The sequence below is a fragment of the Schistocerca piceifrons genome, chromosome 9, assembly GCF_021461385.2.
Source record: "Schistocerca piceifrons isolate TAMUIC-IGC-003096 chromosome 9, iqSchPice1.1, whole genome shotgun sequence".
Taxonomy (NCBI): Eukaryota; Metazoa; Arthropoda; class Insecta; order Orthoptera; family Acrididae; genus Schistocerca; species Schistocerca piceifrons.
In genome coordinates this window covers 221,402,124-221,546,302 of record NC_060146.1, presented here as the reverse complement: position 1 = coordinate 221,546,302, position 144,179 = coordinate 221,402,124, and the positions used below count along the sequence as shown (strand labels likewise).

Here is a 144,179-nt window from a genome sequence, read left to right as displayed (position 1 = left end):
CTTGTCAGCTTCGGAGGTGGACTCATTTTGCTTTCACCTCTTTCAAATGATACCAATACTTCAAACGGCAACAATATAAGAAGAAGGTAACATGACAAAGTTGTTGAGGCTTTCGTAGCCACTTGTTGACACATTGCATGTTGGCTTTCGTCTCTGGTTGACGTTCATTAAATGATTTTTCCCCAGCACGAATGGCTTGCACTGTCAAAGATTCACCCTCCGTTGCTGGTGATTGACTGGAGCCGAGCTCGCGGCCTCAGACTGTGTGAACCTGGCCTTCAATCGTCAAAGGGCTTTTCCGTGGTCATCCGTGGTGCGGTTCATCACTTGCTACCGGCAACGATCGTTCGCTGCAGCACGGGAATCCAGGCTCCGTTCACGTTATGGCTTTCTTCTTCCTTATTGAAGTTATTCAAATGTTTGTGTTTTTGTTTGGCTTCCCTGAGCAAGCGGACGCTGTGATTATTCTCTACAGCAAGAAGTTCCGTATCAGCAAATTTCACTATGTGGTCGGCCTCACACAGCGCGTGCTCTGCCAAAGCCGATTTCTGCACCTCCCTCAACGTGGAGTGGTTCAAATGGTTCAAATGGCTCTAAGCATTATGGGACTTACCATCTGAGGTCATCAGTCCCCTAGAACTTAGAACAACTTAAACCTAACTAACCTAAGGACATCACACACATCCATGCCCGAGGCAGGATTCGAACCTGCGACCGTAGCTGTCGCGCGGTTCCATACTGAAGCGCCTAGAACCGCTCGGTCACAGCGGCCGGCCGTGCAGTGGTCCTGGAGTCATTCCTACATAGACATTTCCTCATGTACATGGTAAGCGGCATATTCCCGACATTGCAAGTGGGTCCCTTTTCTCCATTGTCAATCTGACACTTTTTTTTACCTTTTTTGTCACTTTGTAAATAGTCCTTACGCTGTGTTTGTGCAATATATGGCCGAGTCTGTCCGTCACTCTGGGAATGTATGGCAGAAACGCCGCATCCGACATTTCTTTTCCCGATGTGTCACTTCCCCGAGTGTTTGATACTGTCACACTTCTTATCTAAATGGTGAAGTACCCATTGGTCCTCAGAACGCTTTCCCGGTGTTGCATTTCGCGTCTGAGGTGCTGCAGCTCACATATTCGACTTGGTCGCGTTACGAGCGTGTTAACCATGCCTCTCTTGCGGCCACGTGGTAATTTGACAGTTCATGTACGTATCTCTCCGTGTGTGTGTGTCAGTTCTCCATACGCCCTGGGTCGTGACCAGCACATCTGCAAAGGAGAGATGTCGGTCATTTTCTACCCCCACGGTAAATTTTATGTTGGCATGGAGACTGTGCAGGAGTCTTACGATTACCGAACATGAGAGTCACTGCAGTCGGACCACACTGTGAAATTCGCCGACATCGAAGTTCTTGCTATAGAGAAGAGCCACCGCGTCCGCTTGTTCAGAGCAGCTACAGAAATGCAAAAACAAGAGAACAGCTTCGACAATAAAGAAGAAAGCCGCAAAGCGGAAGGGTTCTGGATTGGCGTGCTGCAGCGAACGACCGTTCGCAGGTACAAAGGGGAGAACTTGAGCGGTAATAGGCACGGAAAAGCCCTCGGACGTTGACGCGCCAGGAGTATACAACCTGCGGCCGCGAGCTCCAGTCCAGTCCACCACCAGCAGTGGAGGGTGAAGCTTTGACAGTGCCAACCACTCGTCGTGATGAGACTTCAGCAAAATCATCAAACAAATGTCGGCCGAAGAACCTAAGACAGAAGACAACAGGCAGTTTGTCAGAATAACTATTCACGCAAAATAAAATTCCAAATGCTGGTATAAATTTCCATTGTGTCTCATATTTCTTTCTGTACGTTGAAATTTACCAACTGAAATTACAGTAAATAAGGGAAAATCATTTTCAGACCCTTGTTTACAACTTTTATCCAATTCGTGTACAATGCGGTGCATTACAATACCTCGTTACGAATTTTTCCGTTACCACGGAAATCTCTTCTCACATGACCAATGTCTGTAGCAAGCATTGTTACAGTCGCATTAAGCACTAAAACAGCCAATATTTTTTTCAAAAGTCAGTATTTAGTAATAAAGTAGCTACCTATAAATTAGATATATTAAAAAATCCTAGCGTTTGGACGACTATTTTTCCCCTCACGTCTTTGGCGTCATTGTACAGGTGTCCTGTCGGTGGCGACTCATCTGATTCATGAGTTAGAGTCTTCAGCCTCTTCGTAACATTGACAGTCTCTTTTCCAAAACCATCTCTGAGTGTCTACGTACGTTTATTCACTATCTGTGAAACGACTTACCTGCGTGTCCACTCTCGGTTGCACATTCGCAAGAGCCACAGTAGCCGGCCGGTGTGGCCGAGCGGTTGTAGGCGCTTCAGTCTGGAACCGGGCGACTGCTACGGTCGCAGTTTCGAATCCTGCCTCGGGCATGAGTGTGTGATGTCCTTACGTTAGATAGGTTTAAGTAGTTGTAAGTTCTAGGGGACTGATAACCTCAGATGTTAAGTCCCATAGTGCTCAGAGCCATTTGAACCATTTTGAGCCAGAGCCACATTACTGGTGTAGTCTTGGGATTATTGAAGATCCGCAGCTTGGGTATGGCTGACAGTTGCGTAATCTGCTTCGAGTCGGCTATTTTCTGTGTCACGTTCGTTACGAGTTATATCAGTTATATCAGCATAAATACAGAAACGTCTGTGAAAATCCTAACATGCAGAAGTAAGAGTTTCAATCATTCCAGCACCGGAGGCTGTGTAGAACACCAGAATCGTAATAAGTGATTATTATTGTACAGAGATAGCGTGCGCATAAGCGTTCATTGCGTGACCGGTCGGGTGGTGGTGACGTCACGCCTACTCAGACAAAGTGGAAACGTGCAAGCGAGCGCCGGCGTGCCTCGTCGACGTCAGATGGCGTAAGGTCAGTATGTGTAAGAGTTCGAACGGGGCTAAATGACTGGACTCCAGGGAACGGGTTCTTCGTACAGTCACACTGCCACCCTCCTATAGGATACACTGCAACGGCAGTGGCTACACGTGTGGAACAAGTGGACAGACGAAGGTTGCACACGGCGACCAGTGTGTAATGGACCACACTGAGCGACTACCGTGCAGAATGACCGCCACCATGTCTACACGGTCACGATCGACAGAACAGTCCCGTCCACAGCGTTGGCTCGACATCGGATCAGTGCAACGGGCCTGGACCTGTCTGCGTCGATGATTCGACGCCCTCTTCCCAGAGCTGGCGTGGTGGCATGCACGCTATTGTGTCGGCTTCCACTGAACTGAAGCCGACGACGCCTCGAACTGCAACGGGAACGTTAACGCAGTCCTCGGCGTGCTGGGTCACAACTTGTAGTGTTTTGATATGAGGTCCGCTTCAACTTGTCCTACAGGGTGGCCGCGCACTTGTTAGACGTTGTAGTCATCAACGCAGTCGAGCAAAGTGCGCCGTTCGGGAGCATAACAGGCAAATGCAAAGTGTGATGGTTTGTGGTAAGATTGGGTATAAACTGCGATCTGGCTTCATACTGATTCAGGGCAATTGGAAAAGCTACATGAGGGAAGTGTAAGGGTCCAAGGCACTGCTCCTCAGGAAGGCACCTCCACATGCCATATTTCAACACGATAATGCATGGCCACTTATGACGAGGAATGTACGTGTCGTTTTTGATTAACGGGAGGGACCAATTATGTGGTAAGCTTTTATGGGACTAAACTGCTGAGGTCATGTCATGAGACTTACACACTACTTAATCTAACTTAAACCAACTTACGCTGAGGACAGCGCACACACCCATGCCCGAAGAGGACTCGAACCTCCGACGGGACAGCAGCGCGGACCGTGACAAGACGCCCAGACCGCACGGCAAAATCTTGGAATTCCTGGGACAGGTCAGTGTCGATAACAAACAAAAATCGTCTCCATCTTCGATTCCCGGAGTGCGTGAACTGTCTGTAGGCGGAGTAAAGATTCTATGCAGCCCTCAGTGCGCGAGTTCTGTTCACACATCGGCAATTTTTTGTTGTCTCGTTGTCCCATAACCTATAAACCGGCTTTGTCTGCCTTGGGCGTGTAATAAATGGGTCCTTCTTAAGCACTAGTGCGCCTTCCACACATTTACTATGCTCCCACTGGCCGCTACTGGCCGTATGGTAAGTTTCACTGCAGTAATTCAGCCCTAGTTCGTCCGCGTGACTCAAAAATTGTATTACACCGGCAAGTAGGTAGCTCACGTCAAGTGCCTAACGCAACGCTTCTTCTCCTGCTGTGGATGTGCTGCGAAACAGTCAAGTAAGTGGGCCAGAACAGATTAACACAAATAGTGATAGCAGCAACAGGGAAGGAGGGAAAAGACAGACAGGCTATGTCTTTAAGGTCCCATCGACGATGACGTCATCATAGGCAGGACTCAGGCACGACTGCAGGGGGATGGGGGGGGGGGGGGTAGGGAAGGAAACCAACCCTTCCTTTTGAAAGGAGTCGTCACGGAATTCGTTCGCAATAATTTAAAGATATCACGGAATAGCTACATCTGGATGAGCATAGGAATTAGAAAGCCAACTGGTTGCAAGTAACTATTTGGTACATTCATGTAGGCTTCGACGCCTCTAAGGATGTCTTTATCAGAATTAAATTTAAGGGAATTTCACTCATTCTGTGTACTTCCTATGCTGAAACTTATATATGGTTACTGAGAGACAGCCAAGCTAAAAACTGTAAATTTTGCTGACCTCCCGAAGCCGAGTCCACTCTCTGTGCGACCAGCGAGGAAACATCAAGTGTGAGAGTTTCGTGACGACCAGTAAATGCATTATCCGATCATAAGTATCGGGACACACCAACGTAATGCGGAAGTGACCGCTACTACACGCCACGAGAGGCGGACGCGCCAGTGTAAAAGCGGGCAGGGAGTGCTGTGTTGTCAGTAGAGGAGGAGGAAGAGCAGACTGGGGCGGTCATGAGGTCTGATCGACTTCCAAGTGGTCTGATCATTGGATGTCACTTGAGTAACAGATCCATCAGGGACTTGAAATCCTTCTGGAGCTTGACCAGGATCGCTGTCAGTGGAAGCGCGAAGCAACAGTCACAGGTGAGCCGAGACCAGGCGTACATCACGTACTGAGGGATAAGGACCGTGAAGCGTTGTGCAGGGTGATTGCAAAAATAGGATGAAATCAGCGGAATGAGTTATTCGTGAGCTCCAAGGTGCTGCCAGTAATGCAGCTAACAAAACGACTGTCCGTAGGGAGGTAGAAAGAATGAGGTATAGTGGTTAAGAGGCTCCTCATAAACCAAGCTCTTACGTACCCAGTGCTAAGCGACACATGAGGTGGTGTGTGTAGCGAAGCCGTTGGTCAGTGGACGACTGGAAACGAGTGATGTGGAGACATGGGTTACGCTATACCCTGAGCCAATCCAATAGATGGGTTTGGGTTTGCCGAATGCCTGAAGGACATTACTTACCGTCATGTGCAGTACGGGCAGCTAAGTACAGGGGAGGTAGGGTTACAGTATGCGGGTAGAACTCGTGGTTAGGGTATGGTCTCCTTATTGCTCTTAAGAGAAATCGTAAACCGCGAAGGATATGAAGACATCAGGCCATTGTGTACTGCGTACATTGGAGAAACACTTGGGAGACAATGATTATTTATAACAGCATGGCGGCACACCCTATCATAAAGCAGAATCTCTGCGGCAAAGGTTTGTGGACAGAAACGTTCCTGAAATGGACTGACCTGCCCGGAGTCCCGACTTCAGCCCAATGGAGCATTTTTCTGGGATGAGTCAGAGCGTCACTTCCGCTCCGTGACCCAGTGTGCAACATCATTACCGTTTCTTCTTGAGCAAGAATAGCCTGTCATTGCTCCACAGACATTCAGATGCATCAATAAAATCGTGGACATACCCTGTCAAAATCCAATAATAAGTGTGCTGATACTCAAACGGCCATGTGGCTCCTGTCTGCATCAAGATTCATTTAACGAACGAAATTACGTGAAATCGTGTGTTTATTGCACTTCATGGGACGTACTCGTATGATTTCCCTAAATCACGCCAGGCGAATGCCGGGATGGTTCCTTTGAAGGGGCACTGCGGACTTACTTCCCCATCCTTCCCTAACCAAACGGGACCGATGACCTCGCTGTTTGGTCCCCTTCTCCGAATCAGTCAACTACCTAACTTACCTGTATACACCTAAACCTACACGTGAACTCTTTGAACAAAGCTGTTCAGAACATTCGTGATTTCTTTCTCCACGGGCAGAGCTTACACGAGTCACTGCCGTGGCCCAGTGGTTAGACACTGGACTCGCATTCGGGAGGACGACGGTTCAATCCCGCGACCTGCCATCCTGATTTAGGTTTTCCGTGATTTCCCTAAATCGCTCCAGGCAAATGCCGGGATGGTTCCTTTCAAAGGGCACGGGCGACTTCCTTCCCCGTCCTTCCCTAATCCGAGGAGACCGATGACCTCGCTGTCTGGTCTCCTTCCCCAAACAACCCAACCCCACTACCGTGGGCGAGGGGAACGCACGGGAATTCAGGGAGCTGAGGTAACAGCAATCGATGCGGCTTACAATGAAACATGAAGTGCAGTTCGTGTGGCTGAGTGCACCGTCTCCCTACACGCTGCATCGTCGCTGTTGAGATATATCATCACTTGTCGGAGAGAATGACAGACAGAAAGCCGAGACTGGTAAATACAACTATTGCTTTAATGGGAGGGGGGGCGGGGGGGCTACGAACGTGTACACATTTCAGTTTGGCACGTTTTAATGGAATGTATTTTACCTTCGCACATTGGAGAAGAGGATAATTCAACAGACGGTGAGACTAAGGCGTAAGACATTCAAAATTTTGTGAAATCTATGATGTGACAGTTGTTAAGACGAAGGTTTTAATATGTTAGCAGAGAGCGCTCTTCATCCTGTATTTTTCACTTCTCGTAAACCGATAAAGTTGGTGCAGTGGTTGGCACACTGGGCTCGAATTCGGGAGGACGACGGTTCGAACCTGGGTCCCACCATCCTGATTAGGTTTTCCGTGATGTCCCAAAATCGCTTTAGGAAAATTCCGAAATGGTTCCTTTGAAAGGGCACGGCCGCCTTCCTTCCCTGGTCGGATGGGATCGATGACCTCACTGTTTGGTCCATCCCCCAAATCAATCAATCAGCCAACCAAACGTCTCCTAAGCGATGAATCAGGCACACTTTCGAAGTTAACATTTCACAGTGCAATTAGCATTTAAACAGCACATCCTTATATTGAAAAAGTTGACAACTTTATATTGCCGGAGAACAGTAAGAGATTGTGATTTTTAGTTTTGTGCATTTTCTCTCGTTTTAGCGACATCTATGTCATGCTGTTTCGGCACGGGCGCTGCTGTCTTGGGTTTCCCTCTGTGTCCTCTACGTCACCATTCCTCGCTGCCATCTGACCGCGACTAACAGGTGGTGTGTTCTGTGTGTTCCAGGTGAGTGCGAGGATCGACGCCACTTCCCGGACCAGCCTGCCTGCCGCCACTGCCCTGTGTCTCGACTGTACGCCCCTCCCTGGAGCAGCCGTCTGCCGGGGGCGCTGAATCCACAGGTCCCGAAGAAACTGCGCCCACTGCCTGACAGAGTGCCAGCGGTTTATTTCTTTTTAATTAGCTACCGTTATCTTGACGGCTCCTGCACCCGAATCTCTCTCAACCCTTTGGCAGTGTTACTCTCAAACAGTATTGGTTTCCAAAAACTGAACTTCAGCCGCCAACTTTGCTCTTTTTCAAATTTGGCACTGTCCTGCATTTGTGCCGTGCCGCCATATGGCACGTACGCGTGGGTTTTACATGGATTGTGAGCTGTCGGACAACATGAAACTTCCTGGCAGATTAAAACTGTGTGCCGGACCGAGACTCGAACTCGGGACCTTTGCCTTTCGCGGGCAAGTGCTCTACTATCTGAGCTACCGAAGCACGACTCACGCTCGGTACTCACAGCTTTAATTCCGACAGTACCTCGTCTCCTACCTTCCAAACTTCACAGAAGCTCTCCTGCTAACCTTGCAGAACTAACACTCCTGGAAGAGTGAAGCAGGAGAGCTTCTGTGAAGTTTGGAAGGTAGGAGAAGAGGTACTGGCAGAAGTAAAGCTGTGAGGACGGGGCGTGAGTCGTGCACGGGTAGCTCAGATGTTAGAGCACTTGCCTGCGAAAGGCAAAGGTCCCGAGTTCGAGTCACGGTCCGGCACACTGTTTTAATCTGACAGGAAATTTCGTATCAGCGAACACTCCGCTGTAGACTGAAAATTTGATTCTAGAATCATGAACTTCCTTAAAATTTTACTATATTAACAAAACAGGCTGGATACTTTGGATGATTATTAGGCCGTCCTCTGCGACGTGTGTTGGCGTTTCCGCTTCACCTATCAACAGAGCCGAACTGTTCACACGTAATCCTCGTCCGGAATGCTCAGCTCGTTTGAGTCCCAAAAGTAAGAAATAAAGTGTTTATAGCTTTTGATGATGCCTCCAGCACTAGGAGACGGAACGTAAGGAAGGGAAATACATATCTTAACGCACGGCCTAACGTCCGCACAACGTAAGTCACCAAGGTTGTAACTGCCGTTGTAAGAAGCTACACTGTACTTTCTACAGGGTGAAAAGTATTTAAACCAACAAACTCTGGGAGATTGTAGGGGACCTCAAAACAAATATTTTTCCCTACTGTCATTTTTTCCTACGACGATTATTTAAACAGTTGGAGGCTGTATTACGCTCTTCAGTTGATAGAGCCCGTATTACAATCTTCAGTAGTTAGAGGGCGTATTACGCTCTTTAGATGTAGGCAACTGCTGTCCACCAGTGTACTAGTGCATTGTCTCTGTTTACTAATGGAGCGATACACCTGGAGTGAGTACACTGATATGGTTGGTGCGTACTGCATAGCGCACCACAACGGACAAGCTGCACAGTGGGTTTTTCAACAACAAAATCCTAATCGTCGCATCCCACATCATACGACCTTTGCTGCTGTGTACCAATGTCTGCGTGAGACCGGGTCATTTAGCAGATTACCTGGACAGGGACGCCGTCGCACGGTAAGAACGCTGCAATTTGAGGAAGCTGCCTTGCAGCATGTGGAGCGGGATCCTTCAATCAGCACTCGTGGAATTTGCACGTAACATGGGGACGAATCAGACGAATGTAAGAACGTCCATTTCACCTACAGCGTGTCCATAACCTGAAACCAGTTGATAATTGACCCAGAGCACAGTTTTCGCAGTGGTACCTGGAACAGTGTGAAATGCATCCTACATTTCCATCCTTCGTGTTGTTTAGCGATGAAGCAACGTTCGGGCGTGATGGAGTCTTCAACATGCACAATTCGCATGTTTGGAGTGAGGGTAACCCGCATTCCACAGTTACTAGCGCTCATCGAGTGCGGTTCTTCGTTAATGTGTGGGTCGGTCTTGTTGGGGACTGTTTAATTGGGACGTATCTGCTACCTAGTTGTTGTCTCTTGGTCATAAAAAAAGGAAAAGTGTTTGTTGGTTTAATTAATTTGCCGCCAGAGAAATCTTCCTCTACCGGTTTAAATACTCATCATAGGAAAAAATGACATTAGGAAAAAATATTTGTTTTGATGTCCCCTACAACCTCCCAGAGTTTGTCGGTTTAAATACTTTTCACCCTGTATATCAGGTTACTATTTCAGTTTTATTCCCTGCTTCCGCCGAATTAGGACATCTACAGATCTAGATCTGGAATAATAAAAATGGAGAGTTGGTTATTCCGTATAATAATGCATTTTATAGTAATACAAGAAAGAGATATACAGGGTGAAGAAAAATTCGGGCAATCTGATTTCGCAGCGCAGTTCCTCACATACCGGCATTACAAAAATGTCTGTCACAAAATTTCGTCCTGTGCATAAAAAAAGAAATGGTTCAAATGGCTCTGAGCACTATGGGACTTAACATCTGAGGTCATCAGTCCCCTAGAACTTAGAACTACTTAAACCTAACTAACCTCAGGACGACACACTCATCCATGCCCGAGGCAGGATTTGAACCTGCGACCGGAGCGGTCGCGCGGTTCCAGACTGTAGCGCGTAGAACCGCTCGGTCACACTGGCCGGCCGTCCTGCGCATATTTCCGGCAGTAAATGGACGTTAAATACTGGCCATCTGGCAACACTGTAATCACATGTAGACTAGCTATTTCTGTCAGCATATAGCGTTAGTTCTGTGCAGTGGATAGCGTTTTGTGTTAGCACGCAGGAGATTCAGGGTTCGATTATGAGTCGAGGTTTACTTGTTGTTATTTGGTAAAAGTAGTCTGCGTGGTACGGTATCCGGCGTCTTAATCGTCATACAGCGATTACAGTGGGGCTTCTACAAAACATTTGCAGTAAAGAGCTGCGAGTACACAAACGGGAGTACAATCGTTTTCATTGGTCAGCTTTTAAACAAATCTTTTACACGTCGTGGATGCCAATTGCTTTGCGCCACTGCGTCTACTAGGTTCCAAATCTGTTTCGTGTGTTCCCTCCCTCAGTGGCCCATCGATTAATACCAACTATTATTCTTGCCACTTTCAAATCTATTACATTTCGTTAGGGCCTTACGTAACCAGTAGGACTAGCAACGTGGTTTCCAATAATTTCCAAACTCGGTTACCATTTTTGTGTGTTATCACCATCGAACCACTAATTATGCCTTTCAAGAATGATTCTGATAAGCACACGCCGTTTAGTAAATACCTTCATGCGTTGCTATTATTATTATTATTATTATTATTATTATTATTATTATTATTGTTACTGCCCACTCGTCGCTTATAGGGTGCCTAAAGGATGTTACTTTCTCGGATAGCTATGCAACAATTCAGGCAAATCACATTAATAGCTTTTATTACAATAAAAAAGATTGGCAATAGCTAACTTTGAATTTATTACGGTTTCGCAAGCGGTGGGCGACATGGAAACAAGTTACGTTCTTCGCTATAGACACTGTCCATACAAGCGATGGATATGGATGACTAATAACTGTTGTTGTAGTGTCAGCCTGGTACTGAGCGGCCGAAGCCCGCAGACGCGGCGCTTATATTCCCTTCGGCTAGAGGCCTCTCCTCTCTTGGTGTCGTCGTAGTCAACGGACTATTGGCTGCCGTCGTCTACCGCCTTCTTTGTTCTTGCGTTCTTCATCTTCGTGTCGTCGATTATCGTTACGCCGCAACAATTATTCTTACACTACTGGCCACTAAAATTGCTACACCAAGAAGAAATGCAGATGATAAACGGGTATTCATTGGTCAAATATATTATACTAGAACTGACATGTCACTACATTTTCACGCAATTTGGGTGCATAGATCCTTACAAATGAGTACCCAGAACAACCACCTCTGGCCGTAATAACGGCCTTCATACGCCTGGGCATTGAGTCAAACAGAGCTTGCATGGCGTGTACAGGTACAACTGCCCATGCAACTTCAACACGATACCACAGTTCATCAAGAGTAGTGACTCGCGTATTGTGAGGAGCCAGTTGCTCGGCCACCATTGACCAGACGTCTTCAGTTGGTGACAGATCTGTAGAATGTGCTGGCCAGGGCACCAGTCGAACATTTTCTGTATCCACAAAGGCCCGTACAGGACCTGCAACATGCGGTCGTGCATTATCCTACTGAAATGTAGGGTTTCGCAGGGATCGAATGATGGGTAGAGCCACGGGTAGTAACACATCTGAAATGTAATGTAACGTCCGCTGTTCAAAGTGCCGTCAATGCGAACAAGAGGTGACCGAGACGTGTAACCAATGGCACCCCATACCATCACGCCGGGTGATACGCCAGTATGGCGATGACGAATACACGCTTCCAATGTGCGTTCACCGCGATGTCGCCAAACACGGATGCGACCATTATGATGCTGTAAACAGAACATGCATTCATCCGAAAATATGAGATTTTGCCATTCTTGCACCCAGGTTCGTCGTTGAGTGCACCATCGCAGCCGCTCCTGTCTGTGATGCAGCGTCAATGGTAACCGCAGCCACGGTATCCGACCTGATAGTCCATGCTGCTGCAAACGTCGTCGAACTGTTCGTGCAGATGGTTGTTGTCTTGCAAACGTCCCCATCTGTTGACTCAGGGATCGAGACGTGGCTGCACGATCCGTTACAACCATGCGGATAAGATGCCTGTCATCTCGATTGCTAGTGATACGAGGTCGTTAGGATCCAGCACGGCGTTCCGTATTACCCTCCTGAACCCACCGATTCCATTTTGTGCTAACAGTCACTGGATTTCGACCAACGCGAGCAGCAATGTCGCCATACGATAAACCGCAATCGTGATAGGCTACAATCCGACCTTTATCAAAGTCGGTAACGTGATGGTACGCCTTTCTTCTCCTTACACGAGGCATGACGACAACGTTTCACCTGGCAAAGCTGGTAAACTGCTGTTTGTGTATGAGAAATCGGTTGGAAACTTTCCTCATGACATCACGTTGTAGGTGTCGCCACCGGCGCCAACCTTGAGTGAATGCTCTGAAAAACTAATCATTTGCATATCACAGCATCTTCTTCCGGTCGGTTAAATTTCGCGACTGTAGCACGTCATCTTCGTGGTGTAGGAATTTTGATGGCCAGTAGTGTATCATAATCGATGGAAATGTGAAAACATCATGTCCATTACCGTTAGCAAAACGGTGTAAACGTCGGATGCCTGTGGCTTATGAAAAGGTGTATATTACAATATTATATGGCAGAATTAAATTGGCAAACAGAAGCAAATCGACCCAGAATCGAACCCTCGACCTCCTGCATGTTAACCCAAAACGCTAGTCCACTGCACAAACTGCCCCACACTACTGCTGTGTCTGCTGTCAGTCGTAGGTACGTACATGTGATTACAGTGTTGCCAGACTGTCAATCTTTAAGGTCCATTTACTGCGCGAAATATGCACAAGACGAAATGTTGTCACAGACATTTCTCTGTTGCCAGTATGTGAGGAATCGTGCTGCGAAGTCCGAGTGCCCGAATTTTTCTTCACGCTGTATAAATCTACCATGATATATAAGTTAGAGGAATTTTGCTACAACCGGCGTCAGCTGGTATGATCACCTGCAACTGAGAATACACAGAAAGTTCCGCGATTCTATTGAACACTATGTCGGACAAAGACGTGCTGTTACGACTACCATAAAATGATAGTGCCAAATCACGCCCATATTGCTGACTGTTGGTGTTACTGGTACATTTATTACAAAGGCTAAAATAGCAATAAAAAGGGTTAAAATTCTTGTGAAACGCAACAGGCTGTTCGTTCACTCTGAGCAATGACTTCTTCCGATAGAGAATCTCAACGTCATGTCATATTTCTAGATTTTGAGAAGGCTTTACTTCTACTCACATTGCGTGCCTGCGGAGTGTCGTCGCACTTGTGCTACCGGATTCGTGATTCCCTGTCAGAGGGGCCTCGGTTCGCAGTGACTGACGGGAAGTCATGTAGTGAAACAGAAGTCCTGTCTGGCGTTCCCCGCTGAAGTGTCACAGGCCTTCTGCCGTTCTCAATATACCGGGTGATCACGAAGTCAGTATAAATTTGAAAACTTAATAAACGACGAAATAATGTAGATAGAGAGGTAGAAATTGACACAAATAATTGGAATGACATGGGAGTTTATTAGAACAAAAAAAAAAGCGAAGTTCACAAAATGTCCGACAGATGGCTCTGGACAGCAGAACGTCAGTAACTGCTACCGTGACGGGTGAGAGGCACGCCGATATGTTACAGAATCGCATCATCCCCAACCTGGCTGATAAACACCTACTGGTAGGTACGATGTTTATGCAGGATGTCGCTCCACCCCATATTGCTAGACGTGTGAAAGATCTCTTGCGCGCGTCGTTTGGTGATGATCGTGTGCTCAGCCGCCACTTTCGTCATGCTTGACCTCCCAGGTCCCCAGACCTTCAGTCCGTGCGATTATTGGCTTTGGGGTTACCTGCAGTCGCAAGTGTATCGTGATCGACCGACATCTCTAGGGATGCTGAAAGACAACACCCGACGCCAATGCCTCACCGTAACTCCGGACATGCTTTACAGTGCTGTTCACAACATTATTCCTCGACTACAGCTATTGTTCAGGAATGATGGTGGACATATTGAGCATTTCCTGTAAAGAACATCATCTTTGCTTTGTCTTACTTTGTTATGCTAATTATTGCTATTCTGATCAGATGAAGCGCCAACTGTCGGACATTTTTTGAACTTTTGTATTTTTTTGGTTCTAATAAAACCCCATGTCATTCCAAGCAAGTGTGTCAATTTGTACCTCTATCTACGTTATTCCGTGATTTATTCATTTTTCAGATTTATACTGACTTTTTGGTCACCCGGTATATAAGCGATTTAGGAGACAATCTGAGCAGCCCTCTTAGGCAGTGTACAAATGATACTATCGTACACCGTCTTTTAAAGACTTCAGAATATGAAAAACAATTGCAAAATGATTCAGACAAGATATCTGTATTGTGCAAAAACTGACAATTCACAGTAAACAATGAACACTGTGAGCACCTCCACATGAGCACCTGAGTACTCCAAAGAATCCGCTACATGTGGGTTAGACGATAAATGACGCAAATCTAAAGGCTGGCCGCGCGGTTTTAAGCGTCATGTCACGGACTGCACGGCCCCTCCCGCCAGAGGTTCGAGTCCTCCCTCGGACATGGGTGTGTGTGTGTGTGTGTGTTGCTCTTAGCATAAGTTAGTTTTTAAGTAGTGTGTAAGCCTAGGAACCGATGACCTCAGCAGTTTGGTCCTGTAGGAGTTCATACACATTTGAACATTTTTCTAAAAGCTGTCAATTCAACTAATTACCTAAGATTACAAGTACGTACAATTTAAATTGAAAAAATAGCATGGAAAATATTATGGGGAAAGGAGCGAAAACTTTTTATTGGCAGAACACTTAAAAAGTGCCCCACGTCTACTGAAGAGACTGCGTACACTACGCTTGCCCGTCCTCTGCTATGCTATTGCTGCACGGTACGGGATTCGCAACAGATAGGATTGACGGAGGACATCGAAAAAGGTCCAAAAAGGCAGCTCCTTTTCTATTATTGCTAAAACCAGAACGAGTATCACGGATACGATACGAGAGGGGGGTGCGGGGCAGTCATTAAAGCAAGGCGTTTTTGTTGCGACGAGATCTTTCCACGAAATTTTGATCTACAACTTTCACCCCCGAATGCGAAAATATTTCGTTCACACCCACCTTCGTAGCGAGAAATGATCCTCGAAATACAACAGCAGAAATTAGAGATGGCACCGACAGATTTAAGTGTCCGTTTTTCCCGCTCGCTTCACGTGAGTGGTACAGCAGAGAAATAGTCGTAAGGTAGTTCGATGAACCCTGTGCCAGGCACTTACGTGTGGATAACACGATAGTCACGTAGATGTAGAGACACAGCAATTATAATGTTTTAAAATGCAAACCAGGGTTGTGATCTCTCAGATTTTGAGGTGTGGCAACCCAAGAAAACAGCTGGGCCGATCATCGTAATATTGTGCACTAAATGGAAACAACATCTCTACATAAGACCCGGAAGCTCACCACCAATTAAAACTATGGTTTTTGCAGTAAGTCGGATTGATTCCAAGACAGACTAAAATTTAAAAGAAACTGCTTAGTTAAGTTATAAAAAGGTTCTAACGTACAGCTGTAAAAGATAAGATACAAGGTACAGTATATGGAATGTAAAGTGTTGAGACATGATTGCCTCTGTGTCACGTGTATCGTTGTAGGTTGATGTCTCCACAAAGCACTAACCGACCGATCGACGGCGCGACAAACTGGACGTATGCACGCGTTTCGCCCTAACGACCGACGAACTTTCCTTGTCGGGATGTCGGGCGGGTAGAACCGACACCCCCGGGATAACAAGGCCGTCCAGCAGTGTTAGTGACGTCACACTAAACGGCCCAGAGCCGACGAGCAGTCCACGGACACCTCCGTACGGACGCGCCTGGTGCTAACCATCTTCTGTCCGTCATACAGAAAGGAGGGAACTATAATTCGAACCAAAGACCAAATTATATATATTCTTGTAAACAACATAAAGGTTCATAACGAAATACCGATTACATATACGGGCAGGAATAGGTTCTAGAACTCCTCTGAAAAGTGTTTATCTTCAGTACCAGAATGAACATCAAATTGTCAGGTTTTCTAAATAGAAAAGCATTTTGTTAGTAACAGACAGCAATAGTAAGACTTGCAGTTGGTGATTTCTACGTGGAAAAGCTGTAGAGAGATCGAAAATGGTAAGTAAAGAGAGCCTCAGCCTTTTGCTCACGTTCTTACATGTAATGCACTTGGTTGTTTTTCATTTCCTTACCTTTCATAACATTTTTAATATTGTTTCAAGAAGTGTATCTTCAATAGCAGAGTAAACTCCAAATTGTCAGGCCTTTCTTAAAGGAAAGAGCAGTCCCTTAGTATCACAGTGCAAGACAGAATCTTGTGTTCAGTGATGTCTATGTTAAAAGGAGAATATTTGATATCTATCTTTTGTTTCCATTCTTTATTACTGGGGATACACTTGTAAAAATTCTTGAAAAGAGCTGTCACCATGAACATATGAGTAAATTCACAATAGTCATGTGTTTTATGAGATAAAGCGAACTCTCGTTACCTTATTGTAAACGAAAGGTGTGAGGGTTTTGCTATGTATGACAGTGTTTAAGATAATTTACTTTCAGTGTAATAGCTTGAAAATGTTAAGTCCTGCTGTCAGTTGGCATTTGTCACCACCTGTACGCGAGTTTTAAAGCTAAATAGTGTTCTGACAATTATAAAATAGTGGCAAAGTTCATCAGTCGATTAAACTTATTCCTGCCCGTATATGTGATCGGTATTTCGTTATGAACCTTTATGCTGTCTACGAGAATATATATAATTTGGTCTTTGGTTCGAATTATAGTTCGCTCCTTTCTGTATGACGGACAGAAGATCGTTAGCACCAGGCGCGTCTGTACGGAGGTGTCCGTGGACTGCTGCGTCGGCTATGGGCACCCCACCTAAAGAGAAGGCCGCGGCGTGCTCTTGTGACGTCACGCAAAGCAGGCCGGGTTGGCTTGGCACTGCGCTTAAGGAATCGAGACGCACGGCCTGCAAATCTTTGTCAAACGGTTTTACAGAACCTATTCCGTAAAAAATAATTTCTGAAATACTTTTAGCTTTATATGGCAGCTTCATGATGAAGTGCCAATCATTTCGATAATGGTCATAACTATTGTGGTATTTCACAGATGAGTACCAAATTTGAGAACGGTGCCATCAAAAATAGGGGTCGCTATGAATTTGTGTTTGATGCATATTACACATTCTATTGCTGAGTATGAAATACAGATGAGGTTTTGAAATTTTCGTAAAACTTTGGATCAATATCTGTTTGCAATCTCGAAAAAATTGAGCATCTGCAGCAACTTCACTTCCGATCGCAACGCGCGGGAATGAAATATTCATAACGCCTGTCATATCTCGTAAACCGCTGGAGATAACGAAACGAGATCTTGGCAAATGATACCACGCAAAGAGGAGAGTACTTTGCCGAATGGTTAAAATAAGTAACTTTATCAATCGCGATATAGCAGAAACTATATAATTCTTTTTTACTGGTAAATAAATGGAAATGTCGTGTGGCTAGGGTATCCCATCGAGTAGACCGTTCGCCTGGTGCAGGTCTTTCAATTTGACGCCACTTCGGCGACCTGCGCGTCGATGGGGATGAAATCATGACCCAGTCCCTGAGCGGAGAAAATCTCCGACCCAGCCGGGAATCGAACCCGGGCCCTTAGGATTGACAGTCTGTCACGCTGACCACTCAGGTACCGGGGCGGACTTTTACCGGTAATGTAATTGCATAAGACTTATCAATAGCCAGTGAAAACTTACGATTGCGGGATGTAAATAATATTGCGATATACATGATAAACAAGGTACATTTGTGAAAAATGCACTGTGATAAAGTACATTCTTTCTGGACCAAACAACTATTATTTACGCTCACTTGAAAAATTCTGCACTAATACAGTGTATAATATTAAATTCCTCCGCCTTCAGTATCCTAAATAAATATTGTGTAACACTTTTATAGAGCTCCCTCAGGAAAGCTGAGTACATTCCCCAAACAAACAATCACTTTTAACTCACCTCACAAAAACAATTATGCGTTGTTATTGTGATGTAAATTTTCTTTCCTGTAAAAATATGGCAGATTTTGAGCATAAGTCAACAGTGAAAATCTACAAACCTCCAGCAGGCATTTGCAGCAGTTGGAATGAGACAATGTGTCAAGCTAAAAACGTCAATAATAAATTTAACGTATTTCTAGATTAATTTGTTCCATTGTTTTACACATCGAAAAATAACACAGATATGCTTCATACAGAGAGATCGCTTTTTAAACGTGAAAACAGTAGTTTCAACATTCGTTAGCACTCATGCTAACTAATGCGAGAGAACAAATAGAGAATAAAACGTATCGGTAATGCGTAACAAAATACGAACTGCAGAGAAATTTAAACACGAATAAAAAGTAACACGAGCCACAAATTTGTATTTCGTTTTCAAAATCAAAATAAAGCCACTTGATAACGAATACTAGGCCTATTTACTGCGAACTTTTGCTCACAATCTTAGTCAAATGTATCCAAAATGCAAGATATTCCACCAGCAAAAAATAATAATTGTACTAGGTATATAGTTTTTACATACCTTCGTGTGCTCAGTGGGTTGGAAATTGTCCCGATGAATCGCTGAAAGACATTTCCAACGCAGATTCGCATCTTTCGGAAAGGAAAACAACATTACTTTCGGTCGAGTTCCGTAATTCCCACGACACCTTGGCACACGACACTTGTAAACCATGTTCACAGTAGCTTCACTACACGTAAACTCTGTAATCGCTAGTTTTAAGCACGAATATAGCACTCGATCCAACAAACGTGTAGATAAACAAACGCTTCGAAACGCAACATGGTGGCCCGCTTGGAGTGACGTCACGACCTGCTATGAATTTCGCGCCGCGGCCTTGTCTCTAGGTGGTGGTGCTATGGGCCGCTTAGTGTGACGTCACTAACACTGCTTGGCGGCCTTGTTATCCCAGGGGTGTCGGTAGAACCATCAGATAGCCGACCCCCGCCACTCAACCCAACAAATCGTGCCGTGTGTAGCACTGTGGTGCCAACCATCCGACTAAAGTTCGTCTTTTGATACCGCGTAGGGTTAATAATATATTTTTGTTTTTAGGTTTTATTCCCCATACTTACTGGAAATGAAATCTGATAATCGAAATATCGACGTTTAAGTGACGTTAATTCCTAAAATACACTTGCTTCATTGCTATGTGTCAAAAAATGTCGACTCTGTATCCAAGCCCTCTGCTATGAAAACCAAAGTTTGAGAACTTTTTTTACAGTTCTAACAGTTGGTATATGCTTCGTTTCTTATGTCTTTGTTGTCGTATTTGTTTGATTGTTTGTGTCACCGCCACTTGTAGTCTTCCTTCTTCGCATTTGAAATGATTTTCTTAAACTATGAGGTAATCAATTTTGCTACATACATACGTAAATAAATTAATAACGGTATATTAAAAATTTTTACTTATGGACCGTCTGACAGCAACTGAATAAAACACAATTTTAGTGCCATACGCGTTTCGCCTTTATTTTCTGCAAGGCATTAATATACCGTAATATTACATGCAACTGAGGAAGACAGGACTATAGAACTTAATAACGTTTACAAGAACGTCTTTTGTTTTATTTATTTTGATTTACCGTGATGTATTTCCTCAGTCAGCTATAAATAACGTTGCAGGTTTCAGGAACCGTTTTAGGTAATAATTATGGGGTACAACAGCGTTGAGTTTAAGGTCTTGGTAACTTTTGTGACTGGTTAGAAATGGTAATGCGGAAACAGCCTCTCCTCGCAGCTTACAGTCTCGCTCATGACTGCATTCCTTTTCATTAAGAATGGTTCGATAATGTTCAGCTGCTCCGGAATACATGATTCAAACATTCTTACATAATTACAAAAATCATCGGATCCCAGTTGTTTAAGTGACAGGACGTTGGTGAACTTATTTCGTTGCATTAGCCACTTCTTTACCCACAACTTTGGTTCAAATGGTTCTAATGGCTCTGAGCACTATGGGACTTAAGTTCTAAGGTCATCAGTCCGCTAGAACTTAGAACTACTTAAAAACCTAACTAACCTAAGGACATCACACACATCCATGCCCGAGGCAGTATTCGAACCTGCGACCGTAGCGGTCGCGCGGTTCCAGACTGTAGCGCCTACAACCGCTCGGCCATCCCGGCCGGCTTACCCACAACTTTCTTTCGGCTTTTGTTGCCCTCGTTACCTCTAAAACAGCTAAGGCAAAACCAGTGTGAAACCAGGCGGCGTCACATAGAAGGTGAAAACAATGAACATAACCCTTTAATCCCGAATTCACCGATTTCGGACCATACCAGTGCTGTCCTAATAACTGGAAGGTTATCTGTTGTTAATGCCAGTGCCGTAGATGCTGATCCTTCACGAAGGTACCGACGCTTCTAACAGGTGCGGCGTTTTCCTGGGTGATTCGGGTACCGCTAAAGTACCATGATGTTTGCTTTTCACCTAGAAACTTATTTAGAGATTAAGCGGTTAATATAAACAAATTACAACAACAGGGTGGTGCTGTAATAGCCAACTGCAGTCGGTCGCGACGTGTGTAGGCTGACACCAAGTTGGTCGGTCGGTCGGTCGGTCGATAAATGGGTGCGTGTGTAAGGGCCTACAGAGGGCACACACTGAAGCTATCGTAGCGCCAGTTGTTTACTTGGTAAGAGACCCGGGCTGGGCTGGCTCAGTCGGTTGTTTTTCCGCGGGCAGGGCAGACGTACCGGAGGTGTGTTGCGGCGTCGTGCTTCGTTCCCCGTCGCCACAGGCGCATTCTCCTGCTCGGGCGTTGCCTACGTCACAGTCCTCAAAACAGGGTGCCCTATAAGGTAAGGTCAGGCAACGCTGGCTTATGTGTTAAGACGCTCCACTGACAAATGTAACCGTCCTGCAGTAACGTCCGTGTAGCGTTTTAATTACTCATTACGATCAAGTTGCTTCTGTTCGGCGATTCTAGTTCGTACTGTACATTTGTGTAAATGTCAATGTCTTGCAAGAGTTTTTGTAGCCCGCCCTTTTGTTCGTAATGTAAAATTCTCAGGTTTTCTCTTGTATGTTATTGACGGCAGTTTTATTACCGCTTATAGTTGTTTAGAGTGCGTAAATGGTGCGGGTCTAGTGCAGCAGGGGATACAACCCGTCGGCTTTGGACAAGGACGTCACAAGCCGCCAGAGAGCAGTTTACCATTTTCGCTTTTGCTGTTATGTTTCAGTTTAGTTTTTTTACTGATTGCTTAATAAAGTGGATCTGTTTATTCTATCTCGTGAGATTTTTTTTTAAAAAGTCAAAAAACACTTATCAGCCACTGAAGGGAGCTACAACACTAAGAAGAATCGCTTCTCGATTGGCCACTTGTGACGTCATTGTCCAAAGCCGACGGGTTGTATCCCCTGCTGCACTAGTCCCAATGGTGCCATAGCAGCGTATTTGAAAATTCCTCCCCGTCTGTCGGACATAGTTTATTGCAGTACTTGCATGTATTTCTGTATTGATTTGGATGCGTCCATTTTGTTTTACTGCTGTTAGCAGCCTTGAGTCGTAATCTTGACAGCAACGTGTTTCTTGTCCTAAAGCCTAGTTTTACATCAGTTTCGATAGCGGTTAGCCATGTTGTCCGAAAATTTGCCATTATGTGCAGTAGTGACGAATTTATTTTTCTGATTATAATTTGTAGTTCTTTTCCTGTCTCATTTTTATAAATAATTCGCCTATAACTTAATTATGATTAGCGGACTGTATCTGCTGTAAGGTAATTACTACTTACGTGATTTCGCTGTAGACCACACACAACACGATTTTTAGTAAACACCCGAATTTTTTGTTGACGTGGGTGCGACGACTGATTATTAACACCACATGTGCGTTTCCTGTATATTCAAGTGTGTTACTTCCCATTACTCTTGTGCATTGCTATATCTACGAAAATTTTTTGGTTCAGAAATCGTGATAGAGCATATGTAGTAACCAGGAGTGCAGGTTATATGACTGAAAAAATCGAAATTTAATGTCCAGTCGAGAGAAAGACTTTGTCGCATGTGCACAGTACCTCTTGGACAGCGTGGCAGCCTAATTACTGTGGATCTTGAACACAAATGCTGGCTGCCAATTAGGGGTGGAAAGAACTGACCGGTTAAAACTGATACCGGTATTTTTCGGTATTTACTTGGTCTCCGTTATAACAATGTTTTTTGTCTGGTAACCGATTAAAGAACCTAAATACCAAGCAGCCATGACACCAGTGTTAAAATTTTTCGTTCTAATTAAGCCTTTTTAAGAAAGGATTAATTTTCATTCGCGACATTTTGGTTGGTTTGGAATATTGCATTATTATGGCAAAACCGATCAGTGCTATTTTAATAACAACGCCGACAAAAGAACAAGAAACACTTGGCGTAAGAACCGGTGCAGCATTGCTGGTACAGTAACGTCCCTGCTGCCATGTGTCGTCGCTTAAGGTACACGTGTGTGTGTGTGTGTGTGTGTGTGTGTGTGTGTGTGTGGTCTAGGCGGCAGTTTCTCGCAGTCATCGCCGGACATCCGCTTATTGCAGAATGGAACCAAGCCTAGTCTGGATATATTTCTCGGAAGTGACGTAGCAAAGAGATACAGTGTTTCATTTGCTTTAAAAGATTAGAAATTCATCTGCTATTTGTGCGAAATAATAAAAGAGGAATGAATTGAAAGTTTAACAGAAATTCGCTCATAGTGCACAATAGAAGAAGAAAGTAGCTGATCGCTGCGTGTGCCTACATAACGTCTTTACCTGCTTGTAACCCTTGAAAATGAAGAAATTAACAAGAAAAAAAAGAGTTCCTCAACCTGAGTTCTCACCCTTTAGCGCTGATTATTCCTAATTCCAAAACAGTGGTATGTTCCCAGATCACAACATGATTTTTCAGCATAGTTTCAAAAAATTATAATCAGTAGGACAATACGTTCTTCAAACACGTATCACTTCCCGAGAAAAGCAGCGATCGGTGGACGTACCAAGTTTTCTTTTATTTGCCTGTTCAGTTTCGGTTGTGTGTGTCTTGAAACTGAGATAGTCAGAATTTTTCAGTCTGCGTTCGATTTCTAGTTTTATTACAGGAAATAAGAGAAGTAAAAGGCCGAAAATCGTTTATTTCAGAAACCGGTTATTTTCTGCAGTTCTAACAGTACAGTTTAAACTGGTGCGAAAAAAAACCACTAAGCCTGAAAACCCGTTGTTTGTGTGATACTGCCAATGCATCACTTAAAACACCAAATACATAAAATACATATTTCGCTTTAAACTGAGAGGTGAAAGCGTGTCTTTGTGATGGTGAGATGGAAAGTTTAAGACGACGAACTATCACTTCTTTTATTCAGGTTGTACCTCAGTTTTATTTTTCCCCCCGATTCAATGTAGTACCTCGTCGTTAGTTTCGCGAATTACCCACCTAGTATTCGGTATTCTTCTCTAGCGTAACATTTGTAAAGATTTCTCCAGTCTTCTTGTCTGAAGTATTTACCGCACACTTCACTTCCATACAAGGTTGCGCTGTAAATGCTTTCTGAAAAGCCCGACTGGAACTCAAATTTTGTATTAAATTTGAAAGGAAAAGCCTTTATTGCTGTTGACGGTCCTGATTTGACGTTGTCTTTGCTTCTGTTGTCAGCTATTTTTCAGAGCAAATAGCGAAAGTTTTAGTGTATTGTCTTCCAATCTACTTCCCTACCTGCCTTAATTCTACAGTATTGTATTTGTATTTATCTGGTAAAATGTGTTGCAACCGCGATCCAGTCTGTTCAGTAAGTCTTCCAAGGCTTTCGACGGAATTAAAATATTATTGTCAAAATTCCAATATGTTCTCTGTGAAATTTAATTTCCTTTCTAAATTTCGTGCAAAATGCAGGTTGTCTAACACTGTATAAAGATACAATATGGAGAACACACGTTATCATGCCCTGAAGACGTGTATTCCTAGAACATTTAATTTAGTTGTGCGTTACATGCATGGAATGCGGTCCGCAGCGAGAGAGGAAAGGTGTGAGAGAGTCTTGGGTGTCAAGTAGAGAGAGAGGGAGAGAGAGAGAGAGAGAGAGAGAGAGAGAGAGAGAGAGAGAGAGAGAGATAGTGATAGTGTGTGTGTAGGCGTCCTACTGCCTGAACCTTAATCAAGCGCACGACGGTAATTGAAAGGAGAAGGGGTTAATTTCGAACCGTACATTGCAATGGTCATACTTTAACAAGGTTGTGTGAGCTGGACGCTGTAGTAGAATATTTTTTTAATGTCGCAGCTGTGGGTTGCATGTTTCCCACTCTGGAGTTTGCAAGCTGGTGGCGATGCGATTTTCCCGTTACAGAGACGCGCCGCGCCCCGTGTTACAACGAACGGCTACGACTCTATGCATTACATGTGCTGTCCTAGTTAGTAAACCACGCTACGCATGTTGCGTTACGGGGCTATTGTAGATCACTCAGTTACTTCCGTAGCGTTGTCTGTGGCCCATTATAATCATATCGGTAGTCGATGATATCACACACGTCTAAAGATATCGTTTTCGAAGTAACTATTTCGGTAATGCGGAAACTAAAGAACAGCAAGAGCAGTGACGTCATTTAACCACTTTGAGTCCCTATTTAGATGCAGGATTTTTTTTGCGTCTGGCAGTTGCAGAGCGAAAAATACGTAGCTGCGCCTTGCATCGGCGTCCTCGCTGAACTCCAGGACGTCCTGTGACTGGCTGGAGAACTCACTCCAGATGTCCAGAGGAAGGCCACCTCCAGTGCGTAGAAACGAATCACTATGGTGTTCCAAACAACCTTGGCGGTGAAGACAGATTTAGTTTTGATTACGCACCAATCCAATGTGTGCCGGGGTGTTAGAGACGGAGTGCAGTGGGTGGTCAGAAATTAAGTCCAGTGTTGTTTTCTACTGGTGTGGAGCTGTTCATCGTTGTTTAGAGTGATACCACAACCTGGGCAGGATGGAGATAATTTCGCATCAGTTGTTAAGCGTGTGGTACACCTCATTAAAAAATGACGATCATTCCACTTGGGACCTGTGGAATGTTACATTAGCTTATTTGTTTGTTGTAAATATTTGTCATGTATTGTTTTTTTCTGACATGTTCCACATCCTGGAGGACCTCCTCACTACGGATCAATTGGAATGAAAGTAAATCTAATCTAATCTTACATATCTGTTGTCCAGCCACGATTTTGACCTTCCAAAACTTGGTCTGCATCGTTGGTGCACTGGCGGAGCTGTTGTTCAGCGTTGTACTGTTACACTGTTATTTGCCGCATTTTCATCGTACGAACCGTTGTCCATAGTTCTAGATAGTGTATCTCTACACAACAAGGGAAATGTCCTGACTGAATCACCATTGCCCAGCCCAAACTGCTAAGCGTAGAAACGTGACATTTGGGGAGAGAGAGAGAGAGAGAGAGAGAGAGAGAGAGAGAGAGAGAGAGAGAGAGAGAGAGAGAGAGAGAGGGGGGGGGGGAGAGAGGGGGGGAGGGGGGGGAATGACCTTACATTGTACACATTGTTTAAGAACCGACTTTTCGGAATGTCATTCTTGGTAGAATAAGGCATGAAATTTTTTTTTTTTTTTCAAGTATGTCGGTATTAAGGCAATGTTTGAAGCTAGAACTATGAAAATTGGTATTTGTTTTTTCGGTCCTAAATTTAAGAAAAAAATGTTTCTGCATTTTCGGGAGTCTAACCCCTGTGTGGGAAAATAGAGGGTGAAGGTTTTTTAAAAATAAAAGATTATTAAACTATTACTACAGCTTCTTTAAAGCTACATCTCCGAAAATTCGTATTTGACTTCTTGGCTAGAAATTAAAAAATACGTGTTTCAGTGTTTCTGGAAATTCAGCCCTTAAGGAGCTGAAATACTGGATGAAATGTTTTATGAAAATCATTATGAAAACATTTTAAGTCTATAAAAATTGGTTTTTGGCTTCTAAAGAAATATATCTTAGGGGATGTAAGTTTCTATGAAAATATAACCACAAGAACAAAAAAGGCAGAATTAACGAATCCCTCCGACATCGGCTACCAGAATCGTTTTTGTTCAGAAGTACATTCGGAGCAGACCATGCCTCAATGGCCTTAGTTACCGTGAAAATTTAGAAAATTTTGCAATTTGTGAAAAACATAAAAATTCGATTACAGAAAAACAGAAAATATGAAGACTCTACCGATCGAAGTCCAGGGCTCTAAGCTAGACTTAGATGCAATATGGTGGCCTGACAGTCGTCTCTTTAGCGATATTCGAGATGCTGTAAGTCTGGTAGTTGTCTGCTTGACAGTGGCACATCTTAAATCTATTACGTCAGTACTGGCTTAAGGTAATTGAAAAATTTTGAGTTTTTTAATTCCGTTATCTCGTTAACGATATTACCACCACTTTTTGTATTATGGCTGAAAATTCCCATTTCTTACATGATGTCCATTCTTTCACTTCTTCGATTTTGTGCAAAATTTCCAACTGCATTAGATTTTCAATGGGTGATCGGTATGATTGTGTGTTGCTACTGCTGGTTTGTTACATTTCTCCAGTCTGTAGCAGTCTATGTTCTTTACACAGTTATGAAGTTTCTGCCGGTTTGGTGTATGACACTTTTTGTATTCGTTGCAGGTAAATTTATAAGTACCAGATTAGCCATAATTTGTATCTGGTGGTTTCACCTTCTGAATAAGCTTCCTACTTATGTTGTTGTTAGTGCCGAAGCTGATTTTTTACGTCTGTGTTCTTTAATAGTCTTGCTAATCTGTCAGACATTATACATGTTTGACTGCGAGGGTGCTGTCATTTATGGTACAGTTTGATGTTGTTTTTCAGATTATTTTTTCATCTGTTATGACATTTTATTAATGAATGATCATATCTATTGTTTATTGAAGTAGATTTTATGGTTACTATTTGTTGTTGTAGTCCTGTATGTTGAAGTGGTAATTTGTGGGCTCTGCGTAGCATTGATCATCATGCAGCCATTTTGTCAGAGGTTGATGTGTTGAGAAGTTCGGTATAAGTTCTTAATTATTTTACTAAGAGTTAAGTTGAGTCTCTAACATGACCGTCACACTTCAGTCCCCTGGAATGAGCGTCGGTTCGGGTTGGCCAGTGCCCTCCCCCCCCCCCCCCCCCCCCACACACACACACACACGGCTATGTGTAAAACAGGTTCAAATTTACGAATGTGTGTTAAATACTCGACGTTTGGCAAGCAACCAAGAAAAAGTTTGGAAAATGTTTGCAGTTGGGCTCTAATCGTGGTTGGAAGTCTCTAAGTGTTCTAATTCTCAAATACAGTCTGGGTAATTTTGAGCTGTGTTCACTCATTGTGTTAAAGCTTTAACTTAAAATTACACCTGTTGATGAGTAGTGAACACATACCATAAGTTGTTTTTAATTCGGTGGTTTACTGTATGAAACACTGAAAATCAAATTTTTGTTGCCTCTGGACGCCGTTAGACAGACAACCCGCAACTGGGGCAGTTTCCTGTGCACCTTGCTACGAGATTAGTGATACAGATGATGATAACTGGAAGACGATTCACTTTTACCGGCTCTACGTCCGCCGGCAGATGATGTCACTTGGATTTTTTGCACTCTTCTAGACTCAGTCAACTGAGACAAGCAGTCCTCACCACGCGTTTACAGCTGCTCTGTGTCAACAGGAAACGTCGCTTTCTTACTTGTTACAAACAAATTATTTTCATATACCGACCAGGCATAAACGCAGTGAGTGTTTCGTAACGAAATGCCTGTATTGTGTATTACAGCATTGCGTTACAGACGTTTCTGCGACCAGGGGCTTATAAACAGACCAAAAAATGTTTTTTAGGGCTTAGTTTCGTGTGCTACTTCTATCGAGCGACCGCATATTAGTCTAGTGTGATATTCGGTCTGACGATATGTCACTCGTGTAACACCTGCTGTCCACGCCGCCTTACCCCGACTCGGCCCTTTATTTCTCTCCCTCCCTCCCTCCCTCTCTCCCTGTCTCCCTCTCTCCCTCTCCCCCTCCCCCCCCCCCGCTCATTTTAACTGAAGACATTAAAATATCTCGCAAACTACACATCGGATCAAAAAAAGTTATAATTCCAGTTTCTCTGTCTCGGAGGGGCTCATCCAGTGGTACAACACTCGAACCCTAACCCCACCTTGTGCGTGGGCAGCGAGGGGCAGCTTCGAAATCTTCAGTGGAAACCCCCGTTTTTTGCTGCAGATTATATTTTTACGACAAAATTTGCTTAAGTTTTGTCCGAAGCATTTTCTTCTTTTCCCCACAGATTGCGCTGTATTCGGAGGAATAGAAATACGTACACAGTCGTACGACGTGCTGCTCAATGGCCATTGAATACACAGTGGCACGTGGGACCCCACCTCCATGCTTCGAGGGTAGGATAGGTCAGTATTTCGTAACTTCCAACTGTAAACACGATTTGCAATGTTGTATTCCTTCGGCATATCGAACAGGGTGCTACTCTACGCACCACTGAAGCCTGCCTCGAGCGAATGTTACTCTGCTTTTCCAAAGAGAGTAAGTGCTCAAACGTAGTACCGCCAGTTTCAATGCACTTACTGATCCGCTTTTCAAATGGCCGTACGCAGAATGCAAGCACATCTGCGGGTATGTCCGCACAGGTGTTTCTGATGCGGTCGCGCATGTCTTCACGGCCTGTTGGCACTTCCTGGTACAACTTGTCTTCTAAACATCTCCACAGGAGGAAATCCGACGATTTAATGCCACAATGAATAGGGCCACCTCTGCCCTTCCATCGCCCAGTGTAAACAAGGTCTAACACATCGCGTGCGTTGGGTAATACGCTGGGCAACCGTCATGCTGAAACCACATATGTTGTCCAACGTCTGGGGAGATATTCTGCATCAGTACCGTTAGATCCTGTTCCAAAAAGGTTCGATATTTGCGTCCATTCAACATGTCGATAAAATAAGGACTAATAACTTTGTTCCATAAGTTATCCGTCCAACAACGTTAAGGGTCAACTTGCTGTAACCAGTGGGGATTGTCTACACTCCAGTAACGCATCCAATGGCCGTTAACGCTACCAGGGTTTATGAATGTGAACTCATCGGCAAAGAATCTCTGCGTCGTTTGCACTTGGTGACGTGCCCATTCACAAAACAGTTCTCTCTCTCTCTCTCTCTCTCTCTCTCTCTCTCTCTCTCTCTCTCTCTCTCTTTTTCTGAGAAAAGCGATTATGGACAACAAAGTCTAAAGTAAATCGTGAGTAATGCTTTTCAATTTCTCTCTTCTCCTTTTGCAGATTTTCAAAACCAACAACTGTGTAACATATCTCAGTGCTGCAATACTGAACTACTACGTTCTTCCTTTTTCCGTAGCTTCGCTTTTCAACATTCGCAATAGTAAAGTACACATTAACGGTGATGTAGCGCTTTCTCATCTTCCGACACTTGTTGATTAAAATGGTTCTTCTGTTTCCGAATATCGACGATGTTGTATTACTTATACATGAGTATAAAAATCTGGTTTTTTCAGTGGTAACTAAGTCTCTACTTACTAAAAGTTTTACATGACACCTATTCTTCGTTCTTCATTAGTATTGTTATCCTCCTTGACCTATCATTTACATAGGAACGTAGTGTTCTGTGTCCCCTATTGGGTCCCGTACGGCGTTGTAGCTGCATGCACCACCAGCTATCACGTGACGCGTCTGCTGTTCAATTCCAATCGCGGCACGCTGCTTAGCGAGTGCCTCAAGGCTCAAACAAATAACAAAAATAAAAAGTAAATAACACAAAATATACAGGATACCTTGAGGGTATTTTTGTTCTGTCGTCGCAACTACAAAAATGTGATTTTTTTTCTTCGGCATACGCGTTTCGCTTTATTGAGGTAAAGCAATATCAGTGGTCTGTAATTAAGTTATTTACGTTTTGATTTGCTTTTAGATCGGAAATCAGTTCGTAAGAATCGATCTAAAGACATATAAAAATTTAAATAACTTAATTACAGACCACTGATGGTGCTTTACCTCAACAAAACGAAACGCGTCTGGTGAAAAAATCACGCATTTTTGTAATTGTAACGACAGAACAAAAAAACCCTCAGGAATCATAAAGCAACTACGGACACTGTGGAAACACATATATAGAATACCACCGCTACGGTCGCAGGTTAGAATCCTGCCTCGGGCATGGATGTGTGTGATGTCCTTAGGTTAGTTAGGTTGAAGTAGTTCTAAGTTCTAGGGGACTGACGACCTTAGAAGTTAAGTCTCATAGTGCTCAGAGCCATTTGAGCCGTAGAATACCATTTACGCATAAATAACAGCTTTTTGGACTACCTTTGGCCCGTTTGATTACTATTAAAGCTATATTAGAACTGCATGCTCATTTGTAGACAACGGTTCAGAAATTTCTGCATCTCTAAACTTATGAGAAAACTGTCTAATTCTGTCGATTTTTGCACCCTCACGCCTGCTACACAGTACATGGACATAACAGCAGCTACAGTCAGCCGCTGTCTGCTGCAGTAGGCCCGTGACTTATGCTCCCTGTTTCCTTGTTCCTGTTATAATACTGTAGATACCTGTAAACGGAATACCACACAAGACTAATTTGTAACCTCCAGATCGAATTAGCCCAAATATAAGGGGCAGTCAAATAAAAACTATGCAAATGAGAGAAAGTAAATATACTGTTTATTATTTCAAAAGTAATCTCCATAATCGTTAATACAGTTATCCGCCTGGGAGACAAGTCGGTCAGTGCTTGCATGGAAAAATGTGATTGTATCCAGGCGTGCACCTAATGGTACAAAGCAAATAGGCGACCACGAATGTCTTCCTTCAAACTTCCAAAATGTGGAAATCGCATGGGGAGATGTGGGACTGTTACCATCGAAACTTGTGCAGCATAGTCGAAAAAACACGCACACCAGCTCCGCGAAAGTCATCTTGACAATTTCGTTATGACTGCAAGGACCCGCTGCTCTCCGACTTTGTAGAACACGACACGTGGACACTTTACAGAAATTGAAGCGCCATCAACTCCAAACGGCCAGGAATGTTGGCGGACGGCATCATTGCCTTGCCCACACATTTGTTGGCAAGGTTGTTTCGACTGCTGCAGACGTTTCGCCGGCGAGCTCTCACACATCCACCACACAGTCCCTATCGCACCCCATGCTATTTCCATGTTTTGGTAGCACTGATTAAAGACTGTTCTCTGGGAACAGTTACTATGTTCGTATATAATTAAAGGCTACACGGCCATTGACCGTCGTCTGTGCGAATGCGCACACGTTGCCCAACTCTTACGGGAATCGTCACCTTAGCAATGAGTGGATGGGCAAATATCTATTAGGAACATTACGTATGTAGACTGTGGACAGTTGGAAATGTGGGTCTCACGGGAAGCGTGCAAGGGTAAGTTCCTGCAATCGCGCTATTCATCTGTGTCCTCGGTGGCTCAGATGGGTAGAGCGTCTACCATGTAAGCAGGAGATCCCGGGTTCGATGATCAACACTATCAAGGGACTGTAGACCTTAGTATGTGACATGAATTTCAAGTTGATGCGTAGGGATCCGTTTCCACCGACTGTGCTGCGGAATCCTAAGGAGGTTGTATTGGTCGCAAACGTGCTAAGACGACCAGTGCTTCATTTCACATACCAGTGAAGATAGTGACAACAGCCAGATCGGAGGAACCACCCTTAGGGATATGTAGTGGAATGACGACTAAAGATAGTTCTAACAAAACCAGGCTGAAATTAGCTGCAAAGAAATGCGATTCTTCCACGAAAGATGTAGCCCACAAAACACTCATTCGACCGATTCGTGGCTGCCGATCGCTATTCTGGCGACAAGATCCAAAGAAGAATGGCGTACTTCGTTGAGGGACTGATTAGCGAGCAGAAGGTCATTACAGTGATGACAGACAGACGCCAGCTGCTACAAGGCAGAGATTGTTCACCGCAAAGAGGTGAGTGGAGCATATTACTTCCTCCAACATGTTTCGCAAAATGTCCCAGGCCATGAAATCTGTGATTTTAGAGTTCATACGGTCATGTAGCGACAGTTCTTTCTCACGAGCATCATCCGCAAATGGAGAACAATAATGCTAGCGGTACCAGACCTGCGCTGTGCCACAGGCTGTAAGATAGTTCGTGAAGTGTAGATGTACGAGGGTCGCTCAATAAGTAATGCCCCACTTTTTTTCCTCAGGGCATATTTATTGTTACGAGTCAGAATTTCTTCACACTATACATCAATATGTCTCCTCCATGTCCTACTTTTCTGCGTAGTCTCCTCCACGTTCTGTGGCTGTACGCCAACGTTGCGGAAGAGCGTGTATTCCCTGCTGGTAAAAGCTCTCGCCCTGTAGGCGTAGCCACGATTTCATTGCATTACTGACACTCCCGTCATCTTCGAAGTGTGTTCCCCGTAGAGGATCTTTAAGCGATCCAAAGAGATGGGTGCCAGGTCTGGAATGTAGGGTGCATGAGGCAGCGAAGTCCAACACAACTTGGCGACGTGTTGCTGGATTCTCAGACTTGGGTTTGCACGTGCATTATCGTCTTGGAGCACGATTTCTGCTGGATTATCCTCAGATCGAACACGTCGGAAACGGTTCTTGAGGTTATTCAGAGTCTTCACGTATGCCTCTGAATTGATGGTTGACCCTCTTGGCATCACATCCACGAGAGTGACGCCATCACAATTCCAGAAGACTGTCACCATGACTTTTCCGGCGGACGGGTTGTCTCGAATTTCTTCTTTTGTAGCGAATGAGGATGCCACTCCATGGACTGCCTTTTCGTTTCCGGCGCAAAGTGGTGCACCCAGACTTCGTCCCCCGTAAGGATCCGTGACAGAAAGGCCTCTCCGTCGGTCTCAAAACGCTCCAACGATTCAGATGAAATGGCCTTTCTTTGAATCTTCTGCTCCGCTGGGAGCGTTCGTGGAACCCATCGTGAGCGCCTCTTTGAACATAAGAGTGTCTCGATCATTGCAGACGCACTTCCAATGCTGACCGACAGCTATAGAGCCAATTGTCGAGTTATGATGCGCCGGTGGTCGCGAATAATGGCATCAGCACGATTCAGCATGTCTGGAGCAGTGGCTGTGACGGGACGTGTGGCTGATCTTGGACCTCTGTTCCTGCATTTCCTGAGGCTGTGACTTTCTTTACCCATCGCCCAACTGTACTATCAACTGCAGCATCCCCACACGCTGCACACAAACGTTTATGAGTGTTCACCATGATTTCTTTTACTGCACAAAACAATTCAGTACCAGCGACGCTGCTTGTGAGTCGTATGTCGCCGCCTTTTTGATGCTGTACTACGGCTCTGCCACCTGCCAGAACGGTTCAGAACTCCACTGGCGAACAGCTGTTGTTGTCTTCACAGACTGGTTTGATGCAGCTCTCCATGCTACTCTATCCTGTGCAAGCTTCATCATCTCCCAGTACCTACTGCAACCTACATACTTCTGAATCAGTTTAGTGTATTCATCTCTTGGTCTCCTCCTACGATTTTTACCCTCCACACTGCCCTCCAATACTAAATTGGCGATTGCTTGATGCCTCAGAATATGCCCTTCCAACCGATCCCTTCTTCTAGTCAAGTTGTGCCACAAGCTCCTCTTCTCCCCAATTCTATTCAATACCTCTTCATTACTTATGTGAGCTACCCATCTAACCTTCAGCATTCCTATGTAGCACCACATTTCGAAAGCTTCTATTCTCTTCTTGTCCAAACTATTTATCGTCCTTGTTTCACTTCCATACATGGCTACACTCCATACAAATACTTTCAGAAACGACTTCCTGACACTTAAATCTATACTCGATGTTAACAAATTTCTCTTCTTCAGAAACGCCTCCCTTGCCATTGCCAGTCTACATTTTATATCCTCTCTACTTCGACCATCATCAGTTATTTTGCTCCGCAAATAGCAAAACTCATTTACTGCTTCAAGCGTCTCATTTGCTAATCTAATTCCCGCAGCATCACCTGATTTAATTCGACTACGTTCCATTATCCTCGTTTCGCTTTTGTTGATGTTCATCTTAAATCCTCCTTTCAAGACACTGTCCATTCCGTTCAGCTGCTCTTCCAGGTCCTTTTCTGTCTCTGACAGAATTACAATCTCATCGGCGAACCTCAAAGTTTTTATTTCTTCTCCTTGGGGAACAGGACAAACATCAAATGTGAAGCATCAACAAGGACGTTTGTCAATGTGGATTAATGGATTTTTTAAAAAAAGTAGGGCATTGCTTATTGAACGACCCCCATAGATTGAGTAAGAATGGACACAAGATTGAACCCTGTGGGACTCCAGCCGCGATTTCTCGCTATCCACTAAATCCTGTCGGGTGCTGTTGAAGCCCATAATAAAGCACGACGTATTCTCTTCTCTCGGCGACAGGGGAAGTCGGCGACACCTACATATTGGCACTGGTAAACAGCAGGACGTACTGCACGCGGTGTGCGGTTGTGGAGAACAGATACGGGGCTAATCTAGCGGCGCCACTCACCGGCGCTGCAGAGTTACGGCGGCGGGCCTTCCAGCGGAGGCGCATCCTGTTGTAAAGCGCGGCCACTCGTATTGCTGTCACGTTTGTCGGCCGGCCACGCAGCCAGCCAGAGGTTTCCATCACCGGCGATCGACAGCGCCGCGTGGCGGCGAACGTCGCTCCGCCACTGCGGCAGACGAAGCGCAGCTGATGATGCGAACTGCGGCCGGCCGCGTCAGATCTAACGTAGGTCCACTGACACAGGCTACCCCCTGCGGCTATTGATTACGGGCACAAAACACGCGAGCAGGCGAGAAGGTAATTATCGGCTATGGAGCCCCGGGTCACTTGGGTCCAAAAGACAGCAGATACCTGGTACGAGCTCGCTATATTTTCGCTGAAAATGTTGGGTATCCCACTGATTGTTAGTACCAGTTTTTTATAATTAAACTTTCCCTATTTAACACGCTATAACTCTTGAACTAATTACCATAAGAGTACCAAACTTGGTAGCATTAATGTTTAGAGTACGGGATGCATGATTTCCATGCGTCACAGCGCCACCGTCCAGTTCCAACTGTGACCACCAGGCGCCGTCACCAGCCATCGTGATTCGCAGTCTCACACACCTGACCAGTCGTAGTGCACTTGTTGACGTGTCAACATGAGCTTAGACAAAAAGGGCAGGGCATTATTGGTGAAGCTCTGTTAACAACAGTAATGCCGCAGCTTCCAGAATATAGCCAGCTAAAAGGATTACGGAAGGGTCCTCTTTCTCCACCTGCTGTGTGTAGCGTGAAGTAGTAGTTCGAAGCAACTGGAGAATTGGGCGTCGCTTCGAGAAGAGGCCGACGCCCGGTTGCACCACAGCTGGTTGATGAAATCGCTGTTGCTATGGCAGACAACGCTGCGCGCGATTCCGGATTGTCAGGCAGTGCGCGTGCTGTGTCATTACAGTTGGACATCCCGTGCTACACCGTACGGAAGGTGCATCGAATCATTCTCAAATGGTGTCTGTACCAGATCCATATCGTGCAACAGCTTGCACCACAGGACGCACAACCTGTTCTTCGCTCTTCAGTTTCTTGCAAAGGATTGAAGTTGACGAGGACTGGCCCTGAACCATCCTGTGGTCAGACGGGAGAGGTGAACACACACAACTGCCAAATGCGGGTATCTTCACCTCCAGTCACCGTGCTTGAAATTCCCCTGTATGGTGAACGTGTCACAGTATGGTGTCTCTTCACGGCTACTTTCATCATTGGCCCATTCTTTTTTGAACAGGATGGCGCTCAAGGATCTGCAGTGTGACGTGGCAGCGTTATTCCAAAATACTTTGCAAGCATGTCGTACCCTCGCTAAAGTAGGGAAGAGAGACATCAACTCAACAGTTCTCGTGCACGATGGGGCCCCATCGCCAGATCGCTCATGAAATTCACGTGCTTCTCCGAAACACATTTGGAAACGATCGAATTATCAGCCGATCGTTTTCAAATGCCTGGCCAGCGTCAATCAAGAATTAGGAGGATAGGATCTTCTTGGTACTCTTAATAATGTGTGAACTAATCTGTAAGTATATTTCCTTGAATCCAGCCAGACGGATAGCATCTTCCAGTGCCACAAGGTGGAGCCCCTTTCATGAAAATCTTTGCCGTGTTCTTCCTCGGGAAGATCGTCAGTGCTGGCATAAATGTCCCTCCAACACTAATGCGACACAAAACAGAAATTGGACACAGTCTCTAAGCAGCACTTTAAGCACCAACATGTCGTTTGCTTCTAAGATCAATCACTCGAAGAACCTCGTTTTGCACGGTGGCTCTATCATCCACAATGAATATACGATCGGGTGTAACACGTTTATCAATCTCAGCCACCAGAATGAGAAACCGTTAGCACGAGGAAGTGAAGTAGCAGGTGGTTTTAGGACTGACAGAGGACCTTTGTGGTGGTTCATGAAATGGTCGAACCAGGCCCGTCATGCAACTTCACCAGAGAATGGGTGTGAGATTCCATTATTCTCGCATAACTGGAAAGCTAAACGTCGTACATCGTACCATTGAATTTATATTCCATTACAATTAAATATTCAACAAGTTCGTCTTCTATATCAGCAGACAGAATTGACTTCTTCCTGTTTTTCGATTAACTCTCTCTGCGAAAGGCAAGACGAAAGAGCCTTTGTAGAATAGCTCTAAGCACAGAAACGATTTTGCTGTCTCTAGGCTCATTCGTTTTTCTGTTAATGCCTTTAAAGATCTTGCCAAGTCTTGTTTAATCTAAGTTTTTCTTTTTCGTTTTCTGCCACGCATTATCTGCTTACCGGACATATAGAGCACAAAATTGAACTGAAATTCTGTAGTGATTATAATTTGGACCCTTTTTGCCTTGGGGTTTCATATTCGGTCTTATAATAGCAACACCGTCATGTTTGTGTACAAAAACGTATCATCTTCTAACCTTTAGCATAAATTACAATATTAATACCGGAACCATGACCTTTGATAAATTTGCAACAGAAGGAAAAAACTTAATGAGTTCTTTCATAGGCATAACTATAATGGAACTGCTACACATGCCCCGTCACAAAGTTTTTGTCGGCGGTGAAAGGAAGATAACCTCACTGTCCGCTGGTAAAGCGACATTTCGCATCTGGCCGCACAACAGGCGAAACTACCAATCAGTACTACTAACTGATGCATTAAGCAGCAGAAACCGCCGTGTTGTTTATTAGATACCTCTACGTACGTTACAGTTCTAACATGCTGCTACATCAAAATCATCGAATCGATAACACACATAAGCGCACTGTTTTGAAGAACGGATGTGAAAGTAGATTAGGAGAGGATTAGTTTGGTTGAAGGGTAGGCAGAGGCACTCCATAAATAATTTTTGATTGCGGGATGGGTTATTAAAATAAGACACATACGTAGCATTCGTAGATTTGGAGAAGGCGTCTCGATAGCTTCTATCCAAGCGTCTCGATCTTTGTAAAAATCTCCTTCCAAGTCTCTTGGTTACATTACATACAGCGTCTCTCTCTCTCTCTCTCTCTCTCTCTCTCTCTCTCTCTCTCTCTCTCTCTCTCTCTCTCATATATGGATGTTCTCAGCCGTTTTTCCACCTCTTCAGTGATGACACAGGGTTTTTAATTAGTCTCCTGGTTCCTTTATGTGGACTCTATTCTCGCCCCAAAACTCTACGACTTCCCAAAGAATCCATTTGCACGGCTTCAAGTGTTCTTCTACCATCTTTTGTGATTTGCCAGGATTCCACTCCATATAAAAATAGTCCCTATTTATTCATGTAACTTTTTGTCTTTTTATTAATTTTATCTGATCAAAGGATGGAATTCAGCTTATAGACAGATTGTTTAGCTTGTATTGTCTTACTTCTTGTTTAGTGGAACCCTGATGCGAGATTATTATTATCACATTTTCATGTTTGACGCGCGTCCGTAGTATGTACATCTACGATAATTTCATGTGAAGCGATATTTTGTTAGAGAAAAAATTATTCATGTCGGCTTCATTCTATGTGCGCACGATTTTCTTTATCATGTACTGTATATCATAATTATCTGCAGCTAATACTATTAGATCATTGGCGAATAGTAAACTGGATAAACAATCAAATGTAAAATTACAAAAATTTTAAAAACTTTCTATAAAACTTCTTAAGATTTTCAGAGATTGCTTGTACATTTTGGATAAAATAATTTTGGGTAGTGGGCCGCGCCATCGTAACAGCGACACTGGCCGTGGGAACCTGCGGACTTATCCCTGTCTGTTTATTGTCTCAGTCTCGTTTAAACTTAAAAACGTTTGACAAAGTGGTGATGAGTTCCGGCAGCTTAGCTCTGATATGAGAGCAGACAAACCAGAGCAATATTTCCGTAAGTAACAAAATTATGTAAAAATTTCTTTTGGCTTACTTTAAAATACTTACGCGGAATCATCTATCACTGTATTGTAAATGCGCAAGCAGTGTACAACACCATTGCATCTTCCATAAGTTCCTTATTTTAAATCTGCAGGTAAAATCTGTATGGTGCGGCCTAAAACGAACGTAGGGGAAAATACATTATGTACTGGCAAACAAATAAGAGCGGAAAATAATTATTTAAGAAGACAGATTAGTTCCATTAACGCGCCACAGTATCTGTCGCAGCATTTCAAACAACAAAGAGCCCGTAAAACTTCATTTTTTTAATGTTACTGACAATGCAACGGTGTTTTACATTGCTAGTATATTTATAGTAATATATCTGTCATGTTAATTCCCCGTAAATTTTTAAAAGTAGAACCCTAGCAATTTTTGAATAACTTTGTTACTTAAGTCAATTTTCTTTTTGTTTGACTGTTATAAGATCTGAAGACGGTAGTTGAGATAGCGAAACAGGTCATCACTTTGTCAAATTTTGGAAAATTTTAAATAGTTTTATAGAAAGTTTTTAAAATTTTTATGAATCTATATTTAATTATCTGCATACGGTCCCTTACTACATCCTGAGAACGTCAGATACATTCGATAGCTAATCGCCGTCCATGTTTTCTGCTCTTAAATAAAGTGGTATCAACTACACGGATAAAAATGTAATCCAGTCGCTTCTTACGAAACATATGTGGGCACTTGGTACTGGCGGACAAGAGGCCAATCTTTAGCGAAAGATGGTATTTAGTTTGTATGTAGAAGAAGATGGAAGAGAGGAGCATTACTTCGATGCAAGGGGATCAACGTAGCAGTGGTCGCCGTAAGTGAACGGGCAGTGGAAGCGAGTCAGTTCAGTTGGAAGAGGAAAATATGCCAACTAGCTTTCGCCGACTACACCTCACTACTATAAAGTTGCTTCCACTTAAACTAAAATGAAAAGTAAAAATAGGTTGTAAGCAGGTAGTTGGATATTTTGAATTGGAAAATGTTGAACAAGAAAATGTAGAAGATATAGACTTATTTTGCTGTATCAACAGTTACACAAGATAAAATGAATTCTCTACAAAAAACTACTATAATTCACAATCACGTCCCTTGAGACCAGAAAAAAATTCTACATGGGTGCGAAAAATGAAGAATGGGGAGGACAGGAATAAAACGATGGATATTATGTTTACAGTTTGTTAGAAGTTGGTGAATGGTCTCAGAGGACGCTGTTTGGGGGCAGATGGCGACTTCAACTAAAGAATGAAAACATTCTGCGTTAAGGCAACTAGAAAAATAGCCAATACTCTCTTTACTTTCTCGTGTCTGAAGATGATAGTTTCCCAGCCCAAAATTAAGATACGCAACCGAACCCTTACAGTCTTTTACTACCAGTTCAATCAGCGCCTTTCAACCACCGACAAGTTGCGTAAAAATCACACCAAATCCTTATCTGAACACTTTTACAATGACTGTTGTTTGTCGACCCAGAGGGCTTACATTTTATGTACGTTCTGTTAATATCGTTTACTCAAACAGGTCAATTTAGAGCTACTGTTTTTTGTGACAAGCTACATTCTGCGCCCCCTGTCGCTGCACCCTATGTTTTGTCCCTTACCGTTAGTTCCAGCTAGCAAATACGATATCAACTTTGCTGCGTTTGGAGTGACCCCTGTGTGCCCTACTGCATTTAGAGTATAATAAGAGAGGTCGAATGCTTATTCCAAACCGACTGAAGGATAAGGGGTTCGATCCTCAACTACACCAACTAGCACTATCTTCACTGCCTGCCTTAGATACCGTTTTAATATCGTTATTGTATCCGGCAATCCGTAGTCGAAGATTCCAGCTCAGGATAACACCTTGTGTTATCCTCCTGTAACAAAAACTGTTACTAAGTATCCTCTTGTTTTCTTTACGGTCGCTAAGCTCTGATGGAGGAAACTCACTTTGCTTAAATTTTGAACAGAATTCTGAAAGGTTGCAGGATTGTAATTCCAGTTGTTGTTAATTCCTTTTATAAGTATGGGAGCCAGCATACTGATTGATTCGCATGCTGTGAAGCAGCCATCTGTAATTTTACGTTTTATGTTTTGGGAACGAATTTTCTTTCACAAGAATCTAGCTTTCAGTAAAACTTTGAAGGTAATACAGCAAAATATTTAAATAAAAAAGAATTGACTCACAAAGCGACATCACGGATTGCGTGGCCCCTCCCGACGGAGGTTCGAGTCCTCCCTCGTGTGTGTGTGTGTGTGTGTGTGTGTGTGTGTGTGTGTAACGACCAATTCACTCAATTAAAACTTACATTCTTTCTCTGAGCATAATCAAAATTATTTCAGCAGTGTTTATTCACTTTTTTCCAGCCTTTTAGATGATGAAACACAATGATTTAGAAAAAGCAGTTTCAATAGTTCTGAAGCTGTCTTGGAATTGGCAGCATGCACTGGATTGGATTAACACTGTCTTTAACAATTATTTACAAATAACGCACCAATCCTCATGTAATAGAGAGTTGCACTAAGCTGCCTTACAGTTCTAGTCTTTAAGAAAATTAATTAGAGCCTCCTGCCTTATCGTGTTGGGACATACGTTGTTGCGTGCGTCGTTCGGATGATGAGTGGACAAACCACGGTTGCACTGCTTCTTCACGTCTCTGGTAAATTAATTAATCCTCGACCAACATAACGCCATTTACAACCATTGTTCCTTCAGCGGCCTTAGCTCCAAAACTTCGCAGTGTTACTAGCGTGGGAATTCTTGCATCTGTGCTGTACAAATTTGAGAGACGACTTAACAGCGTGCACATTAACGACACACCGCTTTGTAGTTGTTAAAACGCACTTTTTACCACAAAATACGTTCCTACGTTAGCAGCCACAGACATCACAGCTGCTCAGCTCCCAAGTCTCGCTGCCCCCCCTCTCCTCCTCCCCACACTGCGCGTCCAAACACGACTCACGACACTCGCTATTATGACTTATAATTGAAGTAGTTACTTTGTAAACCCATGGAGTAGTGCTAGAAAGCACATTGTACGAAGGTAATTATTACAAATTTCTCTATATTACAAAATCTTAAACATGGCTGCAATTCAGCAACTACATAAATTTGAAGAGATTGAAGAAATCAGCCACCCAGTTGCAAACCAAAGGTTTAGTTAGACCTTGACATTGGTTTCGATATTTGTGAAAATGTCTTCTTCAGAAGGAGTGGGCCTTGTTACATCACATGGTGGTAAATCACATTAGCTGAAGTTGAGCGGCCACTCCTTCTCAGGAAGATATTTTTATAAATATCGAAAGCTATGTCAAGGGCTAAGTAAACCTTCGGTTTGCAACTGATTGGTTGATTTTTCAACCTCTTTCCATATTAGGTAATGTATTTTCATAAACTCTTTACTTCCCTAAGATACAGAGATATCTGCTTTCCATTCACATATATGTATCGAAATTTATCGATCGATCACAACATACTGAAAACATTTATGGAAAAAATTTAATGTTAAAAAATGGTTCAAATGGCTCTAAGCACTGTGAGACTTAACATGTGAGGTCATCAGTCCCCTAGACTTACAAGGGAACATCCCCATCGCACCCCCCTCAGATTTAGTTATAAGTTGGCACAGTGGATAAGCCTTGAAAAACTGAACACAGATCAATCGAGAAAACAGGAAGAAGTTGTGTGGAACTATGAAAAAATAAGCAAAATATACAAACTGGGTCGTTCATGTGTAAGATATGCAATATAAGGGGAATGTGAGGAGAGGAGCGTCGTGGTCCCGTGGTTATCGTGAACAGCTGCGGACCGAGAAGTCTTTAGTTCAAATCTGCCCTCGACTGACAATTTTGCTTTCTTTATTTTCGCAAAGTTATGATCTGTCCGTTCGTTCATTGACGTGTCTGTTCACTGTAATAAGTTTAGTGTCTGTGTTTTGCGACCGCACCGCAAAACCGTGCGATTAGTTGACGAACGGACGTGCCTCTCCAATGGGAACCGAAAACATTTGATCGCAAGGTCATAGGTCAACCGATTCCTCCACAGGAAAACACGTCTCATATATTCTATACGACACTGGTGACAGCATGTGCGTCACATGACAGGAATATGTTGTCGACCCACCTAACTAGTACACTTGGCGAATGGGTAAAAAGATTCTTCTACCTTGCCCGATTTAGGTTTTCTTGTGGATGTAATAATCACTCCAAAAAAAGTGATGAAAACATAAGAGTTTGTCACATAAACTGTAAATAAAAAGTTAAAATTTTCGGTCGAGGGAAGATTTGAACTAAAGACCTCTCGTTCCGCAGCTGTTCACGATAACCACGGGACCACGGCGCTCCTCGTCTCACACTGCCCATAATATTGCCTGTCTTACTCATGGACGACCCAGTTTGTATATTTTGCTTATTTTTTCATAGTTCCACACACCTTCTTCCTGTTTTCTCGATTGATCTGTGTTCAGCTTTTCAAGGCCTATCCACTGTGCCAACTTATAACTAAATCTGAGGGGGGTGCGATGGGGATGTTCCCTTGTTAGAACCACTTAAACGTAACTAACCTGAGAACATCGTGCACATCCATGCCCGAGGCAGGATTCGAACCTGCGACAGTAGCAGCAGCAGAGTGGTTCCGGACTGAAGGGCCTAGAACCGCTCGGCCAGAGAGGCCAGCGAAAAAATTTAATATTATTAAACGTTGTTGTCAAGTATAATTGTTCCCTTACAGCTACATCCAGTGTTTCCTTTCTAGCCTCCCAGAGTTCGCCGAGGGCGCGTTTACTGGAGTAGTTCGGACAGATGAGGAGAAGTAACATATCGTGGTCGTCGCAACTACATGTGTTGTCGTATTTACGTGTTAAGGCCAGCTTCATCGAGTTCGCCTTCACTGTTGCAACGCCCGTTCTGGTGTGGTCCAGACTCCTGCAGATCTCCCCTCTCAAGTTCTGCCCGCTAGCGTCTCCTGTGCTCGTCGAAATAACTCTGATGGTAACTCAACACGATCACAGTAATCATTGCATAGGCATCCTACAGCCAAGAACAATCAAATGTATATATATCGTCGTCAGTAGAAAAGTTTTTTATACTGTTGAGAACTCCCGAGGGCAATAAGCGCGAACTCTTTTCCGAGAAGCGATGGGATGCTCTCAGTCGCATTTGCAGCTGGTAACCAGATACTCAGGTGTATGTTCACAGGCTTCACGTATTCTGACAAGCTACTTCAAAAAGAACACAGTTATTTGCAGTTGCGAAAGAAACCTACATCTACATTAATACATAATAAAAAGTCTCGTGAAAATGTGTAGTGCATACAACTGGTCGGCCGCTGCGCTACCACACTTGGTTGTCTCAGCATCCGCTCATCATTCGCGGTGGCGGGCTGCAGGTATTGCTGTGCGGGCGAGTCGCTGCGACAGGGGCAGGCGCCCGCGTTAACTCCTGGTTACACACGGAAAGCGTGCCACCGCCACAGTGTACAGTACTACAGAGCAGAAAGGCCGCTAACAGCGAGTTACGCAGCGCTGGCTGTGCCACCACGAAACGCCGCGCCTGCTATGCTTTCTCCATTTGTGGCTCTTCATTACGTGTGAAAATTACTTTACGTCTGAGCTTTCCATTATTTAGAGTGTACGGCAGTTACTAAGCACAATAAACTGGGTAAATTGCGGCAGGTGTGTAAGGATTGCAAAAACAAAAAAAATTAATAATAAGTTTCATGCACTAACAGAGCACGGAAGCTCGTGGAACAAAATATATGTTGAGGTGTACCAGAGCAGTACACTCCGCTGATTCGCTTATGTAATCCCGTTCGTAAATATTTATCGCGCGACACACTGCCATTTGCTTCTGTGTTGCAAAATCTCTGGCTAGGCATTAGTGCCAACAGCGAAGTTGTTACACGGTACAAGTTCGGTAGTGGACTCTATGTACTTCTACGAATACCTCATCTGTGAACTAGAGATCTGCATCTGAGGAGCATGGTCCTGATACATGAAGGTTTTAGTCCGGTCTGTGGCCAACAGAGTCTGGTCTGTACCCAAAAGACTATAATTATTTATATATGCATGTCCCATCTCCTTCTCACATACACTGTCCCACCAGTAGGGAGTACTTCTCATGTTGTATGCCAACAGTCTGTTAACCCTGAAAACAGCTAATTTACGCTAATATCGAACGTTTTGGTGGTCTACCTTCTGACCGTCACCACCGTCTTATAGCCCAAAGTTGATGTATTAATTTTGAAGTAAGTCAATAATTTTGGCGGCTGGTCACATTTTCACAGCACTTGGCACGCTGAGATAGTGACACACTGCAGAGAGTGGAAGCAACGGCAGAATTGGAATAAACAGTTTTCATAACACTCGCCTTCTATTCCTCTTCTTTGTTGTAAGTTGTAGGTTGGTAGTCCATTCTAAAATTAACATATTATACTGGTCTAAAGGATGTTTGGCTTATTTTGTGAAACAATAATATGAATACTACTGAACTTTCTGGTGTTGAACACACACATTTTCAGTCGTTTCACTCCACAATATAAATCAACATCAATCACTATCCTAAAACAACACGTATAACTTGTATTCCATCCCCGTAAATTAAACTCGTACTACTAACTGACCGAAGACAAAGATATAGTGATCTACAAGCATTTGTGTAAAATCATCATTGAAACATTTTGTTGTTGTGGTCTTCAGTCCTGAGACTGGTTTGATGCAGCTCTCCATGCTACTGTATCCTGTGCAAGCTTCTTCATCTCCCAGTACCTACTGCAACCTACATCCTTCTGAATCTGCTTAGTGTATTCATCTCTTGGTCTCCCTCTACGATTTTTACCCTCCACGCTGCCCTCCAATACTAAACTGGTGATCCCTTGATGCCTCAAAACATGTCCTACCAATCGATCCCTTCTTCTAGTCAAATTGTGCCACAAACTTCTCTTCTGCCCAATCCTACTCAATACCTCCTCATTAGTTATGTGATCTACCCATCTAATCTTCAGCAATCTTCTGTAGCACCACATTTCGAAACCTTCTATTCTCTTCTTGTCCAAACTATTTATCGTCCATGATTCACTTCCATACATGGCTACACTCCAAATAAATACTTTAAGGAACTACTTCCTGACAAACCTATACTCAATGTTCCTTGCCATTGCCAGTCTACATTTTATATCCTCTCTACTTCGACAATCATTAGTTATTTTGCTCCCCAAATAGCAAAACTCCTTTACTACTTTAAATGTCTCATTTCCTAATCTAATTCCCTCAGCATCACCCGACTTAATTCGACTACATTTCATTATCCTTGCTTTGCTTTTGTTGATGTTCATCTTACATCCTCCTTTCAAGACACTATCCATTCCGTTCAATTGCTCTTCCAAGTCCTTTGCTGTCTCTGACAGAATTACAATGTCATCGGCGAACCTCAAAGTTTTTATTTCTTCTCCATGGATTTTAATACCTACTCTAAATTTTTCTTTTGTTTCCTTTACTGCTTCCTCAATATACAGATTGAGCAACATCGGAAAGTGGCTACAACCCTGTCTCACTCCCTTCCCAACCGCTGCTTCCCTTTCATGCCCCTCGACTCTTATAACTGCCATCTGGTTTCTGTACAAATTGTAAATAGCTTTTCGCTCCCTGTGTTCTACGCCTGCCATCTTGAGAATTTGAAAGAGAGTATTCCAGTCAACATTGTCAAAAGCTTTCTCTAAGTCTACAAATGCTAGGAACGTAGGTTTGCCTTTCCTTAATCTAGCTTCTGAGATAAGTCGTAGGGTCAGTATTGCCTCACGTGTTCCAATATTTCTACGGAATCCGAACTGATCTTCCCCGAGGTCGGCTTTTACTAGTTTTTTCCATTCGTCTGTAAAGAATTCGTGTTAGTATTTTGCAGCCATGACTTATTAAACTGATAGTTCGGTAATTTTCACATCTTGTCCATTATAATTATCCGGGCTGTTATGCCGTGGTCGGATGATGAATTCTGTGTCGATTCCCAACGTTTCGTGTCCGACTGCGGGAGACATCTTCAAGGGGGTCCGTAGCTCGATGGAAGGTCCAACACACCCACTGGCTCGCTACTCAGCTACTCAGTCAGTAGCGAGCCAGTGGTTGTGTCGGACCTTCCATCGAGCTACGGACCCCCTTGAAGATGTCCCCCGCAGTCGGACACGAAACGTTGGGAATCACCACAGAATTCATCAACCGACCACGGCATAACAGCCCGGATAATTATAATGGACATGATATTTCCAGCCGTGAAAGTCTACATTTTAATTTTCACATCTGTCAACACCTGCTTTCTTTGGTATTGGAATTATTATATTCTTCTTGAAGTCTGAGGGTATTTCGCCTGTCTCATACATCTCGCTCACCAGATGGTAGAGTTTTGTCAGGAATGGCTCTCCCAAGGCTGTCAGTAGTTCTAATGGAATGTTGTCTACCCCCGGGGCCTTGTTTCGACTTAGGTCTTTCAGTGCTCTTTCAAACTCTTCACGCAGCATCACATCTCCCATTTCATCTTCATCTACCTCCTCTTCCATTTCCATAATATTGTCCTCAAGAACATCGCCCTTGTATAGACCCTCTATATACTCATTCCACCTTTCTGCTTTCCCTTCTTTGCTTAGAACTGGGTTTCCATCTGAGCTCTTGATATTCATACAAGTTGCTCTCTTTTCTTCAAAGGTCTCTTTAATTTTCCTGTAGGCAGTATCTATCTTACCCCTCTTGAGATAAGCCTCTACATGCTTACATTTTTCCTCTAGCCATTCCTGCTTAGCCATTTTGCACTTCCAGTCGATCTCATTTTTGGGACGTTTGTATTCCTTTTCGCCTGCTTCGTTTACTGCATTTTTATATTTTCTCTTTTCATCAATTAAATTAAATATTTTTTCTGTTACCCAAGGACTTCTACTAGCACTCGTCTTTTTATCCACTTGATCCTCTGCTGCCTTCACCACTTCATCCCTCAGAGCTACCCATTCTTCTTCTACTGTATTTCTTTCCCCCATTCTTGTCAATTATTCGCTTATGCTCTCCCTGAAAGTCTGTACAACCTTTGGTTTAGTCAGTTTATCCAGGTCTCATCTCCTTAAATTCCCACCGTTTTGCAGTTTCTTCAGTTTTAATCTACATTTCATAACCAGCAGATTGTGGTCAGAGTCCACATCTGCCCCTGGAAATGTCTTACAATTTAAAACCTGGTTCCTAAATCTCTGTCTTACCATTATATAATCTATCTGAAACCTGTCAGTATCTCCAGGCTTCTTGCATGTATACAATCTTCTTTTATGATTCTTGAACCAAGTGTTAGCTATGATTAGGTTGTGCTCTGTGCAAAATTCTACCAGGCGGCTTCCTCTTTCGTTTCTTACCCCCAATCCATATTCGCCTACTACGTTTCCTTCTCTCACTTTTCCTACTGACGAATTCCAGTCACCGATGACTATTAAATTTTCATCTCCCTTCACTATCTGAATAATTTCTTTTATTTCATCATACATTTCTTCAATTTCTTCGTCATCTGCAGAGCTAGTTGGCATATAAACTTGTACTACTGTAGTAGGTGTGGGCTTCGTATCTATCTTGGCCACAATAATGCGTTCACTATGCTGTTCGTAGTAGCTTACCCGCATTCATATTTTGCTATTCATTATTAAACCTACTCCTGCATTACCCCTATTTGATTTTGTGTGAAACACACATTTCAAAAATAAAGTACAAATAATTATCACTGATTAACTTTTTTGAGATCCATAATCATCACCTTAATTACATTGTTTATATATATGTTGACGTTTACACTTTTCGTATACCTATATGGTAATAGATTACTGGGATTTGAGTCTTCAACTTGGGAATGGGATATTAGATATGATCGAAGGTCGGTTAGTACATTTGTCTCATCATAGCCAGTTTTATTACGACCTCACTCTCAGACTTTGTAAGGGCACCAGGAAAGGGATGGAAGATAACTAGTGAGAGGTTTTTAGACGCTGAGCTGAAATACAGCAGTCTGTGGCGACAGAAGCAAATCGCAGATAAACTGTAAATAAAATTCTTGAACAGCGTATGAAAGGGTTCCACCTGTGGGAGCATAGCACACTATTTGTGACCGATGGCACGGACTGGACAAAAACTCGTTTCCCAAGATGATCACAACAGTGGACACAATGTGGACTACACACGTGAGTGGTACAGTACTTATCTGTCGGACCCGTCGAGTCCTCTCCGATGAAAGACACTCTGAAGAACACCGTAACTCTACAGATAAAATTCTTTCGTTTAATTGGAGCACCAATGAAATAATGTAGTTTCATGTCCACAGCCCATGATGTTCCGATTAGATTCATTAGATGTATCAGCGTCTCCCATCATGGAACTTTCCCTCCATTCGTCTTCGACAATTGACGGTCCTCGGCGGTGCATCGACTCTGAGGGACGTGACACATTTCCGATGTGGATTAGGACAGTGAGAGCTAAGTGGAACTGGTCTGACCTTCTTGAGCAGACAGACCACGCCAAGCTCAATAAATGTACGCATCACAACACATCACTGCATCTGGGGACGCATTTCTAAAAACTAACACACAACTTGGTTTAAATCAGACCGAGTGCTGAGAGACATTCACATGCAATTGCTTAACGTCTTTTTCTCATTCAAAACACGAAATGATAGAGTATTACCTTGATTTAATGTATAGGTTTTCCTTCTAGTCACTTTTCCTCTATATAACCAGTTCCCAGCCATACAATTTCGATCATTGTTGGTTTAACCTTGGCTTCTCGGAGAGCGGCTATCATTGAAACTAATAATACGAAAAAAGGTCTATCACGAAACTGGCGACCAACGTGACGCCTGCAAAAGCAACAGCCATACTCTGCAACTCAGTGTGAAGTACATGGCAGAGGCCGCCTGGTGTGGCCGAGCGGTTCTAGGCGCTTCAGTCTGGAACCGCGCGACCGCTACGGACGCAGGTTCGAATCCTGCCTCGGGCATGGATGTCTGTGATGTCCTTAGATTTAAGTAGTTCTAAGTTCTAGGGGACTGATGACCTCAGATGTTAAGTCCCATAGTGCTCAGAGCCATTTGAGCCATTTTTTGGAGTACATGGCAGAGGGTAATTCCGAATGTACCATTTCTCAGGGTTTTTTCCCGTTCCACTTACGTATGGAGCGCAGGAAGGAATGTGTGCTTAAATACCTCTTTGTGGACTATATTTACTGTAATCTTTTCTTAGAAGCCTCTATGGTAGCGGTATATGGGGGTTGTAGTATATTCTTAGATTCGTGATTCGTAAAGGCTCCTCAAACTTCATAAGTAGGATTTCGCGTGTTAGTTTGCGTCTATCCACCAGCGTCTGCCAGTTTAATTTTTTCAGGACCTCCGTTACTCTCTCGCACAGCTCACACGAACGTGTGACCGTTCGTGCCATGCTAAAATGCCCTCTGCCGCCCACTTTATATTACGTCGCAATGTGTAGAAATAGTTATACGCAAGTACCTCCCCCAACACAAGATTCTGTAACGAATCGAATTCCCATCCATAAAACAACTTCATATTTCAGATTATGTTACGAATGAGATCATGTGTTAAATGCTTGTGAGCGAGGAAAAACTTTTAGAAAAGGTATGGCAGTACGTTTAAAGTTTTTTGGAAGTCACTAAGTGGTCTCATTATCAAACACTGGGCGAGGATAGTCTGGGTAATTTGCGCGCCGTTTTAAGCAGAAGCTAGTTTTTCACGCATCACTGTGTTTAAGACGTTGTACCTCCTAAACTGTGTTTCGTACCATGATATAAACTGGGGATACACCTAGTGGAATATGTGGACACAATGAGCAAAACGTGAATAGAGTTAGAAGTAAAGATGTAACAAGTTAAAAGGTGGTGTCTGATGCTGAAGCTGCATTGCTCGAACAGAGAAAATGTTCCAAGTGACGGACTCTTTTTACCTTTCATCGTTTGGGGGGATTGTGGAGGAATCAGCGCGAAAAACTTTTACAAAGGTTTGAAATTACGTGCTAAGTTTGTTCCAGGTATCTGCTCTAATCCTCAAATTCTGAATGAATGTATTCTGGGTGATATGCGCGCTGCGAGTTACGCTGCCTCTATACACTCATAGTTTCTAACTGTAAACTTGTCTTACAGTGTTAGACCGTGATCAAAGGTTACCCCTTACTCGGCAGATTATGATAGCATTTTAAATGTTCAAGTCGGTCAATAATTATTTGGAATATTGAAAATCGGATTTTGTTGAACCTGAAAGCCATCAGATAGGCAACAGACAAAACGGATTGTTCAGCAGGTTAGGTGTCCAGTGTTACAGATGTGTGTGGTCCTTTGAAAAGTATCACATACGTTATGCTCCCCGTTCTCCTGCAGCTGATGATGTTCTGCCTAACTGGAGGTGGTTAGAGAACGAAATTATAACTGTCAATCTGCTCAGACTCCCGATTCTAAGGGCTTCTGAAACTACTAAAATCCTTGACTCGGGTTGGAACTCCCATCGTATGGAGCCTCGATATAAATCCCCATAGTCAGGCGCAAAAGTTTATTAGGTTGAACTCTCTAATTAAATAATAGGACTGCAATGAAACTGAAGTTCTGCCCCAAGCAATGTTTGTTAGATAGATGGACCAAAGTAATTTAAATATGACTGTTTGGTTAAGGTTCTGCCCTGCATGATCTAAAAGTTGCAAATAGCTCAGAGCTCTTAACTTCCAAACAATAAATAGCTTGCTATTCTCGCAATTAGGTTTCCCACAATGAAAATAAACTGCACAGTTAATTAAATTTCAGTTCAGCAGCGCAAAGCGACGCAATCATTAAAACATCTTCAAAATTTGACTCAAAAACAGAATAAATGTATTTCATGAATATTCAGAATCTGTAAGTATACTTGTTGAAAAACTCGGTAACAATTTGCATAAAACAAATTTTATTTCGTCACCGGTTTGAGGCACCTTGTGCTCTTCTTCAGGAGATTAGAATTATCTTTTTACTTAGTGACAAAACTAAGCAGATGCATGTAACGCAGTACTGCAGTCCTTGTTAGCGATTCATTTCTTATTAAATTTAACGTGGTCTGAAATCTTGATCTTCTTCAGTTTTTTCTGTAAATGTAGATGAACCTTTGCGACTAGGTTGACGTTGACTTTGACTTTGTTATGTTACCCATTCTCAGGAACTGTAACGTAATTGTCGTGTATTGTTCCAGACATCATCATACTCCACGAGCCATATGTTCCCTCACTATCTTTTAAATGTTGCAGTTAATTGAAGCTCCAGTTCATTAAATTAGAATAAGAGGCTTAGCCTAGTGCACCATAATCACGGGTAATGTGACACTTTTTTCCTTAATGCAGATTAGTTGTATAGAGGATTTGGATAGACCTTATTACTCCCAACTCTTTTGGCTTCAAATTCCAGTTTTCTAACATAGTCTCGATTCAATGCGACGGTCTTACACCACGTTTGTGAGAGGTCCTGTATGCTTCTGATCGTCGTCGGAACAGTCCATTGAAAACAATAGCCTTTTCAGACTCCCAGAAGACCGTCGGCATTGATTTACCGGCTCAGGATGCGACTTTGAATGTGCGTTTTTTTTTCTTTTTTCCAGAAGAGAGATGGTGCGTAAAACTCGATGGATTTCCGTTTTGTTTCCAGTTGGAAGTTATGAACTCATGTTCCATTGCCTGTGACGATGTTCGACAGATAGATCAGCCTCGTAACACGGAAGCAATTCCCCACAGATGGCTCTTCGTTGGTCTTCATGGTCTCCCGTTTGGCGGCGAGGAACCCAACGGCACACAGCTATGGGAATCCCAGCAGAGTTGGTTGTTTGAGATGCGCCGATCACTTGGAGTGAGTGTGTCCGCACGTTCCAACGCTGCAGGAGTCGCAGCCGTGTGCGGCCGGGCGGCACGCCGGACATGAAACAGGTGGGCGCGACCTTGCTGCCACGATGACAGACGCCTTGCCCAACGACTCAATGCACTTTTGTTCACTGTCGGGTCTGCTCCCACATTCTACAAACGCCTGTACTTTTCCGCCAAAAGTGACTCAACGACGGCTCTACTTGGAACACACCGTTACAGACGACATTTTGAAGGCCACGTACAGCGTCGCCACATATCGGAACTCCGTGGGACTACAGAGACTGAAGCGGCAATATTACACCATGTCCCACAACAAATTCCGCATTTTTTCAACCGAAACTGGCGAAGAAAACAATATGTTGCATTACTTGTTAAACGTCCCTTCTGAATCAGAGCAACCTTTTAAGAATGAGAACGCAAGACCACCGTTACCAACATTACCTTTTGTTTCACGTCAGCAACAGTGCCCTCCGACGTTCTGCAGGTGCCACAATATTGTACACGTGGTTGCTCACGTGGCACTGGGCGTGCACTTCCTTCTCCTCCAGCTCTTGCGGGTAATGCATGTCGCAGTAATTTTTTCTGCAACATATTTCCACATAAATTACCATAAAATGGCTGCTCTACTTGTGATTGTGTTCAAATGGCTCTGAGCACTATGGGACTCAACTGCTGTGGTCATAAGTCCCCCAGAACTTAGAACTGTTTAAACCTAACTAACCTAAGGACAGCACACAACACCCAGCCATCACGAGGCAGAGAAAATCCCTGACCCCGCCGGGAATCGAACCCGGGAACCCGGGCGTGGGAAGCGAGAACGCTACCGCACGACCACGAGATGCGGCCTGTGATTGTGTCTGGCCTCTGAGCAGTACTGGTAAATTCATAATCCTGTGTTACAGATTAACACTAGAATTAAAATTGCGTACTGACAATAGTGGTGGTCACACCGTTCCATAGTGCTCCGTCTATAGCGACGTAGACGACTTTCCCGTAGACAGACCTGTACCCAAATACTGGAAAGTTGCACGAAACGGGAGTAATCCGCTGAATTGCAAACTCGCATCACTAACGCCCATTTGCAGTAATATTTTGGAACATGCATTGTGCTCTGACATCATGAGTCACCTCGAAGAAAATGAGTTATTGACAAATAGCCAACATGGATTCAGAAAACATCGTTCTTGTGGAACACGACTAGCGCTTTAGTCTCTCGAAGTAATTAGTACTATCGACAGGGGACGTGAAATTGATTGCATGTTTTTAGAATTCCAGAAGGCTTTACACTGTTCGCCACAAGTGAATTCTAATTAAATTATACGCATGTGGAGTATCGTCTCACTTGTGTTACTGGATTCGTGATTTCCTGTCGGAAAGGTCAGAGGTCTTAATAATTGATAGAAAGACATGGAGTAAAACAGAATTAATGCCTGCCGTTTCCAAAGGTAGTGTTATAGGTGTTCTTGTTCCTGACCTACATAAACGATTTAGGAGACAGTCTGAGCAGCCCTCTTAGATTTTTTGCACATGATGCTGTGATTCACCGTCGTGTAAAATCATCAGATGATGAAAACTAATTGCATCATGATTTAGACAAGATGTTAGTATAGAGTGAAACGTGACAATTAATTCTAAATAACGAAAAGCGTCAAGTCATTCATATGAGTACTAAAAGAAAGCCGTTAAATTTCGGTAATACGACAAATCACACAAATCTAAAGGCTCTAAATGCATCTAAATACCTAGGAATTACAGCTGCAAATAACTCAAACTGGAACGATGACAGGGGTAATGTTGTGGGGAAAGCCAGAAGACGTAGGAAATGAAACAGTGCTACTGAAGAGACTGCTTAGTCTACGCTTGTCCGCCCTCTTCTGGAATACTGCCGCGCAGTGTGGGATCCGGATCAGATAAGATTGACGGAGGACATCGAAAAAGTTCAAAGAAAGGCTGCCCGCTTTCTATTGTCGGGAAATAGGGGAAAGAGTACAACGGATATGGTAAGCGAAATGGGTTGACTATCACTGAAATAAAGACTTTTTCGTTGCGGTAGGATCTTCTCATGTAATTTCAATCAACAGCTTTGTGGTCCGAGTGTGAAAATATCTTGTTGGTGCCCGCCTACATTGAGAGAAATGATCTTAAAAAGAAAATAAGAGAAACCAGAGCTCGCGCGGAAAGATTTAAGTGTTCGTTTTTTTCCGTACTGCTCACCGGTGTGGGATCCGTACCAGATGGGGTTTATAGAAGAGATAGAGAAGAGCCAACGGAGAGCAGCGCGCTTCGTTACAGGATCATTTAGGAATTGCGAAAGCGTTACGGAGATGATCAACTCCAGTGGAAGACTGTGCAGGAGAGACGCTCAGTAGCTCGGTACGGGCTTTTGATGATGTTCCGAGAACATACCTTCACCGAGGAGTCAAGCAGTATATTGCTCCCTCCTACGTATGTCTCGCGAAGAGACCATGAGGATAAAATCAGGGAGATTAGAGTCCACAGAGAGGCATACGACAATCTTTCTTTCCACTATCAATACGAGACTAGAATAGAAGGGAGAACCGATGGACGTACTCAAGGTACCCTCCGCCATACGCCGTCAGGTGGCTTGCGGACTATGGATGTCGATGTAGATATAAAGTGTAACGGTAGAGAAGTAGCTCGAAGGTGTTTCGATGAATCCTCTGCCAGGCACTTAATTGTGAATTGCAGAGTAATCATGTACATGTAAACTAAGCGTTAATCTTCTCTTCTACTGGTGAAAGGCTGAAATCAGTTTTCGACCAGATGGCTTAACATGTAGTGACTGAGGAAACGTCGCTCTCCGCCAGTTTCCGCCTTTCTACTCGCTGCTTTACGGCGATAACTGCGGAGCTCCGTCTCCGGGCCTCTCAAGCGCGTAGCCCTAGGTCAGTAACTGCTGGAGAGGAGCTGAGTGAAGTGGGCCCCCGGGACTGACTGAGACACTTCCGCCACAAGTGGGGAGCGGCCCGCTAACTAAAACTGCCGCTGCCTCCGGGGCCGTTTAATTCTGAACTCCGCCGAGTGTTCCGGTAGCGGCGTCAACCAGGGCGTTAGCACAGCGGGCACGGGGTCACCCACTCAGCGCCTGCGTAACATCATCTCTGTGAGAGACCGGGTCGCGGCGGGTCAGGAGTCCGTACGTTAACAGAACGAACACCAGCGACACAGGCGTGAGAGTTTCAACTTCACTTTTCACCACTAGACACGTCACATTGTTATGTTTACTCGTATGAACTACAGCGTTTTTTTGACGTGCAAACGTCTGTTCGCTTGCCCTTCAAACAAAATACCATCAGATCTGAATAGCTAGTAACTGCCAGACTGACAATGGTTAAACGATGGCTGAGCGCACAAAGGACAGATCAGTCTCTGTTGATCCATTGTCGACGTGAGACAGCAGCTGGTAAAATACTTAACAAAAAATTCGCGAAAACAGCCGTGCACGTTGAGACGTTATTTTCGTAACAAGTTCGGGCAATTAAATATGTCATCTTCATATGCACCTCTAAAAAATGATCGATATCGACATACTAGGGCTATTTTTTTCTGTACATCTTGAACTCTCAGGTGCTCTCTTCGAAGACTTTACCGGAACTTAAGACTTGGATTCAGTCAAGTCTTCGAAGAAAGCACCTGAGAGTTCAAGATGTACAGAAATAGAGGGCATGTGATGTCATCGTACGGTTGCAGGCGCATGCGCTTAATTATTGCGAACTGTTGTCTCCGTTCTGGTCTTCTGTCCAAAGACGGCGTTGATGCAGCTCTCCATGCTCCTATCCTGCGCGAGCTTCTTCATCTCCGAATAACTAAAGCAATTCATGAATCCGCTTACTGAATTCATAGATCCCACCGCAAAGAAAACCGCCTTTATTTCAGTGACTGCCACCCCAACTCGCGTATCATATCTCTGACTCTCTCACCGCTATTGCGCGATAACACGAAACGAGCTGCCCTTCACTGCACTTGTTCGATGTCCTCCGTCAATCCTACCTGGTAAGGATCCCACACCGCGCAGCAATATTCCAGCAGAGCAGTGTAATGTAGGCTGTCTCTTTAGTGAGTTTGTCGCATCTTCCAAGTGTTCTGCCAACAAAGCGCAGTCTTTGTTTCGCCTTGCCCACAATATTATCTATATGGTCTTCCCAATTTGAGTTGCTTGTAATTGTAATCCCTAGGTATTTAGTCGAATTGACAGCCCTTAGATTTGTGCGATTTATCGTATACCCAAAATTTATCGGATTTCCTTTAGTACCCATGTGGATGACCTTGCACTTCTCTTTGTTTAGTGCCAATTGCCACTTTTGGCACTGTACAGAAATTCTCTCTACGTCATTCTGTAATTTTAATTGATCGTCTGATGATTTTACTAAACGGTAAATTACAACGTCACCTGCAAACAATCTAAGGGGGCTGCTCAGATTATTACCTAGATCATTTATGTAAATAAGGAACAGCAGAGGGCCTGTGACACTACCTTGCGGAACGCCAGATATCACTTCTGTTCTACTCGATGATTTGCCGTCTATCACTACGAACTGTGACCTCTCTGAGAGGAAATCACGAATCCAGTCACACAACTGAGACGATACTCCATATGCACGCAATCTGATTAATAGTCGCTTGTGAGGAACGGTATCAAAAGCCTTCTGTTAATCTAGGAATAAGGAATCGATCCGAGATCCCTTGTCGACGGCACGCGTTACTTCATGCGACTAAAGAGCTAGCTGCGTTGCACAAGAACGATATTTTCTGAATCCGTTTGGTTATATATCAATAAGTCATTTTCTTCAAGGTGATTGAATTAGAGTACAGATATGCTCCAAAATCCTACTGAAAATTGAGGTCAGTGATATGGGTCTGTAATTCAATAGGTTACTCCTATTTCCTTTCTTGAATATTGGTGTGACCTATGCTACTTTCCAGTCTTTAGGAACAGACCTTTCCCCAAGTGAGCTGTTGCTAAGAAAGGCGTTATTGTGTCTGCATACTCTGAGAGGAACCTGATTGGTATACCATCTGGACCGGAAGTCTTGCCTTTCTTAAGTGATTTGAATTGTTTCGCAACAGCTAAGATATCTACTTATATGTCACTCATGCTAACAGCTGTTCTGGTTTCGAATTCTGGAATATTTACTTCGTCTTCTTTCGTGAAGGAATTACCGAAAACTGTATTTAGTAACTCCCCTTTAGTGGCACCATCATCGGTAACATTTCCATCGCTATCGTGCAGTGACGGTATTGACTGTTTTTTCCAACTGGTGTACTACATACGACCATAATCTCTTTCGGTTTTCTACCATATTTTGAGACAATATTTCATTGTGGAAACTATTAAAAGCATCTCGCATTGACGTCCGCACTAAATTTCGAGCTTCCGCGAAACTTAGCCAGTCTTGGGGATTTAGCGTTCCTCTCACTTTGGTGTGTTTTTTTCATTCTTCTGTAACAGTGTTCTGACGCGTTTTGTGTACCATGGTGGATCAGTCCCGTCTCTTATTAACTTACGCGGTATGAATCTATCTATTTCTGTCGATACTGTATCTTTGAATTTGAGCCATATCCGGTCTACACTTGCATAATTAGCTTGGAAGGAATGGAGACTCTCTCTTAGGAAGGCATCAAGCGAATTTTTATCTTATGTTTTAAATAGATATGTTTTGTGTTTATTTTGAGTGGTTTTGGTTGATATGGTTTTAAGCTTCGCTACAATGACCTTGTCTTCACTAATCCCTGTATCCGTCATGACGCTCTCTGTTAGGTCAGGATTATTTGTGGCTAAGAGGTCAAGTGTGTTTTCGCAACCATTTACAATTCGTGTGGGCTCATGAACTAATTGTTCAAAGTAATTCTCAGAGAAAGCATTTAGTACAATTTCCGAAGATGTTTTCTGTCTACCACCGGCTTTCAACAAGTATTTTCGCCAACAAATCGAAGGTAGATTGAAGTCTCCACCAATTGCAACTGTATGAGTGGGGTACCTATCTGTAATGAGATTCGAGTTTTCTTTGAAGCATTCAGCTGTTATATCATCTGAGTCGGGGGATCGGTAGAAGGAGCCAATTATTATTTCGGTACGGCTGTTGAGTATAACCTCTACCTATAGTAATTCACAGAAACTATCTATTTCAACTTCACTACGAGATAAACTACTACCAACAGACACAAACACACCACCACCTACTATCCTTTCTGGTCGCGGTTTGCGCCTCTGTAAAAATTTCGGCCGAATTCATCTCCGGCTTTAGCCAGCTTTCTGTTCCTATAACGGCTTCAGCATCCGAGCTTTCTATCAGCGCTTGAAGCTCTGGTACTGCTAGGACAATTTACAACTACAATACCGACTGTTGCTTGGTCGATTCTCGTCGTTTCTGTGCCCTGTACCCTTTGAGACTGGAGCCCTTTTTTATTTTTCCCGAGGCTGCCTAACCTAAAATCCGCCAGTCCACGCCACACAGCCCCTGCTACCAGTGTAGCTGCCACCTGTGTGTAGTGGACACCTGACCTATTGAGCGGAATCCGAAACCCATCCACCCTATGGCGCAAGTCGGGGAATCTGCAGCCTACACGGCCGCAGAACCGTCTGAGCCTCTGATTCAGACCCCCCACTCGGCTCTGTACCAAAGGTCCGCAATCGGTCCTGTCGACGATGCTGCAGATGGTGAGCTCTGCCTTCATCTCGCTAACTAGACTGGCAGTCTTCACCAACCCAGATAGCGGCCGGAAACCAGGGAGAATCTCTTCCGATCCACAGCGACACACGTCATTAGTGCCTACATGAGCCACCACCTGCAGTTGGCTGCACCCTGTACCCTTTATGGCATCTGGAAGGACCCTTTCCACATATTGGATGGTTCCAATGGCTCTTGGCTCTCAGCACTACGGGGCTTAACATCTGAGGTCATCAGTCCCCCCATCTTTGATGATTCCCCCGATATGCACATTGGCTTTCCTTAGCTGTCGTATCCCTAAGGGGCTCCATCACCCGCCTAACATTGGAGCTCCCAATGACAAGCAATCCCACCCTCTGCGCTTGTCCTGACCTCTCAGGAAGACCGGCCACTGCCGCAACAGGCGAGGCCGCCTTTGCTGGCTCAGAAGTACTTTCAGCAGTGGGGGCAGGCAGCACCTCAAACCTGTTACGGAGGTGTAAGGGTGCAGCCTTGCGGCCAGCACCAACTTTCGCCTTCCGCCCAGGGATTCGTGACCTCGCCTCGGCTCGCCAATCACCGTCAGGCAAGTGTCGACCGTCAGGGACGTCCGAATCCGAGGGCGCAGTGGCATCAGAGATCCCAGGCGATGCTGCAGGTTCCAGAGGCGCCAAAGCGATCACCTCTGGGTGTCCCAGTGTCACCGCGGCCCAGGGCAACAGCCTCGAGCCTGTCGACCACGGCCAACACACCTTCCAGCTGTTTGCGGACGACGGCCAATTCCCCCTGAATCCGTACACAACAGGCACAGTCCCTATCCATCCCTAACATTTTTTTCCCTCTCTTTTTCTCTCACAAGGCGTTCAAAACAAACATGTGACTGACGACTACGCGAATTTACACTATTCAGGTACTACATCGCGATGCTACAACTCTCAAATACTACAATACGCCAGAAATTTGTGAATTAAACTATGCAACTGCCCAAAAACACGCAAATAAATTTAGAAATAAACTATGAAACATCTAAGTGAGGTAAGAGTACGACTTGCTGCTGGCTGCTGCTTATTCAACGGCGGCAGGAAGTTCACTACTTTACATTTCTCGTTTTCTAATCTAATTCCTTCAGCGTAACCTGATTTAATTCGACAGCATTCCATTATTATTGTTTCAGTGTTGCCGATATTCATCTTATACCCTTCTTTCAAGACGCTGTCCATTCTGTTCAACTGCTCTTCCAAGTCCTTTGCTGTCTCTCACAGTTACGTCACCTACAGACCTCAAAGATTTTATTGATTTCGCCCTGAACTTTTGTTTCTACTCCAATTTTTTCTTTGGATCCTGTACTGCACGGATTAAATAGCATCACTCTCTCACTTCGATCTCAAGAACTTCTTCTTTTCATGCCCTTATAATTGCCGTGTGGTTTGTGTACAACTTGTAAATAGCCTTTCGGTCCCTTTATTTTACCTCTGCTAAGTTCAGAACACGAATTATCATTGTGCGAAGTTATTAAATGGTAGCGTGGAAATACGTACTGCTAAGACATTAGGCTATCATTGCGAAGAGCTTGCGGAGCGCCGCGCGGGGTAGCCGCGTTGTCCAAGGCCCCTTGCCACGATTCGCGCGGCTGCTCCCCGCTGGAGGGTCGAGTCCTCCCTCGGGTATAGGTGTGTGTGATGTCCTTAGCGTAAGTTTAAGTTATATTAAGTAGTGTGTAAGCCTAAGGACCGATGACATACGCAGTTTGGTCCCTTAGGAACTAACCACCACTAGGTTGCGGAGCACAACGAGAACCCAAATTGAGAGAACAAAAACATCCTCTGGAATATGCGTAAACATCGGTCTTAAACTGAAAATTACAAAACCAACAAATATCTCGTATGGTTCGTAAATATGCTCGGAATCATAGAAAACGCGAGTAAGGGGAAAGCTCGCGTCTAAACAAAGGAATTCAAAAAGCCTAAAAAGTGCAGTGCTGAGCGGATGAGAGAGCTTCCGCGGCGTCGAAAAGGAAATGGAAAAAGGCGAAAATCGATCAAGTAGCTGCACCACCTGTCACAGAGCGGTGAACGACGTTTAAAAGTCTGCGGATCGTGTGCAGGCGTCGATGGCAGGCAATACAGGATACGGTGATCATAAAGACGTAGATGGAAGCGTGACAGCGCGAGGCGAGTCTGTATCACGACCACCTATTATCGTCGTGTTTACTGTCGATGCTGGCACGTCGGACATCGATACCCGTACTCCGATATAGTTAAGAAAAACACCTTTTTTTGGGTTTTCCGAGGAACTGCACATGAACTATTGATGCCTCCGTAAGTCCCATCAACCCCATCGTCGACGACATCAAATGCAAAAAGAACGAGGTGATTTGGTTCTTTTGCCTAAGTAGGAGGAAGTGTGTGATACTCATACTTTGCGCCTGTACTGCAGGACAGCGGCAGTAAGACGATCCTTCTGTTGGATGTACAAATAAAATATGGCGTTTCAGTCTTCGATCGCTATTCTTTATTTTCAATTACCAGTTTCGGGCTAGCTGCCCATCTTCAGATCTGTTAGAGAAAGTTAAAAATATAATTAATAAGAGAGATAGAGTTAGTGAGAGAAATATCTTAGTTTACAAAAAGAAATTTTGGAACGTATTAAATGCCAACATACCATATATTTCAGTTACAGAGTAACTTGTCCGTACAGAACAATGTGTTCGCTGTCATAAGTAAAGTAAATTTTAATCTGTTAAAACCTTATATCGCAGTTTTTAAGAGTAACCTGATTGGTAACAGTAAAAAGTGCCCTCTACCTATAACAATTGTGCATCTGTTATTATTTCACCGTATATATTAATGGCGAATATTCTTTTTAATAAAACAATTTTTAAAGTAATACCATGATGTACAAATGGTCCCTGGACCAAGGGCTGTGCGATAGACTGGACCCTACTTTTTCATCACCAACAGAAACAAAGGTATGAGTACCGGAAAATCCCGTATTTATCCGCAGATTTTTGGAACATTAAATGGCGGAAAAGAAATCGCAACACGAAGGAGGAGTTGTGCGACATACACGGTTGACGGACTTGTTTCCACTTTCGCAAGATGTTGTTTGTTCAAATTTCTTGCCACCTGCATAAGAGTGGCGCTAGTAACACCGCTGTGAGGACGCAAATCGGGTTGGATTTAAACACACGCTGTAATGGCCGTGACCGTTAGTTACCCTCGAGATTGAACGTGGAGGGTTTGTTGGCCTGGAATGTCTTTAAGGCGACAAAGGCGCCATTATCAACATCTCAGTGAGTTTGAAGGAGGTCGTGTAATAGGGCTACGAAAAGCTGGCTGCTCATTCTCCGATACTGCAGAAACACTTCTTGGCAGGAACGTATCCACTGTACATGACTGCTGGCAACGGCGGCCTCGAGAACGCACGGTTACAAGAAGACCGGGCTGCGGACGGCCACGTGGCACAACCGAGGGGGAAGACCATCGTGTTCCGCGTATGGTTGGGGAGCATCGTACTGCATCCGCAGCAGCAATTTTAGCATCAGTTGACGCAACGAAATGTTACAAATCGATTACTTCAAGGACAGCTCCGAGCCAGACTTGCTGTAGCGTGCATTCCACTAAAGCCAAAACACCACCATTTGCGACTTCACTTACGTCAAGCGAGAGCTTATGGGGCCAGTGATGGCCGTGTGTCGGTTAGGGCCAGTTGAAGGCCTCCAACCGACCTGTCTGCATGCTACGCGCACTGGTCCTACACCTGGAGTTATGGTCTGGGCTGAGAGATCGTATGTCAGCCGGATCACTCTCGTGGTCAACCCACACACCCTGACTGCAAATATGTACACAATCTGGTCATTCGACTTATTGGACAACTACTCATGAACTGCATTGCATGGAGTGTTTTCCAACAGGATAACGCTCTCCGACACACTGCTATTGTAGCCAAACAAACTCTATAAACCGTCGGCACGTTGCGCTGGCCTGCTCGACCACGAGACCTGTCTTCGGTCAAGCACATACATACATCATCGAACGACAACTCGGTCATCCACAGACAGCATTAACCGTCCCTGTATTCACTGAGCAAGTGCAACATGCATGGAATTCCATCACACAAACTGACATCCACCACTTGTACAACACAATACTGGCGGTTACACCGGTTATTAATGTACTAGCATTTCACATGTGCAAAGACTAACCTAGCGCTTACATTAACCTGCGATCTTTCAATATTAATCACATACATATCTCAACTAGAGAAATGTATTCCCGAAGTTATATTACCCTAGGTTAATCATTTTTTGGTGCTGCGATGTTTGTTTCCTTCTGTATGCATAGCATTGCCGTATGGATCTGCTTGTAACACGGCCGTTTTTTTTTTTTTTTTTAATGCCACCAGCGTGCGTTGCAAGGCAAAATATTTTTGCGCACTAGTTGCGATACTGTATATCGTCTGCGATCAATCACTGACATGATCGAGACGCTCGACATTCACCCGACCCCAATCCTCACTGCGAGCGCTAGAGAGCACTGAAAGCTGTTTTTCATCGATAATTCACGTACCCTTTACACAATATGACAATCGCATAAGCGCGAGTGTTTTTGTATCGCAGCAGCTCACAGAATACAATCTCTTAATGAGAATGTTGAGATGGTGTACTGCAGTTGTGAGTGGGAAGTTGGGACACCGCCTTCTCTTCGCAAAGATATAGAGATCAAATTCTCATCACTGAAGCCTTTTCGACACAGGTTGTGAACTAGCATGGGTCTCAGCCTATCCAAGAGTTTGGCCGTGTTTTTTCTTTGAACATTTGGCATACGAAATGTCTCCAATCCTTTTTCGTTAACTCCAGTCACCTCACTTTCTCACAGTGCGGTTTCAGAAATAAAACAGTTCCTTCCTTACCAGCCATGGCTCTAAAAATGCCGAAGTACTGATTTTTCAGGCAGAATATTTGTTCTGTCGACAGACGTCCGTAGTAGGAGACCGGCCCGACACCGAGACGACGCTTCCGTTTATACGAGTACCTGAGGTGAAAAGAAAGGTTGCCACATCAATTACAGGAAATTTTCTCTAGTGTATTACGTAACTATTGTCATCGTAAATGCGTCGGAAATGAGATACTGTCAAAAAACTGTTTTTGGGTCCCACTTTTTCCAACACAGCGGCAAGAGTGACAAAAAAAGGAAGTGGGAAAGTGAATATTCGAAAAGAGCACGTTCAAATCTATAAAAATACCAATTTTCAAAACTCCTTGTAAACTTTCCAGGTAACCGCCGTTTTGAGCACCAAAGCCTAAAGCTGTAATTGGTCTTCAGTCTTGATAGTATTTGATAAAAAAAGACTTGTCTCTTGCCATTGAATGATTGTTTCTCTGTACTAATACTTTCTAAATTTTCGTATTTTAATGTCAGTTACTGGATAATTTTTCTTCAGTTCCTCTTCTCGGGTAAATTTTCATCAGTTTTGTCTTCTTGGGTAATTTTTGTGCCTGGGTAATTTTTGTGCCTGGGTAATTTTTGTGCCTGGGTAATTTTTGTGCCTGGGTAATTTTTGTGCCTGGGTAATTTTTGTGCCTGGGTAATTTTTGTGCCTGGGTAATTTTTGTGCCTGGGTAATTTTTGTGCCTGGGTAATTTTATTGTTCAGTAATTATTTATATCTGGATAATGATTTGATACTCGATAATGATTTTATCGTAGGTAATGAGATTTGATCCTGGGTAATTATTTCATTTGATTACTTTGGAGGTAAAGGAACGTCAGCCGCTGGAGGTTAAGTGTGTGGGTGGCTCCACCTTCCACACCCGTCGGACGGACGCGACCGGAGCTGAAACAATTCTCTCTGGTTGGGCCGGTCCGCGCAAGACTGGCCCAGCAGGGCTTTATTGTCTGAGGTGGGGGTGGGGCGCCTACATCACCCCCACCCCGCAGCGCGTCCATACGTCTTCCCAGGGTGGAACCGCCATCCGTTTCCCATCGGACGGAGCCGAATATCTCCGCACTAAATCACAGGCCGGTCTCCGCCTGCGTCGAGACGCCGTCCCTTCCCTTCCAGCCGTCTGCACAGAGCTTCAAGAAAGCCGGCGTCTCATACATACGGCGCCGTAGCCAGGTCAGTTTCGGAACTGTGATCAGTAAACTCGTGAAAGAAAACTTTCAGGTTTGTCGATGGCGCTACAATTACCACGCAGAGGTAGAAAGATAAACAATGTTAACACGAGTCTATAAGACAAGCAACACAAATAAAACAAGGCTAGTGGAAATTTGTCAAATCAGGTGATGCCAAACCAAGTAGGTTAGGAAATGAGGCGATGAAAGTAACGGCAGAATATCTGACGGTTGCAGACGTACGGCAATCGTAAAATGCAGACAGGCTTTAGCGCGGAAAAGTTTACTAAATAGAGGAATTTGCCAACACTGAATACAAATATAAGTGACTGGCGACTCCATGGAGTGCTGTGTGCACCACGACCATATATGTTATATTAAAAGGAAGGTCAGTGTTGGTCGTAATATTGATGTTTTATTGATAGCAGAATCGATTTTCGATCACATAGTGATCATCTTCGGTACTGTACACATTAAACTCAGACACTGGTATCAAAGTTATCAATAACCAAAACTGAGAAGCGATCACGATAACACAATGTTTTTACACAATTATTTCCCTCCCATCCAGGTATGAAATTAATTATCCACCTAGAATACAATCTCTCTGCCTGTGCAGAATTCAGGCAGTCGCCAACTCTGAAAATTCTTAAAATAGTCAAAGGCACAATCGTACGCCGCAGGGAAGCCGTCTTAGGTGCTATGACGTACTCACCCTGCAGCATGGGAATCAGTGTCCAAATTGTGTATTAATTTCGAAAAAAGCGCAAAAATTAATCTCTCAGAATAGAGCATAATCGACCGCGTTGCAGCCTCTACTGGTTTCTCTAGACACAGTTACCTACGAGGTACGACACGCGAAATAATGTTCCGAGCCACAAACAAGGGAGAAGTTAAAATAACCAGAGAGTTTGAATGTACCTTCCCCATTCATGAAATTATAATATTCCATAAACGATTTTACTAGCTACATTTCAGCAGACATATCGTCTTGTACGAGATGAAACGTTATCGTAATATGTCAAATTACATTCGATATTCAAAATGGCAGCTTACAACAATGCCGCTAATTACAACTCCACTCCGATCCTACTGTCTGCAATTCTAAATGAGAAGTAAGGGTTTGCTCCCAGTCGTAAGGAATCTTTGAGCCACATAAATCACTTGCTCGGTTACCTTTCAACGTTTGTGCTACATGTGAAAAAAAAAAAATTGGTGCTAGAGAGGGACATTACATATGCACAGCGTCTGCACTTTACAGTGCATTCACCACCTTCGAGAAACAGATGTAGACAATTGGCATCTTGCCGTTGGCTGCTTGCAAATCGCTCCCTAAACCTGCTTATACCGCTTATCGATATTGCACATCGGTGGTCCGACGAAAATCCACATGCCTTTGTGGAGTTCTGTTTGCGAGAACGCAAATCTGCGTTATGCCTGTTGTGTTACCGCATTGTGTTCAGGATCTCTGTTATCTAGTTTTCGTCAAAACTCACTTCCAGAATAATTGGAAGATGTTTCTTTACCTACAGGCATGGCTATATACTTCCATCATGACGGGGCACCTGCATATTCTACTCGTCAGGTGACACATCATTTAAACATTACATTCGCGAGAGGGTGAATTGGCAGAAATGAACACGTTTCTAACCCACTAACGTCTTCGAGTTTACCCTTCGAGATTTTTTCCTTAGGCGGTGATTGAAATGCGAAATCTACAACGAAAAAGTAAACACAAGAGAGGAATTGATCGCCCCGGTTCTGATTAGTACTGCCCCAATAAAAGAACGCTAAGACCTCCTCCAGTAAAGATACACGCGGTGTTGTGAGAGAATTCTGATGAGCCTATATTTCGACCCTCTAAAATATTTACTATTTGCTGAAAAAGCTATATACTGGCGGGTGGAATTCGTGGTTCAGCTTACATACTTTAACAAATGAACAGCTATATTCGCTCAAGATAGTAGCGTCTGTAGAGTGCTTTGTACTACCTTTTTCCTTTATTTTGTACTAACATATTTGTTTCTACCTAACTAACGCAACAATCTGTAGAGGGTGATTTTGCTAACTGGGAAAAAATTGCAGGACACGATTCCTGATGGGATGTGGAGCAAAATAGATGGACGTGTGGCCAGAAGTGCGTTCCAAGGGAACCACCTCCTCTTGACGCCGGAGATGAAAGATATTGGACAGTGTAGGTTTCAGTGCTTGAAAGTATGCATGTGAACACACCTGCCAAGTAGGGATGTTAGCTCCACACTCTAAAAGACAGTTAGGTGGAGCAAAACCATGCAGTGGCCACATAACCCTCCGTACCACCAAAGGCGCGTTTTGCAGCGGATGAGCCAGGATCACCCACAGCAAGTAGGTGAGACGTTGTGGAATGGTGACTGCTCCCACGAGGCAGTTGCCAGTAATCCATGCCCACACCGCCCTGAGACGCTGCTGGTGGTTCGCTGCCACCGTGCCACGGGGATTTTCCGTAGTAGCCCGCAGGTGGATGTCGTCGAGCCGGGCGATACCGCCCCAAGTTAAGGTAGCCTCGTCTGTGAAAGAGCTGGAGGTTAGAAATCCCAGCACTGTGGTGGCCGGTGCGACGAAGCAGCGACAAAACCGTCGTCACGGAAGCAAGTTCAGAGGTAATAAGTCCTCTACGCATTTTAAGTCATACAGGTAGTTGCAGTTGTGGAGAATGTTCTACACGGTCATCTAGCACTCCACCTGCCTGGTGCTGATACCGGGGTCATTCTCGAACATCATTCATCTCCATGTAAAATGTAAACATTCACGGCCGGAAATGTCACAATTAATAAAATGTTCTGTGCTGTTGTGTCCTGTTCGAAAGGATTTCCAGTTTAAACCCAATGTTTCGTCCCCATCTGCGGAGGACATTTTCAAGGGGTATCTTAGCTTCTCTGAGTGTCCGATTCACACCCTGGTTCGCTACAGATTGCAGCAATATTCAGGTTACGCGTGCTTCGAGGCAGCGGCGTGACGTCACATGTTTTGAATACCGCAGCGCAGTTGGCCGTTTTCGACTGCCGCCGTCAGCTTTTGCTATCACCGCATGGTGGAAGGCTGGTATAGGTCTTCAGCACCGAATCTAGATGTCATTCAATTGCACACCCCCATCCTTCCAATCGACATTCCTGCGGTGTTTTATCAATGTATTTGGCCCCTCCGTATATCCTTTCATGGTACCCGCTTGCGCCTATCTGTACTTGTCTTCCTAAAACGAATGTTGTGGTCTCCTGGCTGCAAAGCAAGTTCCGTAACAACTGACGTCACTCTCCTCTCTTCTGCAAATGCCGTTGTGTTCTAGTCGTTTATTGAGCGTTCTTTTTGTAGTACCCATGTACAACTCCCCACAACTATACAGAATCCTATAAATTCTTCTTTTTCCAGTGATCTGCGAGTATCCTTGGCAGTTGCAGGTGATCTTGTATATTTTGGATGGGTTTCTAGGTTACCGCGATGTTCCTTTGTTTTCCAAGATGTTTGCTATGCGGTCAGCAATGTCTTTAATAAAAGGCACGAAAACTTTGGATTTCACAGGCGCTTTTGCATCACTATAATTTCTGAGCGGTGGTCTTAACACACTCTTTACCTCAACGGACAAATAACTATTCTTCAGTAGGGCGCTGGTGAGGTGTTTTAATTCTGCGTCAAGCAGCTCTGGTTCGCAGGCGTTCATTGCTTTATCCGCCAACGTTTATATGATGTCTCGCTTCTGTTTCGGGTGTTGGTTCAAACCCCGGTGTAGGTAACGGTCCATGTGTCTGTGTGTGGGTATCCAGCAAAACATGTGGCCCAAGCTATCGTCTTCTTTCTTCCACCTTGGTAAGCTGGATCTTCGATTTGACGCCACTGGGGTGTTTCTGAAAACTACTTAGTTCCTCTTTGCCTCCACAAAACATACGTATCACCACGTACCGGACCAAATATTCGGTTTCTTGTTGACAGTTTCCACTGCTGTTCCTCGAATTTTTTCATAAAGAAATTCGCTGTAACTGAGCTTTAGGGATTCCCAAATTAATGTTATTGTTTTTTAACAACTTTCTCAGTTCAATCTTAAGCGAGGTCCAACAGAACGCAACCTCATTAGTGACGACATCTTTCATTACACAGACGAAATAGTTTCACACCTCTTCTGGTATTTTATTTTTTACCTCGGAATTCTTTTACTTTTTCACGATAAAATACTGTATCACATGCACCAAAAGCTTTCAGAATGATCGTACTTTTCAGTCCAAATATCAAATATGACTTGATTTCTGATTTTTTTACTAGATGTTGAAGTAAAATATTATTTTTAATTTCATTTTACAGTAGCTTTTTCGTAACGACTAGCAATAATTTACTTTTGGGAAATATTGCACCTTATTCTGGAATGAAATTAGATATGTCTAATATTTTTTCAGAATTTTCTACTAAGATATGAAATTCATTAATTGGCAATACTGTACGGTGTGTAACTGGTTAACCTCTTTTGATGCTAGTCAGTTGTCAGGATGAGCATTACTGTAAAGGGCATTTGATTCTAAAGCATTATTTCAGGGTGAAAAACACTAAAGAAATTACCTTTTCTCTCTTAACATGTGGGCAGGGTGGGTTCTTCCTTGGCTCGGGTATGAGGTAGAATGAAACAGCATTTTTACATAACTTTTATTGAAAGATTTGTACAATGGTTTCCTTACTGCGTACTGGATTGTTCTGGCTGGGAGAGCGGCAACCGTGTCATTTGCGAAGCCTTCTGCTGCGTGGGCGGTGGCGTCTGATTACGCCTGGCGGTGTGTATCTCGTGTCGCCGTCTCGCCCAGCTGACTGGAGACGCGCATCGTGCAGTGGCCCGTTTAATTATTGAGAACGAAGTCGTAATCGGATGGTGATACCTTGGATGTGGCGTCCCAGTGTTTCTCTTTCTATGCGGCCGCGTGTGACAGTTTTGTGCGTCGGCCAGCAGAGCTGCGCGGCGGGGGAAGGCCAGCGTCCCAGACTCGAACAACGGACTCTAGCTTGCCAGTCTTCGGCTTTCAGATCTTCATCACCAGCTCACAGGTGACTGCTGATGTGAGGCCGTCTCCTTCCCGTCCTCACGAGTCACCTGCGTACGTACAAATCAGACTTCAAATACCTCCTAACTTCTGTCTTCTGGCGGCGAGGCTGCTTCTTGCTATTCCGTCACAGCGGCGGACTCGGTGCTTCTGTGTACGATGTAGTCTCTTCCTGCATGGCGGTCTTCAGCTCCGAAACTGAACTGAAAACTACTCCTGTCAGGCCCACTGTGTCTCGTGTATTTATTCACTTCAGTTCACTGGAGGTGAACGACTTCACGGTCATTGGCTCTTCTGTCACGTTGAAAAGCTTCTCTAAGAATCTTAACGTCAGTCATTGACACTGCTGCTCTGCCCGCTGTTTGCCAGTGTCTAACTCTTCTAAACTAAACTTTTTCATTTATTTTCTAATTTCTACTTCACATTGATTTCACTAATTCATTTACCTATCTTAAGTACCACTCAACAGGTGAGATGGCCTTCATCTGCTTTCACGATGGTCACTTCATTCGTCAGTTTTGGCAAGAAATCATGTTCGTTAAACGGAAAAACAGGCTTTCCGTAATTGTATCAGACGACTGTTGCTTGTCTAACCTTACTTTCAATCTGTTATACATAACTCTGAATACAATTGAATGAAAGTAGCTCGTTACGAATAGGGCTTGAGAACAGTAAAATAAAAAATTACACACCGCATAGTTGGAATTACAGGCTGGCACTCGGCAATTTGAAGCAGTAACTTTTGAATACATTGCACACAGACCGAGGGGCAGTCGAATAAACACGGAAAGTTTGCAGATGAGTTACAAGCTTTGAGAGCAGTACAATTTCCCCTTCCGCTGGTACGGAAGAAAATGTTGGCGTTATTATACGAGCAGCTGGGCGGCGCGTGGCTGCCGTTAGCAGTAACACGCGGCCTGTAATTGGGGCAGAAAGCGGCCGGCCGGGCTGGTGTTATGTCGGCCCCTGAAGGCCTGCTGCCAGCTGCGCTGGGGAATCCCCGAGGCGCCGGAGCGTCGCCGGCACGGAGAGAGGGGGGTTCCCCGCTCGCTTCGCAGGGCTGCCGCCATTGCTATGCAAATGTATGTAGCCGGGATTGGCTGCTGGCGGGCTACGGACTAATCCTCGCGGAGCTGCGTCGGCAGGCGGCAGCAGGGGCGGGGGCGGGGGCGGGCAGCTACCGCCCACCCAGTGTGCGTCATCCGCGACCTCTGCTTCCACTTCTACTTCCGCTTCCGCTCTCCATCTCGCGAACATCCCTCGGCCCTCCTTCCAGAAGCTGCGTCTCCGCCTAGTGTACGTCAAACTGACAGTATTCAGCGAAAATGGGTATTCTATCCAGCAGACCAACTAACAGTTAAAGCTAAGAAGCAGGAAGTGGATAAAGAGGAGAACATTCCGGAACGATCTTTAGCTTTTCTTCCTTTCGTTGGCAACACTTCGTTTAAAATATCAAGAATCCTCCAAAATTTCAGGTAAAAGTGGTTTTCCGCCCACCATTGAAGATTGCGGACCTTATGGGATCAGTAAAGGATAATCAGTTACTACGAAAGGCCGGAATTTACAAGATACCGCGCCAATGTGGTATGGCTTACATAGGTCAAATCACACGCACCGTGAAAGAACGCTGCACTGAACGTAAACGTTACACCCGCCTTTTGCAGCCAAGCAAGTCTGCTATTGCTGAACATTGTATTTCCACTGGACATTCAATGGAGTATGAGAAAACAATGATTGTGTCCACAGCAATTTCTTTCTGGGACTCCATTATAAAAGAATCCGTAGAACTACGCCTGGCGGAAAACCTGTTGAACCGTGACAGCGGCCACCAGCTGGACAGTGCACGGAATCCCATCATCTCCACGATTTGCTCAAATCGAAGACGACTGAGTGCGCCGACGGCCGCGGCGAACAGCCACGCAGAAGGCGACTGAGTTCCGCTATTCCACCAGCGAGGGCGCTGCCGGCGGGCAGTGTGGTTCATCTGTCGACTTTTCGACGCATGCGCAGAGTAGTTGCAGCACGCTATATATTGCGGAACGATGAACGTTTTCGCCAGTCTGCGACGGCTCACCTGAAGATGACTGGCAGGTGCCCAGTTGAAATATCGTGCGAGGTATTGGACGACGACCGGCTGCAAGCCCGAAATTTGTTTGAATAGCAGCGTGCCACACGAACGTATGGTCAAGCAAGTAGGAGAGGTGGGTGTAACTGAGAATAAGTTCTTGTGCGTGTCTAGTAGATCAGCAAGGCATGATACTGTGGGCAGTTTCTGAGAGATCTGAAAATTGGAAAGATCGGCAGAGGAATGTGTTAACCCTCAGTTTACTAAAAATTAGCCTCATGGTGCTATCTGTTTCGGTTTCAACTTCATTCTGCCAACAAGTAGTTCCGTCTGAGCGGCAGAGAAAGTGTTTCGTGACTATATGCATTGATTCCCTTCATTAAATTTGTGTTCTCGTTTCCGAATGAAGAGAGTGCCAGCTCACAGTATGTAAGCGACGTCGTGATTCTGTAATGGATTACAGAGATGGCCGCACGGGATTAGCCGAGCGGTCTAAGGCGCTGCAGTCATGTAGTGTGCTGCTGGTCCCGGCGGAGGTTCGAGTCCTCCCTCGGGCATGGGTGTGTGTATCTGTCTGTCCTTAGGATAATTTAGATTAACTAGTGTGTAAGCTTAGGGACTGATGACCTTAGCAGTTAAGTCCCATAAGATTTCACACACATTTGAACTTTTTTTTCTTTTTGCGAGGATGTGATCCACTTAATGAAGACAGTAATGCAGATTCTGTTTATGCATCATGAAATACATCCCGTATTAAAGATACTGTTAGTGTGGCTAAGCATTATGTAGGTCCCTGATAGGAACTGTGAAGAACCCGTAACTGCACTGACAGGAGTCTCGCGTCAGTCGACTGTTTGATCAGTGGAAGATTCCGTAGGCTGCTTGTACAGCTTCGACATCTGCTAGATGCAAGCTGTAAGTGCTGCAGAATACGGAAGTCAGTGGAAATTTAAAGTGCTCCCACTTGCCACATAACATATGAAAACTGATCTGGCACAACCTCTCAGCCTAACTTCCCACCAGTAGCCCATCCCCTGCTCTGAAAATCTATCTCAGTAGCAACGGCTGGTGCCGAGGTTAGTCCAATAACCCAAGACCGACGTGCAGCACAGACTGGAGACCGCGGGCTGCCGCTCTTCCTCGACTACTGACGTGCTACTGTTTACGTGACCCGTATGCCTGCTACCAGAACACTCTCAGCCGCTAGTCACGTACACAGTGTTCTTCCATTACCATATCGGGTCACATCTGGAGACTCCTTCCTGTCTCGACATGCAGCAGGTCATTAAGCCGTGAGTGTGTCTCATAAGGCGCCTCGAGGTCGGCTCACGCTGTTATCGCGTTCACACACTGAGGCAACGCTCCTTCGCATCACTGTAGCCGATTTATGGACTGCCTCAGTGAACAACTTTCAAATTGTGTGTGTATGGCGGGACTGAGATACGCAACAACTACGAGGGTGAGTTGAATGAAAACCTTAAATATTTTTTAAGTATTATTTATTGTGCAGAAGTGGTAAAAAGCTGTATCACTTTTCAACATAATCTCCCCCACACTCAATGCAAGTCCTCCAGCGCTTACAAAGTGCATAAATTCTTTTAGGAAAAAATTCTTTTGGTAGTCCGCGCAACCACTCATGCACCGCGTGGCGTACCTCTTCATCAGAACGGAACTTCTTTCCTCCCATTGCGTCTTTGAGTGGACCAAACATATGGAAATCACTTGGGGCAAGGTCTGGTGAGTATGGTGGATGAGGAAGACACTCAAAATGCAGGTCTGTGATTGTTGCAACTGTTGTACGGGCAGTGTGGGGCCTTGCATTGTCATGTTGCAAAAGGACACCTGCTGACAGCAATCAACCTCGCTTTGATTTGATTGCAGGCCGCAGATGATTTTTTTACGATATCTGTGTATGATGCACTCGTGACAATGGTCCCTTTACGCATGTCAGCATAACCTTCCTTGCTGATGGTTCTATTAGAAACTTCTTTGGTGTTGGTGATGAGGAATGGCGCTATTCCTTGCTCGCCCTCTTCGTTTCCGGTTGGTGGAAGTGAACCCAGGTTTCGTCCCCAGTAACGATTCTTGCAAGAAAGCCATCACCTTCTCGTTCAAAGCGCCGAAGATGTTCTTCACAAGCATCAACACGTCGTTCTCTCATTTCAGGAGTCAGCTGCCGTGGCACACATCTCGCAAACACTTTGTGAAACTGGAGCACATCGTGCACAATGTGGTGTGCTGACCCGTGACTAATCTGTAAACATGCTGCAGTGTCCTTCAGTGTCACTCGGCAGTTTTCCTTCACTATAGCTTCAACTATTGTAATGTTGTGCCTGACCTGGGCGAGGAGCATCTTCCACTGAAGTCACACAATTTTCGAACTTCCTAGTCCATTCGTAGACTTGCTGCTGTGACAAACATGCATCACCGTAGTGAACCTTCATTCGTCGATGAATTTCAATAGGTTTCACGTCTTCAATACGCAAAAACCGAATAACAGAACGCTGTTCTTCCCTGGTGCAAGTAGCAAGTGGGGCGGCCATCTTTTTACTGATATTGCGACGGTATGTGTGCATCTGCACTATGCTGCCACATACAGGCCATTTGGTACGCTGTTTGTAGCACGCTTACCAACTTACAGGATAACGGCGCGAAATTTCGATTTGTTATTACAAATTTAAGGTTTTCATTTGACTCACCCTCGTATATTGGCACCAGCCTAGCCTCAAAAGTTTTAGCCACTGCATCCGTTAAGATTTTGAGGAATTCTTTAATGGGAATTCTTTAACGTTAAAGGGATATAAATGCAATGTTATATACGTCAGTAAACTTGAGGACCTTTGTTAAAGTCACTGTTTCTTTTTATGTTGTAACAGTGGAAAATGAAGCAGTGTTCAGCAAAGAAAAATTCTAATGACGGGCAAGACATCAACTTGAGACATTAAATGAATGCAGACTTTTTAAATGTTTTATGACGAAAAACAGGTAGAGAGGCTGTTCGTACCACATCAGTGTTAGAAATAAAAATATTATGGACGGCAACGTAACTCATAAATTACATTATTATTTTGAAAGCGTTCCAGTGAATAATTATAAAGAAAATGAACAATCAGAATTGCTTTACTAGTGTTCTGACCATGCTTAACAAAAACTCCTCCAAACTAATTAGCACATATTCAGGTATGGTATGAGACAAGTTTTGATTCTCCACTATCCCATTTTCTAATGCAATTGAAAATGAACAAGGAAAAACGGAAGCTCTTTGTTCACTAATTTAAGCCCTGTAAGAAAACTGACATTGCTATTTTGTATTTTAAGGATATTAGTGCAATAGCTTTTTTCTGTTATATTTATAGTCTGTGGTACACTATTAGTTGAATGTAAGGTAGCAAAATTTCTCTACACTTTTCAAGATACTTTATGAAGACAGAGCTAATTGACAATAGTAGGGACAGTGTTACATGTAAGCAATTTTGTACGACTAACAATTTTTGTACTCATTAAATAGCAACACAAATACTGTCAGAAATTGAAGAGTTACAGATAATCCCATTATGATTTAAGGACTACAGATTTAACCAAATGTGTACCACGGGATAACTCAAAACTATGCACGCGTGGGTTATCACTTTCTTCTGCGTATCCTTTCAATTAGAAGGGAGCGAGGCAGCGTCTTTCAGAATTCAATCCCATGGGTGGGTCGGGGATCGAGCCTGAATAGCTCAGTCCGTTAGCTAAATATTCCCAGAAAGTAATATTACGGCCGTAACTCGTGATCCGTCACATGCTCTTAATCATCATAATCATTATCATAATAATAATAATCTGCAGTTTTGTTTTGGCAACATTGCCTGTTCCAACCCAGATAGACTGCAGATGATCTCTCCGTGTCTGCTTTCCCCTTGAGCTGCCAGGGGCCTCTTCATGACACGTCTTAGGCGTGCAGCCTCATGACTGTAGTAGTAGTAGTAGTAGTAGTAGTAGTAGTAGTATTGTCTTCAGCGACGAGTCCCGCTTCAAATGGAGCCCTGATGACCACCAGAGACATTTATGGAGACGCCTCGGACAGCGGTGGTGTACCAACCTGGCACTCGCCCGCCATACGGCACGAAAACCAGGAGTGATGTCTGGGGGTGCCACTTCTTTGGTTGAATTTGCGGCGCCCTTACAGAACAGCGGTACGTCGACGACATTCTACGTCCCGTTTTGTTGCCCCACATGGCAAGCCGTCCTGGGCTTTACATTTCAGCAAGATAATGTCCGACCATACACGGTGAGAGATTCTGATGCCTGTATTCGTGATTGCCAAATCTCACCTTAGAGAGCAAAGCCGCCACACCTCTCACCGACTGAGAACGTTTGGAGCATTGCGAGCAGGGCCCTGCAACCAGCTCGGGACTTCGACGATCTAAGGCACCAGTTGGACGCAATTGAGCACGAGATCCCTCAGGACATCCAACAACTCTATCAACGCCAAGCCGAGTAACTCCTTGCACGAGGGCCAGATGTGGATCAACGCGTTACTGACTTTCTCAATTTATGAAGCGCCTCTCGAATAAATAATCCAATTTTTATGAAATATTAATCATTTGTTTGTCTATACATGTACGTCGCATCTACCGGTTCGCGACCTATTCGGATAATTCTTCCGTGGTGCATCATTTACTATTTTAGAGTCTGTAGATCCTTAACACACACATTCCAGTTTTTCCTTTCCGTTGGTGTGGCTACCAGTATATCAGCGCAATATTGTAAACACAGTCTGCACGTCTTTCGCACGCGAAGTTACAGTGCAATAATTATGTGTCAGGAACTATAATCTGCGGTCGATTTTTGTTTCATTTTATCAATCTGAAGAAATTTTAACAATTCGTTTGTCACGATTATTATGTCTTTAGTATTGAGAATGTTACAGATTTATCTTATAGCAGGGTCTTCACACAAATATTCCGTTTAAACAGACTGTGGTACTGCAACACTTCCCACAGTAATATACGGAAGTCAAGGTGCTCCTTCCCCCATGATGGAAAAAAAATGACTGTAAGGTGGTCAGAGCAGTTTCGTTTTTGTATGTTATCGATGTGCACGTCAGAGAGAGAGAGAGAGAGAGAGAGAGAGAGAGAGAGAGAGCGCAAATTAGGTTACTGTCAAACAGTCTTCCGTCTTGTTGTAAAACAATTTTCGCCTCTGCGCAGTCTATTACATTCTTAGCTGAAGTGAAGTGTGGTAGATGATGGACGCATTCAGTAGTACTGTGTTGACTTGTGATTGGATCTCTTAGATGAAGAAGGATCGACTGTAAAGGACAGCAAGCACGAATAAGATGTGTATATTAGAAAGCGAATAATGTTATCTTTCGGAGAGAAGTAGTTTGGGGTAAGACTACAGCACTGAGCAGCTGGTTTGCCATAATGGTTATCAGCTACTTAATTTTGTTCATTTGCTCAAAACTGAGAGAAAGACCACCCCACCTGCCTGACTCATCCCTTAACATACTAAGTGATTGAGCTGTTTGATTTTTATAGAAATTCTCCGTTTACGTTGTATCCTTTTAAAATCATTGTTTTCTTTGTCGAGCATAGTGTTAAGACCTATGTTATGTGTGAAGATCACGCGAAGTTTTGCTCCGTCTGTATATACTTCGTTCTAAAATCGCTGTCTTGGAATATCATTTCATTGGAATAGTTACTCTCCCAATCCCACTGTTTACAATTACGCATTATCACATCTCACAGTTTGAATATAGTTTGGAAATTTTATTTGGAAACAGAAGTCTACCTTAGCCGCCCCCTGCTTTCAGTTTGCTGTGCTTTTCCCGAGAAATGTGCAACAATGTTGTCTAGATGCGAGATAAGTGAAAGTTTTGATTAGGGCCAGATAATTGTTTTAATTGAGTTGCACATTTAATATAAGACAAGTAGTATTCAAATCAGTTACAGTTCAGTTCAAATTAGGTTCTATTTAGTCTAAGGTTAGTATACGAGTTTAAGTTGAATAAATCTAAGGATAGCATACGGCTTGGTTCAAATGGCTCTGAGCACTATGGGACTCAACTGCTGAAGCCATTAGTCCCCTAGAACTTAGAACTAGTTAAACCTAACTAACCTAAGGACATCACAAACATCCATGCCCGAGGCAGGATTCGAACCTGTGACCGTAGCGGTATTGCGGTTCCAGACTGCAGCGCCTTTAACCGCACGGCCACTTCGGCCGGCGGCTAGCATACGAGTTTAAGATGGATAACAGTTTGTGCGGACATAGTTTTGGTATTACGTAGACTTTTACAGAGTCGTAAGGTAAAGTTGAGCTAAATTTCATACAGAAACAAACACAGTAGGCAGGTTACAAGACTAATGCGGTTGGCACAGCTCAGAATCTGAACTGACCACTCAGAAATAAGGATGCTTCCAGGACGTGTATCCGTTTACTACAGGGGCAGAGAACGCACTCTGCTTATGCCACCACTGCGACGCACTTCGCTCCTGCCCCAGATGTGATGTGATGTGATGTGATGTGATGTGATGTGATGCCGGCTTCAGTAGATGCCGCCGTTGCCGCCGAAGGATCGGTCTCCGCCTGGTGGTGTTGTCCACTAATACAGCCCCTGTAAAAGTCGGCATGGTGATTTTTTTTTTTTTTTTTTGTTTTGTTTGGCTCAAAGTGGTAAACAGTTGGCAGTGATGAAAGTCGTCCTGACGTTATTGTTTACGGAATGAGCGAATTAGTATTTGGTTTTGAGACGCCATTCCGTGATGGGAGGACGCCAGCTCTTCAGTTTAGACAGCAATTAATAACAAATTATTAGTTAACGTTGTAAAGGGGAAATAATATCTACTTATCAAAGCCCCAAACCAACGATTGTTCTATAGGTAACACCAATTACAATGTGCTTTCATTACTTGGTTCTTGTCGTTCTCCATTATTCAGGTATATCTCAGGTTATCCAGTAGGTGTAATAATTTTCTAGGCTCTCTGACAAGTTTTGAAAACGGTTTACCTACAAAAGTAAATTTGAACTACGCTCTGAAGTGCCCTATCGCACGCAAAGTTCCGACCTTTAAATTTATGAAGTAACGCAATCTGACTACGGTACTTAGAAAATACGATCAGAGACTATCTCACGCAAGGTAAGATAATGACCAAGGCAAATAGTTACTTGATTTACGTTGTCCTGTTTAGTCGTAACAAACACATGGATTGTCATGAAAAATATGTAATCGGTGCCTATAGCGCCGCTGTGTGGAATGGCTGTGATGCACCCGCAATGTTACCACAAGTTAGAAATACGTGAAGTAAAGTAGTGGCAACTGATAGGTCGAAGTAGTGGAATTACGCTATCTCTGTCAAGCACCGCCACCTACCACCATTTCTAAAAAGGTGTGCATACGGTAACGGTGCTTAACCGTAGAATCATTTCTACTAGGTTCGTGCATAAGTTCCTATTGTCCCGGTTTTGCATGTTGATATTCCGATTGGTATAGGTTTATTTATCGATGGTCATTTTCTTTGTAGTTCTGTGTTGCTATGCGAGTTAACACACTGTCGTTTTGTCACCTGGAGATAGTGACTGAAGTTGTGGACACTACAAAATGCGGTGCCAAGTGCATAAATTGGAACATTTCCGACATATTGTTCTGTATGAGATCAATAGAGGGATGAGTGAGTGCAGCGGAGGCAGCCAGACATACTTGCGCTGCGTATGGGGATGATACTATTCGACAGAGAACGGAAAGAAAATGGTTTTCTCGCTTTGAGGAGGATGGTTTTGACATTTGTGACTCTTGATGTTTAGGAAGACCCTCGGGATTTGATGAACATGGTTTAAACGCATTAATCCACCATGATCCGCGTCAGTGTGCTAGAGAAGTGTCAGATGTGATGAACTGTGACCATTTCACCATCGTGCGACATTTTCATGCAATGGGGAAGGTTCAAAAATCGGTTCTATGGGTACCGCATGCTATAAACCAAAAACACACAAACTATCAGAGGGCCATATATGGATCTCTGCTTGCTCGTCATCCATTGACTCTTGAACAACACCGACCATACCTGTCCTGTATCTTTACTAGTGACGAGAAATGGTATCTTTATGCTAACGTGAGGGAAAAGAAATGAATGCTTCAGTGCAAACAAAGCAGCAATTCCCCGGAGAGAGACTTTCACACATCCACAAAAGATGTTATACGTGTGACGGAACAGCGACGGTGCGGCGGTGTATTGCGAATTGCTTCCCCAGGGTGTACTGACGTTTGTCAGGAGCTGCGTCAACTGATGCGACTCCACAATGACGCCCGCGCACATTCTGTTGGACTGACGAGAAGACTACACAGAAGCTGGGCTGGGAACACATTCCGCAACCTTCTTATTCATTGATCTTGCGCCCGCAGATTTTTACCTCTTCTGCTCTGAACAAAATTCAAGAAACTGCCTTTCCGGGTGAAAATGCGACGAGTGTGGCTAGAGTTCTACGCCCCAAAACCACCTGATTTCCACAGTCGTAGAATCGACAAGTTATCCCAGCGTCAGCTGACTGATCTAAATAGTGAAGGAGAATATATTACCTATGATTATAAAGTCGCTTTTGACAATGTTGACTGGAATACTCGCTTTGAAATTCTGAAGATGCCAGGGATAAAATACAGGGAGCGAAACGCTATTTACAATTTGTACAGAAACCAGATACCAGTTATACGAGTCGAGCGACATGAAAGTGAAGCAGTGGTTTGGAAGGAAGTGGTACAGGGTTGTAGGCACTCCCCGATGTTGTTCAATCTGTATATTGAGCAAGTAGTAAAGGAAACAAAAGAAAAATTCTGAGTAGGTATTAAAATCCATGGAGAAGAAATAAAAACTTTGAGATTCGCCTATGACATTGTAATTCTGTCAGAGACAGCAAAGGACCTGGAAGGGCAGCTGAACGGAATGGATCGTGTCTTGAAAGGAGGATATAAGATGAACATCAACAAAAGCAAAACGAGGGTAATGGAATGTAGTCGAATTAAGTCGCGTGATGCTGAGGGATTTAAATTAGGAAATTAGAAACTTAAAGTAGTAAAGGAGTATTGCTATTTCGGGAGCAAAATAACTGATGATTGTCGAAGTAGAGAGGATATAAAATGTTGTAGACTGGCATGGCAAGGAAAGCGGTTCTGAAGAAGAGAAATTTGTTAACATCCAGTTTAGATTTAAATGTCGGAGGTCGTTTCTCAAAGTATTTGTATGGAGTGTAGTCATGTATGGAAGTGAAACGTGGACGATAAATAGTTTAGACAAGAAGAGAATAGAAGCTTTTGAAATGTGGTGCTACAGAAGAATGCTGAAGATTAGTAGGTAGATCACATAACTAATGAGGTATTGAATAGAATTGGAGAGGAGAGGAGTTTGTGACACAACTTGACTAGAAGAAGGGATCGGTTGGTAGCACACGTTCTGAGGCATCACCAATTTAGTACTGGAGGGCAGCGTGGAGGGTAAAACTCGTAGAGGGAGACCAAGAGATGAATACACTAAGCAGATTCAGAAGGATGTAGGCTGCAGCAGGTACTGGGAGATGATGAAGCTTGCACAGGATAGAGTAGCATGGAGAGCTGCATCAAACCAGTCTCAGGACTGAAGACCACAACAACAACAACTGTGAACCTTCATTTTCTACATTCACATATCGATCGTTTTTGCGCGAACGTTTGCGATGTCAGTGAAGAATAAGAAGAACCGTTCCACAAGGACAAAAGAAAGAAAAAAGAGAGGTACTGCGGAAGGTGGAATGTGAAGATGACGGCTGACTGCTGTTTAGTACTAAAAAGACGTGGCAATAGGGAAGGTAATTAATGAACCAACAGTAGTTTGTTTCTCGCCCACTTTATGATATATCTTGATGTAACGTTTCATCAACTTACCAGTAAACTTTCTCCGCCGTCTCTTCAACGATTAAGCGTGCCAGGCATTCAGTTCGTGGACACGAGGACGCACCGCAGCTGCGTATGGATCGCGCTCGTCCCACGCGGCAGACGCCGTCTTGCTTTGTCCGCCGGCCGTTGTGCTCGCGATGGCGGCGCCACGTTTTAGTGCGTCCCTCGCTGAATGCCACGGCCCTATTCCCGTTTAGCGCTCAGGTCCGCCGTGTTTTACGCGACAAGTGGTATTCCGGCCCGCTGCTCACGGTCGTAAACAAAGGGCGGAATTGCCCGCCACCTGCGAAACATTCAGGGGCAGCGATTGCCGTAAAGCGGAACAGGCTCGTAATCTGACCGAGATGGGATCATCTCGACATAAACTCTCTTCGTCGCTCTGCCCATCACGTCGCACATTGCCTGGCGCAACGTTCTGTGTGCATAAAAGATGAAACAATATTTCACAGGGTGGTCTTAAAGCTCGCGGCTACGTCGGGACGTATGTCGGGGTTGGCGGCTGTTAATTGAAGTATTACCCCGTAACAACTTCTGTGATGTGCAATGCATATGTTAGGCGAGTCGCTTAAGACTTCAAAAGGCCCTTTCATATCCTGCAGGGTCCGCGATGGCGAGACGACGTTACCGGCAAGGGATCCCGTTTCCGGGCAGGGTCGCGGTCCAGGCGTACGTAATTACAATCCTGTATCACTCACGTCGAAATGAGCAACACCACATTTCAAAAGTTTCTTTCTGCTTGCTCTTGCCTCAACTGTTTATCATCCACGTTTCACTTCCATATGAGGCTACACTCCAGAGAAATACCATCAAAAAACACATTCCCACACCTTAATTTACACAACTTTTTGAGAAATGTTTTTGCCCGCATCTCGTGGTCGTGCGGTAGCGTTCTCGCTTCCCACGCCCGGGTTCCCGGGTTCGATTCCCGGCGGGGTCAGGGATTTTCTCTGCCTCGTGATGGCTGGGTGTTGTGTGATGTCCTTAGGTTAGTTAGGTTTAAGCAGTTCTAAGTTCTAGGAGACTGATGACCATAGATGTTAAGTCCCATAGTGCTCAGAGCCATTTGAACCATTTTTTTGAGAAATGTTTTCTTGCTATTGTCAGTCTTCACTTATTATCTCCCCTACTTCTGCCGTCATTTTATTACCTTAAGAAAACTCGACCATCTTCAGCGTCACATTTCCTATTGCAATTCCGTCAGCACCGACTAATTTGATTCGACTACATTCCATTACCCTTGTTTTCCTTCTGTTGATATAATAACTTGTTCATACACACTGTTCACCTTCTTATGTTCACACGTTACGATATCCAGTAGTATTGTGGACGTGTCGCACGCGAGTCTTCTGAGCAGTTTGCCAATGAACAGAGTTCTGCCACCTGCTTTGCTTCCCACTAAGACTGCGTGGTCGCTCCATTTCGTACCCCCGCTAAGTGCTGCACCCGGGTGTCTGCGTCCTAATTACAGGGCAGGCAGGCGAAGGTAGAGAACGCGAGTGTGACGTGCAGGGAGGCAGGAAGAATCTGGAGTGAAAATACTTTTACTGAATATTACCAACTGAGGTACATGTAGATGAAAGGTAAGAAGTGGAAGTGCAGAAGAACCAAAGACACCAAAGAATTTGAGGGAAAGTAATAAGTTATGGATGTTCAGTGGCTCTAGTGTTTACTATTAATAGTAGCGTGCGTATGATTACAAATGTTACTTTACCGAGACGATGTTTCATTTAAGGTTCAGTAAGTCTTACAGATAATATTCAAGACTGGGGCTATGCAGGAAAACAGTAGTGCTCTAAAGGCAATGGGGACTGGTCAACCACAACATTGTGACCGCCTGTCTAATATCTATTTGAGATGTGGTGCTATAGACGAATGTAGAAAATTAGGTGGACTGATAAGGTAAGGAATGAGGAGGTTCTACGCAGAATCGGAGAGGAAAGGAATATGTGGAAAACACCGATAAGGAGAAGGGACAGGATGATAGGACATCTGCTAAGACATGAGGGAATGACTTCCATGGTACTATGGGGAGCTGTAGAGGCCAAAAACTGTAGAGGAAGACAGAGATTGGAATACGTCAAGCAAATAATTGAGGACGTAGGTTGCAAGTGCTACTCTGAGATGAAGAGGTTAGTACAGGAAAGGAATTCATGGCGGGCCGCATCAAACCAGTCAGTAGACTGATGACCAAAAAAAAAAAACTAATAGCCAGTATGTCCACCTTCGCCACGGATAATAGCGGTGACGGATCATGACATGCAAGCTGGCATCACATCTGCACACACGTCACCTAATTCCCGAAAATTACGGGGAGAGGGGGGGGGGGGGCGGCGGCGGCGATTATTAGCTCTGACGTCACCTTCAGTCACATCCCAGATGTGCTCTCGATCTTTTTAAAAGATTTTCTGCTCGTTCATAACTAACATGGTGATTAAATTGGTTTTTCTTTGACGGTAACAAAATATTGGGAACAGTACACTTAAAGGAAAGATTTTAGTCTGCAGTATTCTTGGAGAGGCGATATCAATGCCCAATTTTAACAAAAATTCTAAACTGTAATGGAATCTTCTACTACACAGTTAACTCATTCCTGTTCAATATAAAAATTGTGTGTAGCTCACAGCATCAGAGGATGGAGGCTTGGCGTCAAGAAGAAGAAGAAGAAGAAGAAGACACAGGTGGAAATTCAGCATGGAAACATACGTCTTTAGCTTGCTACTGCACATACTTATCAGCTACCGCTGTTCAGAACGTAAGAGAATCGTAGCTTAGACTGGGGTAGGTTGGTAAGTTAAATATTCGCATACCATTTGAGAAAAGATACTGTATTTCTCAAAACGCCACTGCTATTTAAGAGGAATAACTTATATTGTGTCGTATGTCTCCTATTGTTTCACAAGGCTACGAAAACTAGCAGTTTTTTTTAGGGGAGGAGGGCTACTAGTCAGAACCAGGTGTTGATATCTCCTAAAGCAGCATTGCCGAGAAAACGTTAACAAGGAAAGTGAGGATCAAATGAGTGCAGGTGCTGCAACAAGGTCATTGCTCTGGAACGTAACCACAGAATTTCTTCGCCCTATAACAATTACAGGAAGAGCGACATCTCACAAGAGCAGATCACTATTGGTGAAATGTCCTGATCTCTTCGTAAAATGAGACATAAGACAAGCAGTTCCACGTTCCACAAGGACTGTCACCATACACTTCACCTTCCCTAAGGAGACAAGTGCACTGCTGCATGACCTTTTTTTCCGGCTCATCATAACGAATTCAAGAATAATTTCGCGTGTAGCTACCACATACTAATAACCCAGATGTGATATTATTGGAAATGTTTTCATAATTTCCTCGACAAAGTCACCCCTCCCCTTAGTCTCTTCACTCCCTTTCGTTTTTTTTTAATTGGGGGGGGGGGGGTGGGGCGGGGTCGGATCAGCACCACTGTATTCCCCGTATCACTCCCTCCTGGAGTAATGACATGGCGCATTATCTCGCTGCGAGACAATGCCACTGCAGCTGGGAAACATGATCGTCATGAACGGGTGTACGTGGTTTGTAACCAGCGTGCGAAACTCCACTGCCCCCGTGGATGCCTATGTCAATGTTCCCACAGCATAAGTGAGCCGCCAGCAGCTTGTCTCCGTCCCGCAGTACAGGTATCGAGGAGCTGTTCCCCTGGAAGACGGTGGATTCGTGCCCTCCCGTCGGCATGGAGGAGGAGGTATCGGTATTCACTAGGGCATGCAAAGCTCTGCCACTGCGCCAACATTGAGCGCCGGCGGTCACTTGCCCACTTCGGTCATAGTTGCCGATGTCGTGTGTGTTACCATTAGCAAATGCACGGGTCGTCGGCTGTGGGGGCCGGTCGTTAGGTGTGTTCGGTGCACTGTGTGTGTGTTCAGACACGCTTGTACTCTGCCCAGCATTGAAGTCTGGTGTTAGTTCCGCCACAGTTCGCCGCATGTCCTGTTTCATACGACATCCGACATCTGTAATGAAGAATGGCCGCCCAACCCCTACGACGTCTGGACGTGGATTCACCTCGGTTTCGCCACCTGTTAAAGACACCACAGCACTCCTCGAGCATCCGACAAGTCGTGCAATTTCCGAAACGCTCGTCCATAGCCTCTGGGCCATCGCAGTCTGCCCTGTGTCAAACTCAGAGAAGCCGCACGCCTCCCCCACTCCACACACGGACAGCACGCTCACTAATACTAGATTAACCGTGCGTGTATCTGACTAGCAGTCATTCCTCACTAGGTGACGCTGCTATCGCCTTGACGCTTTTAAATCGCAGGTGGGTCGGTGGTCATAATTTTCTGGCTGATCACTGTATACTATGTATTAAATTTCATTTTGAGTGGTACTTACGATAGGTAAATAAATTAGTGAAATCAATGTGAAGTGAAGTAGAAATTAGAAAATAAATGAAAAACTTAGTTTAGAAGAGTTACACACTGGCAAACCGCGGGCAGAGCAGCAGTGACAGAAGAGCCAATGACCATGAAGTCAGCACGTCCAGGAGAAGCCATCGCCCTCCCCACATAAGCGGACGCTGCTGTCGATTCAGCTGTCAGGGCATCGCCCGACAGGCTCACGTATTTCTCTATTGTCACATGTGATCAAAGGCCCTAGCCTGCATTCCAAGAACCAATGACCGACATTAAGAAGATTCTTCGAGAAGCTTTTCGACGTGACAGAAGAGGCAATGACCGTGAAGTCGTTCACCTCCAGTGAACTGAAGTGAATAAATACGCGAGACGCAAGTGGGCCCGACAGGAGTAGTAGTTTTCAGTTCAGTTTCGGTGCTGAAGACCGTCATGCAGGAAGAGACTGCATCGTACACAGAAGCACCAAGTCCGCCGCTGTGATGGAATAGCAAGCCGCAGCGTCGCCGCCGTAAGACAGAAGTTAGAAGGTATTTGAAGACTGATTTTTACGTACCCGGGTGACTCGTGAGGACGGGAAGACGGCCTCACATCAGCACTCACCTGTGAGCTGGTGATGGAGATCTGACGTTTACGTTCCAGGTTGCAAAAGTTGCTCAATGTGACGACCATCTACACCCACGACAACTGCCATTTCACAGTCGTTCGCAACACTTTCCAAACGGTGGACTGTACAATGTTCACCTGTCGTGAAACAGCTCGTGCACAGCTAGAAGATCGGACATTGGCTGCAGCATTCTCAGCCGTGGCAACAGTATCTTCAACAGTTTCTGACACAATTGGCTGTGAGCGAGGTGGGGCAGTGGTTAGACACTGGACTCGCATTCGGGAGGACGACGGTTCAATCCCGCGTCCGGCCATCCTGATTTAGGTTTTCCGTGATTTCCCTAAATCGCTCCAGGCAAATACCGGGATGGTTCCTTTCGAAGGGCACGGCCGACTTCCTTCCCCGTCCTTCACTAATCCGATGAGACCGATGACCTCGCTGTTTGGTCTCCTTCCCCAAAACCAACCAACCAACAATTGGCTGTCGGTTTCTCCCAGGAGCAATTTCCAAATCACCAGTTAATTCCAACTTCCGATTTATGTTCTTGACTCCGGTGCGGGAAGTGAACCTTTCCGTATTCCTTTAATGGTCCGCTACCCCCAAAGAGCAACAGTACTGCTGCTGTTGTATTGCTGCTGCAGCTTCACGAGTAAAGCCCCGCCCACCCCGTCCAGATTGAAGTTGACTGTCTGCAACTGTAATGTATACTGTTGCTCGTGTTTCAAGCCTCCGTCCCCGTCCCAGATTCAGTGCCTAGCTCCAAATCGAGACACCAACGCTACCAAGAACGCAGATCCTGCAGCGTACAGTCTGAACATCATTCCTATAAAGCTGAATGGCCATAGGGTAAATGGTTTTCCGTCTAGATTCGCTCAAGTCGCGAAGTTTAATTGTAACCACTCTGATATCAAAACATCGAAAAACACACATAAAGACACCCCTGGCAGGTAGTCACGATTTGCGATTACTAAACAAATATTCTAAACACATCAAGGAGTGATACAATTTGTGGCTTTAGGGAAAAGATTTTGACCATGTTGACTGAAACACATTATTTCCAAATCTGACGTCACGATTAAAACGCAGGTAGCAAAATATTATCTGCGACTGCAACAGAAATGTGACTGCGCTTCTCAGTAGAAGGACATGTAAGGGAACCAGTCGTCGAGAAGGGACCAAGACAGAGTTGTAGCATATCCCCGATCTTATTCAATCTGTACATTGAGCCAGAAGTAGAGGAAACAATGGAGAAATTTGAAGAGGGAGTTAAAGTTAAGTGAGAACATATAAAAATTTAAAGGTTTGCCATTGACATTGTAGCAAAGGACTTGGAAGAGCAGTTACACGGATGAGCAGTGTGTGGGGACAAGTTATATCAACAGAAGGAAAGCAAGGGTAATGGAATGTAGTCGAATCAAATAAGTTGGTGCTGAGGGAATTGGAATAGGAAATGTGGCACTGAAAATAGTCGAGTTTTCTTAAGGTAATAAAATGACGGCAGAAGTATAGAGGATAAGAAGTGAAGACTGACAATAGCAAGAAAACATTTCTCAAAAAGATATGTAAATTTATGTGTGGGAATGTGTTTTTTGATGGTATTTCTCTGGAGTGTAGCGTCAAATGGAAGTGATATGTGGGTGATAAACAGTTGAGACAAGAACAGAAAGAAACTTTTGAAATGTGGTGTTAAAGATTAATAGTGAAGATTAGTTGAGTTGATCGAGTAACTAATGAGTCGATATTGAATCGACTTGGGAAAAAAGAAATTTGTAGCACAACCTGAGTAGAACAACGAATTGGTTGGTATGACGTACCTTAAGGCGTCAATGAATCGTCTATTTGCTAATGCAGGGGAAGGTGAGAGGGCTATAAATTGTAGATGGAGACCAATACTTGGTTGCGGTACGCAGGTTCAGATAGATGTACGTTGCAGTAGTGAATTAGAGATGATGAGGCTCGCACAGAATAAAGTAGCGAGGACAGCTTCGTCAAGTCAGTTTACTGAATGATGAGGGTAGCAGAAACGTACATTATGAAATACAGTTCTTCGTTTTCTTTTTTGTTAGTTATCGTTGATTTCCAGATTGCTCATACGATTGAAAGTGGTCATATAAATATGCAAATGTGATTGAGTCTGGAAATGAAAATCGTATTATCAGATTCACGTAGCAGGACATCACCACAACTGTATTGCTACATGCTCACTGAAGTAGTTTAATGCCCCTTTGAAGGTGCAAGACCAGCCTTCGTTCAGTCCGCCTCCTCCAGAACGATGTTCACTAGAGTCGAGGAGAGCCACCTCACACAGTCAAGTGCCGGGCTGTTCCATTTGTTCCGGCGCATGCGGTCTGGCTGTTTGCACCGGCGCCCCTGTTGTTTGAACGGCCGCCAAATGAGTTTGCCCAGCTCTTGGCTCGAGGGCGCTTACTCGTCCCGTCTCAGGTCCGCAGGAATCCATACGCGACTGCTGCTGCCCCTAAACGGCGCTCGGTAGGCCGTCCTGCACATCACATTTGCGCTGCCGGTTGTATAGCGCGGCTCCTGATGATGGCGGCAGCAGCGTACACTATGTACATTACCGCAGTGCACGTCCGTTTGTGATGTTAATGCAGTCGCCACTGTGCCTGCTAACTGTGTACACATCTGAACACAAATAGTACGGCAGCGTGCAAATGAGGCCTACATACTCATGTTCAGGTACACTTGTGTTTTAGTACATACTTACTATTGACCGAAGTCAAGAAGATGAAACATTTGCGGAACTTTTGCAAACATGCAGCACAACCTGTGAAGATATTACTACGTCCGCGCACAGTGAAAATCGGGAACAAAAAAGAACTAGCAGAGTACTGGACTACAGCTATATTCTATCCATTACGCAAAAAAAGAGATAAATAAAATCGAGTCGACTTAAGAGAAATTTTCCTTTTGGATATCACATACAAAGTCATGTTGAGAATTACAAACACTCATTGTAAAGATAAACTTGAAGTGAAACTAGGAGAATATCAATAAGGATTTAGACGGTGGAGAAGCTGCCCAGAACAGATAATCACAGATAATCATAATAGGTTGCTACAACACAAACGACAAGTCGCAGCCTTTGTGGACTTCAAAACAACCTATGATTGTATACATAAGTCTTCAGTGATGAAGATATTAAAGCATTTCGTTATCTATATCCTAAATTAAAAAAACTGTAACTTAGGTCTAACAAAAACCATATCCAAAGTTCAGAAGAGAAATATTTGAATTATTTACGAATAAAACAAGGTTAAGACAGGCAGACAGTTTATCGCCATTACTTTTCAACTGTGTTCTGAGGAGATGGTACAAGGAAAAGCCTAAAACATAAGAACTGGAGCCAAGAAAGATCAAATAGATCAAATAAATTTAAACTGCTTGGAAGTCGCAAATGACTCAGGGTTACTAGCTAATAACATTCAAGAAACCAGAACTCAAATAAAAAGCCTACAGAATGAAACACAGAGAGTAGGACTCCAGTTAATATTCGAAAACGACGGAGATAATGGTAGCAGATCGACTAGAAATCAACGACATAACAGTGAATAGCAGAGAAGTAAACATAATGACAGTTCAGATACATTAGAAAAATCATAAAATAAAACTTGGACATGAAACCTGCATGGCAAGAAACGACAAACAAAACGATAAAAGCCAACAAATTAACATTGCCTACATACAACAAAATGTCTATCAATCAAAACTAAATGAAAACATTTGAGTACAATGGTTCAAGTAGAGGTGACGTACGGAAGTGAAACTCGTTTCAAAGTCACCCACAAAAACAGAGTCGACAAATTACTAAAAGTAGGAAGAATAGCTACAACATGCGTAAATAAAAAATATTAAAGAGATGGACAATGTCGGACAGCGCCCAACGAAGCGGTGTACAGCGAACTGTAGGCCTTTACAGGTACTATACGGAAAAGAGGAACCTGTTTTTGATCTCATTATAAGAACGCCAGAAATCAGATTACCAAGAAAAATTACAGGGGAAACTTTGGAGCATGAAGCAACGAGTGGGATGGGTGAAGTAAATGAGGGGGAATATGAAAGAGCTAGGATTAACGCTGGACAATTAGCAAACAAAACAGAAAATTTAAAGAAATTGAAAAACATAAAAACAAGATTTAAACCAAAAATAGACAAACGACGATCTATAAAAGGGTATTTACAGATGAGGAACGACAAAAAAGATCATAACGGAAAAAAGATGCTGGGAAATTCGGAAAGAAAACATGTTGAAGACGACCAGAAAATGATTGACTGAATTGATCCAATGAGGCCATAAAAGCAGAAGAAGAGGAAGAACAACAACAAAGAAAGTAAATTCCTGGAGTATGTCATTAGAAACTTTGGAAATGATGATGATTAAATTTTATTACTTCAGGAACAACAACCAGCAACTTTTTTACGTATTTTTATTTATATCAATACTCGTTTCAGACTTTCGCCCACCTCCTACTGGCGTAATATGTACTTAAGTGTACAATAGCACGTCAAAAAGACCGACTGAGCTGCTCTGAGTAAAACAACAGTTTTGTTGATAAATAACACTTCACGAGTTGTACATGTACAATACAGAATGACCTGATTTTATAACTCAACATTTATTGATAAAAACATACTACAAAAATGGGATGAATTTGAAAATACTCAAAAATCTTAGTTTCGTGGATGATGTTTGAAATGCTCTGTGTGTGTCCACCAGCAGCAGGACGAACATCACCTAGACGATAGTTAAATTCGTCATAACGTATCTGCTTTTACAGAAGCTATGGCCACTGTTATTCTGTTCTTCACTTCTTCTATGTCACGAGGTAAAAGAGAGATGAACACGCTTTCGAAAGCATGTCTCCAGAAAAAAATAGCATGGGGTCACGTCTGGCGGTCGTGGAGGCCAAGAATGAAGGGCAGTGTCTCTCGGGGCCCCGGCGCCCTATCCAGTGTTGAGGTAGTGTGTCGTTGAGGAGCTGACGTACGTCGTGCCAGTGTGGTGGGGCTCCGTGCTCTTCGAAAGTGAAACCATCGAAGTCCTCCTGAAGTTGCGGGGGAAAAAGAAACAGTTCTGCAGCAATTGAAGATCGCTCAACGCTGGATAGGACGCACTGGACCCCTAGATACTGCCCTGCATTCTTGGCTTCCAAAATCGCCAGGCACAATCACAGACGGTTTTTTCTAGCGGGAATATGTGAAGGAAAATGTGTTCGTTCCCTTCGCGTCGTGAAGAACAGAATGACAGTCTCCAGAACTTCTTCAAAAGCAGGTACGTTTGTGATGTATATAACAAATTTCGCTACAGTTTAGATGTTTTCCGTGCTACTGCTAGTATACACACACAGCATTTCTAATAGTATACTTATAACTTAAAGATTTCATGTGTACTCTGCAAATTCGTCCCATGTTTATAGTATGTTTTTATCAATAAATGTAGTGTATGGAAATCAGGCCATAGTTTTTGAAACACCCTGTATGTTACCCTTCAGAAGTACTTACTCTCTGTTCCCCTTGATGTTGCACCTGTTTTCCACATTTATAAGCGTGACACAAACAGTTTTCCTTTGTGTGATGCATGAAAACAGCGCGGCATCCGATGTATTGCCCACTGACAATTCTCTTCACATCAGACTGTTACGTATACGGTCATCGTTACATTTTCGCATAAATGTTCTAGATGTACTTGTCGCGTGAAATAAGAATAAAACCCCCAGCTGTGGATGGTTGCCTAAATCATTGCCGTCAGGGACTGTCTGAATTGGACGCGGTAATTAAACGAAGAGTTTTTAATGCAAGGACTGAGTCGCAAAAGATTTCGTGGCCATAACGTTACATTTTGTTTACAGGTTCTGTAAATACTGCTGAAGACAGCTGGGTGTACTGAATACTACGTTAATGGTAGTTCATTTTATGTAAAAGAATTAATTTACGTATTTTATTCACAGTTAGTAAGGTTGACACACTTTTGTGACATTTAGAACGAATAAAGGCAGAACAACGGACTTACATAATGCAGAGCTACTGTATACACCTTAAGGGATCACTTTGAATATGTCAACAGAAATACACTACCTTTTTTTATTAGTAGTAGTACTTTTTTCAGGAGTCTAGGTGGTGTGCGTGAATCAAAACACCTTGTCTACGTAGAGAATAAGCAAATAACGCGAGCGCATGACTTGTTTCGTACGACGTCCACCGGCATCGGAAGCTTTTCCATTCACACCACTAACAACAAGATAAGGCAGAACCCAATAACGTAGTTTATTCTCATCGTATGCTTGAAATCTTCAAGATGGGAGAACGAAGGAGTAGTGATGTATTTAGATCATAACTGAACTGTCTCCGTTTACTGCTTGCCTTCGATAATGAACGGAAGAACCTACCAGTAAAAGTTGGATAGTAGGCATTGAAACTAATTCTAATACAAGGAAAACCTGTATAAGTAACAGCTAAGCGACGGTCTTATGGGTGAGGGACATTAGATAACGTGTAGCAGGCACATGAATGTATAAGAGCAGTGCGCGGCCGTTGATGCCGTTCATAGCTTGGCATCTTGTAATAGCGATAGTGGCGTCTCATTTTCTTGGTGTGTTCACTGGCGCCACTACGTTTGCTCGCCTTGTCTGTCCGTGAGTGGCAGCAGCAGCGCTTACCGATAGCGCGTACTGTGGTACCATCATTGGAGCGGCCTCTACTGTTTCCGGGTCGTCGTGTGTCGAGCTAGTGGAGTTGGTACGGACAGTTAGTACTCGCCCGACCGCTGGCGACACACATGCACTGTCCGACGGAAGGATGTGGTCGCCAGAGTGCACGACCACGTCAAGGACCGGATTCAGCGAGTTTTAGTTGAATAGCCCGCGATGTTTGAGTAGTGCAACTTGTGTGTGTGTGTGTGTGTGTGTGTGTGTGTGTGTGTGTGTGTGTGTCCGTCTGTCGAAGTGCCCTCGTGGCAATAAGTTGTCAGTTGACGAATTATACTGGGATCTATTCCGTGGGACCGATCGAGGCGACGCAGTGGTTAGCACACTGGACTCACATTCGGGAGAACTACGGTTCAATCCCGCGTCCGGCCATCCTGATTCAGGTTTTCCGTGATTTCCCTAAATCACTCCAGGCAAATGCCGTGATGGTTCCTTTGAAAGAGCACAGCCGACTTCCTTCCCCGTCCTTCCCTGATCCGATGAGACCGATGACCTCGCTGTCTGGTCTCCTCCCCCAAAAACAACCCATCCCCAACTTGAGTGGAGACGACTTGGTTGGTTGGTTGATTGGTCGTTCGGTTGGCCGGTCTTAGTTCGCTCAGTCTGTCGTCGCAGCAGACGACGTGCGTTTGGTTTTCCAACCGTTTCTGACTTCTCTGTGTTTGTGCCGACTTATAATTGGTCCATGTTGTTTCACAGTGACTGGTCTTAGTATTGTTTGAGATATTGTGGAATTGTCTTCGCCGATCTGTGTATGTCTTGTGTGGTATGCGTACTGTAAGACCTTCGGTACACACACCATCAGATTATTTGACTTGTCGCTCTAACGAAGTAGGCGAGTGTCAGAAATACAGGGTTATTCAAAAAGAATACCACAACTTTAAACAACAAAGAGTATTTAAAAAGGTTTTTTTTCACTCAAAAACAAGTTCAGAGATGTTCAATATGGCCCCCTCCAGACACACGAGCAATATCAACCCGATACTCCAACTCGTTCCACACTCTCTGTAGCATATCAGGCGTAACAGTTTGGATAGCTGCTGTTATTTCTCGTTTCAAATCATCAATGGTGGCTGGGAGAGGTGGCCGAAACACCATATCCTTAACATACCCCCATAAGAAAAAATCGCAGGGGGTAAGATCAGGGCTTCTTGGAGGCCAGTGATGAAGTGCTCTGTCACGGGCTGCCTGGCGGCCGATCCATCGCCTCGGGTAGTTGACGTTTAGGTAGTTACGGACAGATAAGTGCCAATGTGGTGGCGCTCCATCCTGCTGAAATATGAATTATTGTGCTTCTTGTTTGAGCTGAGGGAACAGCCAATTCTCTAACATCTCCAGATACTGTAGTCCAGTTACAGTAGCACCTTCGAAGAAAAAGGGACCAAAAACTTTATTGGCTGAAATGGCGAACAAATGTACAACTAAATGAAACTTTATAGCTCCCTTAATTCGCCGACAGATAGTGCTTAGCTCTGCCTTTTGTTGTTGCAGAGTTTTAATTTCCTAAAGTTGTGGTATTCTTTTTGAATCACCCTGTATATCTCGTGATCTTATCGTGGCGTGTTTATCTTCTGCCGTTAGGTCAGACGATAGAAATGCCACTTGCACGCTAGAGTAAATAGAACTTAATTAATTTTCAAACACATTTATTAAAATAATAACAAGCATAAAAATAACTTAACTTGGTTCTGGATGCTATTTACGATTGACAATCTGAAGTTCCTTTGGTCTTGGTACGTTAATCTTATTCTCACATATCTCTGGTACTTGACAAAGTGTCTATTCATTTATCTTCATGGCTATGTACAGGAATATGATAATCTTCTTAGGCGTAGACTGAAACTTGACTGTAGACTGGTACAGACTAATGCAGACTGGTACAGACTGGTGCAGACAAATGCGAGACTGACTAATCGGAGGTCTGTACACTCGTTATAATACCTCGCGCGTTCATGTATCACTGCGCGAGTGTGATCCGCGAGGAGAAAAGGTTCTACGTTAGCAGCAATCTCATTGGCTGCGTTACATATTAATACGCGGATCGGCGGAAGGAGAATTTGATCCGTCTCTAAGGGAGCACCATCTCATAGTGCGGAGACGGACGAGCGCTGCGCCTGCGCTGTTGTGCTTAGCGGGGCGTGCTCTAGTGGGAAAGTTGTGTACGCGCTGACTACGCGGAACTATGTACACAACATCTTGTGTGGTTTTTAACGTGCAGTTATTTACATGCTGACTGCGTTCCGGGTCGTCGTGTGTGCGAGGCAGTTTGGGCTTGGGATGGAGCAGCGAGGGCAGGCCGGGACCACTGGCGACATGCAGGCACTTTCCGATCGAGGGGCTATAGCCGATGACCGAACCCAGGACTTTTGAAGTTGAGTGAACCGTATCCAGTACTGAAACCTCCGCTGTCTGAGGACTCGCTGTTGCTTGTGCATTGTTACTCCCAGGGTCGGTGCGACCAACCGCAACAAGTGGAGTCTGTCAGGTTGGTGGAAGCTATTAGCCGCCTTCTACTTCTTGATGTTTGTTTGGATTTGGTATTATTCTTATTAGTGAACAGCAACCAGCGGTGATTCCTGCCTTGTGGCCACTGACGCCCCACTCACCTGCCCTGGAGATTAGCGTAGTTTTCCGTCAGTGTACCTTTCCTCTTCGTGTTCATGCTGTCCGACACGGCGTGTACTTCGACAGCCTCTTGAATTGTACTGTGCGTATGTTTGTGGGAGGTCTACCTTGGTTCTAGTGTTTCCTTCGGCCTTGGGTGCGTTTCTGAAAACGTGCTGCTGTCCGTCTCTTCACCCTTGCCTAAAAATATTCCACCGTTGTCCCGGTGATCGGACGTTAGGCGGATTGGTTAGTCGGTCAGTCGGTGCTTAAGCTACATTTAGTGAGAGTTGCCGTCCTGTTACGCGAGTACAGCTCTCGGCTGCCTGCCTCACCGGTTACACGGCTGCAGTCCACCTTCCTCAGGTCGATCGAGGGAGCACTGTCTGTGGATAACACCGTCTTATTTGAACAAGTTGCCATAACTGCTTAAAATTTACCCTAATATTTTAACATGTTATTGCCTCCCCCCACTTGTAATTCCGGCCTTCAGCCGTTAATTGTTCGTAAAAATGCTTGTGGCCTTCAGCCGACAATTATTTTCAATTTTCTCTTAATTAGACCTTCAGCCATCACTATGGCCTGTTACAGTTCGTTAATATTGTTTTGAAAAGGTTTTGGTATTTTAACATGCAACTGCCTTCGTTATTTGTAATTCAGGCTTTCAGCCGTTGAGTATTCTGAAAATCGCTTGTGGCCTTCAGCCCCGAGTAAGTTTGAATCCTTTCTTAACCAGGTCTTCAGCCGTTAATTGTTTGTAACATTGCTTGTGGCCTTCAGCCGACAAATAAGTTTCAATCCTGTTTTAGTGAGGCCTTTAGCCGTCACTATAGCTTGTTACAAGTTATTAAGATTTTTAGAAAGGGTTTCAGTATTTTTAAAGTGTAATTGTCCTCTTTATTTGTAATTCAGGCCTTCAGCCCACGATTAATTTTCAACCTTCTTAATCAGGCCTTCAGCCGTTGTTTGTTGTAACATTGCTTGTGGCCTTTAGCCGACACAATAACTAGCAATTTTCCTAATATAGTAATACCTTTACAAATGATTGTTGAGAGTTTTTTTTTAAATTGTGTTTTCTGTGCAAGCAACGGTAACTGATCAGGTCCCGTCCACACCTTTCCTGCTTTCCGTAAATCCCACGTCTCAGTATATGACTGAGAACGCTACATAATCCATGGAAAAGCTTGGGCGAAATCATTATGGGGCAGTATATGTTCAATGGGAGGATGATGAGTGAAGGCGGGAGGGGAGGGGAGGAGGGGGAGAGGTGACTATAACGGCAACGAATGTCAACACCAGTGAGTAACTCGTAATGTCTCACTGCAGGGAAACAAGGTTGCTGTTCGATTTGGCGCACAAAATAATAGAATTTTTTTCTGAACAGAACCAAACAGAACTCATTATTCGTTGTTTGGTCAGCACATTGAAAAGCTAAAATATCAAGAATACGGACAGAGATGACGGAGTTTTGTGAATTGAAAGCATATTTTCCCCGTTGTTTCTCTGCTACTAATTGTAATTATAGCTACTGCATTCTGCAAACAACTTTCATGATCGCCCTGCACACAGAGAACGTAAACTCGATATCTGTATCTAGGTGAGCAGAAGTTGACGTGACTGCCTAGAGAAATGAAGCAGGATTTGTACTGGTCGCGTGTTTTGAGGGAAACGTTGGATTTTGTTTTTTCGGCGTGAAAGGTACGAAAGTGAGTAGGTGCCACCTATGGAGAAAGGACATTCTGTTCTTGGGAGCGGCTGCGGTGAGCTTCACGCTGTACGTCTAGAATCGGATTGGTATCCCATCAGGTCCGGTGGCCTTTGCTTGTTGAGTACTGATGAAAAAAGAGGAAACTGGTCAAAAAAGAAAGACCGATGACTTAAAAAATTATGAGCAAGTTCCACACAGTCTTAAAGACTTCTGCTGTGCTCACTTTCGCTGTCTCCGTTTTCGACTGGAGCCTCTGTCTTCCAACACACGCGGGATAAGTAGGTACGCAGTCCAGAAGCACTGTCGGTTTAAGCGAATTAACGTGGAGGGGATGGGCGGGTGATGGACTGCAGGCCCGTCACTGGAGTCGGAGATTTCCCGTCTCGCAGAGACACGGGAGCCTGCCCTACGTCAGCAGGTGGGTCACTGCCCTAGGCCGTGCCGGGCCTGCGCGTGAGCTACGGGCGGCCGGACACCTCACCTGGCCCCTGGCGGCCCCACCCCCAGCAGGGTAGCTGATGAACGACGCGCCACGCCCCCCAGTACGTCACTCACACACCGGCCGCGCAGCCGCTCTCCCTGAATCACGCGTCCGCGCTCCGTGACGTCAGCAAGGCGTCGGCCGTAGCAAGTGTCGCCCAGTGCGACGCCGTACGTTTTATTCCTTCCGCTCTGGTTTACTGAAGCGTTCAGCCAACAACTTGCTACAAATACAGAAATATCTGCACAAAAATAGTAAATAACCTTGACAAGACATGATCGTACAAAAACAATTTACTGGCATGTAAAAGAGCCTTACATCTCTTACCTATATATAATATGTCGCGATTCACTCACTCACTGACTCATCAGCGCCCAAACCAAACCGCTAGAGATGCAGAGGGCCTTGGTCTTATACTGTAGGCGTCGTTTGATAAGGGATTTCACGATATTCCATCCCAAAGAGGATGAAATAGAGGATGAAACCTTTTTTTTTTTTTCAAAACCATGTCACTATTAAGACAATTTTGAAGCTAGACCTACAAAAAATTAGTATTTGGTTTCGAGATCAGGAATTAAAAAAATAATAGTTCCAGCTTTCTGTAAACGTAACACCTACGAGCGTGAGTAGCAGAAATTTTTTCTGAAAATATATCATCATTAAAGAACTACTGAAGAACCTTTGAAAGCTACATCTGTAAAAATTTGTATTTGACTCCTCGGTTAGAAACAAAAAAAAATACGTGTGCGCCGTGCGTGGCTCGTGTTCCCGCCATCATGTATTTTGCACCCTGTTTTTGACGTACTTCCATCTCGCTACGTTAATTTAAATTACTACTGTCAGTGAGCTGCTGCTTTGCCTGACCCTGACCGGCGCTAGCAGCGCATATCGATATATCCCCTTTAGTAGTATCTTTGCTCGACTTCTATTACTTCCCGGTGGTTGTCTGTCGTAATGGAGTTCGGCGTCGGGAGTTCAGGTCGCGACTTGGGGTCTGCCAGTCAGTAGGAACGCGTCTGGAGCGCAGTCCGGACCTGCCAGTCGGGGAGTTGCAGTGCGGCACTCACTGGTGCAGTCGGGTTGGAGCAGCAGTGAGGTCTGCGTCCACACGGCTCGCCCCACCATTGCCGCCACGCATCACCTGAGCCGGGCCACGGCCTTGGTGGATCGTCCTACCGGACGACGCGTTTTGGCTCGCCCATCGTTCAGGAGTCTGTGTGTGTCTGTGTGTGTGTGTGTGTCTGTGTGTGTGTGTGTCTGTGTCTGTGTGTCTGTGTGTGTGTGTGGGGGGGGGGGGGGGGCGTGGCGTGCATCGGCTGCCGACTTGTCTCCGTGCGTGTTTAGTTACTGTTGCGTATCGTTCAGGTTTTCGTGCAGTGTTCGTCAGGTTGTGTGTGTAGTTGGTGTTACTTCCACTGACGACTATTTTAGATGATGTCGGCATTCTGAGGGAAGTCGGTCGGGTGGTGCGGACCAGGGACTGACGTAAATTCAGGCAGTGTTTCTTTGGGTGGAGTTAACTATATTATCTAATTTCAAGTTCAAGTGTACCAGCGGAATTTTCTGCCTTGTGGCCTCTAGTGTTCCGGTTACCTGCCCTGGGCACTGACGTAAATTCTGGCAGCGTTCTTTTGAGTGAAGTTAACTATATTACCGCGTTTCAAACTCACGTGTACCAGAGGAATTTTCTGCCTAGTGGCCGCTAGTGTTCCGATTACCTGCCCTGGCCACTAACGTAGTTTCAGGCAGCGTCCTTTCCTCACCTGTTGTCACTGTCCAACATGGTGTGTAATTTTGACAGCTCATACATACTCCATTGTGGATTATCACCTTTGTAACGTTTCCTGTTTGAGTCCTCATGTACTGATTGATGGGAAGGAAGTCGTTGTGTCGGTCGGTCCGTGGCTCTCCCATGGTTGGGTTCCGACGGTTCAAGTATAGCCGGGCCCACCACCTGTCTCGCCTACGTGAATGAGGGCAGACCGACCTCCCTGGAGGCTTCTGAGTGCCACCCGTGTTTAATTATCTGTTTTCAGCTTCATAAAATTTAAAGTTTTGGTTATTTTTTCATTTTTCTTAAAATATTTTGCAAAATTAATTCTTCAATTTATCTTTCAAGCTTAAACATTGCAGCTTTTTGCCTTTAAAAGATTATGGTAATATTTTAAAATTTTAAAACTTAATGTGGCCTTCAGCCATTGGTATTGCACCTTGCGTATGTTAGTTATGTCTTCATTGCCTTGAGGCTTTACACTTATCCGTGATATTTTTTTTAATTTATTTTATTTGCCTCTTTAATTGCATTTGTATCTTGTTGATTTTTACGATTTCTTGTTTTTAAACATTCTGGCCTTCTGCCTTTAAAGGGCTACGGTAATATATTCTTAAATTTTGAAATATAATTGTGGCCTTCGGCCATTTGTTTTGCACCTTGCATATGTTTGTTCATCTACTTTGCTGTGATGCTTTTTTATTATTTTATTGCTATCTTAATTGGATTTTTATTTTGTTGATTTGTTAAGATTTATTGTTTGGAGGCCTTCAGCCGTGAAAGAGTTGTATTCGGTAAAGGTCCTACTATGTCCTGCTTTGGCTGCAAATGTTATTAAATTACAATAAATTACAGTTAGAAAATGAAACTGACCCCAACCTATTTGGCCCTTTCCACAATCCTAATTACCTGTTCTGCCCAGCGGGTTTAGCGGGCGTATCAACGTGTTTCTCTCCTTTAGCAAATTCAGCCCCTACGGGGCAAAAATACGGGCTGAAATTTTTGTGTAAGTATTTCATTCAGCAAGCATTTTTGAAGATCTGTGAAAATTTGTAATTGACTTTTCTGTTGGAAACTTAGTGCACTATTCACTGCTTTCAGAAATTCAACCCCTAAGATGGTTAAACAGGGGGTAAAATGACTGACTCATCATCGTCCAACCCAAATTGCTAAGCAGAAACACAGATTTTGGAGAGGGCGTGGATCTTATACCGTAGGCATCGTTCAAGTCGGGATTGCTCAGTTTTCCACTCCTAAGGTAGACGATGGAAATCTTTACGAAAGTATTTCGTTATATTACAAAATTTTGAAAGCTTAAATCTAGGAAAATTGGTATTTCAGTTTTTAGTTTGATGTAAAAACCATGTGTGAGGGGATTAAAGTTTATGTGGAACAACATAAAAATTCGATTGAAAAAAAGTCTATGCAGGCCATAAAGCCCGTTAATGCCACATTTCGCCGCGCTGTCCTAACGGATACGATCGTCGTAAGTCACAGATTTCTGCGGTTATTTCACGTAGCGTTGCTTGTCTGTTAGCACTGACAACTGCACGCAGACGCCGCTGGTTTCGGTCGTTAAGTGAAGGCCGTCGGCCACTGCGTTGTCTGTGGTGAGAGGTAAAGCCCGAGATGTGGTATTCTCGGCACACTCTTGACACTGTGGATCTCGGAATACTGATTTCCCCGAAATGGAATGTCCCATGTGTCTAGCTCCGACTATCACTCCACGTTCAAAGTCTCTTACCGTCGAGCGACCACAATCACGTCGGAAACCTTTTCAGATGAATCACCAGATTACAAATGACAGCTCCGCCAAAGAACTGGTCTTTTATACCTTGTGTACGCGATACTACCGCCATGTGTAATTGTGCACATCTGTCTCATGACTTTCGTCGTCTCAGCGAGAGAAAATATGTTAATTATCAAATTATTTGCATAGACGGTGAAGAGTAAATTTCAGACTGGTTATCGTAGTTAATTGTTGCCCTTAATAAGCTTACGCCAACCGTAGTAACTTAATAAAAGACTGAAGTAATAAATTTGATTATTAAGATTTATTTCAATGCATATTCAGCTGAAGTTAATTCAAGGATATTTCATGAAACTATAAAGCTTATTCCACCTGACAATCCCCCAATTAATGAATTATCAGCAGTCAAAACATAGTTAATCAATTATTGGCAACATATTTCATTATCAGTAGATCAAACTGTGCGAAGTACCTAATTTTAAAGACAGAATGACAGTCCATTATTCAAAATCTCGATAGATAATTATCTGGTTGTTAGCATTGCACTTAGCTGACAAATTATGAACAAAATAACTATCAAAATTAATGTTTAAGTGTAGTTAGATTGTTATGACATTGTTTTATATGACTACTGAGCCTGACACAGCACAGCACAGAAACATTAAAGGAAGTCTGGGACCTTCGCGTATGCTCATCCGTGCAATTTCCGATGTGAACTTCGCGACGCGTATGTGTAGTCTCCAGTGTATAACACCCACCTGAAGATTGTCTCCAGTGTATAACACCCACCTTTTCTGAGTGGTTGTCATCCGAAATATTGCGACGACATTTCGACGTCATCCCGCTGCAATCGCAAAACCTCGTGGCACACACATCACGCCGGGAAAACTTAATTCTCAGTGGAGCATCTTTCCTGGAATCGAAGCTGTGACGTGCTAAGTAAAAAAGTTTCCATTTAAGTGTTACATCCGAGCAATGATCGGGGTAGAAACAGTAATCCGTGAAACAGTAAGAAATGCCCTTTAGTGCACACCAATTATTTGCTGTGTGTGTGTGTGTGTGTGTGTGTGTGTGTGTGTGTGTGTGTGTGTGTGTGTTTTTGTTTTTGTGTAGGTGATGGTGATGGTGATGGTGAATAATATCCCTCCATCCCTCCTGACATGCAAACAGGACAACACTGCGCTGCGGTTCAACCTGAAACTGAGAACGAGAATTTTACGCGAGCAGGAAATTGATAATTACAGCGGTGTACCAACTATACCGGCGGAAGAAAAAATTACAACAGCGAGGGGGAGTGGTGCTACATAGACATTTGGTAGGCGTGTTTCTACAACTGGAAGACGTCTACTCACTTTCCGCACCAGTCGCATAGGATTGGAGCTAGTAGCGCCGCTACGAAGATGCAAATCAGGTCTGCCTCGGATACACGCTTTAACTGTCGTGCCCGTTAGTTACTTTTGAGATCGGAAGGGGTGAGTTGATTTTAGTCAAGAATGCCTTCAGGGCGACTAAGGCCCTATTATCGTAACCTCACAGAGTTTAACAGGGCTACTAGAAGCTGGATGTGAGACCTGAGTTTCTCCTGGCGTATACAACTTCCAAATAACTTCCGGGAATTCAGTCAGGTAACACTTTCAGCGACCGCCGATATTTCGGCGGGAGAACACACCGCCATTTTGAAGGCAAACTACATCAGACAGGCGGCGTACATGCAAATTTAAAACCTCGGTTCTCGGACTGAAACAGGAAAGATAGCACACACACTGAACACTAGTGCCACCAAGATGACCAAAGTCAGAGCTACCGATAGTGAGACTATGAATTCGCAGGTGAGGTAGCATTGACTCTGTCCCTCTGTTTTTTGACAAGGGAGAGAGCCGGATTCCAAACAGAGTTTAAACAGAAACCTCCATCCCTGTTAACGAGGTTGCTCGCTAATTTAATCTCAACTGCCTCCCTAATAACACTGTCCCAATAGCTGGACGTGCATGCCATTATCTCGGTGTTATTATATAACATGGGGTGACCAGTATCCAAGCAATGTTCGGCAATAGCAGATCTATTTGGCTGCTGTAATTGTGTTCTGCACGTAGGAAACACGTCCAACAAGATCGGTCGTATTTTACGGAAATACGATGTGAAATGTGTTTTCCGACCTCCATGTAAAATTAGAGCACTTTTGAGTTCCGTTAAGGATGATCTTGGACTGCGTAAGGCGGGTGTATATCGTATACCTTGTAGCTGCGGCATGGCATATATTGGCCAAACTATCAGGACGGTGGAGGACCGATGTACTGAGCATAAACGGCACACACGATTACAACAGCCAAATAGATCTGCTATTGCCGAACATTGCTTGGAAGCTGGTCACCCTATGTTATATAATAACACCGAGATATTGGCATGCACGTCCAGCTATTGGGACATTGTTATTAGGGAGACAGTTGAGATTAAATTAGCGAGCACCTCGTTAACAGGGATGGAGGTTTCTGTTTGAACTCTGTTTGGAATGCGGCTCTCTCCGCTGTCAAAGGGACAGAGTCAATGCTACCTCACCTGCGAGTTCGTAGTCTCACTTTGGTCATGTTTGGTGGCACCAGTGTTCAGTGTGTGTGTGTGTGATCTTTCCTGCTTCAGTCCGAGAACCGAAGTTTTAAATTTGCACGTACGCCGCCTGTCCGTTGCAGTTTGCCTTGAAAATGTGCGGGGTGTTCTCCCGCCGAAATATCGGCGGCCGCTGAAAGTGTTACCTGGCTGAATTCCCGGAAGTTATTTGAGAGAAGCTGGATGTTCCTTCTACTATACTGCAGAGAGACTTGGCAGGAATGTAGCCACTGTACGTGACTGCTGGCAGCCGTGGTCACGAGAACGTACGGCCGCAAGAAGACCGGGCTGCGAACGGCCGTGTGGCACTGCTGATAGAGAAGACCGTCGTGTTCGGCGTTTGGCCTCATACTGCATCTACGCAGCAACCTGAGCAGCAGTAGGCACCACAGTACAGTGACGCAAAGACCTGTTACAAAGCGGTTACTTGCTGCGAGTGAGGGCCTGGTGTTGTTTAGGAGGAGGCCATGTGAGTACCTGCACCCAACGTGTCTGCGTGCTACACACACGGGACCCTATACTTGGAGTTACGGTCTGCGGTGCGACTTCTCACGACAGCGTGAGCAAGCTCGTGGTCATACCACGTTGCCTGACTGAAAATTTGTACGTCAGTCTGGTGTTTTCACATGCGTTGCCATTCGTGAATAGCATTCCAGGGTTTTTTTTCCAACAGGATAATACTCGTCCACATACCACTGTTGTAACCCAGCAAGTTCTGCAGAGCGTCGACATGTTGCCTTGACCTGCTCGGTCATCAGATCTGTCCCCAATCGAGCACATACGGGACACCATAGGACGACAACTCAGCTTGATCCACAAACAGCATCATCCGTCCCTGCGTTGAGCGACCAAATGCAACAAGCTTGGAATTCCATCCCACATACTGACACTTCACACCTGTACAACACAGTTCATGAATGACTGCGTGCTTGCATTCAACATACTGACAGTAGCACCGGTTATTAAGGTACCAACATTTCACACTTGCAATGGCTTACTTCCTACCTACATTAACTTGTGGTCTCACGGTGTTAATTCCTTAAATATGTTACCTAGACTAATAAATTCCCTAAATTTCATTACTCTACATTAGTTATTTTTTGGTGGTGAAAATTTGTTCCTTCATGGTGCATTTCAACTACTTCTGAGTCACTGATAATCCACATTGCGAACATGGCTGATGGGGGTGGTTTTGACGATTAGGCGTTTTGAATGTATCGTCCCAACGGGAAATCTTTGCAGGCCGGTATTTCGTGGAACAGCTTCCTTACTCAGTATGCGTCCTGTCATAAGACCAAAACTTCTACCGTCACTCCTTTTTTTATTCTAAGGTTTGCGAATACTTGTAGCAGAGTTTCTCCTGTCTAGGAATAGAACAGGATAGGAGGACTGGGCGAACGCACTCGGCGGGCCACTGTGGTTTTCCATGTCACCAAGGGATATATATATATATATATATATATACACCAACTGCGACGAATAAAACACGACACTGGTGCAATCTTCAGTATTTATTATTTTACAAACCGGTTTTCGCTCTTGCGCTATCTTCGTGTAAGAAGATAAATACGTGTGGCTGTGAAACCTTGTACGATCAAATTAGGGCATTACAGATTCTCTCTGTTTCCAAAAATGACAGTTGTTAATTTTTGGTTTAGAACTAATGCGAGAGAAATTATTTCAGTGAAAATTTTATGTAAAATTGCTAAACTTGGGTAAAATCTGACGCTTTAAATAGTGAGTTGTACAACAAATTACTGTTCTGAGTGAACTTAAGTGACATGTTCCAAAGTGTGGCTGACAAAAAGTCTTATCTTTAACAGATTCAGTATTAAAAGCTGGCAAGATGTACAGATGCAGATAAGTGGAACACGTGTGACTGTAGTAAGTAAAGCATTTTAACAGGACAAGTGGAACTACGGTGACTGGTATAAGGAAAAAAAAGTGGAGTGCATGGCTAGGCGTAATTTGCAACGCGGTCGGGTGGATGGCACTGTTGGCAGAAATACCAGCCAGAAGGGGCGAGTAGGGAACTGTGTGTTCATTCAGTACTGAGTTCAGGGAAACGCACGTACATTTGTGAAGTTCATTATTTCAAGGAAGTTCATCTTCCTGCCTTTACGTAAGACTTTGTTGCATCTTGTAAATATCGCCTTCCTAAATGCCGTAGTTTGCGAAAGTAGTCTCTTTTTATAAGTTCCCAAATCCAATGGTCTTTCTTCAGGTGGATGCACAATATCCTGCCGGACCTACCTAAGTAGAATTTGCCACACTTACACGTAATCCTGTATATTCTAGTGTGTTTTTTCCCCAAAGTTGGCGTTCTCTCTTTACCATTGGACAAACCGTGACCAATATGTTGTCGCATAATATATCGAAAAAAATTTTACATTCCTTGAAACGAGGTTAGTGGGCCACGAGGAAACATCTGGTCATAGAGAAAGTTGCCTATCCTTGTCTGTTCATTACTTGGCAGAAGATCTCTAAAATGATGTTCTCAACCGTCTCTCTTTGCTTTGGCTTTCTTCTTTCAAGTCAGCTTCTTTACTTGTTGCTTCAGTGATCAGGATGAAACCACTGAAACATGGCCCAATAAAAAATGTGATGTCTTGCAACGTAATAAAAACCTTTCAGCAAACAGGTGTTGGAAAGTGACTTGTAGAAGCGCACATCGCGTTTAGTTACTTTGCATATAGTTTAATTTCGACATCATTCAACACTAAAAGGACTCTCCTCTTCTTTATCATTGTCCAACTTTTGATGCCGGCCGCGGTGGTCTCGCGGTTCTAGGCGCGCAGTCCGGAACCGCGCGACTGCTACGGTCGCAGGTTCGAATCCTGCCTCGGGCATTTCTGTGTGTGATGTCCTTAGGTTAGTTAGGTTTAAGTAGTTCTAAGTTCTAGGGGACTGATGACCACAGCTGTTAAGTCCCATAGTGCTCAGAGCCATTTGAACCATCCAACTTTTGGTGTTGCAAAACCTCGTGAATACTTGGTATCTCTTTGCATCAATGGTGAGATACTTCGGTAATTGCTAATGACAATTTCTTATCTCTCAAGACATAGTTAATAGTTTCAAGACGTATTTTTATTTTATTTCATTTATTATTTTTTTTATTTTATAATCTGTGAGAACATTAACAACGAGTGGTCCCCTCACACTCAATATTTAAGATTCAAAGATGCACTCATCTGGGGTGGCCGGGGGGAGTGTCTGAGGAAATCTTTCAAGTGTTCGGAAAGTGAAAAATGATTTTCATTAAACATAAATGTAACATAGAAAACATTCATCTGTACGACAAGAGCACGTATGAGGCCTTAAAAATCATTAAACTTCAACGTGGCCACCCTGCACATCAACAGACTACCTTTCAACAGTAATCTGAAACATGTGTCGCGGAAGATCAACTGGGAAGCTGTTACCCGCCTACACAATCCGAGCAAGGAACTCGCTCAAGATACTGATGCTATCCCTGTTCACACGGAACTGGATGTAACTTCAAGCGAAGAAGACCAGGGGTGGGAGCCTCGAAGAGGCTTGTGGGCAGCCTTATCTTACTTCCCAAGGAGACGCATGGCCTGAATGCAACACACTGCCTTTTTCAACGTAAAACGAAGAGCACACCGCACAGGTGATAGTGGAGTGTCCATCCCCCGGGTCAGCTGACGGAGGAAAACGGGTGGGCTGCTTCTAGTGACCGCCTCAATGTTCCGGGTTGCTCCATCAGATTTCGGTGGTCGTCCAAAACGTTCCTCATTAAGCACACTGCCTCTTCGTCGGAATATTTTGGCAAAAGTCTGATACTGGCCCTTAATTAGTGGGTCTGTCCTGTATGTTCGACAGTCCAGCTCGCTCACTTCCTCCAGTGTCAAGTATTCTGGAGAGAACTGCTATTCTTTCTTCTACAGACAGTATCTCGAAGGTCTAAGAAAGAACTGATTAAATTATTTTCTTGAAGATGAGCCGCTGCTTTTCTGTGCGTCACTTACCCGGCCTAGTGGCCTTCATACTGCTCAGCTATCTCCGTCCATTATCTATTTCCAGACAGTAGTTTCATCTGTATCCAAAAACGCTCCTAATAAGCGTGCATTACCACAGCTGTACGCAGGATGTCGCCGCTCAGTGGAAACGCTACCGCGTGGAGTGCAGGTGGACCTTCGGGGCGGCGGTGGTCCATGGTGACGCAGTCATCGATTACGCGTCCTCTCGGCGGCCGTGACTAATGGCGTCGGCCCACCGGGAGGGAGTGCGCCGGACCCATCAGACGGCGGGGCGCCTACCGCCGCTGACAAATGAGTGTCGCCGGTGGCAGCGCCGCCATTGGACGCGCCGAGTAGGTAGCTGGGGGATTCCCCTAAATCATCCGGCCAAGCCGCCTCTGATTGATGAGGCCCGGACGAGGCGGGGTTCTCGCGGCGCGCAGGTGGCTCCTACCGTGTCACACTCACACACGCCGGTGATCGGCAACTAACGAGACTAATGACGCACTTGTTCCCTAGGTTGGCGCTGGCACACACGTGAGAGGTTTTTTGCTCTCGGACGGTGTGGCACTCTCAGATAGTACTTGAATAATCCTGAGATTAGATACATATACAGGATGTTACAAAAAGGTACGGCCAAGCTTTCAGGAAGCATTCCTCACACACAGAGAAAGAAATTATGTTATGTGGACATGTGTCCGGAAACGCTTACTGTCCGTGTTAGAGCTCATTTTATTACTTCTCTTCAAATCACATTAATCATGGAATGGAAACACACAGCAACAGAACGTACCAGCGTGACTTCAAACACTTTGTTACAGGAAATGTTCAAAATGTCCTCCGTTAGCGAGGATACATGCATATACCCTCCGTCGCATGGAATCCCGGATGCGCTGATGCAGCCCTGGAGAATGGCGTATTGTATCACAGCCGTCCACAATACGAGCACGAAGAGTCTCTACATTTGGTACCGGGGTTGCGTAGACAAGAGCTTTCAAATGCCCTCATAAATGAAAGACAAGAGGGTTGAGGTCAGGAGAGCGTGGCGGCCGTGGAATTGGTCCGCCTCTACCAACCCATCGGTCACCGAATCTGTTGTTGAGAAGCGTACGAACACTTGGACTGAAATGTGCAGGAGCTCCATCGTGCATGAACCACATGTTGTGTCGAACTTGTAAAGGCACATGTTCTAGCAGCACAGGTAGAGTATCCCGTATGAAATCATGATAGCTTGCTCCATTGAGCGTAGGTGGAAGAATCTAAAATGAGCTCTAACATGGAAATTAAGCGTTTCCGGACACATGTCCAGATAACATCTTTTCTTTATTTGTGTGTGAGGAATGTTTCCTGAAAGTTTGGCCGTACCTTTTTTTAACACCCTGTATAATCACCTACAGGAAGTGTTCGCGTGGCACCATCATACAGTAACTATGAGCGAAAATTCATGTCATATATATTATATACATACATCACAACTCAAACTATTCTCTTTACTACTTTTCTGTTTCTCCAACAGTCCATTATTCATTGCTCCAAACACACATTCTCAGTCATTTGTTTCTCATATTCAATTTGTATGACTGAGATTCAAATATTTCCTACTCTATCTTCAAACGGCCCCAGATCTAGCAAAAATTGAACACAGACGCAGTGGTCTGGAAATGCAGACACGAGTGTCAGAAACGAATGATAGGGTGGGAGAAGTAATAATAAAGTAACTGGAAGAGTCTGTTGTACGAGACTACTGGAGTCGCATGTGTAAATGGTGCGCAGGATATGCTTGTTACGCCGTCGTTTTGAAGTCACGGTAGGGGAATACAGAAAACCATACGATGCTCCTACCCATATGCTGGCTCTGGACGCTTGTACATCCACATATGTACGCTGCAAGCCTCTGTGCAGTATAGTCTGGAGAAGACTTGGTACTGAGACTATCAGTTACCGGTGCTGTACCGCTCATCTATCGAGCTGTTGGGTCATTTTTGTACATAGATACAATATGCAGAAAACCATTCCTGAGAGGATAAAAAACAAAAAAGCTCATCAAGATATGGCCGGAAATGCGTTGCAAGTGAAAGTGACAGCTCGTAATATTTCATCTTACGGGAGGACTCCAGCTGTTGTTGCTTTAAATAAGAATAAAACTAATAAAATCGTCTCTGGTGTACTAATAAGCTATAAAATAACGTTAAATTTATCGCAGGTGCATTTGATATAACCCAACTATAGGTGGTTAACTTTATCAGTTAGGGTTTGTTGTTCTTAATTTCGCACAAACTTCTGTAGAATGGTGATAAACTCTACAATTAAGTGGACTGAAAGTTTGCCCGTACCCCGGATATAGTGTTTGGGTAGCACAGTACACAAATAAAATAGCTAGAAAACACAAGCAGTACTCACAGCTAAAAGTAATCCAAGTCAGACTTGACACTGGTATAAATAAATCGACACGCGATGCAATAATTTTGAATGCCGATCAGCGACGAAAATATTAAAAGTTCTCACTGTTGAACTGAGTTGAAAACGAGACTGGAATTCCAAATTGCCTTCACTTCCAAAAACACAACTTCCACTGAACAACTGGCAGACACAGCACAGAGTTATCACCACTGCACAGTCTCGCCGAGTTCCGACTGAACTGACGCGAAATATTTCAGTGCGTCACAACCGACGATGCGAAAACTTCTTTCGTGTAAAAATATGTGGCCAAATCACGACACAGTCTAGCTTAGAACTTCTTCTACCAACCCACTTCGAACTCTGTGGAAGAGTCACAAGCTCGCCGCCCTTTCAAGCTCTAAGCATGCCTTTCCCCTGAAAATCCAAGCATTGGCCTCGCTTAACGACTTCAGGCCGTCACCACCCACTCTTACAACTTTTTGTGTACAAATGCGATTCAAAATCTAAATGCACCGTTAAATGCGTGCTAAAAATTTGAACAAAATTGATGCCTTGTACTTAATTCTACATGCAACAGATTGCGCTCAAATTAATTTTAAATGGTTCAAATGACTCTGAGCACTATGGGACTTAACATATGAGGTCATCACTCCCCTAGAACTGCTTAAACCTAATTAACCTAAAGACATCACACACATCCATGCCCGAAGCAGGATTCGAACCTGCGACCGTAGCGGTCGCGTGGTTCCAGACTGAAGCGCCTAGAACCGCTCGGCCACAGCCGCCGGCTAAATTAATTTTAAACAATTGCAGATTTTAGCTACGCTAATCAAAATAATTCTTTATCTCTGCGGCTTCATTATGTATAGGCATGTATGGCACCCCTGTCTTCTACGAATAATTTGCCTGCTCTTTCCAATGCCGTAGTAAGGATTAGCATAGCTCTAATTAGTTTCCAATTACGAACAAAACTGTACAAACGTATAAACAATGGAAAAGGTGTGTGTGTGTGTGTGTGTGTGTGTGTGTGTGTGTGTGTGTGTATGTGTGTGTGTGTGTGTGTATGTGTGTGTGTGTGTGTGTGTGTGTGTGTGTAACTTTGAGGTTTCTTGTAATAAGATTTCTCTATTACTAAATTTATAAAAAATATATGTTACACATATAAAACACTCATATTCCAATACAACGTTGTCAAAAATTTCGTAGTATTCTGCCAAAAACTTCCGAAGATTTGCAGTTAGGAACATTTATAGTTCAATATAAGTACAAACGAAGATGTCCGTTTCTTCAAAGTCTCAAGTCCGGAAGTTCTTCACGGATTGCTCTGAAATTTTGAAATAACGTTGTCTTCGAATATGTAATAAAAGGGGGAACGTTATAACAATCTGAATGTCGGTTTGCTCAAAATCGTTAATCTCCAGATGTTCCCGACCGATTGCTTCGCAATTTAGACACAGCGTTGAACCCTTCAGATTTTCACACATTTCTGTAATAAACGTTCAGACAGAAACAGATTTTATACCTTTTTGTATATAAATATATATGTAAAATATATAATAGTGAAACGTTGTTAGCAAACAGAAAAGTTATGTATAGCTTATTAGTTTACAATTAGAATACAACTACAGAATCTCAATTTGCAGTAACGGTAAACAAAGCTCAAGATCAGAGAAAGGTGGACAAAGAGTTGGACAAAGGGATGGGAGGAAACAGATATAGAAAAAGGGGAGAGAGAGAGAGAGAGAGAGAGAGAGAGAGAGAGAGAGAGAGAGAGAGAGGGGGGGGGGGAGGGGGAGGAGAGAGGAGAGGGGGGGATCACAACTCCTGCCTTTAAGCATTCAAAACTAATTACGACTACTGCCTTCAACTTGGTTTACAGAGCGTCTTTCACCAAGTTTCGATATGTAAACATTTCTCTGGAACAGTGTTTATACGAGCAGTATAAAAATACATTTTTATATTAGATTATGACCTCTTGTGCTTGCTTTACAGATTTATTTACACAGAGAAAATTGATTCTTAATGTTTCTTAGCATTAATTAAACTTTTGGGGCATGTTTTATTAATTACTCAAAAAAAAAAAAGAAATTTCACTGGGCGTCAACACCCGTACTGTACAGCGTCTGGCCTGGTGCTCAGTGTTTATGACGTCATATCTCCTGAACTTTGTGTTGCACAATGACATAATTTTGCCCTTACATTCAGTGATATACAGGGTGTTACAAAAAGGTACGGCCAAACTTTCAGGAAACATTCCTCACACGCAAAGAAAGAAAAATATGTTATGTGGACATGTGTCCGGAAACGCTTACTTTCCATGTTAGAGCTCATTTTATTACTTCTCTTCAAATCACATTAATCATGGAATGGAAACACACAGCAACGGAACGTACCAGCGTGACTTCAAACACTTTGTTACAGGAAATGTTCAGAATGTCCTCCGTTAGCGAGGACGCATGCATCCACCCTCCGTCGCATGGAATCCCTGATGCGCTGATGCAGCCCTGGAGAATGGCGTATTGTATCACAGCCGTCCACAATACGAGCACGAAGAGTCTCTACATTTGGTACCGGGGTTGCGTAGACAAGAGCTTTCAAATGCCCCCATAAATGAAAGTCAAGAGGGTTGAGGTCAGGAGAGCGTGGAGGCCATGGAATTTGTCCGCCTCTACCAATCCATCGGTCACCGAATCTGTTGTTGAGAAGCGTACGAACACTTCGACTGAAATGTGCAGGAGCTCCGTCGTGCATGAACCACATGTTGTGTCGTACTTGTAAAGGCACATGTTCTAGCAACACAGGTAGAGTATCCCGTATGAAATCCTGATAACATGCTCCATTGAGCGTAGGTGGAAGAACATGGGGCCCAATCAAGACATCACCAACAATGCCTGCCCGAACGTTCACAGAAAATCTGTGTTGATGACGTGATTGCACAATTACGTGCGGATTCTCGTCAGCCCACACATGTTGATTGTGAAACTGTACAATTTGATCAAACCTAATCCGTAAAGAGAACATTTGCACTGAAATGAGGATTGACACATTGTTGGATGAACCATTCGCAGAAGTGTACCCGTGGAGGCCAATCAGCTGCTGATAGTGCCTGCACACGCTGTACATGGTACGGAAACAACTGGTTCTCCCGTATCACTCTCCATACAGTGACGTGGTCGACGTTACCTTGTACAGCAGCAACGTCTCTGACGCTGACATTAGGGTTATCGTCAACTGCGCGAAGAATTGCCTCGCCCATTGCAGTTGTCCTCGTCGTTCTAGGTCTTCCCCAGTCGCGAGTCATAGGCTGGAAAGTTCCGTGCTCCCTAAGACGCCGATCAATTGCTTCGAACGTCTTGTCGGGACACCTTCGTTCTGGAAATCTGTCTCGAAACAAACGTACCCCGCCACGGCTATTGCCCCGTGCTAATCCATACATCAAATGGGCATCTGCCAACTCCGCATTTGTAAACATTGCACTGACTGCAAAACCACGTTCGTGATGAACACTAACCTGTTGATGCTACGTAGTGATGTGCTTGATGCTAGTACTGTAGAGCGATGAGTCGCATGTCAACACAAGCACCGAAGTCAACATTACCTTCCTTCAATTGTGCCAACTGGCGGTGAATCGATGAAGTACAGTACATACTGACGAAAGTAAAATGAGCTCTAACATGGAAATTAAGCGTTTCCGGACACATGTCCACATAACATCTTTTCTTTATTTGTGTGTGAGGAATGTTTCCTGAAAGTTTGGCCGTACCTTTTTGTAACACCCTGTATATGCATACTGTTTGTAAAATGCATCACGAAAACAGTTAGCAGTAAAGAAATAATAAATTATAACGTCGTGCCTCGTGCCGGTCCTTTACAGCATTAGCAGAGGAAAAGTAGTAAGCGATAAATGTTTTTCCTTTGATCGTTTTGTGGGTCTTATCAGCGAGAAAAAATTTCGTAAGGTTTGGTATTTATATGTAACGTTTGTTACACGTCCCTATTGCTCTCGTTCTCGAACACTGGATGAATGGAGTCTGGGAATTCACGCACCCCTTTGATGTTTAGGTCGCTTCATATTTAGGTGGTTTGATATTTAGGTGGTTCTTACTGCCACAACGACTGTCGCCTGACAGGTACAAGTGTACCAAGTTTAGTTGAAATTGGTCCAGTCGTTTGAGGTTTGAGGAAATGTTGAAAACACACACACACACACACACACACACACACACACACACACACACACACACGGATTAGGGCCTACTGTCTTTCATTAAATGAGTGAAGTAGCAAGCATCATTACATTTGTTTTCTTTTTTAAAGAAAGTCGCGCGTTATTTCTCACATAAACGATATTTTGTACTCCGAATCGTAGAAAATTATTTCCCTGCTGTCGTAATTTCTGTAGCATGTCAACTCCTACGGACTGTTCGGGTTTCACATTCCGGGAAAAAGTTTTCCAAACTGACAAGTCATCGCTGGTAATGTTCCATGTTAGCCTCCCTGTAATCCTGTAAATAAGCACAAACTGCATCCGACAAAAGAGCGTGTCAACACACACGCTGATGTCAAAAGGTCAAACGGAACACGGTGTAATTTCCGCTGTTTAAAGTCCGCTGTGTCATGTTGAACATTTCCCTGACAGAACGTTCACTGACTCCCAAAAGCCGCATTTTACAAATCGCAAAACATTCTCCATCGTGTTTTACTAAGGGGAACAACCATGTTGTTCCGTACGAATTGTTGCCTTTGCAAAGAATCAGGAATGCTCGGGTTTGAGTATACTGGTAACAACATTGTTTGAAAAAAAAAGGGAGAAAAAGAAACTAATAGGATATCAGCAACCGTCGACATTTAGGTCATTACAGACAGAGGATAAGCTCGGATTGGAACGAAGGATTGGGAAATAATTAAGGAGTATTCTTTTCTACAAAATAATCGCGGCATTTCCCATAAGCGATGCCGGGAAGCAGCAAAATCGCCAATCTAGATGCCTTGTAGAAGATTTGATGCCCTCTCCTTTCGAATAACTGGCCAGGTAACCCTAATACAGGAGGAAGGTAGACGTAGCCTGCTAAAAACAGACCCGCATTATTGGGATCGATTCGGAGTATGATATTTGAAAATATACTCTTTTCTAACGTTATGAAATATCTCCACCAAACGCTCTATTCACACACAACCAGCATAGGTTCAGAAAATGACACTCTTATGAAACATAACTGGCCCTTTATTGACACGAATTATTGAATACCATTGACAAGTCATGTCAAATTAATTCCATATTTGTAGATTTACAAAAAGCTTTTGGCACCGTTCCGCACAACCGACATGTATCATACCACTTCACTTGGCACGATGGGTTATATTACATGACATGGGTACTAATACTAACAAGCAAAAATCAAAAAAAGGTCGCGAATATGCCAAGATGTTTCGATTTAAATATCTTCGAAGCTGTCAGGTAAGTCGAAAAGTTAGTTCCTCTCTTTTACATCCCTAACTCTGCCCAGGACATATTCCCCTTTATTGTGCTATGACAGGAGAATTTTCCGTTCTGGTTCAGATACAGAGGGGAGAGTTACGCGGATATGATACGAATGTTTAGGTGACAGTCATTAAAACAAAGGCGTTTTCCGCTGAGACGAGATCTTTTCACGAAACTTCAGTCACAAACTTTTTCCTCCGAATGCGAAAATATTTGTTTGTCTCGCACCTACACTATCTGATCAAAAGAATCCGGACACCACCAAAAACTTTTTTTTTTTCATATTAGGTGCATTGTTCTGTCACCTACTGCCAGGTACTCCATACTAGCGATCTCAATAGTCATTAGACATCGAGAGAGAGTAGAATGGGGCACTCAGTGGAACTCACGGGCCTAGAACACGGTCAGGTGATTGGATGTCACTTGTCATACGTCTGTACGCGAGATTTCCACACTCCTAAACATCCCTAAGTCACTGTTTCCGATGTGATAGTGAAGTGGAAACGTGAACGGACACGTACAGCACAAAAGCGTACAGGCTGGCCTCGTCCGTTGACTGACAGAGACCGCACACAGTTGAAGACGGTCGTAATGTTTGATAGGCAGACATCTATCCAGACCATCACACAGGAATTCCAAACTGGATCAGGTTCCACTACAAGTACTATGACAGTTGGGCCGAAGGTGAGAAAACTTGGTTTTCATGGTCGAGCTGCTGCTCATAAGCCACACATCAGGCCGACAAATGCCTAACGACGCCTCACTTGGTGCAGGGAGCGTAAACATTGGACGATTGAACAGTGGGAAAACGCTGTGTGGAGTGACGAATCACGGTACACAACGTAGCGATCTGATTGCAGGGTGTGGGAATGGCGAATGCTCGGTGAACGTCATCTGCCAGCGTGTGTAGTGCCAACAGTGAAATTCGGAGGCGGTGGTGTTACAGTGTGGTCGTGTTGTTCATGGAGTGGGTTTGCACCCCCTGTTGTTTTGCGTGGCACTATCACAGCTCAGGCCTGCGTTGATGTTTTAAGCACCAAAGTTGATGGATGGCGATTGCATCCTTCAACACAATCAAGCAACTGTTCATAATGCACGGCCTGTGGCGAAGTGATCACACGACGAGAACACCCGTCCAATGGCCTGGCCTGCACAGAGTCCTGACCTGAATCCTATAGAACACCTTTGGGATGTTTTGGAACGCCGACTTCGTGCCAGTCCTCACCGACCGACGTCGATACCTCTCCTCAGTGCAGCGTGAAAAATGGGCTGTTATTCCCCAAGAAACCTCTCAGCACCTCACTGAACGTATGCTTGCGTGAGTGGAAGCTGCCATCAAGGGAAGGGGTGGGGGTGGGGGGCAACACCATATTGAATTCCAGCATTACCGAGGTCGCCACGAACTTCTGTCACTTTCAGCCAGTTGGCCGGATAATATTGATCACATAGTGTAAGTAGGGAGAAATGACGACCATGATAAGATAACGGTAATCAGAGTTTGCACGGAATGGCGAAGGTGTTCATACCTCAGAATAGCTATTCAAGGATGGAACCGACTGGAAATAGTGTGACAGTGGTTCTACGCACCCTCTGCTGAACATTTACCTGTAGCTTACTGTGCAGCCACGTACATGTAGACGACGATGGAAGCGATAATGCGCGCAGAAAACACAAGGCATGTCGCTCTTGAAATTTTAACCAACGCGGCATCTGTACCACTGTTGTTTATCTGACGCCACTTTGCTACGCTATCAAGGATGCCTCTTACTCTCCAGGAATGAGGACACTAGGTACACGACACCATAAACTCGTATAATGGGAGAAACTATCATAAAATTCAGAAAACCGTCTTTCAGAGCGGAAATTAGGAATATGCTTCTTCTTCAAGCGTATTTATGCCGTAGAGACGGCGCATATAAAAAAAATCATACAGCGACAATAGCTCAGACCGCATAGAGACGCAGAATGTGTCTTGTCTTCCACGCTCCATCCCAAAAGCCAACGGAGAGAGACTCTTAATACATGATACAGTAAGAACTACCTTCTCCCGCGCAAGTAGTTCGCAAAGCATTAGTGTAATACGGATGCGGTGCGTTTGGCTTTCTTTTGTCGTTGGTGTCTTGTCAGGCAGTACACGGGGGCATGCTGTAAAGTAATGTCTCCGATTTTTCTGTTCTCAGTATCGGTTGAGATGTTACATCTCACTCACATTACTCGGCCGAGTTTCCCGCTTCACCGACGCGAGCTGAAACCCACTGCCGCTAGGGCGCTCCGAATTGTAACGTGTAACATACCAGTGTGTAATGTAACCTCCGACTGAAATCCGTAAAAGAATGGAAGCTGTGTACGGTGCTCCTTAACAGCATTGCGACTGGTGATGAAATCTCGGTTCGCCATTTTGACTCCAAAAACACGAGAGCCTCAGGGAATCTCTGACGCCAAAGAAGTTAAAGAGGATGTATCAGCATGAAAAATCATGTTCACAGCGTGATGGGATGTTGAAGGTGCGGTCCATTTGTAATTCAAGCCTAAAGGCACTACCATAAACTGTGCAAGGTACTGCGAGACCCTCAGAAAACTGAAAGCACTTAGCCGAAGAGTTCGCCCGCACGTGTAGCAACCTGTCCTTCAGCATGAGAATGCCGGACCACACAACGAGTGCTGCGACATCTGAAAAAATCCCGAGTTGATTCCATCTGATTTTCATCTGTTAGCAAGACTTACAGAACTTCAAGGACTTCACTTTGACAGTGATAAAGCGGAGCAAGCAGAGGCGTAACTGTGGCTCCGTTAACAGTGTGACATTTTACAGTGACGGCACCAACAAACAGGTACCTCGTTGGGAGAAATGTGCTCGTCGGCAAGGTGACTATGTTAAGAAAAACAGTATGTAGACATGAAGAATAAAGATGTAGAGTGTTAATAAATTTGATTTAAAAAGCTTAGAGTATTCACATAAAAAATTCGCAGGCGTTATTTTTCACGACGCCCTTGTAGTATTATCAAATACTGACATGATACAATTGTCATGTCATCTTACTGCACAGGCAGAGTGTTGTCACTGAAGTACGTGTGTTACACTACACTTATGCATAGTACTACAGAAAAAAATCCATCCAATATGGACATCTAGTGAGGGTTAAAAAAGCGACAAACTGCACCATGTATATAAAAGCGTTTCTATAACTTGAGGAGCAAAAACATCCTATCTAAAATTTCATTAATTTGTTGTTGGAAATTTCATCCTTATTTGTTCTTACAATGTAAATATTACAAAATTTTGGAAAATACTGACGCAGAGCTGGCCAGCTCCGCTAGCGGACACTGCCCCTTAGACGGGTGGTTTTTCTGCTTCGGAGTCAGTCGGTTCTCGTAGACTTAGAGCAAGACGGCCGCACAAGTGGGACAATTATGAGTTACTTATTGGGCAGTTCAATAAGTCACGGCTGCAAAATACTAACACGAATTCTTTCCAGACGAATGGAAAAACTGGTGGAAGTCGACCTCGGGGAAGATCAGTTTGGATTCCGTAGAAATGTTGGAACACGTGAGGCAATACTGACACTACGACTTATCTTAGAAGAAAGATTAAGGAAAGGCAAACCTACGTTTCTAGCATTTGTAGATTTAGAGAAAGCTTTTGACAATGTTGACTGGAATACTCTCTTCGAAATTCTGAAGGTGGCAGGGGTAAAATACAGGCAGCGAAGGGCTATTTACAATTTGTACAGAAACCAGATGGCAGTTATAAGAGTCGAGGGACATGAAAGGGAAGCATTGGTTGGGAAGGGAGTGAGACAGGGTTGCAGCCTGTCCCCGATGTTATTCAATCTGTATATTGAGCAAGCACTAAAGGAAACAAAAGAAAAAGTCGGAGTAGGTATTAAAATCCATGGAGAAGAAATAAAAAAGTTGAGGTTCGCCGATGACATTGTAATTCTGTCGGAGACAGCAAAGGACTTGGAAGAGCAGTTGAACGGAATGGACAGTGTCTTGAAAGGAGGATATAAGATGAACATCAACAAAAGCAAAACGAGGATAATGGAATGTAGTCGAATTAAATCGGGTGATGCTGCCGGAATTAGATTAGGAAATGAGATGCTTAAAGTAGCAAAGGAGTTTTGCTATTTGGGGAGCAAAATAACTGATGATGGTCGAAGTAGTGAGGATATAAAATGTAGACTGGCAGTGGCAAGGAAAGCGTGTTTCTGAAGAAGAGAGATTTGTTAACATCGAGTATAGACTTAAGTGTCAGGAAGTCTTTTCTGAAAGTATTTGCAAGTGAAACATGAACGATAAGTAGTTTAGACAAGAAGAGAATAGAAACTTTCGAAATGTGGTGCTACAGAATAATGCTGAAGATTAGATGGGTAGATCATATAACTAATGAGGAGGTATTGAAAAGAATTGGAAAGAGAGATATTTGTGGCACATCTTGACTAGAAGAAGGGATCGGTTGGTAGGACATATTCTGAGGCATCATGGGTTCACCAATTTAGTATTGGAGGGAGACAAAGAGATGAATACACTCGACAGATTCAGAAGGATGTATGTAGCAGTAGGTACTGAGAGATGAAGAAGCTGGCACAGGATAGAGTAGCATGGAGAGCTGCATCAGCCAGTCTCTGGACTGAAGAAGAAGAAGAAGAAGAAGAAGAAGACGACGACGACGACGACGACGACGACGACAACAACAACACGTTCGTTGTATATAATGTTGAAATACGCGTCCGTGATTGATTCATTTCGATCATTTAGTTTTAAATAATCGGGTCCTTCCTGTTTGCCGTTTTTATGTCTAGCTCCTTTTAATTTTAAACCTGAAGATGTCCGTTGGAAACACTTGCAACCCGTCATCTGTAAAGATAATTGTGGCTGTGTAGTAAAATAGAGTCTACATATTTATTCTCTCTAGACCCTTCTTCCAAAAGTCTGTGATGAGAAATCAAAGTAATTAAGGATCACATGAAGACTAACCGACTGTCATTTTTCCCAAGCACCGTTCGCTAACGGAACAGGAACGGCGAATTTGTCAACTGTATAAAAAGCACCCTGTGTCACACCCCATAGTGTGGTTTCCGGAGCTCAAATGTAGATTATTTCACATTTGCATTGTTCGTAATGTGTCCATAAATGATGGAAACAATCTTAGAACCCATCCGAGATCAAACCCCGAAGCTTCTGATATTTCGCTCGAAAGTGGCTAATTTGTTTCTGTTGTATGGTAATTTATAGTTATATTTATGGTATTTTCTCTGTGTGGTAATATGAAATTGAACTCGTGATTAGAGAAATAGTTAAGCTCGTATTTAAGTTCGTAAGCAATTTAGTGATTCTCGAAAAGCGATCAGCAATGCAAAAGTTAAACAGAAATGAAACATTAAAATGTGTGTACTGCAACGCTTGTGGGCAGAGTACAGTCTCTTCTGTTAAATTTGAGAAAACTGTCCTTTTAGCAGTAATACAAGCAATCTGACTTCCAGAAAAATATGAAACATAAATAACTACCAACAACGCCCTGTCTAGAAGGTACGTCACTGTTGAAATGTTAAAGTGTATCACATGTTAATTATAAATGGCCTACCTGTTTGCGCAATGAATAAACGCCATTCTGTTGTCTTCAATCCGCTGTGGCTAATGCTGCCATGCTAATTGAAAATAAAAATTCAGACTACTGGCAATGCGATGTGCAATGAATACTTTAAACTATGGAACATATACAAAAATTATCTGCAAATAAATCTCATTACTGTAATGATCATTGTCAATTAAAGTTGAGGCACTGATGACCCCATAGTTTGGTCCCTTACTCTCCAAACCGACCAACCAATTAATGTTCTGTTTCTGAGAAACTAGGGAAAACAAAATTACGTATGTGACACTTGAAATAAAGAGACGAATGCTGATTGATGGAAAAACAAAGTAACCAAAGTAACTAACTGTATTGACAAAGGTTTACATCACTAAGACAAAATATTTTAACACTTGGTATATTAAAAATTCACTTGACATTAATAGTTGAAAAACGTGAACAAATTCTCTTTACTTTCATACCAACACTTATGCTATCCACCTTTGAAGAAAAATCAATAAATCACACTCTGCTATCATAAAAATCTCCAATTCTAAATCCCTGACCTAATCAACTACTACGCTTGAATGTCTTGGCAAATGGGCTATTACAGTAACTTTTGAAGTCTTCTGAATGAATTTACAAAATATCTGTCCATAAATGAAATATTTTATAAGAAAATTATCGCCGGTGTACAGCACAGCGTAAAGACATCTTACCCTATCACAAGATACAACTCCACACTCACACTCCCTCTCCCCCTCCCAAAGACTGCGTTCTACTCACAAGCAAAGGTTGTACTAACAGCCTCTCGCAGCGTAACCTCGTTGGCAGAGTGGTTGCCCAGATGCTATTGAAACTTTACTTTTCCGCGTGATGTCCAAAATATTAACAAAATTACAATTTTCTGTATAAAACAAAACCCTAACATGCTAGACGCTTAGCGGTAGTATTACACCATTACTACTAGAACCTCATTATGTAAACTCCTGCTGCCACTAAGAGCTAAAAGTGAAATTTTTCGGACCATGTGCTTTTTTAATTTCTCAGCTCATGATTGATCACGTCTAAGGAGCCAGCTAATCGAGAAACTGAAATACGTGTCTGCTAAACACTATGACAAACACACTAACGGAAAGGTTACCGAAGGAAACTGTCAAGATTCACAGTGCATCGATGTGATTCACCATGTGTGTGATAGAAATAACTGATGCAGTGGGTAAAACAACTCAGCTGTTTCCTTCTCCTCCTCCTCCTCATCATCATCATTATTATTATAATACATTTCCTCCTCCTCCTCCTTCTCTTCCTCCTCCTCTTTCTCCTCCTCCTCCTCCTCTTTCTCCTTCTCCCTTCTCTTTCTCGTCTTGCTACTCTTTCTCGTCTTGCTACTCTTTCTCGTCTTGCTACTCTTTCTCGTCTTGCTACTCTTTCTCGTCTTGCTACTCTTTCTCGTCTTGCTACTCTTTCTCGTCTTGCTACTCTTTCTCGTCTTGCTACTCTTTCTCGTCTTGCTACTCTTTCTCGTCTTGCTACTCTTTCTCGTCTTGCTACTCTTTCTCGTCTTGCTACTCTTTCTCGTCTTGCTACTCTTTCTCGTCTTGCTACTCTTTCTCGTTTTGTTACTCTTTCTCCCTCCTCCTCCTCCTCCTCCTCCTCTTTATCCTCCTCCTTCTCTTTATCCTCCTCCTCCTCTTTATCCTCCTCCTTCTCTTTATCCTCCTCCTTCTCTTTATCCTCCTCCTCTTTATCCTCCTCCTCCTCCTCCTCCTCTTTATCCTCCTCCTCCTCTTTATCCTCCTCCTCCTCTTTTTCCTCCTCCTTCTCTTTATCCTCCTCCTTCTCTTTATCCTCCTCCTTCTCTTTATCCTCCTCCTTCTCTTTATCCTCCTCCTTCTCTTTATCCTCCTCCTTCTCTTTATCCTCCTCTTTCTCCTTTTCCTTCTCTTTCTCCTCCTTCTCCTTCTTTTCTCTCTCTTCTCCTCCTCCTCCTCCTCCTCCTCCTCCTCCTCCATCTCCATCTCTTCCTTCATCCTCTGTATTTCTTAGATATCCCTCACCAGCAGCAACTAAATGGACAAGAGTGATCTACGAGCTCCTGCTGCAAGCAAGTGCACAGTACATACATGAGTACATTTAATTAATTTGCCGGCCTGTTGTGGTGTGCAACACGTATAAATTTCCCCTTTGATGACTGGTTGCACCACTCGCAGTAACACACACTGTAGCACGTCCCCTGTTGTGACTCGGCCCTGCTTGTCGTCCCTCATCCGCGCGTTGCTCGCATGTCACCACACAGGAATGCCCTCTTCCCCCCCGCTCCCCCCCCCCCCCCTCTTTCACGTGGAGAGAGTTAATCAGCGCAGGAATCCTCGCAATCTCGCCGCGTGCCGTCGTCCTGGCCTCCCCACGCGGATTAATTTTCCTCTTCTTTTTTTCCTCTCCCCTCCACCCTCTCCCACGCACGTGTATGGCGTTCCAGCCCGTCCAGTCCTGGCAGTTTTATCTTCTGCCGCCAAGGGCACGCGCGTAGTCTTCTCACCTCTGCAGCGCTTACGAGTGTGTATGGGGAGTGTGAAATGCGAGTAATTTGAGAGGGAGGAGGCGTGCGCCCCGAGTTTAGGTATTTAATACTTCTGTCTCATGTTGCCGACGCTACAGGGGGAGCAACAAATGAATATTTCCTGAATTCTTGCACAGACTTTCTGAATTTGGGGTGTCAAGTGCCGTACCTATCACTGATGATGTCCCTCAGCGTTTCGCTATTGTTTCGAGATATCGATAGATGCCCTACTTCCTGTAAGACATACCTGTCTGCGAATATGGTACGGGGCAACTTAGAAAAAGCAAAGAGGAAAATTCTGAGACAAATTAAGAGCAACGAAAAAACTGATTGAAGCCGGTCTCGAGGAAGGTCAGTTCGAGGTCCGGCGAAAGTTTAGGAACACACGAGGCAATACTGACCCTATGACTTAAGTTAGATGACAAACTGAAAAGAAATAAAACCGACATTTGTAGCATTAGTAGATTCAGAGAAAGCTTTCGACAACGTTGACTGAAATACCCTGTTTGCGATGCTAAAGGTAATGGGGTAAAATTAAAGCAGGCAAAGATTTTTTGCATGTTGTAAAGAAACCAGACTGGTGAAACTTCCTGGCAGATTAAAACTGTAAGCCCGACCGAGACTCGAACTCGGGACCTTTGCCTTTCGCGGGCAAGTGCTCTACCAACTGAGCTACCGAAGCACGACTAACGCCCGGTACTCACAGCTTTACTTCTGCCAGTACCTCGTCTCCTACCTTCCAAACTTTACAGAAGCTCTCCTTTCTTTCAGGAGTGCTAGTTCTGCAAGGTTCGCAGAAGTTGGCGGTTGAGAAGGAAGTGAGACAGGATTCTAGTCTTTGCCAGATGTAATTCAGTCTGTAAATTGAGCAAAAAGTGAAGGAAACCAAATCTGGAGAAGCAGTTAAGGTTCAAGGGGAAGAAATAAAAACTTCGAGATTTGCTGATGACATTGCAACTCTTCCAGAGACAGCAAAGCACTGGCAAGAGCAGGTGAACGGAATGCGTAGTGTCTCGGAAAGAGATTGTTAGATGAACATAAACAACAAATATGATAATGGAATGTACGAGGGTAATCCCAAAAGTAAGGTCTCCTATTTTTTTATAAGTACATAAACCTGTTTATTTTTACAGTGGTTTACATCAGTTTACAGCTTGAACATTTAGCTATTTTTCGACATAATCACAATTTCTGCCGATGCATTTTTGTAGACACTGTGACAGTTTTTGTATGCCCATGTCATAGCAGCTCGCCGCCATGCTGTTCAGAAAGTTATGAACCTCTTCTTTTATCTCGTCGTCGGAGCTGAATCGCTTTCGGGTGAAATTTTCTTTTAACCTAGGGAACAGGTGATAAGTCACTGGGCGCCAAGTCAGGAGTATATACTGAAACTGTTGCAGGAGAGCAACGGTTTGCCGAGTGATGTGTGGGCGAGCGTTGTCAAGGAGAATGTGGACGCCCTTACTCAACATTCCCCTTCTCCGGTTCTGAATTGCCCGTTTGAGTTTTTTCAGAGTGATGGTACTGTCAGCGTTAATTGTACACATTCTGTATTGTGCTCCCCTGTAACAGTTTCGGTGGCGCCCAGTGACTATCACCTGTTCCCTAGGTTAAAAGAACATTTGGCCCGAAAGCGATTCAGCTCCGAAGACGAGGTGAAAGAAGAGGTTCATAACTTTCTGAACAGCATGGCGGCGAGCTGGTATGACATGGGCACACAAAAACTGACACAGCGTCTACAAAAATGCATCGACAGAAATGGTGATTATGTCGAAAAATAGCTAAATGTTCAAGCTGTAAACTGATGTAAACCATTGAAGAAATAAACAGGTCTATGTAAATGGTTCAAATGGCTCTGAGCACTATGGGACTTAACATCTGAGGTCATCAGTCCCCTAGAACTTAGAACTACTTGAACCTAACTAAGCTAAGGACATCTCACACATCCATGCCCGTAGCGGTCGCGCGGTTCCATACTGAAGCGCCTGGAACCGCTCGGCCACAACGGCCGGCCAGATCTGTGTACTTAAAATAAAACAGGAGACCTTACTTTTGGGACTACCTTCGTAGTTGAATTAAATCAGGCGACGCTCAAGGAATTAGAGCAGGAAAAGCGACAATGGAACAGTAGACGAGGTTAATATTTGCGCAGTGAAATAACTGGTACTGGTCGACGTAGAGAGGGTGTGATATGCTGATCAACTACAGCACGAAAATTATGTCTGAAAAGAAGGAATTTGTTAACGTGAACATAAATTTAAGTGTTACGACGTCTTTCCTTTTATTGATTGTAGTGTAGCTGTGTACTGATATGAAACGAGGGAGATAAGCAGTTCAAAAGAGATTGCAATGTTTCTTTTTTTCATTTAGAACGTGTAATAATGCGACTGCAATGAAAAAAGATTTTCAAAAGAAATGTAGGAAGACCATACGAGAGGTGGAGAACCGAAGCTGGCAAATTGCGTAATACATGAAGCGAAGAAGTAGTAGCCTTTTGTGATGGTACAACTTCTATTATACCAAGAACGGTTTCGAATCGCCTAGAGCTTCGTCTCCGGCTGGTACACACTTCAAATGATTTAGTTTAGCATTGGAGATGTCCGGTGAGTTAGTAGCATTCATCTCACTCTAGAAAACATAATTTATGTCAATTTCTATTACAAGCTGATACTGGTAGTCCGTGTCAAACATAACTGATCTCCCAGTGAAGCTAATTCTGTCACTGTAAACCCGTACACTTTTCTTTCTGTTGTGTGGATTGTACATTAGTCTAGTCTTATTGTAGTGGATTTTTTAGACTGATCTGAAACATTCCCTACTGCATCCTACTATCAGTTGTTGGTTTTTTGTGACGGTAAATTTAAGTGAACAACTTGCAACTGTGAAATTTTGTTATCTGCTCGATAAAAATGCTGCTGAAACTGTTTTAATATTGAAAACAGCTTACCAAGATGACGCTATGGGAAAAACTCAAGTTTGCGAGTGGTTTGCTCCGTTTAAAAACGGCGACATGTCGATTGCTGACAAACCTCGTTACGGACAATCATCTGCTGTCCGAATCGCCGAAAATACTGAAAAAATTCAAAAAATTCGAGGCGCGCACGCACGCACACACACACACACACACACACACACACACACACACATACACACACACACACACGTGTGCCCGAGGGAGGACTCGAACCTCCGACTGGGGGAGACGCGCGAACCGTAACAAGGCGTCTAAGACCGCGCGGCGACCACGCGACCTTGGACAAACTGTGTTGGTCATAAAAGACCCGATTTGTGGCAGACAGGAGACTAGTTCTTCCACTCCGACAACGCACCTGCTCACGCGGCCATGTCTCTTTAAGACAGTTTTTGGCTGGAAATGGCATAGATCCGCTGCCCCACGCACCTTACTCACCTGACCTGGCTCCGTGCGACTTTTTCTTATTTCTACCAACGAGAAGGAGCATCAAAGAACACGGATTTGACAACATTCAAGAATTCAAGGAAAAAACCTAGGAAGGATGACAAAAATTGTTCCGAACAGTGGAATCACCGGTGGGACAAATGTATCAATTGTAATGGAGAGTATTTTGAATGGGATAAACGATTAGAAAATAAACAGCTTTTAAAAAATATTCCGTTATTTTTGGGTACCCCCTCGTCGGCGTACCGGAAATAGCTAATTACGCTGACCACTAGTGATGCCGGTCCATCTCGAAAAACACCTCTCTTCGTTTCGCTACTTACGTGTTAGCAGTTCGTAGGGTGTGCACATATTTTGGTCTGCCATGGAGTTTGCCGCCAGATGTCTCGTAATCTTACGCTGACGTTCACGAATAGAAGGAAAGGGTTCCGGCAATTTTGTCTCGACGTAATAGCAGAATTAGGGTTTTCTCTCTCTCTCTCTCTCTCTCTCTCTCTCTCTCTCTCTCTCTCTGTCTCTTTTTTTCCTCTCCAAATGGTTCGTGCAAAGAGAGCAGCGGTGCTGACGTGTGCTACACGCTACGCCTAGTGAGTTGGTGATGAACAGCAGGCAGACGGGGGTTGCAGCCAGGCAGCTGCCTAGCTCGGGGCGGTATGAGGTGCAGCCGACTGCAGATGCAATTTTTCTGCATTGTCTCTGATTGGCGAGCCGAACGTGCGCCTGTGTGTGCTCCGGCCTGCAATTTCCAGCGCGGCTGAAAAGAAAGTGGGTGGAGTTTGGGAGCTCTGGCGTAGCAGCATTGGTGGAGGGGGAGGGGGGGAGGGGAGGGGGATGTACGTTTGGCTCGTTAGCACGTGCCCTTAGCGCTAGGATTTCACCCGGAACAAGTCCCGCCCACTCACCCCCCTCCACGCCTATCTGTAGTGTAAGGCCCTCCCCTAAACAGCCGCCAGTTCCGCAAACTGGAAGCTACAGCAAAGTTGTTATCGTCACTGTTCAACACATGTTACACTGTGATGAAATTCAGTAATGATAAGAAATTTAAGTTTTTCTGGATAGTAATATAACACGAATTTGAATTATTAAAGAAATAAAGATATTTATAGAGAATTGAAAGCATCGCCAGCAATAGAAAACAAAAAACAACGTGATGTTATTTAAGGGCAATGAGGACAAATTTTCGTTAACTAATTCACTTATTATGATACGTTTATTTGAGGGAAACAGCAGAGCAAACATACAATGCGAAAACAATGGTCTTGAATCTGTCATGTCGGTAGTAAAGCCACGGGTGCAGTCGACTAACTCTTTTGTCTAACATCAACGTTATATAGAAATACGTGAAAGTCGTTTTGTTTATGTAGGCCCTCATAGTAACTCACGAAAATTAAAGAATATAAGAATGCCATAAAGTAGAAATGCCTAATGAAAGAAGTAAGATATTTGCTTATATGACATATTTCGTTAGTATTTGCATGGGTAATGGGTGAATTTTAACTTGTAAATTCTTTAATAATTCAAATTCGTGTTATATTACTATCCAGAAAAACTTAAATTTCTTATCATTACTGAATTTCATCACAGTGTAACATGTGTTGAACAGTGACGATAACAACTTTGCTGTAGCTTCCAGTTTGCGGAACTGGCGGCTGTTTAGGGGAGGGCCTTACACTACAGATAGGCGTGGAGGGGGGTGAGTGGGCGGGACTTGTTCCGGGTGAAATCCTAGCGCTAAGGGCACGTGCTAACGAGCCAAACGTACATCCCCCTCCCCTCCCCCCCTCCCCCTCCACCAATGCTGCTACGCCAGAGCTCCCAAACTCCACCCACTTCCAACCTGCGCATTATAAACGAGGTTATAAAGAATTGTGGCTGTTTCTGTGTGATTAATGTACTATACGCTGTTGCAAACGTCTCAGGAAAATAATCTGTCGTTATTCTTTGTCCTGTCCATTTTTAACCAAAAGATTTATTAATTTCATAAATGCCATTCAAACCATTTTTAAAAAATGATAATGATGATGTGTATGTTTGTCACAGAGCAGTTATGGAGGAAATAAATGCTGCTGTGTTTGACGGCTTTAAAACGTTCTTCATGGTGTGCAGCTCTTCTTCCACCCCTAAAACTTTTCAGCAAAACTATTCAGTGAATAACATGCGAAAACACACTGGATCGATCTAGCAAGAACAAAGTAATTTTGATGCCCTCTGGAATTATAGTGAACATTGGTGCCTGTTTCGCGTATACTGTCTGAGTTCTGAAACTCGAGTGCCAAATATACCGTGGTTCCTATTTCTCCTAGCAAATTATTCTTTGAGGGTAGGTTTCTCCTGTTTTCCCTTTGGGTGCTTTTTCTCACACAGAAGTATGTTTCTTCATAGGCCATTCATCTGAATACTGAGTTCTCGCATTTAAAGAATTCAGTGCTAAATTGTTTTCTCTTATGTTTGCTGTGGAAGTACCTGGCATAGCTGAGGCCAACTGTACACGTTTTTTGTAACGTGTCTTGTAACTATGTGGCAAAATTTAAGACCTAGCAAGATATTAATCTAACATTCACGCCGAGCGAGTGCAGCTGAACGCGGTAAACCACGTGGGTCAACTGAAACGATGCCCAGGCGCCGAACAAAGACCGGGAAGACCGGGGGTGAGTGGGCGGGACTTGTTCCGGGTGAAATCCTGGCGCTAACGATTCCTCTCGTTAGCCAGCGATACAGCTGTGTAGCGCGGGGAAAGGGGGGGGGGGGGGGGGGGGTGGAGCGATCTCGCCTTCAGTCCCGTAGCAGAACGAGGAACGAGAATGTAGGTCGCTGGGATCCTGGCTGCTGCAACTCCTCATGCTTACACTGGTACGATACTGCCTCCCAGTTCAAGAGACACGACTTTTTAGGGTTGCGTGACTCAGTCTCTAAGGACGGAACCCTTGCGAGGATCGCTTTGCTGTCCGTCTTTCTGTCAGTCTGCCCGTCCGTCTGTTCATCTACATCTACATACATACTCCGCAATCCACCATACGGTGTGTGGCGGAGGGTACCTCGTACCACAACTAGCACATTCTCTCCCTGTTCCACTCCCAAACAGATCGAGGGAAAAATGACTGCTATATGCCTCTGTACGAGTCCTAATCCCTCTTGTCTTATCTTTGTGGTCTTTTCGCGAAATATACGTTGGCGGCAGTAAAATTGTACTGCAGTCAGCCTCAAATGCTGGTTCTCTAAATTTCCTCAGTAGCGATTCACGAAAAGAACGCATCCTTTCCTCTAGAGACTCCCACCCGAGTTCCTAAAGCATTTCCGAAACACTCGCGTGATGATCAAACCTACCAGTAACAAATCTAGCAGCCCGCCTCTGAATTGCTTCTATGTCCTCCCTCAATCCGACCTGATAAGGATCCCAAACGCTCGAACAGTACTCAAAAATAGGTCGTATTAGTATTTTATAAGACATGAACCGAAGACGACTATCCGCCTTCCCCACAACTGCCATTACATGCTTGTCCCACTTCATATCGATCTGCAGTGTTACGCCCAAACATTTAATCGACGTGACGGTTCAAGCGCTACACTACTAATGGAGTATTGAAACATTACAGGATTCTTTCTCCTATTCCTCTGCATTAATTTACATTTATCTATATTTAGAGTTAGCTGCCATTCTTTACACCAATCACAAATCCTGTCCAAGTCATCTTGTATCCTCCTACAGTCACTCAACGACGACACCTTCTCGTACACCACAGCATCATCAGCAAACAGCCGCACATTGCTATCTACCCTATCCAAAAGATCATTTATGTAGATAGAAAACAACAGCGGACCTACCACACTTCCCTGGGGCACTCCAGATGATACCCTCACCTCCGATGAACACTCACCATCGAGGACAACGTACTGGGTTCTATTACTTAAGAAGTCTTCGAGCCAGTCACATATTTGGGAACCAATCCCATATGCTCGTACCTTAGTTAGGGGTCTGCAGTGGGGCACCAAGTCAAACGCTTTCCGGAAGTCAAGAAATATGGCATCCATCTGATACCCTTCATCCATGGTTCGCAAGATATCATGTGAAAGAAAGGCGAGTTGCGTTTCGCAGTAGCGATGCTCTAGCCGTGCTGATGCAGGGACAGCAAACTTCTCTGTCTCAAGGAAATTCATTATATTCGAACTGAGAATATGTTCGAGAATCCTGCAACAAACCGATGTTAAGGACATTAGTCTGTAATTTTGAGGATCCGTCCTTCTACCCGTCCTATACACAGGCGTCACCTGCGCTTTTTTCCAGTCGCTCGGGACTTTACGTTGGGCAAGAGATTCGCAATGAATGCAAGCTAAGTAAGGAGCCAATGCAGTAGAGTACTCTCTGCACTAAGAACCCTTTTTCTCAAGAACAGTTAGACGTATCAAGTTGAAACTTGTCACCTATTGAGGTCTATGGTCCCTTGGCACTGTAAAAAATTTTAAACTCTAAATCAGTTCATCCAAAAAAAAAGGCCATTTAGGTCACATGGTTTGATACTCTAAAACCCGTTAAAACCTATAGTGAACTTCGAGTTCACTTAGAAACAAGAAATTTGGCAAGAAGCAATGCTTCACAGTACAAGTAAAGGGAAAAATCTGCAAGTTCTCAATTTGTCATATTAAAAAAATCCTTTTTTTAATCTGTGTGTCTGTTGACCTGTGAAGAGCCCCTTCTTTTCTGGAACAGGCTGGCATATGAAGCTCAGTTGTATGTAACATACTAAAGTCTATGACCCTTTAACGGTGTAGAACATTTAAACTTCTGAGATCATTCAGTACGAAAGATTCGGCCATTTATGTCATATATTTTGAAACTCCCAAAACCACTCATCAGAACGTATAGCGTATTTCACGTTCACCTGCAATCATAAAATTCGGCAATAAGCAATTTTTCACAGTACAACTAAAGCAAAAAAATCTGAAAATCGTTGAATTGCAACTGTATCTCATAAAAAATGTCTTTTTACCATTAGAACATACATTGCATTCATCATCCGTCAGTAGTGTAACAGACGAACATTACTGCATGGAAATATAAAATGAAAGTTGTAGTCATGTCTTAGTAATTGACACACATTTTAGTAAATGTTCTACAAACTCAAGCCCCGTGCTCGCTTCTTTGTGTATGTCCTGTATAGTCTGAGACATTACTAGACAGAGTTTCCTGTGGTCTTGGAATTCCCAGGTACGATATCTCCCCTTATCTCTGCCGAAAATAGGCAAAAATCGTTGAGATCTCGATTCTCACGAAATTTGTGCGACGAAAGTTGTTTCTAATGTGAAAAACAAAATATGACAAAATGTAATGTAGTAACATATTGTAACTACTACATAATACAGTTATTATATGTGTATTAAGAAACAAGTATTACAGGCCACTGCATATATTTCATCAATAAAAGAAGCAAAATACGTATGGCAAAAAGCAAACTACCTTTCACACACCTCCGTGAATATATGCAAGTTTGCAAGGAACCCTCAATTGTGTGTGTCCTACTTGGACTTGGCCTTTCTTTTATTCGTTTCGTACAGTCTCATACTTAAAGTAGTTTGTTGGTTTTTTGTAGTAGCAAAATCTGTTGAGTCCTTGTAGAACTGAACTAAGTAGCGTGTTACCAGAGCTGTTTGCTGTACGATAACTGTTAACTTCGTGTTAATACATGAAAATGTTTTTCAAATTGGATGACTAATTTTTGCTTTGTACCTGTTAACTGTTAATATGGATGTAATAAAATTTCAAAATGTGTACATATATGTAATTTTCAGGAGGGACTGAAAACTTTATTAAAATTTAATATATGGCCACAGTAATTGTTCAAACACAAGCAGCAATGTAAGGATTCTGACACTGACGTCGCTGTTAAGAGTGGAGTTGCAGTAGTGTAGTCAGTGTGGTGCGAGGGTACGTCGATAGGTGTCTACATCTGAAATAGACAATACAGATAAGATGTGTCTAAGGGAAAAAATCAGAATAACAGATGACAGGAGAAAGGCGCGATATGTGACGGAAATGTTACCGGGTGTTACCCGCTGCACTGGTAACTGCTTTAAAATGACCTCTGAGAATCAAGTACTCGAACTGCGAGCTCACTTTAAATTCATATCTATTGGTAAATAATAATGGTCAAAATCTAGTCCTGGTTTATGTTAACGATATTGGTTTCTTAACGGTCAACCAAATTATTTTGGTTAGTACTTAATCAGTAGTTACAAACATTAATGTGTAAATCCAAATGTTTGCAAAATATCAAAAAAACTGTTGCCTTTCTTTTTGCATATGTTGGAACCACTTGTATCGTACCCGTAACTTGCAGAAAATAAATTTGGATGTACAGCATTTAGTTGTGTGTTTCAATCACTTAACATGCCTCACTTAGTTTCTGACTACCCACTTTTTACATACTTTTATATCTTCCTATTTTTGTGATAACGACATTGGTAAGTTGATGGTACAGTGGACTCAATTCCGCTACCACATAACAACATTGCACGTAATGTCTGAAGTAACCACAGGCGTAAACGAACAGATTGGCGTTCGTAGTATACGAATTGAGTAGGAGGAACCAGGGAAAGACTTGCAACAAGTTAAATCTTCGAGTGCGATAGCGGAGTTCGTGGAGCAGTTCACGTGAGAACCCTGTAACGGCATTACTATATTGATCCAGTCCACAATACTAATTCACCAAACACACCCAAGACGACAAGAGATTGTTTGTAAGACTTCCTAGTAAAATTTTATTTGTATCCGTGTAAGAAGCCGGCGAATGGAGAGTAGGAATCCATGCAAAATTTGTAACATATTCAAAAGTCATAGTGTGATTTGTACAAAGAATAGGAAGAGTAGGATGGCTCTATTTCTACACCTGTACTCTTCAAATCACTGCAAAGTGCATGACAGAGGTTACTTTTATACGACAAGTTAAGATTTATTCCTGTCCCTTTCACAGATGGAGAGAATGGAAGAATGATTGCTTGAAAGCCTCTGTACGCATCGTAATTATTCTGATCGTGTCTGCCGGATATGCAGGAAGCTGCAGTGTATTCCTTGATTCGTGACTTAATTCTGTTTCTTGAAACATTGTAAGTAGGCTTTCAGCTTTCATGGGATGGTTGGCGTGTCTGTTGACGTCAGCCAATTCCCGTTTTCAGCGTTTCCGTAACGGTCTACCAGGCATGAAACAATTACGTGACGATTCGTGCTCCCCTTCTCCGTATTCATTACATTTTACGCGTGATGATACAGTTAAAATCAAAGAGAAATGATTAATATATTTTTATTTATTTAAACGTTAGCGAATACAAACCGACTCAGTAAAATTATCCATGTTATACTAAAAATTGCCGGCCTCTGTGGCCGAGCGGTTATAGGCACTTCAGTCCGGAACGGGGCAACTGCTACGGTCGCAGGTTCGAATCCTGCTTCGGGCATGGATGTGTGTGATGTCCTTAAGTAGTTTTAAGTGTAGGGGACTGATGACCTCAGATGTTTAGTCCCATAGTGCTCAGAGCCATTTGAACCATTTTTACTAACAATTAGTGTTACGGAAACCTCTATAGATCTGTCAAGATGTAAAAGTGTTGTTTCTGTGATAAACGTTCGTTGGAAGAAAAGGGTGTTTTGTGAAAACAGAAATTTTATGGAAAATAAAATGCGGAAATAAATGTTAGTTGTAAATGTACTGACTGTAACATTCGAAGGATATTAGAACATGTAATTCATTTAAACAAACTGAGATCTTAAAAGTATGGGATCCACTACAGGTTTTCGACCGCCAGACTTTTGGATGAGCTGGGCGCGAGCACTGTGTGGGAGGAAAGAACGGAAAACCAGAGGCAGTTGCGGGCAGCGTGCGTATCGTGGCGTGCCATGTCTGCCGATGTGAGGCTTCAACAGGAAAAAAATTTGGTGTGGCAGTGGCTTACAGTTCCTGAAGTCGTCTCCAGTTTACTTTGTGTCGGAAAGCAAGAACACCTGTAAGGAGCCGATGATACAGCAAGTTAACGTGGCTACCCCCTGCTTGTGGTAGTTATAAATTAGATCCATCACTGGAGACGTGAAGGGACTATCCAAATTGTCACATAGCACGCAGCAACTTCAACACCGACACGACTACAGCCAACAAGGCAAGACATTTTCGTATTAACCGTATCTAGCAGTGTATTAGGATGTTACAGCCAACCCCATAGTTCGCCAAAGTTTTAACATAGTTTCGTTAGAAGTATTTGTTAGAATCATTGTCCCAGAATCATATACCTATCCAAAGTTGCCCCTAAATTTTGTTGAATGTAATTTTTCAGTCATTCTATATGGTCAAAAGATCTTAATTAATTTTGATGTTACGACAATCTTTCCAGTGTCGTTTAAAAGTAACTTGCAACAATAATTGTTTACGTTCATTCTGAAGGGACAAAACATGTGGTCCGTTTCACATGTCACTCTAAAGTTCAATTTTATAAGATTTCTTTCCTCTAAATTCGCTTTATCAAAATATTAAATGTGCGCAATTATGCAACGTAAAGATGGCAGCCATTAACCCGCGAAAGAATGTCTGCATCCATCTTGTTTCCAAGTAAATTTGTTCCGACAGGAGTCATCGATGTAAATTTGCATCTGCTACATCTAAAGACACAAAGTATTGAAATTGCTCAGACCTAGCGACCAAAACAATTTTAGTAGATACAGTTTTATTTCAATAGATCTGTCGTAAGGTAAAGGTACGTACACCCCGTTTACATGGGGCTGCCAAAGCTGGATTTCGTAAACCGATTTCCCAATACCGCTTCTGGGTGGTCATGTAAACACCTAAAAGTCATGTAAACACCTAAAAGTCGGGTTTTCCAATTTCGCAATCGATTTTCGCTCACATTTAAACACAAGCGGTTGTTCTTACGAATTTTCGGCTATTATGGACGGAGTGACTTTTTCTATAGTGAAGGATAAGTACGAGGGTAAGTCAATTATTATCCGAAAAGCAGTTATAAAATTTTATTGTAATCAAATAGGAAACTTACAAGAACATCATTTTTCGACACAGTCTCCTTGCGTTTCAACTCCCTTGGAACATCGTTGTACAAGCTTCCTTATGCCCTAATAAAAGAAGGTTCTCGGTTGACCTGCGAGCCAGGAATGCACCGCTTCTTTCACTGCTTCGTCCGAGGCAAATCGACGGCGCCTTAATGCCTGTTTGAGTGGACCGAACAAGTGATAGTCAGAAGGGGCAAGATCGGGACTATATGGAGGATGATCCAGTACTTCAAATTTGAGTTTCTGGAGCGTTTCAGCAGTGTGGGCAGCAGTATGCGGACGGGCATTGTCGTGCAACAGCACAACACCCTCTCACAACAATCATCGGCGTATGCTCCGAATTGCAGGCTTTATCCTGGCATTGAGCATCTCACTGTAACGTACACTGTTTATTGTTGTGCTCCTTTCCCCATAATGTTCCAGTACTGGACCTTGTCCCCCTGCGGGTTCGGGGGTAAGAATAGGCCCGCGGTATTCCTGCCTGTCGTAAGAGGCGACTAAAAGGAGTCTCAAACGTTTCGGCCTTCTGTGATGGTCCCCTCTTGGGTTTGACCTCCTTTTTTCTTCCAAATTTCCGTCGTCAGTGCGTGCCATTTGCGGAAGGACACCTTACGTGGTGTTTTTGTATTGGTCCATCATGCTCCACCATCTTGCATGTTACCTATTGTCGTGGGGGGGGACTACGCCCAACATCTTCTGGGTGGTCTCCTCCTCGCCTTGTGCGCACTCTTCTTCTTAGCGCCTACGACAACTGTGGACCCTTTAAACACCTAAAATCCAGCACGGTAGCCAGTCCGTTGTGTTGGGGTCGTCATGTACCCTCTTGGTGGTAGCCCCCTGACCACGCAGGGATCGCACTACAGATGCCTGAGCTGTTTCCTCCCCATGCATGCCAAGGAGTATGTGCCCATCTTGTCTGGGGCACGGGGACTCCGGGCAACGGGATATCGGCCAGGTACCCATTGCTTTGGCTGGGTGGCGCCCTTGGGGAGAGCCCTCGTTCGGAGTAGGTGGCATCTGGGCGGATGTGGCGCAATGAAGCGCAATAAATCACATCAAGCTGGTGGTCGCACGGCCACCAGCGTCTCTAAGCGAGGTAGAGTCGACTTCGATGCTGCGCAGTATGACCCTCAGACGTTCCCCTCGTTGGCTGCGCCATGGGAGGGACGCCGATCTAGTGCCAAGCGGGAGCCTTACGTACCGCAATACCTTGTCTGCAGCAGGACTGATGGTGACTCCTTTCTTCCGACGAAGCCTATGTTTTTTGTGAAACACCTGGAGGATAAGGTTGGGGAAGTGGCGGGGTTGTCAAAAATGAGGAATGGGTCCATCCTCCTCAAGACGTCCTCCCCAGCCCAGTCACGAGCGTTGCTCTTGTGTGATAAGCTGGGTGACGTCCCTGTCACCGTCACTCCCCACAGTAGCTTAAATATGGTCCAGGGGATTATTTACCATCGTGACCTCTTGTTGCAATCCGATGACGAGCTGAGAGCCGACTTGGAACGACGTGGTGTGCATTTTGTCCGTCGTGTCCATCGAGGACCCAAGACAAACAGGGTGGCCACCGGTGCCTTTATCTTGGCCTTTGAGGGTGATGTCTTGCCCGAGAAGGTCAAGGTGATGGTTTACCGTTGCGACGTCAAGCCATACGTGCCTCCCCCGATGCGGTGCTTCCAGTGCTGGAAGTTTGGGCATATGTCCTCCCGTTGCCCATCCAGCGCTACATGTCGAGATTGCGGACGCCCCTCTCATCCTGATTCTCCATGTGCACCTCCGCCTGTATGTGTTAACTGTGGGGAGCACCACTCTCCATGCTCGCCGGATTGCCCCGTTCTTCATAAGGAGCGGAAGATCATGGAATTTAAGACCCTGGACCGGCTTACTTATCGAGAGGCTAAACAGAAATATGAAAGGTTGTACCCTGCTTCCCTTCGAACATCTTATGCTGCAGCCACGTTATCGTCGCCCGCACGGGCGACGGTTGTCGCTTCATCTGTGCCGCCTTCAGTGGGCCCTCGGGGCCATGTATCTCTGTCTGCCCCCCTCGTGCCTGGGGGCAAGCCTTCCTCTCTTGCCCCCTTAGCAGTTGGGGGCAAACCCTCTTCTGTCGCTCCCCCCAAGCTTACTTCGGGAGTGACATCTGCTCCACAACCGGGAGGCTCGATTCCTCCCCCTCCTTCTCCGGCGGCGTTGCCTCCGCCGGTTCCTCTCTCGCGGAAGGGGTCCCTCGGGGCTCTCCCTTCCTCCGTTTCTTCTCCTTCCCAGCCAGATGTCAGCCAGTGGCTGAAGGTTCCGCCACCAGCTGGTCGTAGGGCTTCTGCGTCGTCGTCAGCCTCCGACGCTCCTTCAGAGAAGCTCTCCCAGCCCTCTCACCCTAAGGGCAGACGCGAGAAGAAGGAACGGAATGTGTCCAAGAAGAAGGACGTTCCGGCGGTTTCAGCACCGCCTGCTGTACATAGTCCTGGCTCCGGGGATGAGGTGGAGATCCTCGCCTCTGCCGCGGATCTCGCCCTCACGGAACCCTTGGGGGCCTCTCCTATGGACTCAGCTGACTCTCCCCCAGTGGCGGCGGTTGGCTCTGAAGCGCTGTCTGCCTCTTAGTCGCATTCACGCCCTCCCAGTCCCTTCCTGCTTCCATTCTCCAATGGAACTGCGGCGGTTATTTCCGCCACCTGCCAGAGCTCCGGATGCTTCTGAGTGATTCCCCTGTTCTCTGCATTGCTCTGCAGGAAACTTGGTTTCCTGCACTGCGGACCCCCGCCCTTCGCGGTTATCGGGGATACTATAAGAACCGTGCTGCCTGTCAACGAGCGTCAGGTGGGGTTTGCCTCTTTGTTCACCACTCTGTCTGTAGCTCGCCAGTACACTTTCAGACGCCTTTAGAGGCAGTTGCTGCCAGGGTTGAGCTCTCGCCGGCTATTACTGTATGCTCTGTTTACATTCCTCCGGATGGGGAGCTCCCCCGCCATGTCTTGGCTGCGCTGCTGGCTCAGCTCCCGCCACCATTGCTGCTTCTGGGCGATTTCAATGCCCACAATCCTCTATGGGGTGGGACTGTCTCCGATGATCGCGGTCGGGCCGTGGAGCATGTGTTGGCTCAGCTCGACCTTAGCCTCTTGAACACCGGTGCTCCCACACATTTCAGTGTGGCCCATGGCTCGTTCTCGGCCATCGATCTCTCTATTTGCAGCCCTGGACTTGTCCCATCCCTCCACTGGAGGGTACATCCTGACCTGTGTGGCAGTGACCATTTTCCCATCTATTTGTCACTGCCACAGTGTCATTCTTCTGGGCGCTTGCCCCGCTGGGCTCTCCACAGGGCTGACTGGCCAGCTTTTACTTCCGCTGTAACCATTGCGTCTCCCCCACAGGGTGACATTGACGAGGTGGTCCGTGTTTTCACCACGTCCATCATTTCGGCGGCCGAGGCTGCCATCCCCCGTTCCTCTGGCCTCCCTCGGCGGAAGGCTGTCCCCTGGTGGTCGCCGGAGATTGCTGAGGCTATTCGCGACCGTAGGCGGGCTCTCCAGCGTCATAGGCGGCACCCGTCTCTGGAGACCCTCATCGCCTTTAAGAGGCTCCGTGCCTTCGCCCGTCGTCTTATTGCACGGCGTAAGCAGGAGTGCTGGGAGAGGTACGTCTCCTCCCTGGGCTCCCGTGTCTCGTCCTCGCACGTGTGGTCCCGGATCCGGCGGATTTATGGCTCCCAGACCCCTATGGGTGTCCCTGGGCTCTCCTTGGACGGCGCTGTCTGCACGGACGCTGCCGCCAATGCTGAACGGCTAGCCGCGCACCTTGCTCAGAGCTCTGCGACTGCCTCCTATCCCCCCGCCTTTCGCTCTCTAAAGGAGCGAGCCGAGCGGACGCCGTTCTCATTCCACACGCGTCGTTCTGAAACATACAATGCTCCTTTCAGCGAGAGGGAATTCCTCGCCGCCCTCGCCGATTGCCCTGATACAGCACCAGGCCCAGACAGCATCCACGCGCAGATGCTGAAGCATCTCTCCAGGGACTGCCAGAGACACATTCTCGCGATATTTAATCGCATTTGGAGCGAAGGCGTGTTCCCGTCGCAATGGCGGGAGGGCGTTATTGTCCCCATCTTGAAACCCGGTGCGGACCCACTGGCGGTGGACAGCTATCGTCCCATTACCCTCACCAACGTTTTGTGCAAATTGCTCGAACGTATGGTGGGGCGGCGTTTGTGTTGGGTCCTTGAGTCGCGCGGTCTCCTCGCTCCATCCCAGGGTGGCTTCCGTCGGGGCCGGTCTGCAGTGGACAATTTGGTGCGGCTGGAATCTGCTGTCCGTACGGCTTTTGCCCGACGTCAGCATCTTGTTGCTGTATTTTTCGATCTGCGGAAGGCGTATGACACCACATGGAGGCATCACATCCTCGCCACGTTGCATGGGTGGGGTCTTCGTGGTCGGCTCCCGGCTTTTCTTCAAAACTTTTTATTGCGCCGCTCTTTCCGGGTGCAAGTCGGTGCCACCTCTAGTTCCTCTTATATACAGGAAAATGGGGTCCCGCAGGGCTCGGTGTTGAGCGTCTCCTTATTTTTAGTGGCCATTAATGGTCTGGCAGCAGCAGTGGGGTCGTCGGTGTCTCCTTTGTATGCCGACGACTTCTGCATCTCATTTAGCTCCACGACTACGGGAGTCGCCGAACGCAGGCTGCAAGTCGCCGTTCGCAAGGCAGCATCATGGGCACTGACTCATGGCTTTCAGTTCTCTGCTGCCAAGACTCGAGTAATGCACTTCTGCAGGCGTCGGACGGTCCACCCTCATCCTGCACTTTACCTCGACGGCCACCTGCTTGAAGTGGTGGACACTTGCCGCTTCTTGGGACTCGTGTTTGATGCCCGGCTCACATGGGTTCCTCATGTTACTCAGCTGAAGCAAAAATGCTGGCGGCACCTCAACGCCCTCCGCTGCCTTAGCCACACGTCTTGGGGTGCAGATCGCTGCACGCTGCTGCGGTTGTACAGAGCCCTTGTGCAGTCCCGGCTTGATTATGGGAGCCTGGCCTATGGGTCTGCGTCCCCCTCTGTGTTAAAGTTGTTAGACCCCATACACCACTGTGGGGTTAGGCTTGCCACTGGCGCTTTTCGCACCAGCCCCGTGGATAGTCTACTGGTGGAGGCCGGGGTTCCCCCACTGCGGATTCGCCGCCATCGTCTGCTTGTCGACTATGCTGTCCACGTTCATTGCTCGCCAGATCATCCCAATCGTCGCCTGCTTTTCCCTGCTATGGTCCTCCATCTGCCCGAACGGCGCCCTAGGTCTGGGCTTTCCATAGCTGTCCGTGTCCAGTCCCTGCTGTCAGAACTGGGGTCATTCCCTCTTCTGCCTCCCTTCCGGGTCCGTACACCTACGCCTCCCTGGTGTTTGTCCCGGCCGTCCGTCCGTCTGGACTTGGCACAGGGACCCAAGGACTCGGTTCCGCCTGTGGCCCTCCGTCGCCGTTTTCTTGCTCTCCTCGCCTCATTTTCGGACTGTGAGACTGTCTACACTGATGGTTCCCTGGTTGATGGTTGCACTGCCTACTCTTTTGCTCATGCTGCTCATGTTGAGCAGCGCTCCTTGCCGGCTGGCTGCAGTATTTTTACTGCAGAGCTGGTGGCCATATTGCGCGCTCTTGACCATATGCGTTTCTGCTCAGGTAGGTCCGTCGTGATCTGCAGTGACTCCCTGAGCAGCCTTCAGGCCATCGACCGCTGCTATCCCTCCTCTCCTCTGGTGTCCTCCATTCAGGAGACTGTTTCCGCCATTGCCTGTTCTGGTAATTCGGTGGTCCTGGTTTGGACGCCCGGTCATGTTGGCATCCCAGGGAACGAACGTGTAGACAGGCTGGCCAAAGGGGCGATCGACGCCCCGGCTTTGGAGATCGGCCTTACGGCTCGCGACCAGCAGATGGTGTTGCGCCGTAAGCTGATTGGGATGTGGGCTACTGAGTGGCGCGGCATGACAGCCCCAAATAAACTGCGGGCTGTCAAGGAGACGACCGCCGTGTGGCGTTCCTCCCTGCGGGCTTCTCGCAGGGACTCGGTAGTCCTGTGTCGGCTGCGCATCGGCCATACGTACCTGACGCACGGCCATCTCTTGCGTCAGGAGGATCCCCCCCTGTGTCAGTGTGGGTCCCGGCTGACGGTCGGCCACATTTTGCTGGAGTGTCCTCGACTGCGCACACTCCGGCAATCTTTTAATCTCCCGGGCACTTTGGCTTTGGTTTTATCTGACGATGCCTCCAGGGCTGATGACGTTTTAAATTTTATCCGTGGTAGTCCGTTTTATGGTTCGATTTAGGGAGGTCCTGCACCTTTCCCTTTCTGTGTCTTTTGTCCTTGTGTCTGTTGCTGTTCTGGTGTGCCGTGAGATGGTTGACTCTTTCCCATTTTTGTTCTCGTGGTCAGTCAACCAGTCTCCGGCCATCTTCCTTTCTTCTGTTTCTTTCTGTCTGGTGTGCCTCTGTCCTGTTCTTGTTTGTAGTGTTTGTTGCTGCATTTGTGTTCTTTTAGCGCCTCGGGGGACGTTTCCTCCCCCTTTGGTTTTTACCTTCTCCGTCGATTTTGGGCTCGCCTGATTTTGGAATGGGGGACTGATGACCTTCGCTGTTTAGTCCCCCTTAAACATCCCAACAACCACCACCACCACTGGACCTTGTGCGGCCCAGAAAACCGTAAGCATCAGTTTTCCTGCGGACGGTTGGGTCTAGAACTTTTTCTTGCGCGGCGA

At 44.4% G+C, this 144,179-nt stretch overlaps 1 protein-coding gene across 1 annotated transcript; it reads right to left on the bottom strand.

Annotated features, from left to right (window-relative positions):
• Positions 1-52,988: 52,988 nt before the first annotated feature.
• On the bottom strand, positions 52,989-124,691 carry LOC124716882 (myb-like protein X). Its single transcript, XM_047243435.1, has 5 exons — positions 124,643-124,691; positions 123,796-124,490; positions 109,186-109,417; positions 98,863-99,061; positions 52,989-53,121 (listed from the first exon to the last, which is right to left on the bottom strand). Exons 1-5 carry the CDS (start codon positions 124,689-124,691, stop codon positions 52,989-52,991), a joined length of 1,308 nt encoding a protein of 435 aa, XP_047099391.1.
• Between the last annotated feature and the right edge of the window lie 19,488 nt (positions 124,692-144,179).

Excerpts from the sequence above, each read along its gene's own strand:
- LOC124716882 (XM_047243435.1), bottom strand. The coding sequence starts at position 124,691 with ATGAGGGACGACAAGCAGGGCCGAGTCACAACAGGGGACGTGCTACAG. Across the intron at positions 109,418-123,795 it reads GAGTAGCAAGACGAGAAAGA|GAGCCACCTGCGCGCCGCGA; the intron begins GTAGCAAGACGA and ends GTGACACGGTAG. Across the intron at positions 99,062-109,185 it reads CACGGCCGCCGAGAGGACGC|TAAACCAGAGCGGAAGGAAT; the intron begins GTAATCGATGAC and ends TGAACGCTTCAG.